The sequence below is a fragment of the Macrotis lagotis genome, chromosome 4 (genome assembly GCF_037893015.1).
Source record: "Macrotis lagotis isolate mMagLag1 chromosome 4, bilby.v1.9.chrom.fasta, whole genome shotgun sequence".
Lineage (NCBI taxonomy): Eukaryota > Metazoa > Chordata > Mammalia > Peramelemorphia > Peramelidae > Macrotis > Macrotis lagotis.
The window spans coordinates 19109680-19253858 of NC_133661.1; the positions used below are offsets into that span (position 1 = coordinate 19109680).

General features: G+C 39.1%; 1 long non-coding RNA gene across 1 annotated transcript; it reads right to left on the reverse strand.

Annotated features, from left to right (window-relative positions):
* Positions 1–13042: 13042 nt before the first annotated feature.
* Positions 13043–117447, reverse strand: LOC141522985 (uncharacterized). The gene is made up of 5 exons (XR_012478284.1): positions 117386–117447; positions 107074–107296; positions 79020–79153; positions 64772–64828; positions 13043–13122 (listed from the first exon to the last, which is right to left on the reverse strand). It is a non-coding gene; the product is annotated as an uncharacterized LOC141522985 (long non-coding RNA).
* Between the last annotated feature and the right edge of the window lie 26732 nt (positions 117448–144179).

Consider the following 144179-nt stretch of genomic DNA (forward strand, 5'->3'; position numbering starts at 1 on the left):
GTCTGTGGAGAATAGATGGCAAGCTAATTTAACCGAAACACCATATAAAAAAAGGGAATCAAACTGCAAAGTCAACTGGGAGCTATATTATGCAAGCTTTAAATGCCAGCCAGGTTGAGCATTCTGTATTTGAAATATCTAATCATTAGCTCACAGCAGGCAACCCAACCTTTCAAACTAATAGGAAAAAGACACAGTTTGCCACAACTCTGATGCACTAGTGAATGACGTTTTTGCCTATGAGTTGCTGAGTAAATCGCATTGTATAGCAAGAAGTGAATGTAAATGTATTTAAAGGAAGACATTACACCACCTAGTTTTACAACCTAAAAATCTCCCTCATCTCTTGACTCCCCTTCACCTTTTCCTCGACTCTCCTCCTAGCCAATAAATTGCCAGTCCTATCAATTCTCTACAGCACTTCTCACATTCCTTTCCTTGCCCCTACTCACCTCATCATAATTTCTCACCTAGAATACTGAAGAAGCCTTTCTAAGTGGTTTGCCTGCCTCTAGTCTCATCTCTCTCCAATCCATCCATGTGGTAGTCTGGGGCAGCCAATGGACCCCTTCTCAGAATGATGTTTTATATTCATAAAGCAAAGCAAAGTGACAAAGGAAATGAGTTGCATAGAAATTATTGTAATGTTTGAAAAGTTCAGAACCCCAAGTCTGCTATAGGATAAAATCAACCATCTTCCACTTGGCCCCTAAATCCCTCAGCTTTCCGAATTTCTTTCACTTTAGTTTCCTGAATTTTTTCTGTCCAACTTAACTGGTCGAACTGCTGCTCCCACTACCACCCACATGCACCCACACGCAAGTATTCTATCTCCCCCCGCTTTTGGCCTTCACATAGATGATTCCTCATATCTGAATGATCTCCCACCACACTACTACCACCTCCCCGGAGAAGCCAGTCCAGATCCCTGGAGTTACTGCTGCTCTCTTACCTCCAGTTTTCTTATATTAATTTATTTCTTTACATGTCATAGGTCCCTGCAGAACAGGAATTGGCAGAGAACAGAGACCATTCCTTGCTCTATCTGTCTCCTCCATATCTGGGAAGCAGCTTGGATAAAGAGCTGACTGGGTGGATCTGGATCAGCACCTGCCTCTGAAACATGGTGGATTTCAGTCCTGAGGGGGATAGTCTAGGGCCATCTCAACTTGACCCGTTGTTAAATGGAAGTCTATTGTTAAATTTTCAACATGAGCATTTATGCCTCAGAAAAGAACAACCTACAAAAAGATATTTCATTTATTGTTTTGTTGATTGTCTCTAGACATAAGCAAGAGATAGTGAAAATATTTATTAATTATTTGGGTTAAATGTAAAAGGTGTCTTGCCACACTTTCTAGAGGATTTCCAGACATATTCAGGTCGCCATGATCCCTTTGGGGGTTTTCTTGCCAAAGATCCTGGAGTAGTTTGTCATTTACTTCTCTAGATCATTTTTACAGATCAGAAACTGAGGCAAAAGAGGATTAAAGGACTTGCCCAGGGTCACCCAGCTAGTAAGTCTCTGAAGAAAGATTTGAACTCATGAGGATGTTTTTTCTGACTCCAGGCCCAGCACTCTATCCACTGTAGTGATATCTAGCTGCCCATAAAGATCTCATTGCTAGACATATATCTTAAGGAACTCAATAACAAAAAAAAAAAAATACCATGAACCGCAAAATATATTTTCTGTGGGAGCAAAGAATGGAAACAAAGCAAATGTCCATCAGTTGGAGAATGGCTAAACAAGTTTTGTTATGTGAATTATTTTTCTTGTAATAAACAATGACTGTAATGATGATAATAATAGTTAGCATTGATATAAGGCTTGAAGGTTTGCAAAGTGTTTTTCAAATATTACTTCCTTTGATATTCATAATATCAAAGAAATGCACTCTCCATTTAATATGTGTATTTCCAATTAACAGGCAGGGAAACTAAGGCAGATAGAGATTAAAAGACTTGAACAGTATCACACTGTACATGTCTGAGGCTGCATTTGAATTCAGGTCTTCTCAAATTCAGGTCTTCTCAATTCTATATTCAATAGTCTATTCGTTGAACCACCTAGCCACCCCACATAATAAAATAAGGAAAGGAGGGGAAAAAGAAGGGAGGAAATCATATCAACCAAATCAGAGAAAAATAAACAGAACCAAGCAACAATAGCCATGATGGCTACAACATAAATGGAAAGAATAATAACCAAACAACTAAAATTGAACCCTTTGAAATTCTAATGCCCAAGATAGACTCAAAAAAGAGAATTGAGGAGGCATTTTCCCCACATTTTTTTAGTGGTGATGGACTATGATTATCCAACACTGAATTAAAATGTCAGACTTTTGTCAATATGTTGACTAGTTTTGCTCCAGATAATGTTTAAAACAAAAAAGGATCAATGAAGTTGTAGTATAAAAGATAGAAAGAAAGAAAGAAAGAAAGAAAGAAAGAAAGAAAGAAAGAAAGAAAGAAAGAAAGAAAGAAAGAGACTGGAGGCTTATCAGATACATATTATATATTCTTTCAATGCAAAGTTTTCTAAGTGAGCTACTAAAAATGCCAACTTGCAAAAGCTCTCAGCACAAATTTTAAATCAATTGAACTGTCATTTCTTTCAAAAGAGGCAAGAAATATGCACCAGAAATTTTCCAGAAATATCAAATCTGAGCATACTGTCTGGTGGTATTATTGTTTTATTTTATTCTAGGCTTTCATTTTTTAGAAGAATGTGAAACCAATTTAGAGAAATGGGCACTTGTGTGACGGGAGGACCTAAGACTTATGATTGAAGTCTGGGTGAATTAACTGAGGGAGGAATTTCACTCAACATGTTATAGGAAAGGGAGCCACGGGATAAGTTGGAGGTGACAGTTGAAATTGAACTTCTTCAGAACTTTTCTGAGTGCTTGGATTTGGGGAGATCAGCTCTTCCTCTGCCAAAGGAGAATGCTGGACTTGCCCCATTTGATCTCAGCAGTACTTTTGCTGAGTATCTGCAGATGTGACTTGTCAATTTCTGAAATAGTTTCTTTTTCTATAAATTTATAATATTTGTGGGATAGCTTCCTGACATATACCTAGAAGTTGATGTATGGTATCAAAAGTCACTTTGGGGACCTAAACATCCTTTGAGTTTAAGAGATTAAAAAGAAAATAGCAATGACATTATTGCCAGGGCATCTTCATGAAACAAATGGAGCAGGGTATAAAGATATATAAGAAATATACAATACAATATTATAATTATATGTTAAATATTAGATAATAGATTATACTACAATTAATGCAATGTGTTATATATTGTAACACATATAATGTATGAATACACACATGTATATATTCACATAACATATATGGTTTGATAGATGCATACATAGGTGGATGGATGAGTGGATGGATACATACATAAGTAGAGAGATGGATGGATGGATGGATGGATGGATGGATGGATGGATGGATGGATGGATGAATGGATAGATAGATGCATAGATACATACATAGATGGATGAATGGATGGATGGATAGATGGATGGATAGATACATACATGTATGCATGTATGTATAGGTACAGGGATGGATGGATGGGTGGATGGATGGATGGACACATACATGCATAGGTAGATGGGTGGATGGACACATACATGCATAGGTAGATGGGTGGATGGATGGACACATACATGCATAGGTAGATGGGTGGATGGATGGACACATACATGCATAGGTAGATGGGTGGATGGATGGACAGATAGATAGCTACATGCATACATACATAGGTAGATAGATGGGTGGGTGGATGGATGGATGGATGAATGGATGGATACATACATAGGTAGATATGTGGATGGATACATACATGCATGCATAGATGGATGAATGGATGGATACATACATGCGTACGTACATGCATAGATGGATGGGTGGATAGATACATACATAGATGGATGGATGGATAGATACATACATACATGCATACATAGATGGATGGGTGGATATATGTGTGTGTGTGTGTGTGTGTGTGTGTGTGTGTGTGTAGAGAGATGGATGGATGAATAGATACCTACATACATACATGCATAGGTAGAGAGATGGATGGATGGATAGATACATACATACATACATACATAGGTAGAGAGATGGATGGATACATACATACATACATAGGTAGAGAGATGGATAGATACATACATACATACATAGGTAGAGAGATGGATGGATGGATAGATACATACATACATACATAGGTAGAGAGATGGATGGATACATACATACATACATACATACATAGGTAGAGAGATGGATGGATGGATAGATACATATATGCATACATGCATAGGTAGAGGGATGGATAGATAGATACATGCATGCATGCATAAGTAGAGGGATGGATGGATGGATGGATGGATGGATGGATGGATGGATGGATACATGCATGCATGCATAGGTAGAGGGATGGGTAGATGGATGAAAGATACATGCATGCCTACATACATAGGTACAGGGATGGATGAATGGATGGATGGATACGTACATACATAGGTAGATATGTGGATGGATACATATATACATACATAGATGGATGAATGGATGGATGCCTACATGCATACATAGATGGATGGATGGTTACATGCATACATAAATGGATGGATGGATAGATACATAGATGGATGGATGGATAGATACATACCTACATATATACATAGGTAGAGAGATGGATGGATGGATGGATAGATAGATAGATGGACAGATATATTCATTCATACATACATAGGTAGAGAGATGGATGGATGGATAGATACATACCTACATACATACATAAGTAGAGAGATGGATGGATAGATACATGCATACCTACATACATAGGTAGAGAGATGGATGGATGGATAGATAGATACATGCATACATGCATAGATAGAGGGATGGATGGATAGATACATACATACATGCATAGGTAGAGGGATGGGTGGATGGATGGATGGATGAAAGATACATGCATGCCTATATACATAGGTACAGGGATGAATGGATGGATGGATGGATGGATGGATGGATGGATGGATGGATACAAGATACATGCATTCCTACATACATAGGTAGAGGGATGGATGGATGGATGGATACATACATGCATGCCTACATACATAGGTGGATGGATGGATGGATGGATGGATGGATGGATGGATGGATGGATGGATGGATAGATGGATACATATATGCATGCCTACATACATAGGTAGATAGATGGATGAATAGATAGATAGATAGACAGATAGCTAGCTAGCTATGTTGTTATTTGTCCTTTGTTCTCAAAAAGACCATGACATCAGGGAGGTGATACCATGATAATCACATAAATTGGATTGGAGTGGGGGAGTTGTGCTAAGTCCCCAGCCTCACTTTCTCCTTCAGAGTTATCTGAGTCCAGTAGCCAGATATGAATCACAACTACTGGACATGTCCCTGGATGCAAGGTAGTCAGGGTTAGGTGATTTGCCCAAGGTCACACAACTGGTGCCAAGTGTCTGAAGTTAGCATCAAACTCATATCCTCCTGACTCCAAGATCAGTGCTCTATCCACTGTACCACCTAGCATATGTTGTATATTATGTGAAATAACACATATTTGTCATATATAACTTATGCTATGTTAATATGCTGTATATTTATATGTATATGTCTATATGTATACTTAAGAATATAAATATAATATATATATATAATATTTAATTGGAAGAAGTAGTACATAAAACACTGGACTAGAAGTCAGAGAGCCCTGAGTTCAAATCCTGTCTCAGGTATAAAATGAGGATATTATCCTCCAAGGGACATTCAGGCTCTAGATCTATTTCTTATTATCATTTCTGTCCATTTATCTCCAGTAGAATGTTAAATTCTTGGAAGGCAAAGACTTATTTTTTTTCCTTTTGTATCCTCAATGCCTCACAATTTACTGGCACAAAGTAGGGTCTTTATTATGACTTGTTAGAAGAGAAACATGGTTAGAGTTCAGGGTTAGGGTTAATCAGGATGTCTCAGAATCTAGTCATCTATCCAGAGGAGAGGAAATCCATGGGCAGCTTGGGAGATGCCTCCCAAGTAATCCCAAGTGATGAATGGAGTAATGGGAAAGTACTAGATGCAATATGGGAGGGAAAATGCTCTGGTGCTTGCCCTCTATTTCTAGTGTGAGTTATTTGGATGGCATAGGTCTAATTGAAAGAGAGAATAACTTCTCATGTAGCAGCCTTGAGCGTGTGCCCCTTCCAAAGGGAGTCCAAGCCATCATAAAGCACAAAACTGATTGGGTGGGAAATCACTGAAATTTGGGGATATTGCTTTCTCACTGGACCTAAGCTCAGTCCTGTTCTGTGAAAGAATCCAATCATGGCTTGGCCCTGGGTATAGAGCACTTCAGGACCATGAGGGCAGGAGAACCAGAGAGAGGTTTTATGGTTTACTGTGAATCCTGATTGTATTTTGTGTTTATTTAGAGGTGCCTATAAGTCTTTAATGTTTGTGCATTTGGGGAGTGTAAGAGACTGTTGTGGGTGGGAGTGCTGTTAGTTATTTACTGGTTGATTGTACAGTGCCAGGGGAGTGGGAGTGGACCAGGGACTGGGGAGGATATTTAAGCACGTGTATTCTGGTGAATAAACAGAGTACTTGGAGGTCTAAGAGAACTTGTCTCTCTTGCCTCCTGCCCCTTCAACATTCACCTGGGTAAGGATAGGCTAGCAGGCGGGAACCTAACACATTCTGAACAGCTAGTCTAACAGGAACTTAACAGGGGAGGGGACTGGAGAGGGTATAACAAGGGCTGCCTTGCCCCTGATGTATGGGCTTTGTTATTCTGCCTGCTTGCCTAGGACCCAGGCAACACTTTGACTAAATCTGTAGAGACCTAGATATGAGTTAACTAAGGACATTTTCCTAGAGTAAGCTCCAGTGGTGACACAATGAATCAAGCACGTAGTGACCTTCTAGGGAGCACTGCCAAGATTGGACCTCCCTACGGAGATTTGAAGTGTGGGGAATCTGAATCAAAGATTACATTTGTTTTGATGCAATTCAATTGAACAGACATTTATTCCCCAAGATCAACATGTAATCCCTTCCCAAATCTCAGGTCTTCCAGACTGCTTCCTGATGTCCTCAAATACTAGCACCTTACATTCCAAGTCTTGATATTTTAATTTTCTATGTCTGTGTAAAGTTGTGCCACTAATGGGTAAGCTCACTGAGGATAAGGACTGTTAGAATTTTAGCTTTATATTTTAGCATCTAACAAAGTGCCTCATCTATTTTGTTATTCAATGGTTGATCCCATTTGGATATTCTTGGCAAAGACAATGTAGTGTTGGCCATTTCTTTCTTCAACTCATTTTACAGATAAGAAAGCTGAGGCAAACAGGGTCAAGTGATTTGTCCAGGGTCACATAGCTAGTAAGTGTCTGAGGCCAGATTTCAACTCAAGAAGATTGGTCTTCTTAGTTCCAGGTCGCACCCTCTATCCGCCATGCCATCTATCTTCCTGCCATACAGTAGGAGCTTTAATATTTGCTGGTTGATTGAGATATTAATTTCTATGTCCTACGACCATATGATTATAGATTCAGAGCTTAAAGGAAAGTTATAGATCGCCTAGCCTTCCTTCATTTTACAGATGAGACAACAGTTTCCAACCCTACAATCAGAGAGGACCTTGAGGAGAGGAATGTACCATCTAATTTACTCCTTTTACCTAATCTTTTATGTCATAACTTTGGGGAATCTTAGGCTCTAGGAATTAAGTCCTAACAGCTGAAACCCACAAAATAAAGATATTTGCTTAAGAGAAATAATCATAATTATAATCATTCACGTTCATGTAATGCCTTAAAAAATGCAAAGCATTTTACATTTTATTTGATTTGATTCTCAGACATGCTCCTATACCCATTTCACAAATAAGGAAACAGAGGTTAAATAAGGTTAAGTGACTTGCCTTTGGTCTTACAGCTAGGAATGTGATGGAATATTTAAATTCAGGTCTTTCTGTCTCTAGGGAAATGAAAAGAAAGAGGTCTAAGATTATTAATGGGAATTATCAGCCACACAACCTCATCCTCTCAAGCACAAGGATAATCTGGGGGAATTATTAGCTAAATAACAAGCCTACAAATCGAGTATAAATTGAATTGTCAAATTTAGAGATTATCTCTGAAGTTCTTTTCTCAAGAATAAATAGAAAATTATCAAAAATGACTCCCACATAATAAACACAGCATTCTGAATAAAGAGCCTAAAAATATAGAGCCTACCATTACTCCTAAGAAGAGGACTGCAATGGAGTACAAATACCTTGCATGGTCCTGCAGAGCTGGTCTAGACCCAGGCCACAAGGACTTCCACCTGGCAAAGGAAACAAAGGGGGAGAGGAGGGAGGCTCACCCTTTTGCCCATAAGATGGCTAACTTGCAAGTTTCCTCACAGATAAGCTGGCGAGCTCTTGGGATCCCTGGTGGTCCATCCTGTCCAAAGAGGACAAAGGAAGAGAGTCTCAGGCTACTGGAGCTCCTTCAGATGGATGATAAAAGGAAGGGGAAGAAAGAACCAGGGGGCTAGGGAGAGGGGGAGGCACTGGCTGGAACTACCAACACTTACTCCCAAAGATCCCCACATTTATCATGGAGAGGTGACAAGACCCTGGAGAGAACTGAGATTTGTATATCTGAATGCCAGTGGAAATGGATTAAGCAACCTGGGAAAATCCAGGAGACAGAGGGAGATTGGCAAGGGCCGTTCCTCTGTCCTAGACTTCCATTTCTCTCTCTCTCTCTCTCTCTCTCTCTCTCTCTCTCTCACTCACACACACACACACACACACACACACACACACACACACACACACATACACACAGAGAGACACACTCACACAGAGAGACACTCACACACTCACACTCACTCATACTCACACACACTTGCACACTCACATACACTTGCATACTCACACACTTGCGCACACACTCACACATACACACACTCACACATACACACACTCACACATACACACTCACACATACACACTCACACATACACACACTCACACATACACACTCACACACACACTCACACATACACACACTCACACATACACACTCACACATACACACTCACACATACACACTCACACACACTCACACATACACACACTCACTCACACACACTCACACACACTCACACATACACACACTCACTCACACACACTCACACATACACACTCACACATACACACTCACACACACTCACACATACACACACACTCAAAAACACACTCACACATACACAAACACACACATATTCACACACAGACACACACAGACACACACAGACACACACACACACAATCTCCAGCAATTCCTTGAGGGCAAAGATGACCATGTTTTGTTTCTGTCTCTCATCCCTTAAAAGATCTTCTCACCCAATAGGTGGTCATTAAATATTTGAGGAAATGAACTCCTCTCCCTAGGGAAAGCATTCACTGATCTCTCATCTGAGCAAAGACCCAAAGTAAGAGGAGACAAAAATAAATGTATGGTGTTTCTTTGTTACTCCCTAATAAAACAGATCAAGTCATGATGCCCACCACCACCACTCAGGAAATGCCATAAAAGAAGCTCCTGGATGTTTTTGCATGTATTGGTTCCTTCTCTAAATATTCATGGAATATGTCCACTGTAAACTCTCCCTGGAAAGTGTTAGATGTGGACTCAAGAAGCCCTGAATTTGAATCCTGTCTCAGTCACCAGTTGTGTGGCCCTAGGCAAATCACTCAACCTCTCTGTGCCCTCAGTTTCTTCATCTGTGCAATGGAGATAATAATAGCTCTCAGGATAATTCTGAGAATGAAATAATATAGCACTTGGCAAATCTTAGATCACTATAGAAATCCTAGATATTCTTCTCTACTGCTGTTGAGAATACCTCTATCTTCAGAGACTCTTCACTTGTCCTCATCTCCATGGCTAATGAGTATCTTAGAGATTAAATCCACATCCCTTGTTCCACTTCTCTCTATCAAGGCAGTTCCAACCCTAGTTCATGTCCTCATCACCTCACCCAGAATATTACAATAATCTCCTAATCATTTCTGTCTTCTCCAATCCACCTTTCACACTACTACCTAAAACCCAGGTCTGACCAAATAATTCCCATGCTTGAGAAGCTCCACTGGCTCCCTATTGCTTCTGGAATAAAAATATGTCTACTCTATTTGGTATTACCAAAAATCTAATCTATCTTCCCAGAAGGCTCCACATTAGCACTTCCACTACCACTCCCATGCTCTGTTCCCTAGCCAAAAAGGCTATTGGCTATATCTCATGCATAACATTCTTCCCTCGATTCTACCTATATCTTTGCCCACATCATCCCTCATGTCTGGAATGCACTCCTTCCTCAGCTCCACCTGTTAGAATCCCTGGCTTCCATGCAAACTCAGCATAAACTCTACCTCCTATGCATGATTTTTCCTTTGTGCACCTTCCTTCCTGCCCAGCCCTACCACACCTCCCCCAGAATTACTTTGAATTGACTTTATATGCATTTCATCTTGACTTATCTGCCTAGGTTATACTTGATGTTAAAGAAAGCATAGCAAGTTTCATTTTTATTCTGTTGACCCCAGCAGTTTACTCATCACAAGCACTAAAGAAAATCTCCCTGAATGAATAAATAAGCAAATAGAAAGCCATATTCTAGGCACTTTATCAGATTAAAAAGGTATATGGGACAAGGTGACTGTCCTTGAGAAGCTTCCTAGTATATATCATTCATTTCATGCTTCCACCTCACCAAGGCATATTAGCGAGCTTTCATTCATCTTTCATCTGTAATTTTTGTTCATATTTTTAATTTCAAAATTTATTAAATATTTCCTAGGTAAGCTACTTGCATACTGGAAGTCTTCCTTCAGTTCCTTTCATCTATTTTGGTGATCAGTAAACCATCCTAAATAGGATGTTGACAGGTGGCAAACCTCCCTGGACTCCAATTCCCTATCCTGTAAAACAAGGGGGGTTGACTCTTTCAAACCCCTTCCATCCCATGAGTCTCACACATTTCTCCATGAGGTCACCTGCCCACCTCTTGCTCCATCATACCTGTCCTAGAGCCATATAGAGCTAGACCTAATGAATATAAACTTGTATCCTTGAAGAGATGGCATAGAATTAAATTTCCACTGTTCAAAGTTATGATTATATGAAATATGACCATTGCTTCCTACTCACTTGAAACATGCAGTCTATTTTCAATAATGCAACCACTTCACAGTTTCATTATATACAGGCTGCAGTATTCACATTAATCAGGAACGCATTGCCGTAAGACCATCAATGGCAACCACACCTGTTTGTTGATCTAGAGTTGGAAAGTAATCTCAGAAATCATCAAGTCTAATTTGTTCGTTTTGCGGCAAGGAAACTGAGGCCCAGAAGAGGAGAAAGGTCTTGCCTGTGTTAATAAGCTTGAGTGGCAGAGATGGGATTTGAAAGAGGTCATTAATCAAAACTCAGCACTCCTTCCAGAAGGCCATGTTGTCCCCAAAAGATGCTAGACAATAGGAAAGAGGTCTCTACAGCCTAGAATGATCAGAAAGGAGGTGACATTGGAGCCAGAACTTAGAGGCTATGCCAAACCCGTCCTTCAAAGAACAGATCTCAAATGATGCTTGGGATTTATAGCCTAAAAATCCTAAATGCAAAAAAGTCAAACTACGCATCAAGCCTTTTCCAGAAAAGCAGAAAATTTTGTTGGTCAAATAGCATTATTAAGTTTCTACTATGTTCCAATCAATCAATTAACATTTGTAAGCTCCTACTATGGACCAGAACAATTAGCCCACTGATTTTATTATGTTTCTATTATATGAGGAGACAAAATTAAAATAAAAAAAACATACCCTTACCACTCTCATTAGGGAAGATAACATGAAAATAACTGTGCCCAAATAAAACATACACAGAATAAATTAAGGGTAATTTCAAACATAGACATGAAGATTAAGAAACTTGGGAAAGGTTTCTTGTTGAAGGTTAGGCTTTAGCTGAGACTTGAAGAAAATCAGAAAAGCTAAAAAAGGAGAAGGAGGGCAAGAGGAAAAGTCAGTGAAGGACATTTGCAATGTCCCTGGGTCTCAAAGGATATGGTAGAAAGGAAGATCTAAGACTGGAAAGTGCAAAGGCCCATATTAGAAAGGCTCTTGAGTGGTGAACAGAGAATTTTATATTTTTTTCTGGAAAAATAAAGAATTTATTGAATAGGGGAGTAATATAAGTTCTATGCCTAAGGAAATCAAACTTACAGTTAATTGGTAGAGAAACTGCAGGAGAAAGTCTCAAAGGCAGGAGGTCAAGCAGTAGGCTATTTCAATAATCTAAGTATAAGATTATAAGGGCCTGCACCAGGGCAGTAGAATTGTAAAGAAAAGAAGGGGGCACATGTGAGGAATGTTATAAAAGTAGAAATTACATATATATATATATATATATATATATATATGTTTATATATATATGTTTTATATTTATATGTATATATATGATTTTATATGGAATAATAGAAGGAGGGAAGAGTCATGGATGACTCCTAAGATATGAACCTAAGTGAGGAGGAAGATGAATAATACGGAAATTACAAAGAGGTAAAGTTTGGGGATCAAGGAAGAGACTATAAATTCATGTCAAGTTTCAGATGTCTAATTTTGAGGTGTCTATTAGAGAGCTTCAACTTGAAAAGGCTACAAGCCAAGACAAAAGTAGAGGGAGTGTTGGTGCATGATCCTCTGTTTTCAGATGATTGGTCACTCAGTGCAGCCTCTGAAATTGAGATCCAACAGAGTATGGATCAATTCTCTGCTGCTTGTGCTCATTTTGGTCTAACAAGGAACACCAAGAAAACCCAGGTGCTCCATCAGCTAGTACCACATCATTCAGATGTGGAACCATCGATTACAACAAATGGAGAAGTTTAAGGATTGTGGAAAAGTTCACCTACCTTGGCTGAAACCTTTCCAAGAAGGTACACAATGACAATGAGGTTGACAACTGCATTGCCAGAACTAGCTCAGTATTTGGGAGGCTCTGGAATAAAGTGAGAGAGAAGAGGAATTAGACTGACCACCAAACTGAAGGTCTACAGACCTGCTATGCTGACCTCATTGCTATATGCCTGTGAAACCTGGACAATCTGCCAGCACCATGTCAGGAAACTGAATTGCTTCCATTTAAATGGTCTTAGGAAGATTCTAAAGATCATCTGACAGGAGAAGATGCCAGACACTGGGATCCTTTCTTAAGCTCTACTGCCAAGCATTCCAATATTACTACAGAGAGGGCAACCACAATAAGCTGGCCATGTTATTAGAATGCCATATGGATGCTTGCCACAAAAGACTTTTCTTTGGAGCACTCACAAAAGGCAAGCACTCACAAGGTCAGAAGAAGCAGCACCAGGGCACCCTAAATGTTTCCCTTAAGAACTTTGGAATTGATTGTGCCATATAGAGGAGACATTGGTACAGGACCACCCAGCATGGTGTGCCCTCATCAGTGAGGTGACTGCACTCTATGAGGAAAGTAGAATGGAAGTAGCTCAAAGAAAACGTGACATCAGTAGATTTTAAATACCCACCCCAGGTGTTCACATGGATTATTTGTGCCTGACATGGGGAGCACTCCAAGCTCATATTGAGCTGATCATCCACAGTCAAACACACTGTCATTCATTTCAAATACAGTGGTATCATTTTAGTCTTCTTAGATAACAAAGGACAAGAACCAACTTGAGGGAGAAACTAAGGTTGGACAAGTAGAGCTGGGAGTTCTCTGTCTAGAGACTATGGTTAAATTCTTGGAAGCTGATGAGACCGCCAAGTCAAATAATAAAGTAGAAGGAGAGAAAAGGGTCTAAGGCGGAACATTAAGGGAGACACACAGTCATTAAGCTTGACCTGGATAAGGATCCTGTAATGATCCTCACCCTAATCCCAAAGAGTAGAATCCAAGGATTGACGTTGAGAAAATTTCTCTTAGAACCTAATCCAATCCTATACCCATTTATGAAGCAACACACTATGGTTAGCACAAAGAAAGACTTTATATTGAAAAAAAAAAATCCTGTCCTTGAGGAATTTACATACCTCTTAGGAGAAATTTGAGTTATCTGCATCCATAATCCGCAATAAATACTAAATAATACAAGTATATTTTGGACTCAGTGGGTGCTGGTCAGGTTCATGTAATAGAAAAGAAAGTGAATTCTAAAAGCATTTACTGAGTCCTTACCACATTCTGGAGTCTTCCCTAGGCTCCAGGGACACAGAGGAAGCTGTGAAATAGACCCGGACCTCAAGAACTTCACATTCTACCAGGGAGAAATAATCCCTCATTTATGGAATATGTTTTCAGGAAAGGTGATCTTATTATTTTCCAGGAGATACGATAGCGACTGATTTCAAGGTTGCTAAGGGAACTATTTAATAAATAGATAAAAATGATTTCTAATTAACCCATCAGGTCTGTGTATGTAAAGGGTCCTTCCAGCAGGCTTGGAAATCTTTTATTCCTTTCCTCTTAAATAGCTTTAAACATTTCCCCTGAGAGTTTTCTTTACAGACCTAAGGTATTTAGCCTATTTTTCCTCATAGAAAGTATAGAGGTAAACCTACGTCCAAATCTTTGCCTGGAAAAGCATAAATTCTGACTAAGGAGAATCAAAATTAATGATATTTTACTGTATGCAGAGTTGCTTCATTCAGAGAATATTCATGAATAATGAGGAAAAAATGATTGTTAAGAAATATTCTAATTTAACATGACAGATTCATCAGAAATGATCTTTTTTCTTCCAAAATTGCCTAGAACATTTTTCAGAAGAGACAGAAAAACTTACAAAGAGGCCATGATGGCAGAGGGAATCTGAGATATCTCTGTCCATTCACATTTGTCTGAAATAGAAACACACTTTTGAGACAGATCAACTCTGCGAGCCCTAGAGAATCACTTAAAGTCACTAGTGTCAAGTACCTGAGCACTCAGATCTCTTCCCAGTAAATATCCTTGGCCCAAGTTTAGAAAACTGAACTTGAAAAGATTTCAGACCAAGGAACCAATTACCAATTCAATTCCAGGAAAAAAAATAGTCTCCTCATTAACCATCCTGCTGGTGCCTTGCAAAAATGATAATAGATTATTGCTCCCTGGAGTCTCATCTAAAGTCTTCTGATGACCCCCGCACATAGATAAAGGATCCAAGAAATAAGATCTAACAATGGAGTTGGTTTAATTGGGAGGCTTGAATTTATTTATTCCTTCTATTTCACATCTCAGAAATAGTGTACTCAATCTCAACTCGGTTAGTCAGACACTGAATTTGCAGATTTATCACTCTAGCCATACATGGTGGTTTTATTATTTTACCATTTCCTTTTTGTTTAAATGAAGGGCACCATTACCTCTCTGGCTGAACAACTTCAGGATTCCAGTTCTTTAATATGAGTTCCCAAATCAAAGTGCTAGGCAAAGACTTTAAGGTTTGATAGATATTCATAAAATTATTCACATCATTGCTACCTCCCCAACTCCAATAGCCCTTGAGATAAATTTAATTTTAAAAATAAAAGAGTTTAGAGGTATGATCCATTTTTTTCAAGGCAAGCAAAGGCTCCTGGGAAAAAAGAAATGTGATCACCTCAAACCTATTCACATTGTCTTGACTCATTCATCATTTATCTATCATCTATCCAATATAATATTGTCTTACATTCTGTACAAGGATGCTTTGATTTAAATTCAGTCTTTTGAAGTTATCTCAAAGCCACATCAATGGGAAGACCACATTTTGAATACACTATACAGTACTATTTAGAGAAGGACATTAAGCAAATGGGCAGAGTTGTGACTGTGCAATTTCCCTGTTCAAAATTTGTCAGTGGCTCCCTGCAGCCCTGGTGATAAAAATCTATATTTCTTAAGTCCTTCTCTCTCTCTGGTAATAAACTGCCTTTCCAGTCTTATTTCTCATGAACCCCTCTCCTCATTACAGACTCTTTCTACCCAAACTAGAATGCTAACTATTCCCCAAACTCAGTAAGTCATTACTCACATCCATGAACCCAGGCAGCCTGCCTTCCATGTCTAAAATACACTTATTCCTCATCTTCACTTTCTCCTCCTCAAGCATTCCTCTGGTCCCATTTGCCCAATTGTTAGTAAGCAATGAGGTGGCCCCATAGCTAGAGTGCTGGACTTGGACCCAGAAAGTTGTGGGTTCAAATCCAGCCTCAGAGACCTACTTCCCAGGGATTAATATTTATAAAGAACATTAACTGGTCCTTAATAAATGCCTCTTTCCCCTCTCCCTCCAGAAATTACCTTGTATTGACTTAATTTGTGTATATTTTATCTTCTCTCCTCCCCACCCCCAGAGGAACATAAGCTTCTTGAGGGCAGAACTGATTTTATTTTTCTCTTTGAATCCTTAATACTCAACCAAGGTCTAGCACATTCTCAAATACCAACTGGTTCTGGGATCTTATCAATGTACTGTACCCTCCTTCAATGCAACTAACAGTTTCCATGCCTGTTCATACTGTTCAATTCTTGCCCATGCTCCCCTACAAATTTTCCACAAGGGATCCATCTGAACCTCCATTGTCACTTGACGTCATCAGACTGTCTTTGAATACTTTTACAGAGATTTGTTGAATCAAATTATTCAAATTTTCAAGTATACTCTCAGCTCTAAAGTGGGTATCTAAGGTTATCTAAATAACTTCTACAAACATCCTCTCTTTGTAGCCCTAATTATCCAATGGGTACAAAGTCTTTAATTCCTAAAACATTCAGCTAATTCCAAATATTTTGTGATTACCCAGAGTTATGTCTGCTATTCTTTGGGGTTAGCTTTTTATTCTCCCTCTCTGTGATACATTATGAGACCCAGGAGCAATCAAGCACATAATTGTGCCCAAAACTGTCCAAGAGGGACAAAGAGACATGCAATTCATCTGCTTACCAGTTTGATGAGTGATTTGGTCTCCCTGTTGGAAGGTTGATTATCATGATGATCTGGCCATTCTGGGTTCCATTAATGGGGCTTTGGAGCCAAAGTCAGACCGCCAGTGTCACCATTAATGAATCTGCATTCAATATTTTAATATTACAGAAGATGCTAATCTGTCACAGCTGAATAAAACCGATACCAGCTGGCAGCCTCCTTCATTAATAGGATGCCAGCAGAACTTGGGAGGTCATGGAGAATCATACCACCCCACTGTTCGCATCACCATCGATTTATCCAGTCCCTTTATATTACTTCAGGAGTCTGACTCAGCTCTCTCAGAAGAAAAGCCAAGAAAAGTCTCTTTTCCCACAGATTTCAGGGCTGGGTGGATGACAGAGTCATTGATATGGATTATCCATCTCCCAAAAAGCAACTTCTCACTGCCCAACAAGTTTGGTCGAGTTGGTTCAGGTGCGACAGTTGATGGATTGCAAAGGTGAGATGCAAAACAGCTGATGCAAAACCACAGCTGTCCAGTCCCTTTCTTCTTAGGGTGATTATTAACACAAATCAGAAAATGAGATGGCCACCCCTGTGCCCCTTGACACTGGCAGCATTGCTCTTGGAACAACCTTTGTTTTTCTTATCTTAAGACTGGCAGTCAACAAACATCTGTTAAGTGTCTACAAAGTGATGGACTCCCGGCTAATGACTGAGGATAAAAAGACAGGGTAAAGACCATTCCTACTCTCAAGATGCTCACTTTCAAAGGGTTGCTTTGTCCTGTTCTCAAGATAAAAACTACCCTATTCAATGCCCTGATCTGCTTGATCTCCACATCAAATCACACCAAACAGCAGAAGGCCACACCCCCTCTGGGTCCCAGAGAAAAATTCCAAGGGACCTGAAAGTTCTTTAAAATATAAGTACATAGAGGGCAGCTAGGGTGGTACAGTGGATAGATCACTGGTGTTGGAAGGGTCTGAATTGAAATCCAGCCTCAGACAGAACTCTTTTTGCTTCCCTAGCTCTTACACCACCATTGACTGATACCTAGTAAGCACCTAATAAATGATTTTTGACTGAAACTTAGACATTACAAGTGTCATTTTTACCTTTGACCACCATATCACCTTATTAAAGACAACAAAATGGAATAAGCAGTCCTATGGTTCTTACTGCAGACCAGAGCCCTGTTAAGCATGTGATTCTCAAAATAACCCTATGCGGTGGATGCTGTTACACCATTTTTCAGTTGACGAAATTGAGCTAAACAGAGGTTAAGTAATTTTCTCAGGTCTCCTAGCTAGTAAGTATCTGAGGCCATATTGAACTCAGGGCTTCCTGACTCCAAAGATAGCTCACCTAAAAGAAACAAGCCAAAAGCCATCCAGAAAATAAAAGTATTTCATAAACTCTTGATGTCCCTAAACAAGAATTAAAAGTGAAAGAACAAAGGTTATAGAGAAAGAAGGACTCAAATCAAAACAAAGAACAAAATAATCAAAATCAACATTTAAAATATTAACCCCAAGAGACTTGTTAGAATAGGAAACCTAAGGAGGAGGAGTGGGGAGATTTCTGGCCATTGATATGGACAATAGAATTCTAAAACAACAAAAATACAAGTTGGATCAGTAGCAAGTCTGTATACTTTGACAAAAGGTACAAGAAAATGGTGGTGTCTCTGAATCTCCAGCTTCTCCGCCAAACTGAAATGTGGTGAGGCCAGGAAAGAGCCATAATTATTGAGGGAAACATTTTACTGCAATGCAGGAATAATAGCAAAGTTGTTCTTTCAATACAAGTTGGTTCCCATCTTTCTCTTTTTGTTGTTTTTGCTTTTACAAGGCAGTAGGGTTAAGTGACTTGCCCAAGGCCACACAGCTAGGCAATTATTAAGTGTCTGAGGCCATATTTGTACTCAGGTCCTCCTGTCTCCAGGTCCAGTGCTTTATCCATTGTGCCACCTAACTGCCCCCCCCCATCTTTCTTAACAGAAAGATCACAGGACCATAGGTTTAGAGTTGGAAGGAGCATTGCGGCCATCTAATCTAACACAGCACAGGGAAGGAAACTGAGAAAGGGCAAATGATTAACCCAAGGTAGTTCAGAGAGTGACAGAATCAGAATTGGATTTGGATCCAGGACTCTGAGATGAGAATCCTGGAGACCCTTCCATATACAGGCTAATAATCCATTAATGTTCTTTTTACAGAGCATTCACAGTCTGCATTGCTCAAAAGAAATCTATAAAGTCTTAGAAGAAAAAGAATTTACTGGTTGAGAAGCAAAAAGCATTGCCAAACAATTCCCAGCAGGGACAAGAACAACTTCTCATTGATTCAGCAGTTTTTGAACAACAACTCAAAAGTGCCATTAATATTTGTATGGTTTTATGGATTACTGCAAAGTCTTTGACTCAGTTCCCTGATCATGTCCTGACAATGGCCCTAAGTGGATTTGATGCTAGTTAGAATGTTGGAATATTTTGATGGCCACAGGGAAAACCATTCTCTCTCTAAACATGACATTAGTAAGGTCAATGTCCAAACTATTAATGTAGACTATTCCAAGGAGAGTCTAACCTTAAAACTATTAGCATCACTACTGAATTAAACTGAGTTAGATTTCAGGTTAAAGAAAACATTGTACAAAATCACCACATTCATGGACACAGATACTAGACCTAAAACTACTACTTTTTTTGGCACTACCAAAATGGTTTTTTGGACTTGTTATTCTCTGCTTTTAAAATATATACATATATATATATATATATATATATATATATATATATATATATATATTTATACATATATATTCTCCTAGGCAATGGGGTTAAGTGGCTTGCCCAAGGCCACACAGCTAGGTAATTATTAAGTGTCTGAGGCTGGATTTGAACTCAGGTACTCCTGCCTCCAGGGCCAATGCTCTATCCAATGCACCACCTGGCTGCCCCTTTTGGACTCATTAAATATAGAATGGCCAGGGCAGCTAGGTGGCACAGTGGACAGAGCACAGACCCTGGAGTCAGGAGGACCCGAGTTCAAATCTGATCTCAGATGCTTAATATATTAGTTTAATATATATTAGTATGTATATATACATATAATATATATTAATATATATTAGTTTGGCAAGCCACTTTAACTCCATTGCCTTGCAAAACTAATACATATATATATATATATATATATATATATATATATATATATATGTGTGTGTGTGTATATATGTATATAATGTAAATGGCCAATATGCAAGAGGGAAGAATAGAGATTGAGGACACCAACTGAGCCTGAAGGTCAAAGTGAAGTCACTTGACTTCAGTGCATGTAGACAACTCTCTAAGACCTCTGGTAATCCTTCCAACACTAGTCTTTGACTCATGCACCTCCCCAAAGAAAGTTCTTACTGCTGTTTGTCTCCTGATTCTTGTTATAGTGAAATTTATGGCCTCATCAAAAATGTGTTTCTCCATGCATAAAATAAAATACTTAAGATTACCAAAGAAATATTAAATTAAATTAAAATGTATTCTTTTCCCAATCCAAGTTCTCAATCTCTCTTTTAGGATCTACAGGCCCCAGGTTTGGAGCTCCTCCCACTTTACAACATTCCCAAAAAGTTGTCATAGTCTTTGCTTGAAGATGTCTAAGAGTGGAGAAGTCACTGGTGGGCTGCCAAACTGGGGAGTTTTTCTCTTGCCCTTGGGAAGTTTTTCATTACATCAAACTAAAATCACCGGTTGTAATTTCTACCAGTTCCTTCTAGTTCTGTACTCAGAAGACAAAACAGAATGAGTCCAATCCCTTGTCCACACAGAAGCCTTTTAATTCTGGAAAACAGTAATTGTGTTCTTGAGTGCTTTACTTATTGGACTGTAAGCTCCTTGAGGGCAGGGTCGGTCTTTTGCCCCTTTTTGTATTCCCACTACTTAACATAGGGTCTGGAACATTGTAGACACTTAATAAATGTTGGTTGATTGATGAACAGATGAATTGATTGAAGGCTAAATATCCCCAAGTACTTTCACCTGATTTCTTCATAGTTATCAGCCCTTAAACCTGTTCTGATTTGTCATTCTCCATCCTAAAATCTGGCCCTTAAAGCTACAAACAAGGGTATGGAGCAGAGCAAAAAGCTAACCTCACCTCCTTCTGTTTCCCTCTCTCAAGACAGATGACTTGTAACTTGGCCAAGGTCACGTGGTTAAGGGGCAATTCTATTCTATGTTCCTTTGCAGCTACTGGAACTTTATTTGTACCCAGGTTGGTGCCTCTAGTGGATTATCAATTTCTTGAGGGCAGGAAATATTTCATTTTTGTCTTTGTGTCTCCAGTGTCTACTAAAGTATCTAACTGTTAGACTCTGACACATAGGAGGTGCTTAAGAATAAAGGAATGGATGGATGGATGAATGAATGAATGAATGAATGAATGAAAGGTAGAATTAGAATCTAGGTCTCCTGGTTACCAGTGAGTGTTCCTTCCATTACAGCCCTCTGCTTAAGGTCACCTGGTTGACTCAGTCAAAGAGTATGGTATGATAATCTGATTGCCCAATCTCTCACAGTTCCTCTACTTCAAAGTTTCCCACATTAATCCAAAAGCTGATGTATACACACACACACACACACACACACACACACATGCACACACATGCACACATGCACACACACATACACATGCACACATACACACACAAAGACTTTCCAAGTAACCCATTAATTCAAGAAATAACTTCTTTCTGGCATTATTGTCTGGATGATATAAAGGAGCTGTGACAGATCTTGGGAATCATACAGGCCAGCTCTTTTTTTATACATGAGGAAACTGAGGTCCAGGGAAGGGGAATGACTTTGCCAAGGTCATGCAAGTCATATGTGATAGCTATTACCTCTGAATTCCTCAAAAATTTAGAACTTACACACTATCATGTAGAACTTAATGATGCAGAACAATCAGAAAGATCTGGATTCAAATCCACATTTGCTATAAACTAGCCTGTGTGACCCTAGGCAAGTCACTTGACTTCAGTGCCTCTAGACAACTCTCTACAATCATAAGTTACAGGAAAGCAGTTGGGTTGACACAGGTGATGGCATTTTTCCATTCATTACTCTATTCTGATGAAATCAAAGATGTAGACACCCCCTCCAAGAAAAGTTTCATGTATCCATCACTCTTCCCCTCTTTGTTTGGCTGGGAACGTTCTCAGGTGATTCATTCAATTTTACTTCATTTCCTCAAAACACATCCTGTAAGAACTCACTCATTATTATTCTTCTCATTTAGTGACAAACAGTATATATCAATTAAGTTGCCAAAGATTTTTCAAGCTGTCACCATCTCCATCCATCACTAGGAGACAGATGTTGGCCTTCTGTTGTTATCCTAACAATATCACCTCTTGGAATGTGCAAGGTGATAAATATGGGCCAGAGTAAGCAATCCTCCTGGAAAAGGCCTTGGCCTTACTCCTCAAGAAGGGAGGTAGGCATCATCTTTTAAATGGCTGGAGGTTTTGAAGGAACAGTACCAGTGATTGGAGTTGAAACTCCATTGCCTAGTTAGAGTCACGACAAAGATCGGGGGGGGGGGGGGGGATTACAAAGGCCTCCTGGTCCAGTTTGTGCCAGAACAGAAATGCCCTTTAAAATCCCCAACAGGGCATCATCTAGCCCTTGCCTGAAGACCTCCAGTGCAGGAGGGGGGGGTGGCACTACTCATGAGGCCACTTCATGGTTTGGGGAATTCTATAAGTTTTTAAGATTTTCATTACTTCCAGTTTAAATATACCATTCTGACTGTAATACATAGAATTTGTATGGAATTTCATTTTCTCAATCCTTATAGACCCATCTGGGCCTTCCTTTTTTATACTCTATTGATTGGTGATCTCTTCAGTTCCATTTATCATTTCTATGTGGATGGTTCCCAGGTCTCTATATTTCCCCCCCAGCTTGTCTCCTGAACTTCAGTACCACATCACCAGCTGCCTCTTGGACCTCCCAAGCTTCATGTTCCAAGAGATCACAAATTCATGTCCAAAACAGACATCATTATCTTTCCCCCTTACCTCCAAACATTTTCTGGCTGTCAAAGGCACCAGCCTCCACCCTCCCCAGTCACCTAGCATCACAAACATGGTAGTGTGCTTAATTCTTCCTTCTTGCACATCCCCCTTATCCCATCTGCTGCCAAATCTTCCTGTATCTTTTTTCATACTATCTCTGCTGTAATTCCCCTTTTCTTCACTCCCAGTCACTATCCTGGTACAGGTCTTCATCCTCATGCCTGTACTACCATGACAGCCTTCTTTCTATTTTCTCTAGGTAAGATGAGTATAGGGCTTTAAAAACCTCCAAATGCTCTCTAAAATGCTGCCATCATTATTTCCTATCTCTGTTCTCTCCCCACTTCAGGCCATTCTACACTCAACTGCCACAGTGATTTTCCTAGAGCACACATTTGCCCATGTTACTCCTCCACTCAATAAACTCCAATGGCTCCCAATTACCTCCAGGATCAGATACAAAATCCCCATTTACCATATAAAAGCTTTCCTTTTCCTACCTTTCCAGCATTCTTACCCATTACTCTCCTCCATGAACTCTATGGCCCAACAAAACTGATCTTCTTATGTCAGGTCTTTGCACCGGTCATGGCCTATGTTTGGAATGTTCTCCTTGCTCATCTGGACTCCCTAATTTCTCTGGCTTCCTTCAGATGTCATATTTCAGATAAGGTCTTCCCCAATGTGCTAGTACCTTCCTTGGCAGATTTCTACCATCCTCTATAAATATCTTGTTATCTATTGTCTTTGACAATAGATATGGAGTAGTGTTCCCCTGGGGTATAAATCCTGGGAGTCTGAGGTGAGGCCAACCCCAGGAGAAGTTGAAACTGGTGTGTGTTTGTTGGGATGTCAGAATCCTTCTCTTCTATATAGAAAGTCGTATATAAGTTCCTGCCCTCAGGGATCGCACACTATCATTACAAAACACAATGTGCCTAGATGAGCAAGTACAAGCTCCATACAAAGAAAAAAAACAAAGTAATTTCAGAGTAGGGGAGAAGAGCAGCAACTTCAGGGAGGGGATCAGAATGGAGCTTTCGTTGAAGCTGAACCTTGAAGAAAATAAGCCAGCAGAGGACAGCCCAAAAAGTGGAACAAAGGCAACTACATAATTACTGACTATTTGCTCCCCTACCCCACTTCCTTCCTCCCACCCTCCACTCCTAAGAATAGTTTGTCAAACCTTTAATCTTAATTGCAGTGGATAGAGCACCCTGAGAACCTGAGTTCAAACTGAAAATCCAGACACCCAATACTTACTTAGCTGGGGGGACCTTGGGCAAGTCGCTTAACCACTTTGCCTTGTCAAAAAAAAATATATTTTTAATTAAAAATAAGTAAATAAATGATCTTAGTTTCACAAAAAAACCACTATTAGAAGATGAATTCAATGCTGATAATCAACCCAGCTTTCTTTGTAGTAGGTGTTTCATAGGTGAGTATTGGATTGGATTGGATCGACAAAGGTATCAATAAAAAATAAATAAATCAATAAAAATAAATCGATAAAATAAATCAAAAATAAAAAAATCAATAAATAAAAACCAATAAAATTAATCAAAAATATAAATCAATAAAAAATCAATAAAAAGACAAAACACACACACACACACACACACACACAGAAGTCCACTGTAACACTGTAACTCAGGGCAGCTCAATGGAACAGTGGTTAGAACACCAGGTCTTTAGTCAATAAGATTCACCTTCCTGAGTTAAAATCTGTCCTCAGATACTTGTGACCCTGGGCAAGTCACTTAAGCCTGTTTGCCTCAGTTTCCTCATCAGTAACATGAACTAGGGAAGGAAAGGGCTACCTACTCCACTATCTTTGCCAAGAAAATCCCAAATGGAGTCATTAAGAGTCAGATACAGGGGTCACTAGGTGGCACAGTGGATAGAGCACTGGCCCTGGAGTCAGGAGTACCTGAGATCAAATCCGGCCTCAGACACTTAATAATGACCTAGCTGTGTGGCCTTGGGCAAGCCACTGAACCTCATTTGCCTTGCAAAATGCTAAAAAAAAAAGTCAGATACAACTGAAACAACTAAACAACTCCTTGAGGAGAAAAGGGAGGCTACAAACACAGGAGAATCACAGTGTTGGGAAAGGCGGCTAATCCTCCACCCTTCAGCAGCTGGGGGAAACAAGCTGGCCTTGAAGGAAAGTAGTGCATAGAAAGTCCAATGGACGTGGAGAAAAACATTCCTAGAGAAGGTTTCATGGAGGCCAGACTCTAAATAGAGAGATTGGAAAGCTGTGGAGGAAGGAAGTTGGGCAAGGGAGCAAATAGCCTTTGTTCCTCTTTCTGGGTTGTCCTCTGCTGGCTTATTTGAGGTTCAGCTCCAACAAAAGGTCCATTCTGATCCTCTCCCTGAAGTTGCCTTCCCATACCCTGAAATTACTTTGCTATTTCTTCCTAAGTAGTTTGTCCTCCTTACCTGGGCACATTGTGTTTCCTAATAGTAGAGTCCAAGATCCCTGAGGGCAGGCACTTATATACTACTTCCTACACAGAAGAGAAGGATTCTGAGATCGCAACAAATACCCACCAGTTTCTCATGTTCTTCCCCCCACCCCCAATAAATGACTTTGGTTTTTGTTTATTTATACTTTTAATATCTATCTATCTAGATAGATAGATATGCATATATATACATACATATATATATATATATGTATATATATATATATGTAATTCAGTCATGTTGATCCCTATCTGGCCACTGGACCTAGGTGGCTCCAGAGGAAAAAGTGAGGCTGGTGACTAAGCACAGCCCCCCTTCACTGATATCCAATTCACTTGCATGTTATAACATCATTTCCCTGATGTCATCATCTTCCTCAAAAGATCACAAAAACAACTCCCCAGTGGAATATAAACTCCCTTGGGAGCAAGGCTTTATTTTACTTGCCCAGAGCCTAATAAGTGGTAGGCTTTACTAAATCAATTAATTAATTGAACTACTGCCCACAGGAAATCATTATTGTTCAGTCATTGCTGACTCTTCATTTGAGATTTTTTTGGCAAAGATACTGAAATGGTTTGTCATTTCCTTCTCCAATTCATATCACAGGTGACAAAACTGAGGCAAATAGGATTCAGTGACTTTCCCAGGGTTATACAGCTAGTGACTGAGATCAGATTTGAACTCAGGAAGAGGAGTTTTGCTGCTCTAACCACTGTGCACCGAGATGCCCACAGGAAATCATAAAGTGAAAAAAAGTTGGTTCCTTCCCTAACTGGGGACAGTTAACAGATGCTACCTCCTTTCCTCATACCCTGACTCCTGGAGTATGAAAACACTCAAAAGTGTTACACAAAAATAAAATGACAAAGAAATGCCCAGTTCATAGAGATGCCAAATAGTAAGGTCAAAATAGTCCTACTGGCTCGCTTTGATGCAGCCCTGGCCTGGGTCTTTACTGATCTGTCTCAAAAACCAGACCTAAAACACTGCCTAGCACTTTAGAACATGGGTTTTTCATGGATTCTTCCATTTCTTCCAACAACTACCATGAAACAATCATAATCTGTCTGTAATAAGATATTCATCTTAGCCTAATCCTCTAAACAAAGAGAGAATCCCACAAAAGCTTTCCCTCGAATTCCTTTTTTCTCCTTGGGATCACTGATCCTTCTGTCCTGACTCCACTCTCAGGCCCTCTAAATCTATAAATGTTGCTCTAACAAACAAACCACCTAAGCCAAATGCAAGTGATAATCTGTAACCCCCCCCCCCAAACACACACACACACACACACACACACACTCATTGACCTGGAGAATATCTAGGTGAGCCATTTTGCTCTAATCAGACCCTTTTAAATGATTAGTCAAGGAGAGCATCAACCTCTGGCCCAGGTTCAAATGAGCAGCTCACAGACATACCTGCAATAAGCATAGAATGACTTTACATCTGAATGAACATTATGATATGAAGGTGAGCAGATGTCTGCTCCCTTGGTGTTCTCCTTGCAGAGGTAGCCATCTGGCAACTTGATGACTTCCAGGTCTGCCAAAAGCAAAAGTACCCAGATGCATTTCCTTCATTTTTAATGCACCTTTAGTTCTAGAGTCTGCCCAAATAGCCAATCTCCTGGCGGCAAAAACCTCTGACTGGCCTTGGAGAAAAAAAGGAACCAAATGCTCAGCCAGTACTCATCTCTGGCTATGCCAACTATGCCTTTGGTCATAGGTATGAACCAGTTTATGATCCAAATCCATGTCCCTGACTCAACATTAGAATCCTCTTCCCCAAATTCTTAAGCCAATGGGCAAGACTGTTGGAGGCCACATAATTCAAATCATTAAATCAAGAAAGGAAAACATGTCATGTACTGGGCTTTTCATGGACTCTTCCATTTCTTCCAACTGCCATGAAACAGCTATGAACTGTCTGTAATAAGATATTCATCTTAGCCTAATCCTCTAAACAAAGAGAATCACTCTCTCACTCCCACCTCATTGTCCTTTTCATTCCAAAGCTTTCATTTCCAATCCTGTTTTTCTGAAACCAATGGCAGGAAGCACAGGTCTTCTGATGAGTTGTTTCTAAAATGTTGAAGTCAATGAGAAACAACATGAGATATCTTTGCTCAGATTATTTAACTAGGGACTTTATTCTGGAGCTTATCATTAACTGGTTTTTGGTTCCTATAATAAAGTGATAGGGTTGTTTCACTCTTTACTTCCGAAGACCATTTCTTGTTGGTGTTATTATCATTTTAATACCTTTCAGAAAACAGGGTGGTATAGTGGAAATAATGAGGGTTTAGATGCTATTCAATCCTATCCACATCCAAACAAGAAGCCCAGCTATACCATATCCAAAAAACAGTCATCTCATCTTTGCTTGAAGATTTCCAATGAAGGGGGAACCCTCCCATTCCCAAAGCAGCCCATTCTGCTCTGAATGACTCTGTCAACAAGGTAAATAACTAAATGTTAGAAAGCTTTTTTCTCACCAAAAAAACCATGAATCTGCCTCTCTGCAAGTTCTGCCCATTCTACAGTCCTCTAGAAAATAAGGAGCTGAACCCCCTAGATGACCAAATGTAAATACTTGAAGACAACTACCCTCTTCCTAGCCCAAATCTTCTCTTTCCCAGGCTCGCTATGTTCCTTTCTTCCCATCAGTCCTCAACTGGCCTGGTTTCAAGGTCCCTCATCATCCTGATAGCCTCCTTCTGGATATTTTACACCTTGACAAGGATCTTCATAAAAGGTGACACCGAAAAGAATAGAATATTCCAGTAAGGTCCAATTCAAGAGGACCAAAGCTTTCTTAACCATGCCCAGTCTAGCCCTCTCTTGATAAAGTTCAATGTCCCATGCTACAACAATAGGATATAAACTCCTCAAGAAAGATGTCCCCAATGCTTTGGATATGGCGGGTGCTTCATAACTTTTTGTTGGATTGGACTGAATTTAGCGTGCCATTTCTTCATGCAAACTGTTGCATGGACATATTTACAGACCCATATTGAGAGGTTGATTATTTGAACCAGAAAAATAGAACTTCACATTTAAGCTTAGAAGTCTCAAACTATTTAGGTCTATTCTCTTGTTGCAATTATCAGATGCTTCAATTCTTAAATATAATATAAAGCAAATCTCTGCCTATAATTGTTCAGGAACATCACACATTGTGCTGTTGGCTTCAGGGAAAAAAACCATGGAATTGACAGTTATGATAATACAGAGGAAATCACATAGAAGGACCCCTGCTTCCAGAGGGCCTCTGTTATTTCCCTCTCTGGGTGTTACTCATGTTCTTAGGTCATGTTTTACAAATTGAATGACTACAACTGTAATGGCTTTTCAATGGGTGAAAATCATTTTGATTGAAGTTTCTTTTGATTAAAACTGGTCACTGGTTTATGGATGAGCTTATATTTTGGTTCATTCTGCATTGTGACTGGTACTTATTTTATGAGTCCTGTCATCAAGAAAGTGCCAAAGTTGATTGATTTCTAATAGGACTCTATGTCATTCATTGCCCTGTTTCACCAGATTATGGTATTGATGCATAAATCATTATTTTAAATAGATACCTAGGGAATGAAAGAAAGAGATGCCTTTTAGTCTATCCATCTAAAATTTTATGATACACTTCATATAAGTACCAGAGTGATCACAAAGTTGTGCTCCTTAACTGAAGGATCAAGGGTGATTTAGTACTTTCTCCAGACGGCCTTTTTTAAAAATGCCATTCAACTAAGTTGGTGGGAGCAGGTACATCTATCCATGGCAATTGCTTTCCATCTTAACCAGTCTGTCAAGAGTTCACTCCATTCCTACTGTGAAATATATAGGTCCTAAAAATATAAACACAGGGGAAACAATTCCTGCTTCATGGAGTTTGCATTTTAATGGAAGAAAGAAACGATATAAGCAAGTATGTATACACATAATCATTTAAGGAGGAGGGAGAGATTTCTAACATCTAAGGGAATCAGGAAAGGATTTGGGCAGAAAGGAAATAGGACATGAGTTTAAAGGAAGGAAGGGGATCTCCAGACATGTGGATAGAAAAGACTGAGGGACCAATAATGCAAAAGCACAGAAGTCAGAGGTGAGTTTGGAGAATAGCAAGTTGAAGATTTCCGGTAAGGGGGATCCTCCCACTCCCAAAGCAGCCCATTCTGCTTTGAAAAACTCTGTCAAAAAAGAAAATAACTAAATATTACAATGTTTTTTCCCCCACAAAATCCATAAATCTGCCTCTCTGCAAATTTTATCCATTATATTGTCCTTTGAAAATTAAATAGTTGAACTTTTGTTTGGAAGGTAAAGTCAATCAATAATTAATCAGCAAACATATGTTAGCTACTCGGTGTTTTCTAGATCCCGGGGTGTGTCCTGAATTACAAATACAAAAGCAAGATGATCCTAACCTTCAAGGAAAGTGCACAAAAGGGAAGAGTGTACAATAAACCTGGAAAGTCATAAAATGCAGGGCTGTAAATGCCAATATGAGGAATTTCTATTTGATTCCAGAGGAATAAAAAGATCTGTGTGGTCTGGGAAGATGTGTACTTTAGAAAGATGATTTTGGCAGATGTGTGAAAGATGGGTTAGATAGAAAAGAGATTAGAAGGCAGGAGTCCCACTGGGAGCTTGGTGGAATGGACCATGGAGCTATTCTCTATGTGTTAGACAAAAATGAATCAGATTCTGCTCTTGAAGAGTTTCTATTTGATCCCCAAACCTTCCTCCAATGAGACAGTAAGGTACAGAGGTCAACCTGAGGTGTCAAAGACAGTCTGAGCTCCCAAATTCCGACCCAGTCAAAGATGTCTGACAAGAGCCCTTTCCTATTTCCCCCAAGATTTTTGACTCTTACCTCCCCCTTCTTTGAAATCATCTTGCATTATTCTATTTCGATTTAGTAGTGACATAGCATCTCCATGCTGCATCTCCCTCTCTTGAGGGTAGGGGTTGTTTCATTTTTGTTTATGTATTCTCATCACTTAACATAGTACCCAGCCACACTCTAATTTTTTTTTATTTTATTTTATTTTTTTGCACAAGGCAATAGGGTTAAGTGCCTTGCCCAAGGCCACACAGCTAGGTAATTATTAAGTGTCTAAGACCGGATTTGAACCCAGGTACTCCTGACTCCAGGGCCAGTGCTCTATCCACTACGCCACCTAGCTGCCCCCCCACACTCTAATTTTTTAAACAATACTTTCTAATCATTAAATGACCTTAAATTGCAGGTCAAGCAAAACATCCTGGAATTTAAGATCTAAGGACCAGCTTTGCTAAATTGAAAGATATGTGTCCTGTTAAGCCACAAGATGAATTTTTATACCATGGTAACTCTCAACCATTGAACAAGACAGAACAGGATGGCTCGCAACTAGCTTCAATGGAGAGAAAACCCACACTGAGAAAACTCTGGATTGCCAAAATAGAGAAGTGAGAGATTGTAAAAAATCTCCACCATCTTCTTCGAGGTGGCTCACAGAGGAATCTCATTTCTACTAGAAAGACATTCTTCAGGGAGCATCCATTTCTGAACCTCCTGCTGAAATGCCATTAGTCAATACTAAGCAATATCCCTATCAGAAAGCCCCATGAAGTTCTCATCTCCTACTCTCTCTTCTGCACTCTGGTGAAATACTAAAGTTCTTACTTGCTCAGCAATCCTCTCTTTCACACCTACAGAGACCTCAGAAACATGAATTGATTGCAGCCACATCTTTAGCACAAACAAAATTCCTTGCTCAATCCTAATAGTACTATTTTTACTTCAAGATGCACCTCAAATATATAATTCATGATGGGCTGGCATTTGGCAACCTCAGATCTGCCTTCTGAGGACCAGTCCAGAAAACAAACGTATTTATTAAGCCACTATAGGCTGGACACTATCTAAGACTAGGGATGCAAAAGGAGAAGAGCATAGAATCATGGACATTCTTGCAGATAGAAGCATTGATGACTGTTACCCAAAACAATATGCCCCAAGGAGACAAGGCAGCAAAAAAGACAATATTGAGAGGCACATCTTCAAGAAGCAATGAAAAGTGATTTGACATGTCAGAGACTGTCAACTTTTCCCTAAGGCTGAAAATGATGAAGGGTGTCTCCCTTGAGCCCTGCCTAAGCCAAAAACAGTCTTCAGAAGATGAAAGGCTGATCCATTTTCAGGGAGTCCCCTGGGTCACTCAGAGTGGTTTCAAGGATTCTATCATTCTTCTTCTTCTTTTTTTTCTTCCTTATTCTTTACTCAGATCATTAAAGAGATCAATTAATACATATTAGCTAACTCTAGAAGCAACATCTTTTTAAAAATTCAGATAAGAGATACAATAAAAATCAAACATGCAATTTATTGCTCCATTGTGTCTCACTCATGAGCCCATTTGTAGTTTTCTGGGTAAGAATACTGTAGTATCTTGCCATTTCCTTCTCCAGCTCATTTTATAGATGAGGAAACTGAGGCAAACAGGATTAAATGACTTGCCCAGAGTCACATCACTAGTGTAGGCATTTAGATCTTTCTGGTTCAAAATGCAGTGCTATCCACTATACCACCCAGCTGCCCCAAATATGTATTTATTTCAATTCAGTTTAGCAAACTTCTGCTGAGCATCTATTGTCTGCAGGGAACTGTTCTGGAAGCTAAGAACGCAAAGATAGGGGGAAAACATGCATTCTCTATCCTTAAGAAGATTCCCATCTATTAGGATGGATAACACACACACACACACACACACACACACACACACACGTAAATTACAATTTTATACAATAGGACATTAAAAGGGCAACCAAGTGACATCACAATGGATAGAATCTTGGATCTGGAGCCAGCAAGATCTGAGTTCAAATACCGTGTCATCATCTACTAGTAATGGGACTTAGACAAATCACTTAAGCTTTCAACCTTAGGCTTCTCATATCTAAAATGGGAATGAGAATAGCAGCTGCCTCACAGAATTGTTATGAAGATAAAATGGAATGATGTATTCAAAGTGCTTTGAAAATCTTAAAGCAGTATCTATATATGAATATACATGTATTAATATTATATGAGAAAGTTGAAGTGGAAAAAGTCTGGAGGGATAGAAATAAGACCATAAGTGGTTTCCTAAAGGTTTTACTGTATCTGATTTGAGCCTTGAAAAAAAACATGGCCTTCACAGGAGGTAAAGGTATTCTAAGAGTGGGGGAGCAGGAGAAAGAAAAGAGAACATGGGTCAAAGGGGAGAATATTTTGCTTTGGGAATATGATCAAATGACTCATTGCTATGATCTTATTTATCATCCTCATGACTCAATGTCCCCTTATAGCAACCACCATTCTATCAAAGTGTTATCTTCTCCCACTCCCTTCCTTCCTTGAGGACACAGACTGTCTTACTTTTCTATTGGTATCCCCAACCCTTAGCACAATACTAAGGAAATTTTGTTGTTGAGTCATTTTTTTCAATCATGTCCAATTCTCTGGGACCCCATTTGGGGTTTTCTTGGCAAAGACATTGAAGTAATTCACCATTTCCTTTTCCAGTGGATTAGGGCAAACAGAGGTTAAATGACTTGCTCAGGGTCACACAATTAGTAGGTGAGATGAGTTTTCTCTAACATCTGCATTTGGAATGAACAACTCAGGCAACCTTAAGAAAAATGGTGATATTGATGATGCTGTTTATTTTAAGATGCAGTTTTAAACAGTGACCAGATATCTAATCCATAGAAGATTGATTGGGGCCTTTTTTTAAGTTTTTAAGGTAAGAGAACAATAAAATGCTTGATTTTACAAAAAAAAAAATTAGTAGGTGAGACCAGATTTGAATTCAAGAAGCTGAAACTCCCTGATTCCAGGCTGGGTTTTCTATCTACTGTACCACCTAGCTGTCCCCACTTGGGACATAGTGAACACTTAAATGCTTTTCATTCATTCATTGAATTTATCTAAGGGAGTCATATGAGATAAGACTGACTAGCTAGATTGAAGCAGGACTATTGGGATCCTTGAATGTCAGCATCAGGAATTCAAACTTCATCAAAAGATAACAGGAAGCCTAATTCATGGGAAGTATATACAAGAAGACATCATCATAAACACAGACTGGAAAGAACAAAAAGTGTTGGGGGGAAAAGAGAAAACAGTATCTCTCGATCTTCCAGAGACTCCAAAAGCATCATCAGATACTAAGAACCAGATTTGTAAATTAAATATAAACCCCAGACCTTTCTTTTACCTACTTCTTAAGGAAATTTAACTTACCTCACATTTTGTATCTCCCACCTGGGTGCCTTTATATAGGCTGACTTGGAAGGTCCTTCTCCTTCCCATCTCATTCCTAAAATTCTAAGCTTCCTCCAAGGCTCAGCCCAAGGATAACATCTGCCTGCCCTGAGGAGCCTTCATCTACCCAGATGAAATGAGTCTCTGCTTCTCATTTTTCCTAGAGCACTTTCTGGAGATCTCTCATAATGCTTGGTAGGTAATAATAGATGCTTAATAAATTCCTATAGATTAATGACTGAATCATCTCTCATTTTTCTCCCATTTGTATTATATTTCTCAGAACTATCTTCTCCTACTGACCCCTAATGGCTAGGATGTTCATGATTATCATCATCTATTATTTGATTGATAATAATTATTCATAGCAAATACCTCACCAACAAATCTTCACTACAACTGATAGAATTTTTATTGTATATTAAAAAGAAAATCAATAGGCACCTTTATTTCTTGTCCATTTGAGGGTGTTACCTGCCAAAGGATTAATCTGGTAATTTCAGGAATCTCTTTTCTTATGTGCCCTCAAGAGATGTCTCTGCTATCTATCTTGCCTTATCTCATTCTACTCCCCTCCCTGGCTATAGTCTGATAATACTGGACAATTCTCTACCATTTAAATAAGTCCTTTGCTGTTCCACCTCTAGACTTTAAATCTATGGCTTCTGCTTGGTGATTCTGGAAACTTTTTGATATTCTAACCCCCTTTCTTCCATTGGTGAGTTCATTCTGGGGGAGCCCATTTGGAGAATGGACCCAAGCCAGTCATCTTCTCCTGGATGTGCTTTTTGACTCTGTGGACTTTGTATGCTTGATGGAAGTCCCTTCCCCTGAAACTTTTCCACTCTTTCTGTGAAATGTTATTCCTCATTAGAATCAAAGACCTTTGAGGGAAGAAATTGTCTTTTTTGTTTGTATTTAGATCCCAACCAATTATCCCAGTGTCTGATCCATAGTAAACACTTAATAAATCAGTGTGGTCTACCATGCCTTCACTCACACTGTTGCCTAGAAAGAAGGTGTTGGACTTCATGACCTCTAAGTCCCTTCTGGGTCAAAATCTCTGCCTCTTGTAGGATCTCCTAGACCTCAATGTCTTCAGCCAATTCTCCACTGAGAGTCAGTCATTTTGCTTCTGGTTTTCATCACCATAAAAACTGTTGCTGTAAAGATTTTATTCTACAGTGGCCCTCTCACTCTGTCCTTGATCCCTTTATGGTATATAGCCAGTATTGGGATCATCAGATCAAAGGATATGAGCACTGCAGTCATTTTCTGACAATTCTAAATTGCTTCCCATAACAGTTGGAATAATTCACCACTTCACCACATATACAACCCTGTGTCGTCTTCTCACGCCCCCTTCAACAATGAATCTTTCCATTTTTTTCATCATTGCTCATTTGCAGACATTGAAATAAAACTCCTTCTGTTTTCTTCAGCAAATAATCATGGTGGAATAACAGGAGGTGACTAGAGGCATACAAAGAATTTCATACCTGGAGCACATACCCCAAAGTACCACAAAGCATGCAGCATGAACCAGACCTTCAGATGAGGGAGGCAGGATGGGGGCCATAAAAGACAGGCTAAAGATGGCCTAGGCAAATTAAGTCAGGGCAAAGACTTCCACCAGGGAATTTTCCTATTTTCACTAATCTATTATTAATTAGATGCTATGTTTAATTGTTTCCATGCTACAGAAAGATGAAGGTAAGCCCGGTACCTTCTAAAGTTTATTTGCTTGCATAAAGCCCTGACTGCCATATCCTAGCTTTGAGTAAAAGAATTTATGTTGTGCATAGATTACTAGTTGTGAACTCGGGAAGATCTGGGTTGAAATATAATGCCCAGTGCTACTGTCTTAAAACTTTGGGACTCAGTACCCTTATCTTGAAAATGAGGGGGTTGAATCCATTGACTTCCAAGATCCATTCCAAGTCTAAGTCCATGCTCCTATGATACTGTCAGAGACCACAGACATATACAAATTAATCAAGGTGATTAATCACTGAACGTGTACAAATTCATCACTGGTGAAAAAATTAGCCTGTAGTAGGAATCAAAAACTTATATATAACAAGACCAAAGAATTTTTTTCAATCCTACCCAGTCAGGTGTGTACACCCATAATTTCCTCTCCTTATTTTCACCTGGAGCACACACAAAGCAACGTCAAAGATTCAGGTTTCAAAACATTCTCAGAACACATATTCCCTCTTTCAAGGCCTTTGTCTTTGCAATGGTGCCAATTTCCATCAGTCAAATAGTCCAAGTCCTTCAAGAGGGAAAGGTCATATTTTTTTAAAGTCTTCATTATTGTCCTGGTTATCAAGAAACCGTAAGACAATTATTTCCAAATATGAAACCAATCATAGGTACTTAAGCCAATCTCCAAAATATCAGAACATCCAAAGGAAAGTGAACATTTCAATTAACAAGACAGATGGTTAGGGTTGATGTTTGTGGGTGTTGAAGTTGGGGTTTAGTTTTCACACATGTCTGACTCTGTGATGCCATTTGGACTTTTCTTGGTAAAGCTACCATTTCCTCTCTGGCTTATGTTACAGATGAGGAAACTGAGGCAGTGTTCAGTGATTTGCCCGGGTCATATAGTGATTGTTTGAGGCCAAATTTGAACTCACAAAGATAAGTCTTCCTAACTCTATTCCCTGTGCCACCTAGCTGCCCTAAATGATTATTCTTTAGGGGTTCATAAGATTATAGAATCATAGATTTAGAGATGGAAGAGACTTGGAAACTATATAAATTAATTTGGACAATCATTGTTTATTTCTTTAATCAGAATTATACATAGTTTTTGCATATTTTTCTCCCTCATTGCAAACTACAATTAGCATCTCAGTCACTGGCACATAGCTGGCACTTAATAAATGCTGATGGACTTGTTAAATACTTGAGTCTTTCTGTCTGGGAGAAACACAACCAACCAATCTATGGTTTAGGAAAGAGCCCATGAGGAAATACTGAGAGGAAAAATTCATCTTTCTTCAGCCACCTGCCCATGAGGCTCTCCACACTAAGCTAAACTGGTCTATTGAAGAAAAATATACAGCCCATTTCCTGGCCCAGGCTCAGAGACTTGCCAGCTTGGTGAGAGCTGTCCAGCAAGGCAAGTCACCCCATAGAACATGCCTGCAAAAACATTCTGGCTTTGTACCTCCAATCCTTTGCAAAGAGGAGTCCTAGGCCATGAAGAGATACCAGAGGAGAGGTTGAAATTAGTCTCTTTCCTATTCAACTTAAAAACCACTGGCTTTGTGAAATTACCTTATTCCAAAAAATTAAATATTAGTGATAAATTAATTCCATTTTACATGTTTATGGGGAATTATTCCACAAGATTACAGGGAATGTCTACGGATTAACAAACCCCCTGAAACATTTAAGGACACAAACGCTTTCATTTGCACAATCCATACCAAATTATAAGAATAAAAGATTCCACATGACAATGTCCTAGAAGACATGGATATGCAATTTGAGCAGGCTAGAGAGTTAATATCTAATGACCCAAGAAACATTTACTTAGTGGAATAATGTTTCAAATCAAAATAAAAATGCATTTTGGGTCATCATAAATGTGAACAGTTAGCCTATTAAATTCTAGTCTTCATATAAGTAAATAAAGAAATTAAATTCAAGCTAAAATTAAATTTCCTGGAAATATAAAGCTTTAATTGGAGGAGAGAAAAATCATTAGACAAAGTAAGTTTGACCTGATATTCACCTAGTCTAGTTCTCTTCCTCATAAAAGTTCAAATTGTTTTTGCCTCAGGATTTCTGAGTTTGTTAATTTTCATTAAAAATCCCTCAAAGAAAATCCATACCCATATATCCATTATTGTAATTTATGAAATCATTGCTTTTGGGTATCAAATGTGCAAGCAATTCATAATATAATTTTTACTTAATTAACAACCTTGGAAAATTAAAAATACACAATGTACTTGCCCCCAAATCATCAATTAGCAAAATGCAGGACTAAGCATTGTGACTTTGGGAAGATTCCTCAAGATACTTGTGTTTAATTAATTAGGGGCAGAATTTTAAATGTATAAAGTCATTTTAGGCATTCACTTAGCTAATAAGATGGAGAATAATGGAACTTCATTCTCACTGAACTTGGTTTTAATTCAAGAAGCAACAGAGGGTTGATTTGATCAGCCCTGAAGAAGGAGTCGGCTACATTCTCAGAAACAATAGAATAGCAAAGTCTACCTTTGCCTTGAAGCTGTTGGGAAAAAAAAACTGATGTTTGATTAGAGTTTTAATTATGAATTTAATTATGAATAATCATTTAATGAAATTGTCTGGGATGAGCTCACCATAATGGTTCAAACAACATTCAAATGAAGACAAGTTCATAGGTTATGGTCTAATGAAATAGTCTGGGTTTCTTCTCAAAAGGTCCTGAATCAAATTCTAAGCTGATGCTGTCAGTCAGCTAGCATTTATTATTGTTCTTTATTATTTATTTATTATTGATTATTATTTGCCTGGCACTGCGTTAAATGCTGGGAATGCAAATGACCAAAACCACTCCTCGCTCTCCAAGAGCTCACAATCTAATGAAGAACAGAATATGCAAGCAATAACGTATACCCAAGATAAACTGGAGATACTCTCAGAAGGAAAGTCTAAAACTTAAGGACTACGTAAGGCTTCTAGCAGAAAGTAGGATTGTACTGAACAGAGCACTTGAATTGGATTCAAAAGACCGAGGTTCTAACCCCAACTTAGCTTCTTACTACCTGCATGTTTTTGAACAAGTCACTGGGACCTCATGAGGCTCCATTTCTTTATTTTTCAAATTAAAAGGATAGTCTATCTGATTGCCAGGTTGTCTTCCAGTTCTAAATACCAGGAAGATCAAAGTGACAAAAGGAAAATGTCAGGAGACCTGGGCTGCCAATTTACTGTGACTCTAGGCTTTATTTTGGGCTTTACCTACCTAAATAAAAGGAAGTTTTTAAAAACAAAGGAATTAGAGCAGGGAAGTGTTTTGGACAGTGTTGGGTTTGGAATCAGAAGAGCTCAAAGCCTGAACCTTCATCTACCACCTGCTTGTCTTTGGGCAATTTATTTCACCTGTTTAATGTTCAATTTCTTATCCATAAAACTAAACAGGCCCCAATATTCCTTTTGGTTCTGAGGTGATAATCCTCAGAAGAGGTGCTATTTTCAATCACTAAACTCAACATTCATTTTTAAGAGTTACTATGTCCTAAGCATCATGCTAAGCTTTTAATATACAAAGACAGAACTCAAAACAGTGTCTGCCCTCAAGGAACTTACATTCTACTCCCAGGAAATATACTCATGTAAGCAAATGTACCAAGTAAATGCAAGGTAATTCAAGGTAGATGTAGTAGGAGAGTGTCTGACAACTGAAAAGACCTGGAAAAACTTCATTTAAGAGATGATATCTGGGGTGGCTAGGTGGCACATTGGATAAAGCACCAGCCCCAGAGTCAGGAGGACCTGAATTCAAATCTGAACTCAGGCACTTAATAATTACCTAGCTGTGTGGCCTTGGGCAAGTCACTTAACCCCATTGCCTTGCAAAAAAAAAAAACTAAAAAAAAGAGAGAGGTGATACTTGAGTCAAGCCATAAAGGAAGTGAGAAAGTCCAACAAAGTCATTGTTTTTGGTCCCTAAGAATATCAGAGAAGAAATACAAAAGGAATAAATCCAAATCTACCATCATCACTGGGCAGATAGCATGAAATATTTGTCTAAAGTAGAATCAGTCCATGGCATCAGAAGACCAAGATAATAAAATTCTAGAATCAGAGTGAGGCCCCATGGCACATCCAATCAAACCCCTTATTTTGTAGCTCAAGTAATTAAGTCCCAGACAGGTAAACCAGAATCTGCCTACAGTTACACAGGCAGTAAGGAATGGATATTATTGCTGTTTTTATATTTGCATAGCACTTTATGTCATTTGAGTCTCACAACTGTATGAGATGATCGTTTGAACTCAGATTTTTCTGTCTCCAAGTCTAGCATTCTATCTATTCCATCACCCAGGTGATGGTAACCCATAAGTATTACAACTTATCATCCTTCATGGATATTTTATATTCATTTAGAAAAATTTAACTCTAATGAGAACTTTAAAAGATCCTCACATTATAAACCAATTTCCTTGATGATTATAGACTGAGAATGGAAACATCATTCATGCACTGACCTTATACAGTAAATCCCACACTAAGAGTTTTATGATAGCTTTATGATTCTTTTATTTTAATATAAGCATTTTAGATCAATTAAAATCTCTCCATGACAAGATCATTCCAGGAATGCAGCCTGGAACCATTTATCAAAATGCTCCAGACTTCAGTGACCATGAGATTGTGAAGAGATAGTGGCCAGAGAGTCAGAAATAAGTGGATTTGAATACACATTTGATAATTACTGTGTGACCTTGGACGTCACATTAACCCTATGATTTTCAGTTTGCAACCTAAGAACAGGGCAATAAAAGCAGAGTTGTACGGGGAGTCAAATGAGATAGGATCCATAAAAGATGCAACAATTTTCAAGTGCAATGATAACACCTGTTATTACTCTAAAACTCGATGCCTTATTTTTCCTTCAGAATTATCTGTCACAGGGACAACTAGGTGGTGCAGTGGGCAGAGCACCAGCACTGGAGTCAGAAGGACCTGAATTCAAAATTCGACACTAAATAATTATCTAGTGTATGACCTTGGGTGAGTCACTTAACTCCATGACCTTGCCCTCCCCCCCCCCCCACACACACAGAAAATTATCTATCACATATCTAGGCAAATCATTTTATCTCTCAGAATCTCAGTATCCTCAACTAATAAAAAGAGAGCTTTGTACTAGATCTCTGGATCATAGATCTATACTTTTAAGAGACCTCAGAGACCATTTCCGTCATCACCACTATCCCCACACATTCATTACAGATGAGGAAAATGAAGCGCAGTGGGAGTGACTTGCCCAACATCAAACTAGCAGCAAGCCTCAGAGATAAGATTTGAACCCAATCCCTCTACTTTCAGAACCAGTCCTCTTTCAAGCCTGGTGACCTCTGAACAGATACTTCAGCTCTAAGCCCTTAATGCTTTGTTCCTGTTTTGTTGTGTTTCATTTTGTTGGGAGGGGAAAGGAGGGGGGAGGATCTAGGAGATGATTTCACTTATGTTGAGAAATTCAAATTAGAAGATCATCTTTTTAAGGGGTGGCTAGGTGGTGCAGTGGATAAAGCACGGGCCCTGGAGTCAGGAGTACCTGGGTTCAAATCCGGTCTCAGACACTTAATAATGACCTAGCTGTGTGGCCTCGGGCAAGCCACTTAACCCCATTTGCCTTGCAAAAAAAAAAAAAGAAGAAGAAGAAGAAGAGGATCATCTTTAGTGATGCACCCCAGTGCCTCATACTATTAGAAGTTGCCTCGGGCCCAGAGATAATAAATGACTTGTCTAGGATCACACAACCAACATAAATCTTAAGCTAAGTAAAGCTTAAAAAGACACTCAGGGGGCAGCTAGGTGGCACAGTGGGGTGGCTAGGTGGCACAGTGGATAGAGCACCAGCCCTGGAGTCAGGAGGACCTGAGTTCAAATCCAGCCTCAGACACTTAATAATGACCTAGCTGTGTGGCCTTGGGCAAGTCACTTAACCCCATTGCCCTGCCCCCCCCAAAAAAAGACACTCAAATGTTGGGGATACTCCATTGATGTGAGAGATAGGGTAAGGATAGAGATCTTCATGACTCTGAAGTTCATCCTCTATCCATCATCATTTTTTAATTTATTTTTTCATTGATATGTATATGTACATTTCCAAGTTACAGATTTTCCTTCCACCTTCCCTTCCCCCCTCCCCTCAGCAGGGAACAGTCAGGTTAGCATTTTACATACATATTTTGATGAACAAATCAGTAATTTTCAGCATGGGGGAATTAGAATTAAAGAAAAGAGATACATAATAGATAATTCTTATATTGTGTTAATCAGATTCAAAAAGGTTTTTTCCCTGTGTTTTGTTTTGCTTTTCTTCCTCTGGTTGGAGATATTATAGTCCATAACCAGTCAAATGCAATTGTCCTAGCTCTCTGGAATGCTGAGAGTTGCTGCTGCCATCAAGGCTGTTCATCTCATACTGCTGTTGATGTGGACATTATTCTCATTGTTCTCCTCCCTTTGCTCACCATCAGATCCCGTAAGTCATCCTACACTTCTCTAGAGTCCAACCATTTATGGTTTCTTATCGAACAATAATATTCCATAGTATTCATGTACCATAGCTTGTTCAGCCATTGCCCAATGGATGGGCATCCCTTCAATTTCCAGTTCTTTGCCACTACAAAAAAAAAAGCCACTATATCCATCACAACTTGCTACTTCTCTCTTCCTCTGCTTTCAAAATATAGCTGACCTCAGGGATGGAGTCTTGACTATTAAAATGGTTTCTTCTTCTAACATTCAGCACCCCCCCCCTTGAAGCAGGAGAGGTCGTAAACAGTAAAATTGGGCCAGATGCATTTTTAATAAGTTCAAGTTGTTGTCATTTGTCAGAAAAGGGGATTTTGAAAAGAAACAGCTCCATCATTTGGTCCTAACTCTACACTGATTTGCATATATTAAAGCAAATGGGTCTGTGATACTCAGACCAGGGAATACATCAGCTCCCTGGGCTGAGGAGAAGACAGTGAGAAACCAATCTCTCTGCAAACGAGGCTTACTAGGGTATGAATAAAATGCATAAACAGTCTCTGCAAGGAGATCATGGATTTCCATGTTGTCTGGATGTAAATCTTTTATAGCTATTGAAATTCACTTAAGCTAGGAACCAAGAGTCTGCAGTCTCGGGCAGAATCCGTCTCACTTTCCATTTACAATAGAGTTGAAGTCTCTTCCAATAATGTTATTGCCAGGAATAGGAAATAAGGAAGACAGCCAAGAAACTGAGGCGAATCTGCCTCAGATCAAAGTGAGTGGCAGGTTCTCCATATGATGTGGGGAAGGATGGGAACTGGCTGGAAATTTCTTAATTGGATTTCACCCAAAGAGGGAAAGAACTATTCATCTTGTCTGCCCAGGATGTCTCTACTATTCAAGGCATCACTGTCATCAGCACTGAAGTAACAATTCTAGTTATAGACATATAGAAACTATCTTCCATGACTTGCCAAAAAATGCTGCTTTCTGTCTAAGAAATCATACAACAGTGTCGAAGAAGGGAAGTCTTATCTATTACAATTGCTTATGGATTATTCCTTCATCAGATCTAGCAACAAGTTGACTTGATCATAGATTTAGAGCTGGAATAAACCTCAAAGGCCATCCAATCCAACCCTCTTCTTTTTACACCTAAGAAAATTGAGGGTCAAGGAGTGTAAATGATTTGCCCAGGGTCAAAGGGTTGTTCTTCACAAAGACAGGATGTGAAACCATGTCCTCTGACTTCAAAGTCAGTGAGGATTAGATTTTTGTGGGAATTATTTTCTTAGCATACCATCATGTTTCTTGTTCAAAGTAATTTCTCAAGTCAAACATGTGGAAGTATTCTCCAGCTACTCTTCCAAAGTAGGATGAGAGCTAAGTCATCTATTAAGTATATATAAGTATATATATATATATATATATATATATATATATATATATATATATATATAACTGAAGAGCCACATTGATGCAAATACAGGTAGTTTTGACCTCAGAACGACCTAAGTTTGAATCCTTTAGATACTACTTATGTGATCTTGAGTGATCTTTCAGCCCCATTTCCCACATCAAGGAAATAAAGATAATATAACATAATCATAGCAGCTACCCCATAGGGTTTTTGTAAGAATCAAATGAAATAAAATGTACCCAGCATTTTACCAGCCTTAAAGTTTAGACATGTTAACTGTCTTTGAAATACTGAAAAATAAAGAACACTCAGAATGTTTTGATGAGGAAAAAGAGCAAGTCTTCTTTCAAAGAAGTCGTGATCCTCAATTATCCACTCATGGGCAGAGTCGGTATATAGTACACTATATCAGACTTTATGTGGGGTCAACACACACTGAGAGCTATACACACAGACATAAACTGCAAACAAAGAGGCCTGGAAAAAAACAAATTCTTTCTCGGCAAGAAAACTGGTAATGGATTTTTGAAAGAATATGATGATGTTTGTTTTGGTTTTTTAAGTTTTGCTTGATTTCAGGGAGAAAATTGCAAAAGAGAAACATTAACGCCTATTCCCCAGAAGACCATCAATCCCCAAGCTGTAATATTTGGTGCAGCTGAAAACTTGCAACTCCTCTAAATGAAGTGTAACAACCGTAATTGTGTTTCTTGGAGTGAACTTGGTGGCAAATGGTGCATGAATCGATACATGATGAGACTTGTACACCATTTATTTCTTTGCATGATCCTCAAGAAATACAATGTTATAATTATGATATAATTACATTATCTACAACCTGTCAAGAGAAAAGGGTAACGGACGCTTGTTCACTCAGAGCCATAGATGAGGAATTGGTATAGCGACCTGCCAAGGAGCCAGAGGTAAGACTGAATTAAGAGTGAAATGAGAAAGGTGGCTGTATCCACAAGATGAATCCCTTCTTTGTCAAGGAAAGAGAGATTTCAATCTAATTCAATTCAAAACTCATTGATTAATATTGGGTCATTCAAACACTCAAACCTGCCAACGGAACTAGGATCTCTTTTGAGCTATTCCCTCCAATGACTTGAATTCTAGGTCATCCATTCAGGTTCATCATAAGAAATTCTTGTCCATTTCTTCCCATAAATTCATAGATTCATAGATTCAAAGATAGAACAATCCTCAAAATTCAAACTCCCTCATTTTTCAGATGAAAAAACTGAGGTCTGAAGAAAGTAAGAAATTTGGCAAAGGCCACACAGGTAATAAGTAGCAGAGCTAGGATGAATGATTTTTCCACTGTACCACACTACTTCTCGGGGCACATATCCAATATGTTGGGGGCCCTCCTCAGGTTTTTAATGATATTTGGAGTTTGCTAATGAAACATTATACTACCCAATAGTGACCCTCAGTCTTGCCATGTGATGAGTTCATATTCTTTCTCTCTCATTGTTTGATGAAGTCCTTTATGTGGCTCTCCTTCATTATTCCCTAATTGTAATTGGTCAGTCTTTTCATATCCACATCTGCCTAGTCATTATCCTCTAGTGGCATTCATTTCCATTTCTTGTAAGGTTGTTTGATTTCAGGTCTCCCAGTTATATAGTAACCAAAGAATGAACCAACCCATGAAACAAAGATAGTGTGGATAAATAATCTCTACCCACAAGGAGATTACAATCTAATTTGGAGGCAGAAGATAAACATGTAAGTAGGTAAATTCCTGCAAGGAGAAAAGATTTGACATCAAAGAAGCAAGGAGACAGAGTGTTTTAATCATGGAGTTTGCATAGTCCAAAGTCTTCATTCTAGAAATGAGAGAAATATTGAAATGTTTACCATCACTTTACTCATAAAATCCCTCTCTTACTAGTTTGTGGCCCATGACTCTCAGACCACTGTCAAAATTATTTTCATCCATTTAACTGTTGTACTAGATGTATTTGTTTTTTTTACTCCCATCAGATTAAGACATTGACATTTTAATAGATTAATGAAAACAATGCCTTTACACAAAAGAAGGACTCCAATGGTGAAGATTATAGGCAGTGATACAAACTCCACCAGGAATGAATTCTAGGGTCTAAAAATCTCTCAACTTATAATCACATAATTATCTGTGTGCTCCCTTTATGTAGCAAATTCACCAGTTTAATCACAGAACTTAGTGCTAAAAGAGAACTTAAGAGAGCAAAATACTACAGATGGGAAAATTGAAACCTATTGAAAAGAAGACATGTACCCAAAGTCATGCAGTCAAAAAGCAGAAAGGCCACTGAATCAGTAAAATTCTAGATTAGTCTTCCTTTAAATCTTACTCTCTATCTTACAATAAATGACCTCTTCCAATAAAATTCCCATTTTTTTCTTTCAAACGTGAGAACTGATTACATGGCAACTATGGTCCTATTCAATTATAGAATGTTCGACCAAATGTCCTTCTGGATACTCACAATGAAAAAGAAGTAGAATGGTATGGTAGAAAAGCCAGTGACTATGGAATGAAATCCTACCTTTACTGACTGCCTGGGTGACAACTGACAAGTCACCAGTCAGCTTCTTCATTTATAAAAGTAAGGTCTTGGATTGGTGGTCCCTCAGATACCTTTCAGCTTTTGAACTACATTCCTATGAAAACCAGAGCATGGAACTCTATTTAAACTCTTGCAAACAGAGGTGTGTTTGAAACTCTTCTTTAGATCACAATGAATTTGATTCTCTAATAGACCAGATAGCAACTGTGGCCAAGAACTTTTCATAGTGGTTTTCTCCCTTTATTTTACATTACTTTTTTCATGTACATATGTGCATGAAAATATACATACACATACATATATATGTATATAATTTTCCTCCAATTACATGTTTAAAAAATTTTAACATTTGGTTAAGGCCCGAATTCTATCCCTTCCTCTCTCCCTCCCCTCCCCCATCCCTGAGATGACAAGCAGTTAGAAAAAAGGTTATACAGATATAGGTGATCATGTAAAACATTTCCTGAGTAGTCAGTTTGTACAAGAAGACTTGAATAAAAGACAAATTATGAAAGAAAGTTAAAAATAGCATACTTCAGTCTGTAGTCAGACAATAGCAATTCTTTCTCTGGAGGCAGATAGTATAATTTATCATTGGTCCTTCAGAACAGTATTGAATCGTTGTTTTCCATACGTTGCATAGCTATGTCATTCATGGTTCTTCATTGAACAATATTGCTGTGACTGTGTACAACCTTCTCCTCATTCTGTATGGTTCGGTTTGCATCAATTCATGTAGCTCTTTCCAGGTTTTTCTGAAATCATCCCAATTGTCATTTTGTACAAACTTTTTTTGGATCTTCGGGATACAGACTTAGCAATAGTATTGTTAGATCAAAAGTTAAGCAGAATTTTATAGTCCTTCAGACATTGTTCCAAATTCCTCTCCAAAATGGTTGGATCAGTTCACAACACCACCAACAGTGTATTAGTGTTTTCCCATCTCAATTCCAACATCCATCATTTTCCTTTCTTGTCATATTAGTCAATTTGATAGGTGTGAGTTTTTAAAATTTGAATTTCTTCAAGCAATAGTGATTTAGAGCATTTTTCCCCCATAGGAATGAAAACTGCCTGTTCATACCATTTGATCATGTAGCAGTTTAAATAAGCTGTGGTTTATGATTGTAATGGAATATTATTTTGCTATAATCTATCTATCAAATTGACTAATATGACAAGAAAGGAAAATGATGGATGTTGGAATTGAGATGGGAAAACACTAATACACTGTTGGTGGTGTTGTGAACTGATCCAACCATTTTGGAGAGGAATTTGGAACAATGTCTGAAGGACTATAAAATTCTGCTTAACTTTTGATCTAACAATACTATTGCTAAGTCTGTATCCCGAAGATCCAAAAAAAGTTTGTACAAAAAAATTTTATAGCAATTCTTTATGTGGTATCAAAAAATTAGAAATTGGAAGCATGTCCATGGGTATTCATAGGTCCAAAGGTGACATGGCCCTATCAATTTTTAGTATATCAAGTGTACATAGATCAATTTGTTATTGAATCTTTTTCAGTTTGTCTTTCTTTTTCCAGCTCATTTTACAGATGAGGAAACTGAGGCAAATAGCTAGTATGTATCTGAGGCTGAATTTGAAATTAGGAAAATGAGCCTTTCTGATTCCAAGCCCATTGCTTTTTCTATTGCCCCACCTAGTTGCCCTCTTAGACCAAAAGTGTCACATGATGTTATATTCAATTCATTGGAAAATAGTTCTTAAGTGTCTATCACATGTTAAAAGATGACGTGAGAAAGACAAAAATGGAATCATCCTTGCCAATTAGGACTTCAAATTCTACTGGGGGATACAACATATACACAAATAAAATGAATACAAGGCAAAATGAGGAAAGAGAATTCTAACCACAAAAGGATTGGGAAAGGTTCCATGGGGGAAAAGGTAGTGCCTAAGCTGAGCCTAGAAGGTAAGGACTCTGGGAGGTAGAGAAGAGGACATGTTGCCTCTGTGCCACAAAGAGATACAAATGTTGGAGAGGAGCTGAAGGACTGAATTTGGAGAATGATTAGTCCAGTTTGGCTGGAACAGGCTATTAGGACACCAAGCAATATGAAATGAGAGCTAAAAGCTTGGAGACCATCTTGAGTTCTTCAGCCTTCTTGAGTTCAGATGGAATTCTTGGTGAGAAGAGGAGGAGGAATTTGGAGTGGCATTCCTACAGCTGCTACCAATTAGCCTGGAAGGACCTGATAAATTGATTTCACCAGTGAAAAATCAGTTCCGGGCAATCCATGCCTCTTTCTTATGGATATTGGCGTCCCTTTATACCCTATCTGCCAACCCAAAGTTTGGCATGGTACCTAAAATGGAATGCCTTGCTCTTGGCCAAAGAACATCAAATGATGGGGGGAAAGTAGTATGATGGATTTTTTCTTGCCAAGTCTTTGGATTTTACTGGCTCACATGTATAACTTATTGGTTATCAACTTCAAGGAAGTGAGGCTTCAGAAGAATGCCATCTTTGCTGGACACACGACTTCTTAGATACCACTTCATAGAGAACCTTAGGAAACAACCAAATTGATCTCTTTACCACCTTTACCTCTATTTTACAGATGAAGAAATTGAGACCCAGATAGGTTAAATTATATAGTCAGAGTAACACAATCCAGCCTTCAAATCCAATTTGTTTTTCTTGACTATGTTACAAAGAATGTCAAATTAAGAAGAAATCTTAACAATCATAGGACAAACCCACTATTTTTTGAAGACCAAGAGACTAAATCAAAAAAGTCAAAAAGCTAATAAGAATACATTAAGGCTTCTATACTTCTTTTATCCCTTCCCCAAAGGTTACCAATGATTTTAGTACAGAGTGGCTTTCACATAATTGGGTTAAAGATCTTAAATACCTCTTAAAGGCAGCCTTTATTTATGATTTGAATATGAGGCAGCCTTTTACAACTTCCCCTCTGTCTATGATAAACGGTGAGAAATGCCCTCTGGAGCATTTCCCCAATCGAGAAGTAGCTAAAGGAGATAGACAAACAGCTTCCAAAATAATTGAAAATCATCTAAATCCATAGGGAAAATGTTTCAGGTAACTCACAATCAGATAAATGTAAATTTTGAAAATCCAGGGTTTCATTTCATGTTAATTGAATTGGCGATGATAATAAAATACAAAAATGTTCACTATTGGAGGAACCGAGGAAAGATAGCCACACTAACAACTGTTATTCAAGGTATGAATTGAGCTCCACCTCTGGAAAACAAATTGGAATTCTCCTGGAAAGGTTATCAAGCTTCTCATAAGTTATCCCACTAATGGATATTTGCTTCAAATGGAAAGGCCCCAACTATTCACAACAGCATTTTTTATAGTAGCAAAAAGCTTGAAATGAATTATGTTCCATATTACTGAAGAGCTGAACATCAGTGACAGACAGATGTAATTGTATATCATTGTTCTTTTTTGGAATAACAAGAAATGTTATGGATAGTGCAAAAGGGGATGCCTTGGAGTTAGAAAGATCTGAACTCCAGTGCCTCCTCTGACATGTACTGACCATGTGACCCTGGGCAAGTCACTTAGACTCTCAGTGCCCCTGAAAAAATTTCTGAGACTATCACTTGTAGAGCAGTTGCTAATATTCATAATAGAAAGGGATTTTCACATCCAGAGTAACTTCATATAAAGAATGCACAGGTCCAAGACAAAAAAAAAATAAGTTAAAAATGACGAATGCAAGAAATTCAGGAAAAACTCAGGAAGACTTCTAATAAAGTCTAACAAAGACTGTTGAACTGTTGGATAATTTAAACAATATTGACAATGAAAGCAACACTAAAAGACCTCAGAATATAGATTAAAATCAATGAAAATGCGATGAAAAATTAAATTCAATCTGGGGTTCATTAGATATGGCTTGAAATTCTCTCCCTGTGAGACCTTAGATAAGTCACTCTCCTGGTCTCCATTTTCTGATCTGCAAAATCATAAAGTTAAGTGAGATAACCTTTAAGGTTCCATTCAGCTCTAAATCAACAACCCTTATCATATATGTATCCGATCTTGGTTTCAGAGGATCAAATGGAAATATACTTCCCTCCTGTTAGATGTGAAATGTCAGATTTGTTGATTGGTCGTTGTCCTTTGTTCTCAGAGGACCGAAATGACATCACTACATTATAGTCTAGTTACAGTGTGTCTGACTGTGGTTGATAGGAATGCTCTACCACAGGTTAGGCAAATATGAACATTTGCAGTAAATTCTCTACATTTCAATTTTGCTTTACTCATAGAGAATAGTATCTCTGATGATGGCATGCCATACTGGGCAGGCCTATGCCAGTGTCTCTCATGCTGTACAATCAATTCAAAAGTTAAGGGACCTTGAGAGTGTCCTTGTATTACTTTTTCTGACCACCATATGAGCACTTACCCGTGATGAATTCTCCATAAAATAGTGTTTTGGACAAGCATATACTTAACATTTGAACAACATGGCTGGGGCAGCTAGGTGGTCAGTGGATAGAGTGCCTACCCTGGAGTCAGAAGGAGCTGAGTTCAAATCCGGCCTCAGACACTTAAATAATTACCTAGCTATGTGACCTTGGGCAAGTCACTTAACCCCCTTGCCTTGCAAAAACCAAAAAAACCAAAAGTATGGGAGGGAAGCTCACAGCCTTGTTTCCCTCCATTGGTGGATGGGAAAACACAAGAGCTTCACCCATCATCCAGAACCTAGGCCATCAGAAAATTGGCATACAATATTGATGAACATCTGCAAGCAATCAAATTTCAAACATCTTCTGATAAGGTTCCTATGAAGGTTGGTTTTACTTAGCTGGTTTTCTTTCTTATAAGGGAAGATAGGGAAAAGAAAAGCAGGGAAAAGGAAAAGCTCAATAAAACATTTTTAGAAAGAAAATGTTCTCAGTTTCATGGAGGTCAGTATCTATAGAATAATTTCCCTGTCCTGTTCCCCATAGGAAAATTTGGAATCTTGCCCTCTGATTACCAAAGTGCAAAGAGTTTCATTCTACTTTTTGTTGTGATTAACAATTCTCCCATCTCCACTAACAAAAGCCTTCTAATCTTCCACCTGCCACCACCTCCCCCTAAAAACCCAACACATCATTTTAGCACCAATAATCTTGCTTTGTTAGATAACAGCAGTCCTTTCAGAGAAGCAGGCCTTGGCATTCTACAGTAAAAGGTCTCCTGCAGCCATAAACATTTAGATTCCAGACTTCTGTGTTTATGAGAGCCAGAGACACTGATTGCCTCCTCTATCCTCAGCAGTGATTGTTGAATTATCAGTTAAAGAGCTGACCCGTTCCAAAATGATACTGTGGCTTTTCAGACCCACAGGTGGTATCTGATCTCAACAAGATTGAACGGAGTCACCCAACATGAAAGGTAGCCAAGTTTTATGCTAAGACATTTGCCTGGTTTATTACCAACTCTGAAAGAAGTATTGGTTATTAGGAACATTCAAATCAGCCCTGAAAGATCCAAAAAAGGGAGGGGGCAGGAAAAATTCACTTGGCTATGTGAGGGAAGGAAGATTTGTAAAGGCTTCTAAAGAATCCTTTGTAAACCTTCTCCCCACTTGTTGCTGTCCATGGTATTCTGGCCTGCAAACCTCTATTTTATGATATGACTTCTAAGCATAGTCATGCCTTGGTTCAATCTCACATGGTCATGAGCACCCCTGGGAGATAGGTTCTGAGCTAGTTGGTGGTGCAGATCTGATGTTTAAAGAAATAACTCTGACGTTTCTGGTTGTTATCGACATGCCATGACTCTCTGGGATTCCCAAAGATGGATGGCTTTCATCCAAAGGACTCTGGGGTGGATCGGGTACCAAGCAAAGAGCCTTCTAGCCCCCACTGTAAGTGCTGTCAATGATCTAGGCATTTTCACCACTCATAACTAAAAGTGTTCATAATACTAATGGAACCATCATTTATTGTAAGGATACTTCTGGTGTCACTGGATGCCAATTCCTATAGCCTAGAGCAGGAGTGGAAAGCTTTTTCTGCTAAGGGCCATTTGGATATTTATGTCATCCTTTGTGGGCTATATCTGGTCAAACATTGACTTAATTCATCCCTATAAACTCCTAGATTTATTGAATTTTGAGTCCCACCTGTAGGTGCCTTGGCAATGTTTCACAAATATGGTCTTCAGGTGAACGTTCCCCACTCCTGGCTAGAGCATCACCAGAATGACATTTTATAAGGACCTTCCTACCTAAAAGGATATGTGAGGCACCTCCTGAGCTTCATCACCTCCTCCCTCTGCCCCCACTAAAAGAGGACAGTATATCCATTTGATAGGACTATTTATGGATATATTTTCTCCCCCCCCCCCCAGTAGAATTTAAGCTCCTTCAAGATGGTCACATTTGTCACTGACTCCCCAGTGCTTGGAATAAAATAGTTGCTTAATGTGCATTGGTTGTTTGATTCTCCCAAAATATTTTAATTCAAAGAACATTCATGAAGTACCTACAGAACACTGAGCAAGACTGCAAAGGTTAGGTATGAATCTGTCCCTGGATTCTAAGAGGTCAAAATGTAGAGAGGCAATTTGGCTTACTAGAGGCAATATGTCCCGCATTCAAATTCTACCTCAGACACCGGTTATGTGACCCTTTGGGTGAATCACTTAACCTAAGACTATTTCCCATTGGCTAAATGAACACAATAATAGCTAACCCATAGGATTTTTGCAAGTTCTAGTGAGGTAACATTAAACCACTTTAGAAACTGTGGAGCACCATACTGAATAATAACTGGCCGCATTTCTCTAGGTCTTTCATCTTTGCAAGATGCTTTATAAATATCTTGTTGGGTCCCATAACAGTCTTAGGAGTTAGGTCTCTTATTCTTCCCATTCTACAGATGAAGAAAGGAAGTTTGAGAAAGATAAAGGGACTACCCTAAGACCAGTGTCTGAGGCAGGATTTGAATCTAGGTTTTCCTCTACCTACTATATACTTCCCTTCCTCTACTAATATGCCTACTGAGTCACAGAGCTAGAGCCAGAAGAGACTGCAGATGCCAGCTAGTCTAACCCCCTCATTTTACAGATGAGAAAACTGAGGTGCAGAGAGTTTAAGAGACTTTCCCAAGGTCACACAACATTGAGTGGCAGAGCCAAGATTTGAAACCAGGTTCTCTGACTCCAAATCCAGAACACTTTCTACTAAAGAAAAGGATGTGGAGAGGAGAGAGATTCATTCAACAAATAATCATTAGTAATTTTACAATCTACTAGGAGACAGGATAAAGGGATGTGCCCTGCATCTGAAAAATACTTCCTGAATGACCCTGTACACATAACTTAACCGCTCGATGCAGTCAATTTTCTAAAAGTATATGTTGTAGAGAAGGTGCCGACTTTCAGTGCACTAGTCAGTAAACATTTATGAAGAGTCTGCAATATTCTAGGCAATATTCTAAGTCCTGGGATTGTAGAGAACGTCACAAACAGCCCCTGCCCCCAAGGAGCTTACAATCAAATGGGGGAGACAATATAGAATCAACAATGTACATAGGAGATTTGTACAGGTTACACAGGAGATGTTACAGAGAAAAGGAACATGCATCATGGGGGCTCCAGAAAGCCTTCCTATGGCATTGGGATGTTAGCTGGGGCTTGAAGAGATCCTGGGAAGCCAGGAGGCACAGATGAGGCAGGAAAGAATTCCAGGGAGAGGAGCAGTCAGTGAAAACCCATGGAGGTGATTACAAGAAGTCACTTTTGAGCCTGAAGTAGCTCTAAGCCTAGACGTTCTAGTCTAGTGGTTTGATCAATAAAAGTGGCCAGCCTAGAAAGCTTAGAAATCACATGTTCTTGGCAGCTAGGTGGCACAAGCATCTGAAATGTAAGAGTTGGCATCAAGAAAACCCAAGCTCAAATCCTGGCTGACTCCCTGTATGGATCTGGACACATCATTTCCCCATTGCCTCAATGTTCTAATCTGTAAAATGAGGATAACAAGAGCACCCACCTCCCAGGGTAATTGGGAGGAGCAAATGAGATAGCTTATATAAAGCACTGTGATTGATTGATTGATATGCGATTTCCCAGGAGGCATGAATGGCACATGAGTTGCTTGAAGTGAACAGAGAGTGGTATTTGCATCAGGGGACCCAGGTTCAGATCCCTGCTCTGCTAATCACCAACTGTATGACCAAATTCATATAAATTAAGGATGACTAGGCGGCATCATAGAACCTCCAGCGCTAGGGCTAGAGTTAGGAAGACTCATCCAAGTATCCTTAGATATTAATTAGCTACGTGACCTTGGACATCTCACTTAACCTTCTTTGCCTCAGTTGTCTTATTTGTAAAATAGGAATAATAAGAGCACCTGCTTGCCAGGAATATTGTGAAGATCAATCCAATCCAATCAACATTTATTACCCACCGACAAGCTGTGATCCTGGGCAAGTCACCAAACTCTTGATGCCTCAGTTTCCTCATCTATAAAACGAACTGAACAAAAACACAGCAAACCACTCCAGTGTCTTTGTCAAGAAAACCCCAAATGAAGTCAAGAAGAATCAGACATGACTGAGTAACTACAATAACAAATATACACAAATGCTCTACGTGGGGACTCAGCTCCCTCATCTGTAAAAGTATGATGTGGTACTAGGTGCTCTTCCAGGGTCCTTACGGCTTTAGTATCCTATACTTTACTGTCTTCCGTTGTAACCTGATTTGCATCACAGCCACCTTCCCTCATTTGAGTCACTGTGGCTTAGCACTCTATTTGCAGGGTGATGCTGACGACAAGCCTACAGTCTGTGGTTTCTCTTCAATTGAAGAGGTCTTAGCAGCCAGTTAGCTTTTCACTTTCCCTCCATGGGACTGGTTAACAGCAAAATAATGTGCTGGCAGGAAGCCATTAGCCAGCTACAACCCAACAATAGACCACTGATAACTTAATAAACTGTGAGTACAAGCTGGGGAGATTTATTGCTCTTCTTCAAAGTCCAATATGCATTCATAGCCATTGAATGACCTACTAGCCCATGAACCTTTTCATTGCAAAAAAAGAGCAGAAAATAAGATTGATTTCTTTATTCAAGGGAAAGAATCATTGACTTTTCAGAGAGCATCTAGTCCACATCCTTAATTCTATAGAAAAAGAAACTGAGGCTCTAAGAGAGGAAATAGTATTCCCATCCCCCTCCAACCCATCTCTGAATTCAGCCAGGAACCTCCCACTGCACCAGCCTTCCCATCCTGGAATATCCATCTGCATACCAATGGTGAGATTCTCCTGGACTGCCAAAATGGCCAAACTTCGTTCACCTTCTAGATGGTCATCTGACTTTCTGGGCTTCAACACAATGGCCTCCTTCATCCCTTCCCTTCCTTTTTCTGCCCCCCCCCCTTTAGCTCCTTTCTATTCTTTGTCTTCCCTTAAAGAAAGAGGATTGCATATTCCTTGGGTAGGACCTATTTTTGTTTGTATTTTTGTCTGTGAAGTTTAGTGCAAAGACTAGTACAGCGGAAATACTTAATAAATACTTCTTGCCTTCCTTGGCCTTGCCTGAGGTGACATCAACAATTATCAACAGTATCAGAATTTGAACTCAGATCTCCTAACTCCAAAACAAAGACTTTTCCCACTGAGTCATGCAAATGAACATTAGAAGCTATCTAGTCTACTTACCACATTTCACAGGTGAGGAAACCAAGGCACAGAGGTCATATAATGAATGAGTATCAGAGCCTGATTTCAAATCAAATATCCTTTCCCTGACACTCTTCAACCTCCTCTAAGTGACTGATTTTTAATAACTAGGCATGATATTTCAAGACTTGTCTACCTTGGATAGCACATAGAAAAGATGAAGGACATAGCATTCCTACCAAGGAAGGCTCCTGGATACATTGAACAATAGAAAATGAACTCCATGCTCTGCCTACTTGTTTGTAGAAACATTCAGTTAATCAGTGGGCAAAGATTCATTGAGTGCCTGCCATTTGTCCACATCTTGGCAAACTGAACATTCCATGGTCCTCAGATCAGGCTAGAAGTTACATTCAGGAGACATACAAATTCAAAGATTTTGAAGGATCCATAATATCAGATAGAAATAGGTAGCCCTGAGCTCATTACCTGTTCATTTTCATATTACAATCTTATTTAACATCATCAATCCCAAGCCTTAGCTTCTCATCCTCTGAAGCATCCTGTGGATTCCACTGAGAGCAAATAAACATGGCAACAGGTAAGAGTCTGCCATCAAGCCCAAAGAAGAAACCAGTCTTACTTACCCCCTGCAATGGGCTGTCCTCCAAGGGCAAGCAAAAAGCTGAGAGATATTTGAAACCTTACAGGTGACTTCTCTGGGAGAGATCTATAGGAGGTGAGGATGAATGGTATTTGTTTGCCAAATTTCGATGTGAGTTTGGGTTTGAAAAGGCAGTTCATGGTCTGGTAAGCTTCTGTAGCCCTCTACAGGTACAAATGTGCAACTATAAAAGGAGAATTTTATTCATCATGAATTAGATTTTACTGCCCTGTCCCCAGAAAATTCAACAACCCAAATGTTGCATTGTATTTTTCCTTTTCCAGGATCAGGAAAAGTAATGGTGTCACTAGTAGCAATCACTTGACTATTTCAAAATCACTCCTGGGGGCATGTTCCCTTTCCCTTCAATTGAGAATATAAATTTGTTTGGGTTTTTTTTTTTTTGCAAGGCTATGGGGTTAAGTGACTTGCCCAAGATCATGCAGCTAGACAATTAGTAAGTGTCTGAGGTCAAATTTGAACTCAGGTCGCCCTGACTTCAGGGCCAGTGCTCTATCCACTATGCCACCTAGCTGCCCCAAGAATATAAGCTTTAATTTTTGAGGAGACACCCATGGAAAAATTTGCTGAGGTGGGAGATAAGAAAAATCTTCAGCATATATTTTTTAGAGTGGGAAAGTTGGATTTGTTGGACTATATATGAAAACTTGAATGATTTATTTCAATTGAATTGTTTACCCAAGTGGGGAAGATTATAGGCATCTAATCTGAAGCAAGTTTACATCAAGATAGATAAGAAGATGAGAGATAGACAGACAAAATCTTTCTTAAGTGTTGCACAGTGCTAAGCATTCTGAGGACACAAAATGAATAAATAAATAAATAATTAGATCCTTATCTCAAGGAACTTTCATTCTAATGGTGAAAGTTAACACATATGAGAACAAGAATGGGGTGGAGAAGAAAAGAAGTCTTCTCATTAAGGGGGAGCTGGGTGACCATGAGCACAGCACTCCACCATGTTTGTCTCAGTTTCCTCATCTGTAAAGTGAGCTGGAGAAGGAAATGGCAAAATCACTCCAGTATCTCTGCTAAGAGATCGATCACAAAAAGTCAGACACAAATGAAGAATAACTAAACAATAACAGAATCTTAGAGTGCCGCGCCAATGCCAACTACTAGTAAGTGACTGATTATTATCATTATTTTCTTTCTAGTCTCAGTACAAGTCAAACTCAGTCTGAAAAGGTTCATCACTGTAGGGTGACGAGTTTTCCAAAGCAGCACAAGTGGAAGGGATCACTGGAAAAAACAGCAACACAGACAAAAATCACTGGTCCTTCCAGGACTGATGTATTTTTAAATTAAATGATTTATTTAAAATGTAATAACAATGAAACTAATTAAATTTGTCTTGTAACTATTTACATTTTTTTTTTAGGTTTTTGCAGGGCAAATGGGGTTAAGTGGCTTGCCCAAGGCCACACAGCTAGGTAATTATTAAGTGTCTGAGACCGGATTTGAAGCCAGGTACTCCCGACTCCAAGGCCAGTGCTCTATCCACTAAGCCACCGCCCCCAACTACTTACATTCAATAATGAATTCATTTTAGCACATCAAATATCACCACAACTTCTCAGGTCCTCCAACTCTTATCAGGATTTTTTGGCTTTTCTATTCATTCTTATTCATTTAAGGTTGTTTGGAGTTCTTGGGATCCCAAATAAAGAGACATTACATCTAACTCCCTGGAAAGAAAAACCAACCAGTTCTCTACCCCAGTAAGAAGGAGCAAGAATTCTGACTATGACTAGAAGGGAATTGGCCAACTGAACATTCGAATTCAGGATTCAGTGGGAGCCCCTCTTTTTCAAGGATAATATTATGTGTTTTTTTGTTCTCCTGGCATTCCTTTTTTATTGTGTACTACTTCATGAAAGCCTTTCCAGATTTCTTTGGACTTTTCATTTCTCCAGCATGGCTTCATCCAGAGGCCCGCTGTCCTGACTGACAACTCTCTGACTGAAATCTCTATTTGATGAGGGGATCCAGTGTTAGCTTACCTTTCTGGCCAAAGAAAAACAACTGCTATTTATCCAGATTGGATTTTTTTTTTTAAAACTGGGTAAAAGAGGCCACTCTTTGCTTCATTTCTTACCTGGCCTTAATCACTTAATGGGTGTCGCTTCAAACAAACTAAGACTGGGAAAGACCTCAGTTTGAAAAGCTCAAGGTCTCCCACTGCATCCGGGAACATCTCCAGTTATGCTAATCTATATCTTACCAGCAGACCCAGGTAGCTCCGAGAATGAGGCTGTTGACATTGCACAACTCAGTCTCACTTAAATCTAATTCATTTCCAAGTCACAGCATCACCTCACTGATGTCCTGGTCCTCTTCAAGAATGAAGGACAAAAGGGACAGCTAGGTGGTGCAGTGGATAGAGCACCGGCCCTGGAGTCAGGAGGACCTGAGTTCAAATCCAGCCTCAGACACTTCATAATGACCTAGCTGTGTGGCCTGGGGAAAGCCACTGAACCCCATTGCCTTGCCAAAAAAACAACAACAAAAGAGAATGAAGTACAAGTAATAATAGTTTACCTTACTCTCCAAATTGCTCCTCCCTACCCCTTTCCTACTACCTGCTTTGCCCACCTAGGCATGATTCCTCCCTGAGTCCTACTCAGTGACTGCTTAAGACCATTAGCCATTTTTTCCACATAAATTTTATTATGATTTTAATTTAAGTTGACTGTTTGATCCTGAGTAAGTTATCATACCTTGCAAAAACAAAGCAGCTCCCGATGACTATAAATTGCAGAATGAGCATTGATCTACATTAGTAGAGGGCCCACCTCCAGGTATGGAGCAAAGGTTATTTTGTCTAATTCCATAAAGAAAACTCTGATGTTTTGACCAATATCATAATAAATATGTGAACTAATTTGGGAAGTAGTCATTTTTACCATATCAATCTGCTCTATCCGTAAATGTTGGATGTTCCTCTCACCCCCCAACAAAATCTATTTATAGCTTTCTTTATTGCAATCACCATAGTTTATACTATTACTTTTTGTCATCCTGCATATCCCTAAAGTGATTCATTTATAAATTTAATGTTTTTTTATTATTGTAAATTGTTTCACTTAAGTCTATTGATTTTTTGTTAATAAATGAAGATGCAAATTGTTTTCTGGGCAACTTTGTGACCTCTCACTTTATTAGATTCGGTTATTATTTCCACTTTTTTAAAACTGAGATGGATATATTCTCTAGAGATACTATCGTTTCAAGGGCAATAATGATATCATCCTCTTCATTCCCATTGCTAATCCATTTTTAAATATTTCCTGTTATCAGAATTATTAAAATTTCTAATTTATGTCAAATAAAAATAGTAAAGGAAGTTACTTTTTCCATATTCTTAGTGGGAATATTTAAGTACCACAGATTAAATTGACTCTGAGGTTAAGGGACATAAGTCTTATGTCAAGGGAGAATATGCTTATGTGAATTTTTAAATATTTTTATCATGAGCAAATTTTAGATTCTTTTCTATCTTTTTCTGCCTCTGTTGATCTAATTATGTGGGATCTTTGAATCTGCTGATTTATACGTTTTATTGGATTGATAGTTTTTCTGATATCAAATCAACCCTACCTTCTTGGCTTATGTCATATTTAGTGGTGTATAAAAGACAGTTTTAATGTATTTGTATATTCTACTGGCTAATATTTGTTTAGTATTTTAGTCTATATTTGTTATTCAAATTGCACAACAGCTTCCTTCTTTAGAATTGTAAGCGTTTAGTTTTAAAATAAACACTACCTTTGCCCAATACAATGCATTGTACGATGATCCATCCTTTTCTACAGTTATTAACATTCTATGTAGCCTTCAGATTTATTAGTTCTTACGAAATCTGAAAAGAATTCCAACGTGAATCTAGGATATCCAGACTTTGAGGGGGAGGGGGAAGATGACTTCAAAATTAGTCTATTTAAACCATAAATTCCCTCTGATAATATATGTCTAAATCAACTGTTTGTTGTAAACTCTGGAAATGATTGTGATATAACTACTTATAAAGTACCCTAATACTAATCTTTATTTTTCCATAATGTCCCCCTTTGCAGTTAGGTGATTCAATGGATAGAGTTTTAAGTCTGGATTCAGGAGGAACTGAGTTCAAATCTCGATTCAGATACTTACTAGCTGCGTGACCCTAGACAAATTGCTTAACCTCTGTTTGAATTAAGCCATTGGAGAACGAAATGGTAAACCACTCCAGTATCTTGCCAAGAAAACCCATGGGAAGTAAGTCACAAAGATTCAGATGCACCTTACTGACTGAACGGCATATGCATTCTGCATTTAGAAGGGATGATGGCTGATTCAGACAATGGACTTAGAATCAGGAAGACTCACCTCCCTGAGTTTAAATCTGAACTCAGACTCTTATGAGGTGTGCCCAGCTCTTAATCCTGTTTGCTCAGTTTCCTCATCTGCCAAATGAGCAGAAGGAAATAGCAAGCCTTTACAATAGTTTTACCAACAAAGCCCCAAATGGCGTCACCAAGAGTCATATATGACTGAACAACTCCATTTGCCTCTGCAACTTTGCTGAGTTGCATTTTTTCCTTTTTATTTAAACTGAATTTGCTAATGGTTTGCCACGGTTTAGGTCTTTCTAAGGATCTTGCTCAGTTTATTTACCAAGAAGTAGCAATGCATTTGTGAGATCCATTCTTACCCTTCATTAAGCACCTTTGCTGGAAATAAAAAAAACTAGCCATGGGTGGAATGTTTTACTTCATTTCTATGGAGAATCTAAAGCACATAATTCTGACCAGACCCTACCTCATACTACTGACAAGTGCATTCACCTGCAAACTGACAGCCGGCCGGAGGAAAATGAAGCAGAGAGCTGTGAGTGAAAACAAGCACCATGCTCTACAGGCTGCTGAAACCCTGCTCTGATTCCTAACCAATCAATGCCTATTTGTCAAGGGTCCACTGTGGGCATGGATGGCACTCACAGTGCTGGGCCAGACCTCAGTCATGTTTCCAACAAGCCAGATTGGCCTTTCTTCTGCTATCAAAGTTCATTAGTAGTTTGCAGGAAGCTCTAAATGCAATCTCTGGTCTGGAGAAGTCTGAGCACAATCAAGGGCCTTCTCTTAGGGTCTGTCACTCTGGAGTGGCTTAGAGTAATCAGTAACTTTTTCTCCCCCATTAAAAAAAACTGTCAGACAGTCCTCCCAATAGCAACCAAGGCCCAAAGGCCATAGGTCCCAGCTATATTCAGTTTTCCAGGGAATAAGGAGCTACTTCAAATGCTACCAGCTGAATCACTGATATAGTCAACTACAAACCTCACTCCATGGGCTGGACAGTCAGTTCTATTTATTAAAGACCCAATATAGGCAGGGCTCTAGGCTAAGTGAGGCTGGCCAAGTTACTGAAGCCTTGAACTTCACTTTCCTCATCCACAAAATGGGTCTAAGAATAGCTTCTACCTCACAGGACCTTTGTAAGGATCAAATGGAATTATTCAAGTTAAAGTGAGTTGCAAAATTTATGACATCTATCAAACTAGTCATTATTATTATTATCATTATTATTCAAGTGCAAAAGGAGAAAAAGGTACCTGATTTTCAGTCAGAGCATTACAGAATTAGATCTATGATGAGCTTAGCAATCATCTAATTCAAGTGTTTCATTTAACACATGAGAAAGTTGAGGCCCAGGAATGGAAAGGGATTTGTCCATGTAAACATAGATCAATAAAATGGAATTAGGACCCAAGTCCTCTGACTTCACATCAATTTCTCTTTAAGAAACCCATGAAATCTCTACTCCCCCTTTTCCCTTAAGGGCAAAGAACAACAGCAACAGCAATCACGGCGCCTTGTCTAGTTGAAGGAACCTTGTGGCGGCTGTGAAACAAGTCTTAGAGCTAGTTTATTATAATAACAATCATGGCCTTAGATACTTAGGCTTACTTACATACTTAACTGAATGACTCGGGATAAATCACTTAAGCTCCATGTGCCTCAGTTTCCTCATCTATAAAATGAGCAGGTTGTCTGGTCTGGCTAAGAAACAGTGTGGTAGATCAGTGGAATAGACTAGGTACAAAAGAGACAGCAGGAAATGATAGTAATCTGCTGTTTGATAAACCCAAAGAGCCCAGTTTCTGGGATAAGAACTCAGCCTTTGATAAAAACTGCTGGAAAAACCAGACAAAAGTATGGCAGAAACTTGGATTAGACCAACATCTCACACCCTATACCAAGATAAGATCAAAATAGGTACAGGATTTAGACATAAAAGACAATATTCAGATGTATGGAAAAGGGAGCAATTTATGGAAGAGAAAGAGAATATTATAAAAAAAACCTGGATAATTTTGATTACATTAAATTAAAAAGCTTTTGCACAAATAAAACCAATCTAACCAAAATCAAAAGAAATACAGTATTTCTGACACAGGACCCATTTCTAAAATGTATAGAGAACTGAGTCAAATTTATAAAAAAAAAATAGTCATTCCCCAATTGACAAATGGTTCAAGGACATGCATGGGCAATTTGCAGATGAGTAAATCAAAGCTATCTATAGTCATTTAAAAAACTGCTCTAAATCATTACTGATTAGAAAAATGTAAATTAAAGCATATCTGAGGTACCACCTCACACATCTCAGATTGACCAATATTACCAGAAAGGACGATGATTAATCTTGGAAAGAATGTGGGAAAATTGGGACACTAATACATTATTGGTGGAGCTGTGAACTTATCCAACCTTTCTGGAGGGCACTAAAAATGTGCATACCCTTCGATGCAGCGATACCACTACTGGGTCTATACCCTGAAGAGATCATGAAAAAAGGGTAAAAACATCACTTGTACAAAAATATTCAGAGCAGCACTGTTTGTGGTGGCAAGAATTGGAAGTCAAGGGGATGACCATCAATTGAGGAAAGACTGAAAAAATTGTGGTATATGCATGTGATGGAACACTATTATTCTATTAGAAATCAGGGGGGTTGGGATTTCAGAGAAGTCTGGAAAGACTTGCATGAACTGATGTTGATTGAGATGAGCAGAACCAGAAGAGCATTGTACATCATAACAGCAACATGGGGGTGATGATCAATCTTAATGGACTTGCTCACTCCACCAGTACAATAATCAGGGACAATTTGGGGGTATCTGTAAAAGAGAATACAATCTGTATCCAGAGAAAAAACTGTGGAGTTTAAACAAAGACCACAGATTATTACCTTCAATTAAAAAAAAAAGTTGTCTTATATACTACATGATTTTTCCTCAAGGATGCTTTTCTCTCAACACATTCAATTTTAATCAATGTATAGCATGGAAACAATGTAAAGATTATCAGATTGCCTTCTATGGGAGGGAAGGGAAGGGGGGGTAAATTGTAAAATTCAAAATCTTACCTAAAAATGATAGGTAGAAACTACTGTTGTATATAAATGGAAAAAAATAAAATATTAATTAATTAATCAAATGATCAGGTTGAACTTAATGACCTCAGATGTCCTTTCTGGCTCTAAACCTTTCCCAGTTCTAGTATTCTGTGATCTATGAAGATACAGTCTGTTTTCCAGTGGATTTTCATTGGCAAATGTTTAAAATGCTATGCAAATATCAAGTTGGTTGTGTAAGAATCCAAAAAGACTGGGCTGCTAGGTGGCACAGACAGATAGAACACCAGCCCTGGAGTCAGGAGGACCTGAGTTCAAATTTGACCTCAGATAGGTAATAATTACTTAGCCATGTGACCTTGGGCAGGTCCCTTAACCCATTGTCTTGCAAAAACCAAAAAGAAAAAGGGGAATTTAAAAAAGCAAAAGGAAGAGGGATCCTTAATCTCCATTATCTCTTCAATCTCAAAATTCAATCTGGTTTCTAATTAGTAAATAAAGTTTAATCTTCAAATCTAAACACCTAAAGCAACAATCTTTGGTTTTCCAAATCCCTAAAGATTTACCTAGGGAAGAACAAAACAAACTGCTTCTGCTATTGCAGACAAAATATTATAGCCCAAGCTTCTGGAGATGGAGGAAAAATGATGTTCTACTGGTCCCTTGGTCCATGGTCTCCTCTGAGTCCACAGGACTCATAGTGAGGTTTGAACTGAAATGGATTGAATGAAATGCCATCTTGACACATCATTCTGCTCTAGGACTTCCCAGACCTTTCATCTCTTTCAAGAAATACCTAATGACTCATGGGAAATGGAGTCCATGCTCTCTACCAATCAATGCCTACACTCTGGGTTCACAATTTCATGGAAAATAGAGTCCTTTCTGTCAGATACTCTAGATCCACAAGTGAACAACTCAAATTGTTCCATGGCCTCTGTTTACCCCTTTACCCACCTGACTGGTTTCCAACAACTGTGGCCTTTCTGTGTTTGCAGAGACATTGTTTGTTTCCTAAACAAAAAAATAAAAAAACTTTTGAGTGCCCATTGCCTAGAAACATAATACAGTTGACTTTTCAAACTGATCTCTTCTATCCTTTTTAGAGAAATTCATTTCTTTTTTGATGATAGGGAGACTTATGAGTATAAGCTAAAGACCAAAGGAGCCCACAATTCCTACCAACTCAGGTTTATACCTTGGGGGCTTACCCATAATGAATCCTCTCATTTAACTCAGGGCTTACACCAATCAAAGGCCCCTTTGGGAAGTTCTGAATTTAGCTTCCTCTGGGATATTTGAGGATATAAGTGGAATGTGGACCTGAATCCAGAAAAAAGGGGTGGGTGAGGGGAGAAGACTGCATCAAAGACATTCCTAGAGTTGGACTTCTTCAGTGAAGATTACATTTGCTTTGACTTAGAGGTTTGCTCTACTTTCTCTATCTCAAAGTGTTCTTAACCTGAAATATATGTGACCTCCAGGAAGTCTGTGGATAGATTTCAGGGGCTCATGAACTTTTACAAATATTTTGATAGCTGTTTAATATCATTCATTTCCTTTGTAATTATTCAATTTTATATACTTGGAAATCGGATTGAAAAGGATCCAGAGACTTCACTAGACAGCCAGAGGGGTCCACGATACACAAAAGGTTAAGAACCACTGCCCTCCATTCATCTATTGGCACTGCTCTGTACAACTCAACCAGAACATCATTAATGGCCCACTAGATGAGGTGGCATAAAGAATTCTGGACTTGAAATCAGAAGATCAGAGTTCAAACCTTGTCTCAAACACATACTCGTTGTATAACCCTGAGTGAGTCACTTCACCTCTGTTGATCTCTTCCCCCACAATAAAAGGGGTATAATGATGGCACCTACTTCAGGGGTTGTTGTAAGGATGAAATGAGACAATATTTATAAGGCATTTTGGAAACTTAAAAGACTGGAGAAATGGTAGTTATTATCACCATCAAAGATCCCGCCTTAGCTCAAGAAGCCTCAGGTTAAAAACCTATGAATGCCTCCACAATTTTTACTGTGGCTATCACTCACCATCTAGGTTTGTTTCTCTTCTCTCTCTCCTGTTTCTTTCTTTCTCTCTCCTCTCTCTTTCTCTTTTTCCCCTCCATCTGTCTCACTTTCAGTCTGTCTCTCTCACTTTCTCTTTCCTCTTTATCTCTCTCTACCCCTTTATTTCTCTCTTTTCTCTCCCTTTCTCTCCCTCCCTTTCTCTCCTCTTCTATCTCTGTCTCTCTAGCTCTCTTGCCTCTCAATCTGACTCTTTTTCCTCCTCTCCCGTTCTCTCTCTCTCTTTCTCTCCCACTCTCCCTCTCTCCCTTTCTCCCTCCCTTCCCTTTCTCTACCCTCCTTCTTTTTCCTCCTCTCTCCTTTTTTTTCTTTCTCCTCTCTTCCTCTCTTTCTCCTTCCCATGTCCTTGTCTTTCTATCTCTCTCAGAATCTGACTCTCCTCCAAACAACAGAATGTACCTTGTGTTCATGATCTCAATGGAACAATGAAGCTGAGTTGGTTAAGTGATTTATCCAGGCTCACATATGTAGTTAGAATCAAAGATGAGATTGCAACCAAGGTGTTCAAACTCCATGAAACAGTAAGGAGGGGCCTCACTCATTTTAGGGGTTTAGGTTTCTTTTCTATTCCTGTGGCTTGAGATGTGTTGTCTGAATCACAAGAAAGAGAAACCCCGGGTGTCAGGTCCCCATTGCTGTTCAAAGGGGAAAGCTATCATTTATTAATGGATACAGAGGAAACCAGGAAGAAAACAAAGTTGTTTGTTTTTCAGTGAAATGACTCAGTGCTCACAGACTCCAAGACTCATCTAGAATTCTTTAAGTTGATGTGGTTCAAACAAGCATTCCCTCCAGATTTCCCCTTGTCTAGAACCATTTGTTTGACTCCCTGACTTTCCCATCCTTAGAGAGGCGTAGTTCATTCCAGCAGAGGCAGCTTCCTGGATACAGTCTTGAGAAGCTAAATTAGCCATGGGAATCAGGGAAACAATGGCACTCTAGCACCTGTGGGGTGATTCAAAACTTCAAACATCCTCAGTTCCACTTTTGTGAACCCTTCTCCCATCTCATCTCCCACTGAAATCACCACTCTCTAAATTTTAGGGACTTGCCATGGCACAATGATTCATCCCTCTACAACCAACCTAGAAATGAACCCCTCCAAATTTAGTTAGGCTTCTCTTCATTCGTTCTTTCATCCATTCATTCATTCACCAAGCATTCCAGGGCCACAGGTTGGTAACTTAGCACAGACCCATCTCACTCAAATTTAGTCCATGTGTTTCTCTTGTTTGTCTGATGTCATGGTCCTCTTCAAGAACAAAGGACAAAAACATCATCATCATCAACAATAACACACAATGATGGACCACATGTGGTATGTCAATCACAGAACAAGATGCTGGATATAGAAAGACAAAATAGCCCTCATCCCCAAGAAATTTATATCTAATTTGGGAAAGACAACACGTCAAGGGACTCTCAGACAACAGCCTGTTGCAGGTACCACATTCTTCAGCTTGGTGGGACCTGCCAGAATTTGGGTTCTGTGGGATGGTTTGTAAAAGCCCATAATAACCAATGAGTCACTGGAGAACTTAAGTGGAGTATGTTTTGGAAGAAAAACTAGGAATGACAAATCAATTAGAGATAAAATTTCATGGGTGGGTATTGGGTGATTGTCATGAGTCGAGACTTCTCATCCATTAAGCCTTCATTCTTGAAGTTATATATACATAATTCAAGGATCCATGACTTAACAGGTTTCTCCATCTGTCAAGTGATGGAAGTGATGATTCAGTTCTGCAAGACTCAGATATAGAAGCTTAGTTGGCTAGGAGGGTCCTTGTTCATGTGAAAAGAAAATAACATTGAATGTAAAGTCCTCCATTGAATCCAAATGACAGGAGAGCTCGTGAAGTAATAAATAATCTGTGGCAATATCGATCCTGAGGCATGGGATAACTGAGCATCTTCTAGGGTGCAAAAAATCTTGTGGGATGCAGTGCTAAAACAGATGGAAGTAAGACAAGTGGAAAGACGATGTCAAAACAGTCTGAGTTCACCTAGGGCTTGAGGGAGATTATACAAGTGGCAAATGAGATTGAGACACTGGGATGCCAAACTTTGGGAAAGTTCCACAAGCAGAGAGTTCTAACTCAGTATCATGATAATATGAGTCAAAAATAACGAGCCAAAGGAATCAGAGAGAAGAAACAGAATTACTAATGCCAGACTTCTCGGTGAAGGAAATTTGTCTGCATTCTTTCAGATGAAGACTGTTGTGAATCATCAAAAGATCACAGATTTGGAGTTGGAGTCATGTTATTTAAGTCTCCTATTTTACAGAGCAGGAAACTGAGGCCATAAGGACATAATAGCTGGCAAGCAAGCAATTAATAAACCATTATTGAGCACCCACTATGTACTAAGCTACTATGTACTATGTCCCAAAATCATATTTTCAAAAGAACAGAGTCAAGATTCAAAGCTGGTCAGTTTAGGAGATATCTTGATTCAGTGGAAAGAGCATTAACTCATAAATGATAGGAACAGAATTCAAATCTCACCTTTAATAGTTCTTTTATGTGTGGCCTCAGGAAAGGCATATAACCTTTATGGAACCCTATCTATAAAAATGAGATGACTTCTGAAATTCCTTCCCTCTCTACCTACTTTCCTGAGAACCTGTGTTCCTCTCATGTCAAAACCCTGCCACCTTCTCTGAATACATCCCATTCATCTGCCCCATCACAATTGGGAAGCAGTCTATCAAGACTCAACCATATAGGGGGTGGCTAGGTGGCATAGTTGATAAAGCACGGGCCCTGGAGTCAGGAGTACCTGGGTTCAAATCCGGTCTCAGACACTTAATAATTACCTAGCTGTGTGGCCTTGGGCAAGCCACTTAACCCCATTTGCCTTACAAAAAACCTAAAAAAAAAAAAAGATTCAACCATATGATATTATATCAAACATAAACATGAAATATCAAAAACAAGATACTTTGTTTACATGTCTGTCAGCATGTAAGGAACACATCCAAGATGGAAAATTATGGTTTTCACATGGGTTATTTTGGAATCAGATAGACACATCTGTCGAGGCATCCCTTACTAACTGGTTTGACCTTGGGTAACTTTCAAACCCGTACTAGGGCTCAGTTTCCTCATCCACATGAGGAAGGATTGGACCTGGAAGTCTCAGAGGTCCCTCCTGCTCATACATCCTCTGATCCCATGATCTCTGAAGTTTCAGTTGTTGGAAATACACTAGAAGAAAAGGGTCGCAAAGGGATTGCTTTATCAGAGGGAAAAAGCAGGCTGTAAATTGCTATTTTGGGTTACCTGGACACATGGTATTATGCGATTCCTATTTGAGTCTGAGTAGAATATTGATATAAAAATCTGTGACCTTGCCTGCCCCCTTATTCTTGTGTAAGAAAACCCTAGGGAGAGAGAAAGAAAAGCATCTGCCGCATACATACCATTTCAAGGAAGCAATAAGCGTTTTGAGCTTGTACTGCCCTTCCCTGAATACCAACAGGAGCAACTAATATTGAGTTGAGTTTCACAGGCAGAGAAGATTTAAAATTCAAAACAAACAGGCAGCAGACATCACTATCCACATCTCCAAGAATGTTCTGCAAGCTTGAAGCCCAGAACAATGAAATTCCCACCTCCCTTCCAGTCTTGTTTCCCATTAGAGCTTGTTCCAAACAAACTGTTCTACTAGTCATTTCTTATACTCTCTGGCCAAGTTGGACAGGCTTCCCACCATTCCTGTAATGCATGTCCTCTTTATCTCAGCCTCTTAGGACCTAAATTCCATAAAGATCTGGCTTAGATGCCACCTTTCTCGGGAAAGCGTTCAGTTGTTTGTCTTCTCTTCCCCCTGAAATGTCTTCTTATTTTGTATTTATCTATTTAAATATTGCATCCCCCACCTCACCCTGTGGGCTGGGATTGTTTCATTTTTGTTTTTATAGCTTCTATGCTTGGCCATAAAAACTACCAATCAATCAATTAATAAACATTTATTAAGCATCTAGGATTTCCTGTGCTAAGAAGCAAAAGACAGTCCCTGACTTCAAACAGGGTAGGAATTTAGAAATATTTGTTGCTTGATTGATTGGAAGTGCATTAATAGGCATTGCCCCCATGAATGTCTGGCTCATCTCCCCTACCAGCATGTAAAATGAGGAACATGATGTGCTCAACTTTGAGTTAGGATCCTGCCTTAGACATTAACCTAAACCAAATGGCCGGAGGTAAGTGATTTAATTTCTCTACATTTAAGTTTCTCCATTTGTAAAATGAGGGGGGTTGGATACATTGGTCTCTAAGGTCTCTTCCAGCTCGAACTCTGTGGTTCCATAACCCTTAAAGGGGAGATCAGTTCTCATGATCTTCTGTCTTTCCCACCAAGATGTGATACTCACTAAAACATTTATTGATTAATTGGTTTAAATTGTGAATCTCTCACTTCACTCTCTGGTGAGCTATGAAAACTCAAAATTCTCATTCATTATGTGTCCCTGGGCAGGTCATTCAACTAGGCCTCAGTTTCCTTAGTTGTAAAATAGAGATTATAATTATACTTGCAGTCCCTACCTCCAAGAACTTGAGAAGTGAATGCTTTGGATACCCTCAAGTGCTAAGGAATATGAATCACAATTAGTGGTCAAAGATCTTCTGGAAATGAAGTTGATGACCTAACCCCACCCCTTCTTCCTAAGACCTGGGTACTGACCCTGGATGTGAACATGGAATCATTGGGATCCTAGGTCTAAAGCTGGGATGAATTTCAGCAGCCATCTGGTCCATATTTGTAAGATAAAGAAACTGAGACCCAAAGAGGTTGAACAATTTATACAAGGTTAGACAATTAAAAAATGAAATAGGAGAAATTTGAATCTGCTTTGGAGCAGATTCCAAAAGAAATTCTCATGAGACCCAATTCAAAATATGGCTTGACATTTCAAGAATTGTTTTAATTCATTCTAAAAATAGGCTGAATATCAAAAGTTGCAAGGAAACGTGATAGGCAGATGACTTCATTTCCACTGTGGATATAGCTAGAACAAAAAGAGCTCATACATTTGCACTTAGCAATTCTCTTCTTTGACATCAGAAGGCATCTTATTGAACCTCCCAACTTCTTTGCTGAGAAAAGGAAAGGGAAAGGAAAAAAAGAAAAGGGAATAAACATTTCTAAAATTCCCGCTGTGTGCCAGACTCTTTATAAATATAATCTCACAACACCCTAGTGAGGTAAGTGCTATTATTATCTCTATTTTACATTTGAGGAAACTGAGGAAAACAAAGGTTAGATAACTTGCTCATGGTCACAGAGCTAGTCAGTGTCTGAGGCTGAATTTGAACTGAGCTCTTCCTGACTCCAGACCCAGTATTCTATTCATTGCAGCAAATGGCTGCCTTCTAGCTAGTGGGGAATTATAGATGTGGAATATCAGATATCATGTCAGCATTTTATTGTTGGATAATTTTTCTGAACTGTTTTTTCTCCTTGTTTTTATTATGCATTCTAAGGGAAGGAGGAAGAAATAGTTTAAGAAATGCAAGTGATGTGAGACTTTAATTTTTTAAATCTTTCTTCTTCCTTACAAAAAAACATCAGAGTATAATGGAAAGAGCATTGTTTTGGGATTATCAGGAGGATGACTTTGCATTACTGCATCACTCTGATGAAATCACCTCATCTGTCAGAGCCTCAGTTTTCCTATCTATAAAATAGAGGTGGCACTAGCACCTCTGACCTCTGGAGGTGATAGCAAGATAAGAATTTTATAAAAATTGAAACAGCCTAGAAATTGCAGTTATTCTCCTTTCTTTATCCAACATTCATAGAAGTTCCTCAGGATAAAATGTCTCTGATTCACTGCACTGGTTTTCCAGAAAATGAAAATAGTAGAATAATAAAAATTCCCAGAAGACTTCCATGAAGAACAGGATTCCCAAAGGGGGAAGTTTCTAGTTGAAACCTATGGAACTTTTCCATTCTATTATAGCTCCTAAAAGGAGGAGGGGAGAATAGAAGAGGGGTTGTGAGAAAAGTGAATATTACTTCTTTTTCAAGCATTAACATCTCCTTGTTCTGTTCTTGTAACTATCTTCTATTGATTTCTCTACAAATAACCTTCATGAGTACAATTAAAGGGGATGTCAGACCTTTTCAACATCTCCTTCTGTTCAAGTTTTATGGGCTTGCCTAATAAATGATACCTCTTCAGCAAGAGTGCAGCTGGACAGCTCCAGATGCTAATGAGTTTTTTCTCTTATTTTCCAAAGAAGTTTAAAACAACATTACAGGACTTCTTTTATATTTTCAGAATCTTTCTAAGTGGAAACAATTGCTGTTCTTTTTCTTCTCTTATTTTTTTTTGTAGTCAACAGAAATCCACAAAAATCACATAAACCAACTGAGGTTACTTATGGGAAGAAAAGTCTCCTACTCTGTCAGTATTTCACATCTAAGAAACATAAATTAGGAGGGAAAAGGTAATGAGAGAAGACTGTTTCTCTTGTTGTATCACTTCAAAGAGCAGCCTTTCAGACACCCTAAGCCAATCTGAGCAGACAACTTGATGGGAAAGTTGCTGTTTTAAGAAGCCATTGTTAAAGGGGGCACTTGTTATTCTGAGATAAGATGTCTAAAGTGATTTGTAAATGTAAAAGAACTATTTAAATGCTGTATGTTATTCTCATCATCATTATCAGTAGCTTTATTCTGTATCAGTACAAAGTATAGGGTGCATGGGGTGTTCATTATAGGTGTACGGGATGCTCAGAGAGGACTAGTGCCTCTAATATAAAGGCTTTCTGAGTCCTTTTTACAGCTGTCTGCCAGCCACTCTACTCTCACCTGTGCCTTCAAGAAGCCATAACATGCACCATGACCACTCTACAGTAAAATTATCTAGGTGAGTATTAATTGACAAGCCTCAACCTCATCTGTGCATTAAGAGGATATCCACACAAGCACATGAAAACTTTCTCTGGTAGAAAGCGCAAGTGAGAACAATTTATTCCAATAATCATGAAGATGACTGAAGCAGACATAGTGGAGTGCTTAGAACTTAGTCAGACAATGAAGATGCCAAAGTCATCCACTGCATCTTAGATCACCACCAGTCACTTTGATTTTTTTGTCTTGTTACTGGACTTTGATCACTCAGGAAGAGAGAGTGAGGCTCACAACTTTGTACAATTCTGTCTCACTTAAATCCATTTCACGGGCAAGTCAAAACCCATGATGTCTTTGGGTCCTCTTCAGAAATTAAGAATAAACAACAGCAAATTAAGAAGGGACAACAAGTCTCTGTTGCCTTAACAATTATTTTGTTTACATGCTGCAGAAATGTTGTCTTCAGTCTTCATCCCAACAGTATTTCAGGTGTGACACACTAAGGGATGTATTACTCCTTGGTTTAGCATTTGGAGTCCATCACAATCTGGCTTCCACCCATCTTTCCAGACCCACTATTCATTAGTGACATATCCCATGCCTTAGCCAAAAGAGCTTCCTTAGGGTCTGCCAATAGAATATGTTTTTTTTTAAGAATTGGAATATTTCACTTTGTCTTTGGATTCTTAGCACTCAACCCAAAATTGGTACTTAATAAGCGTTTGATGATGATTCACCATTTATAATATTCCTATCTCTATATCATTGCAATGGTTGTGCCTCCTTCTGGAATGCATTCCCTATTAGAACATGACTCCTAATTAACTTGTCCATCAATCTGTGTAAGTGGGGAAAGCATGCTTAATTTGAAATTGGAAGACCTGAGTTTGAACTTTAGCTCTACTCCCCACTACTGGTAGGTCACTGGGCAAGAAGTAAATAGGATGGTGGACTCAGAGTGAGGATAACCTGAGTTTGAATCTTTAGTCATTTCATAGATATGTGGCTGACCTTGAGCAAATCACTAAATTTCTCTCTGCCTCAGTTCCCTCATCTAGAAAATATGGATAATAATAGCACCAACCTCAAAAATTATCGTGAAGATCAAAAGAGATAATATATGTGAAATGTTTTTAAAAACTCAAAGTACTAGGGGCAGCTAGGTGGCGCAGTGGATAGAGCACTGGCCTTGCAGTCAGGAGGACCTGAGTTCAAATCCGGCCTCAGACACTTACTAATTACCTAGATAGTGGCCTTGGGCAAGCCACTTAACCCCATTGCCTTGCAAAAACTAAAAAAGAAGAAGAAGAAGAAGAAGAAGAAGAAGAAGAAGAAGAAGAAAAGAAAGTACTATATAAATGTTAGATATAAAGATGATGGCGATGACAATAATTTCACTTTCTCATTCTAAGTCTGAATTTCTCCAACTGTGAAAGGTGGGATTTGGAGTAGATGATTTCTAAGATCTTCTGAGTCATGACTTTCATCTAATCAAGTCTCCATGATGACTATAAGACCCTATTTAAAGTGATATCAGCTTCTGTCATTGCTATTATTGGCATTTTCAATAATGTCCAACTCTTCAGAAGTGATAATAAGCTATTACTGTTATCAGTTTGCATTCACCTCGGTCCTCATACTGTGAGCTGTCATAGACATTGTAAGATACAAATATCATTCCCAAAGCTAACCTGAGAATCAATGGGGATTTCCATATCTACTAAATCATAATTAAAGGAAGAACCTATGCTAATCCTAATCATCTTCAACTCAATCAATCCATGATTTCCCAGATAACTTTTCCACTTTCCACTCCCAGATTTTTTAGCTCTCTTTTATGTGTGACCCAGTGAATAGAGAATGGAATTTGGAGACAGGAAAACCTGAGTTTAAATCCAATCTCAGATACTGCTAGCTATGGGACCCTGGCAAAATCATTAACTTTTCCATGCCTCAATTTCTTCATCTATAAAATGGAAATAATAACAATGACACCCACTTCACTGGGTTTTTGTGAGGATCAGAATAGTCTGTATAAAGTGCTTTGCAAATCCTAAAGAACCATGATTAGCCTTAGCTATCGCTGTTATTGCTACTGTTTTCTTCCACTGGAATATAGACTCCTTGAAAGCAAGGACTTTCCTATTTGCTTATCTTTGTATTCCAAGGATTAGGCTGTATTCTTAGCACATGGTAAAGAAAGGTCTGTCTTTCTATGCAGCTGTGTGTCTGTCTGTCAATACTACTGAGTCAAGATTCAGAAGAATTTCTGGGAACGATTGAAATAAACTGAACCATGTAATTCCTTTTCTTAGACTTCTTTATCTTCTCCTCCTGATGTTTTCTGTGTATCTGAAGACATAAAGTGTAAAGAAAAGACTTTCTTCTCCCTCCTCTAAGCTATAAGAAACTATCAACTGAGGAGGCAATGGGATGGGAGAGAGATACAAAGAGTAGGAGTTATCTGTCTCACCAAGGACTACCAGGGAAGACTTGAGGTACTCCCAGACTCGTAGAATACATATAAACACCCTCATAAGACCTTTCATTTCCTTCCATCCATCCCTACCCATTTATTCTCAATAGGGGCCAAGGCATCCTGGGTCAATGGTACCACCAAGTGAGTAGAAAACATGGTTAGCTCCTTTCCCACCACATCCTTTCTTCTCCCTTTCAGTTTGCTCTTCTAATATTTATTCACTTCCTCTAAAAATATTCCTTCCAAATTCCCACTCCACTTTATTTATTAGCCAAAATCACTCCCAAGATTACTACAAAGTGTTCATGATGCTCCTTTATCAAGGGGGGAAAAAAAAGAGAACTTTACTTTCAAAGTGAAATTAGGCTTAATTACAAGCCAGTGTCATTACCCTTGAAAGGAACAAGAAGGACCCTTCAGATCTCCACAAAAATATCCTCCTATCTCTCCAGCCTTCTCTGATTAGGTCTGCTTTCTTTCAAATACTTGCATTCAATATCAATTTTTAAATCACCTTATTAAGTTGTATTATTTTCTGCTTTGTTTAATTATAGCAGCAACATTCTCTACAAGTTTTTAATTGCAGCTCTATGATGTTTCAGTGGCAGTATGGGTTAAATCAGGGCTGTTACGCTGACCTGAGATGTAACTTCCCTTTTATATTATCTCTGAAAAACAGGCCCCGGGTTTCAAACCACAGACATCAGAAGGCCCTCAGAAGGCTTTGCCTGAAACTATCAGACTAAGAAATGCTCCCCGCCCACCACCATCAGATCGATTTGTACCCACTTTGTATTGTCTTTACCTATGCACCTTTGTGTGCCAAGATAACAAAGTGAAAAGAACACAAAACATGGAGGTAGAGGACATGGGATTGATTTCTTGCTCTGTTACATATTCCCTGTAATACCTTGGACAAGGAACTAAACCTCTTCCTCATCAGAAAAATGGTATTGGATAAGACAGCCTCCGAGGTCATCTCCAGGTTTAAATCAAAGATCCTGGGATGTTTTCTCTGATAGAATATAAGCTGCTACTGTGTGGGAAGCATTTTTGCACTTGCCCTTGCATCTTCCATGTCTGGCATGGCTTCTAGTATTCCATAAGTGTTTAATAAATGCCTTTGAAATGATTGATTTTTATTACCAAACTTTCTGAATATAGCTCCTTCTTAAGTTGAGGACTGCTTAGATCAAATTTCCCAAATGTCACCATCCTTCCAACTGACCCTTAATAACAGTTGACACATAGGGGCGCTAGGTGGCACAGTGGATAGAGCACCGGCCCTGGAGTCAGCAGTACCTGAGTTCAAATCTGACCTCAAGACACTTATTACCTAGCTGTGTGTGGCCTTGGGCAAGCCACTTAACTCCATTTGCCTTGTAAAAGATCCTAAAAATAAATAAATAAATAAATAAATAAATAATGATTGGCACACGTAGGATTTGGTTGAGGCCACTAGGTGGTCCAGTGGATAGAGAGTGGGTAGAAGATGAAGACTCCCCTCCCTGAGTTCGACTCCAGCCTGAGGCACTTCCGAGCTGTGTAGTCCAGAGCAAGGCACTTCAGTTTCCCCAGGTATAAAATGAACTGGAGAAGGAAACAGCAATCCACTCCAGTGACTTTGCCAAGAAAACCCCAAATGTGATCACCAAGAGTTGGATACAACTGAAATGACTGAACAACGGTACTGGGACTTTATCATAATGTGGTGGAGGGCTTTGCCCTTCATTTCAAAGACCGCATTAGGAAGGTGCTGCCATGACAAGCACTTGAACTAGATTTAAATGTGGGATTGCTGTACTAAGTCATCAGCCTCATTTTCTCCTCCAGTGGTCAGTTCTGAATCAGGTCAACTGGAGACAACCCTGGATGCAAGATGATCAGACTTAATTGACTTGCCCAAAGTCATACAGTTAGTGTCAAGTGGCTGAATTCAAACTCCCATCCTGCTGTCTCCAAGGCCAGTGCTCTATCCACTGTGCCACCTATCCTATATACAAAGTGTTCCCATTTGAACTTCAACCAATCTTATGCAATTATTAGCTGCAGAGTTGTTGGATCTAAGAATTGGAATGTGCCTCATCAAGGGCAATATAGGTGATGATATAAGTGGATTTGAACCCAGTTCTTCCAGACTCAGATCTAGAACCCAATTTATTAAAAAAAAAAACCAAGCTGTTTTTCTCCTCTTCTCTTCTTCTCTATTTGAAACTCTAATTCCTTTCCTAAACGCCCAAACACTTTTTGAAGCTTTTAATAAAATACCTTTGAAAAGGCTGCAAATTCTTTGTCTGTCTCTGAATCTATGCCCAGGAGGACAGCCATAAATCCTCCTCCTATCAAAAATACACAATTAAAAATGAGACACTATATAGCCTCATAAAGACATGCTATTGTAAGACATCTTTGCAGAAGTCCAATGACCATTTTGACACATAATACCTGAACTATCTGAAAAATAATTTTTGGTGTAGCTCTATGTTAATTAGCAGTCGCCCCAAAGTCAAATGATTCTTCATGGCCCTATTGAGGAGAAAATTACATTCCTGAGAATCACATAATGGCCTTCGAGCCCAGTGATAATGCCCCACACATCAGAAGTGACAGCCCCATTTTCCTTCTGTTATTGTGGAAAGGTAAAATGGCTTTTCAAAACCATTGCATTTGCCAAGTGAATAGCATACACTAGAGCAAAGCTGTCTTCTGCTTTGTCCATTTTCCTCAACAAAAACTGAGCCTTTAGCTGGCCCTGGCTCATACAGATAACAACTCCTGAGTGGTCTCTGCATTGGATTTCCAGGATAGAGTCATCTCCCGGCAACATGGATTTCATGACTGCCCCTACTTATTAGATGGCCCTGCCTTGTTCCCCAGGAGTCCTTTGGACTGTCAGGGCACTTTGGAAGGCAACCGCTGGCACAAAGGGCCCTGACAGAATAGTAGACCTCAGAGAATCAACTGACAGGGCCATGGCCAAGGCTGTAACATAAAACAAGAAATTTGGACTTAAGTCTCTGAATGGGGCTATGCATCAGTTCTCTCACCAGAGTCAGGAGATATCTGGGTTCACATGCTGCCTCTGATTATTTGGCAGCTCTCTGACCATGAATGTGAATCTCTGAGCCTCTTCCTCTCTCTTCATTTGTAAAATACCCGACTAACTCATGGGGCTGCTATAAAGACATTAGGGAAAGTATAGCACAGCGGATTTGAATTCAGATCCTGCCTTTGATACTTCCTGTCTATATGACTTTGGACATGTCATTCATTCCACTAGGCTCCAATTTCTTTCTCCATGTGACCTCCAAAGTCCCTGCCAGCTCGAAATCTTAAATTCCAAATTCTATCGAATCCCTTTCAATTTCCTTATTGAAAGACTAGTTGATTTCTAAGACACTTTCCATCTCTAAATCTATATTCCTAGAAATAGGTCATGTATGTTTGAAACTCTTGCTGAAGCTTTAAACTTTAAATACGGTGTCACTCCCTGTTTTGAACCTAAGCATGAGATTTATTCCTGGGAACCAGCTTGTAATTAAGGAAATTAGCCTTCCCTTTCTCACTTTCATAGGCTCATTAAATCCCCAACCTTAGCACTCAGAAGGGAAATTGTTTCTTCCTTCATTTATGGTCCATATATAGGGCCTCCCCAGAAAGGTAGAGGTGAAATCTTTAGAGTACTGATGTCAAGGGAAAGGTACTTCTGTTTGGAAAGTTACAGAAATTATGAGAAAAGTTATCAAGGAATAGATTAACATACCCTTAAAAGGAGTCATGATGGACTTCATTTGATTATGGTTCTAATCTGAAAGAGGCAAAAGTAGAATATTTGTGTGGCAGAGGAAAAGAAGTTGTCCCCAAAGCAAAGTGAAGCATCCTATGGCTGGACTAGTCCTAGATGTAAAGGGCAAAGGAGACAATCAATCACCATTTATTTTAGCAGAAGGCCCAGGGTAGGAGTTCCAAGAATGAGAGGATCTTAGAACTTGGGGGATAATTTGGAGACTGAGTAGAAATAAGAATATATCATTTTTTTTCCCTCTTAGTCCATTAGTAACTCGCTTTGTTCATCTAAGACATGAGCATTGTTCTAACATGTTAGGGTTAATGAGATATGATCTAGCAAAAAGTGGAGATGGTAATCAAGAAATGACATCTCTCTTTTGTTTCTCATTCTGTGTTCTGAGTCCAAGCTGAACACATCCAATCATGTTTCTGAGATATTTGAAAGCAGGAATCTCTCTTCCCCATCGAATCTTCCATTTTTCGAGTCTCCAGTTTCTTCAACCGATCACCACATGACATGGACCTGAGACCAATTGCCATCTTGCTCTCCTTTCCCTGGGTGTTCTCCCATCTATGAATGCATTTCCTAAAATTTGGTACCCAGTGGTTGCAAGATAATTTATCGTAATAAGATTATTTATGGTAATAAACTTTATCATAAGCAGTAAAGAGATAAGGCGAGTGTATAAATGTAATAGGGGATTAGTCACTAAGAGCTCAGACCTGAGAATAGGAGCAGAGGACTCAGCTGGCTATCTGGGGAGGCTGCTTCCAGACATGTAGAATGGAGGACCCTCCTCTTAACTTTGGGGCATTCATAAGCATTCTGTGATTTCCTGATCTTTTACTGTTGCATCCTTTAACAACAGAAACATCACGCATAGAATATGGATTCATGATAGGACTCAATTTTGAGCATCAATTGTCATGAAAAGTCCCACTAATGGGTAATTTACCCAAAGGATGAGGGTCTTGAGTTCAGGCATGATTAAAAGATGATTTTAAGGCTAAATTTTCTAGACAAATGCCTCAGAAGTCTTCCTATGTAACCCAATTCCTGATCATGTACCATGAAATTTCTTTAGGGAACCCCAGAAGCCACATGAGCCCCTGACTGCCCCTAGTGGTTTAGCTATCAAGATCCCAACAATGATGCCAGAAAAGACAGGAAGAGGGCAAGCAGAATTCCAGACTATAGCCATCCCTACTCATTTCTCAGAGCCTTACCTGCCCACCACTTCCAAACTTTCTCATTGAGCACCCTCAGATTCTCATATGGATTGGGCTACTCTAAGCAGAATACACCAACTAAGGCAGTGGTTTAAGCCATTAAAGCAGAGTCCCATTGCTCATCAATCAATCAACCAGGATTGAATTAGCAGTTTGCTGCATGTAAAGTACAATGTGTTAAGTGTTAGAAACAGGAAAAAAATTTAAATAGTTCCTTCCTCAAGTTTGTTCCATTCTAATTAGGGAGAAAATATGGAAACTATAGAATATATACAAAATAAACCCAATATGGTTTGGGAGGGGCCATTGGCAGTTGAGGGAATCAGAAACGCCTTTATGTAGAAGATGGTATTGGAGTCTAAAGAAAGAAGAGTCTATAGATTAGGGAGTCATCTGTGTAGCTGGGAGAAGTGAACCCACAGCAGTTTATGGCATCATTTATTGAAAGTATGCAGAAAAAGAGAAGAGGAGAAGAGGAGAGGAAGGAGGGGAGAGGAGGGGAGGGGAGGGGAGGGAGGGGAGGGGAGGGGAGAACAAAGAAGAGGTGCCAAATCAGATCTTTAAGGGGTGGCTACAGTGAAGGGGTGTGACATGAATGATAAGCCCTCAAAGGAGACAGAAGGGGCTGGCTCATCTCCAATGCAAAGCCCGGGTTGCACATCTCCATCTCCACCAGACATTTGATGTTAAAATCTTGCAGTGCGATTATGGAAAATATTCATAGAAATTTATATAATGGTTTAGTAATGACTTGGTCATGCAGTTTTCCAAAGTAATCTCTAGATTCTAGAATATTCTCCCATAAAATTTGGCAAGAGAAATAATAGACCTGAGGAAATTACCCAGTCTCAAAGTTCTTCTTAAGTTGATTTAAGCATCCTACCCAGGCCCCAAATGTGAAGTATTACTGCAGATAAAATGCATCAAACGCAAACCTGTAGGTTTGTGTCCCTTTTCAGGAAAAGTCTGAGTTTTACATTTGTTCACTCAAAGAAGAAAAAGTATTAAAACCTGTCTATTTGTAGAAGGCAGCCATGTTTCTCTGCTCAGCTCAATCCCCTCACAATGACAGGAAGAGTGTCAGACAGTGAAGGGAAAGAGATGATTTTCACATAAACCTCAACAACTCAATATCATGGAAAGCATCTGCCTTCAGTGCTATAGGTCATTGAGGTCTAGGGACAAAAGAGCCAAGAGGAACTGGGTCTAATTAGCAGGGAGAGCAGCAGCATCAAGTCTCTGAAAAAGTCAAGGACCCTTAAGGCAACGATCAATGACAGGGTGGTGGCAGGAGTCCTCCTAGGTATCAGGTGGGGAAGATAGATTGTTCTCTGATTGACAGCAGCCTCCCTTGTGACCTGTCTGGATGAATGGAACGAACCAGTCAGTCTGGGGAAGGGACAGAGAAAATGAGTAGAAAAAGATCATTCATCTCAAGGGTGAGTGCTTGCATAGACGTTTTTTCAAATAAATGGTTATACAAACACATGAAATGACCAAACTAGAATTCTCAGGTTTCTTTATTTGAGAATCATGGACCAGTTCCTAGAATTTACCTGCCAGGGTCACAGCAATTCTAATTCCCAATTTTTCTTTCCCCAAGGACTCCTTTGGCATCTGTATAAGAGCTTTGTAAAGCCCCCCTAATGCCTCCCTCTTCCCCATCTCTTTTTCTCATACACACATACATCCTTTTTTTACATTCAGAATTAAGTAATCATCTCTTAGGCAGATTTTGTAAGTCTCAGTTTCCTTATCTGTAAAAGTGGAGATGGTCATTCTTTTAGTACTCAATTTATGTGAGAATTGAATAAATGGTGTATGTAATGTAGCCTTTTACAAACCTTAAAGTTCCATACAAATTTCAGTTATCATTACTATATTGTTTTGACAAAACAAGATGGTGGAAGCTAGGCTGTTCAACCCAAATCATCTGACTTGGGAATCGCCCACAAAACTTCAATAAATGATGACTGAAACGTTTACCAAGTCACATGGAAAAACACTGACAACTCTCCCTTCTCCCTTAGACCACAACACTCCATACATTATGTGGAATCAGAATTCTCCCTTTGGGGGAAATCTTGCTATCTCTAAACATCACCATGGAAAAGAAGTTGACTTATTTGCTGTAATCAATTTTGAATTAAAATTTTGCTTTTCTTAGACTATTCCAAAATCCACAATTGACTATAGAAACTCAATGCATACTTCCCTTTCCTAGCTAATTTTATACAACTCTCATTGATGTTTTTGCCCAGAGATTAGAATAATAATCTGCCTCGCTCAGCCACTGGGAAGAGCTCTTTACTGGAATGAAGGCTCCTTGTCTGTGTTTGATGGTCTCTCCACTTGCAATTGCAAGCAATATAGAACGATGTTTTGGCTACGTCAAAAATGCAGAGCACTGTATCAACTCTTTGATAATTCTCTCCTACTTGAAATCAAGCGTGTATCGAATGAAAGGCATTGTGATAAGCAGTGCAGATTCAAAGACAAAATGGTACTGTTTTGTTGATTGTCTAGACTTGAGCAAGTGATGAGCAAAATATTAATAATGCAGATTAAATTTACAAGTGTGTTTTGGTCCTTTTTTCTGAGCGTATCTCTCAGAAGGAACTAGTAACTAAAGTAGTGGTGCTAATCATTTTTTTTGTTCTATGAATCTCATTCAACCAAGAAAAATGTGTGTTCTGAAGCCCCAGGGGGAAGGCTTCTAAATATACAAAAATATGTTTGTAATAAAATTTAGTAATTTACTGCTTAGGGAACCATTTCAAGAATTGTAGACCTAGACCATCAGAAATCCCCAAAGGAGTAGAAGACCACTGAATGGAGTTGCTGAACTCAGGGACTCATATCAGAGTTCATGGAGAAGGTGACACGAGCTGAGCCTAGAACAAAGTTAGGGATTCTGTAAGTTGGGGATGATGCGAAAGGTCCAGACATGAATTCAGTTCAAAGACAGGAAAAGGCAGAAGATAAAAAGTTGTGTGTGGGGAACAAGGAAGCTAGTTTGGCCTGAAGGAAGCAAGCATAAAGGAGAGTGATGTGCAATAAAACAAGAAAGACGGGCTACGTTACCTTATGAACAACTTAAAATGCCAAACTTTACTGTTTGGAGAGAAGTATTTATAGTTTATCCTAATGGAAAAAGGGAAAGATTCTACCCTAATTGTATTGCAATTGGCTACCAAGTCCCTTTGGGGAATATTCCAGGCCTATTTCACAAACGTGAAAAGCCTCCCATGGACCAGTTAATCCCAGGTTAATAGGATAAAGTTTTAGCCCACAGTCAACATGGCCCAAAAGGCATAATGCATTTGGACCCTAGGTCTCATCTATGACACAGGAGCAACATGGGTTTGATCCATGAAAAGCACAGAAGCATAGAGAGTCAACATTTCCCTAAGCTGAGAACTATTGGATCACATAAATGATAAAGACCCCACTTTCAAGTTCTAATTGTCTTGGCCCATAACCCTTGGTGGCACTTTGTGAAAGCTGTGCCCCTTGCCAATTACTCTATAGCTCTCTGCCAAAGCCAGTTACAAATGTGCTGAATGTCTTGCAGAGGTAACCAAAGGGTCCCATGGAGCACAGGCACGAAGTCACACCAACCCCTATTAGTTGCATCTCACAGGCTCCATATCTTAGAGATCAGAGCTTACAAAGTTATCCTCTGGGCAATTTTTTTTTCCTTCTACAGTACAAAGTTCCATAAAGACAAATATCCAGGTCACTGACCCACAGAATTCTGTATCCCTAGAAGATGGTCTAATAACAGCTGTCTTAGATGCTTCTAGTTTCCTATCAGGTGACAGTTGTATCTCAATGAAAAAAAACAGCTCAAACCAAGTGTAGTTTTATTACCTAAAAGAAAACTAAATAAGGTTAATCCATCACTCATTGCATGTACTAAAACATGCAAATTCACTGAATATCTACTCTGTTAAATATCATGCTAAGTTTGTGCTAGGTACCACCAGAGACCTGGCTAGCAATTTTTTGTATTTGGAGTACAGGTTAAAGAGAGAGGGATTTCAGCTGAGATGTGGCCCAGGGCAAGGGAGAGGGAAAGCCTCCCCAGTATAAAAGGAGCTCTGGCTGCTGGGGGGGAGTGGGGAGAGGGTTAGATGGAGGATAACCAGGAAGCAAGAGAAAAGAAATATGGTTATGAGGAAGAATGTTGTTCAGAACACTTGACGTTTCAATTCTACTGAATTGCAGCCAAGGATGGGCCCATAGCCGCCGATGCTGGGGGTGGAATCAGGCCCCAATCACTCTGGAAAGTTGCTCTCAGAATCTTCCGTTTACTTTGGCTAAGTCACCATGTCCAAGGTTCAAAATAAAGAATATATGATCTTGGTTTTGGTAAGGGTCAAGTTCAAGTTTCCTGAATGCCAGTAAAGCGATATCTCCAAAAAGTGAAGTTTCACAGCCAGAGGCGCCATTCTCCAGGCTTCTTCACTACTCCCATTCCTTGAATGAAATGGGAGTCACCAATTCTATTTCTTAAGGTGAGATGAAGGGGCGCAAATCTTTATTGTATGGCCTGCCACTCCCTTCTAAGGTCCTCCAGGCTTTACCATCTGCCCTGACCATTCTGCATGCAGCAGCCCTACACTATCATCAGACCTACTGACATAGCTTAAGAATCAGGGCCTTGCCATCTGTCCTGCAGATCTACTCTGCAGCTGAACTGTCTTTCATCCTCTCCCCAGTGAAACTATTACTCCCTTCAGAGAGGAAACTACCTAACCTTCTTTTCTTGTATTCCACATATCAGGATCTTAATAAAGGCTGCTTATTTAATCATTATTGGAGGGCATATCAGAGAAAAATATCTTTCCTGACGGCTATGACTTTCCCCCCAACTAGCATCCGTTAGAAAAGTGATGGGTTGAGACAGCTAGGTGGCAAAGTGGACCGAGCACCAAAGCTGGAGTCAGGAAGATGTGAGTTCAAACCCAGTCTCAGACACTTATTACTTACTAGTTGTGTGACCTTGGGAAAGTCACTTAACCCCAAAATACCAGAAATCATACCAGAAAAGTAATACCAAAATATTACCAGAAAATTATTACCCCTAATTGTAGGGGGAGTAGTCAATCATGGCATTTACCCTTTGCAGGCACAGATTAAATTTTATAGTTAAGATAAAAACCTTGGGACTAAACCCTAGTAACCTCACCATAAATACATAAATATATCATAAATAAAATTATCTAAATGAATCGCTGAATTTTAAAGTCCACCAGATCAGAGCTTCAGAGGTAAAAAGGGGCCATTTACCTTAATTCTGGGAGGTAGTTAGGTGGCTCAGATGACTTATCCAGAATCATATATCTAGTACATGTCTGAGGCTGAATTTGAATCCAGCCCTTCAAAGTGGAACTCCAAGAATCTACCTAACTCCAGATCTGTCATGTTTTACAGATGAGGAAACTGAAGTTGAAAAAGATTAAATGCCTTGTCTGAGGTCATAAAGTCCAGACATTTCTGCAGCAGAATTCGAACTCTGGTCTTTTTTAATACCAAGCTATACTCCAAAAACTAAACCACTTTCCCTAACTGTATTTTCTCTTTCTCTCTTCTTCATAAATGCAGATGTACCAATGATATAGTACTGTGGCCCCAAAGGAACTTTGTTCAAATTCTGGATAAGAGCATTTCGCTTCTCCTCTCTGGGTCTCAATTTCTTCATCTCTTTTCATGAAGGTCAGAGTTGTATAGAGGAAAAATCATTGATATTGGAGTTAGAGGTCCTGGGTTCAAATTTAGCCTTGATTTCTTATTATTCCTGGGTAAGTTACTTAACCTCATAAGTTCAGAGGTCAGAATTAATCTGTAAATCCCCAGGAAGGAGCCCCCAGGTTTTCAGAATGGTGAACTAGTCTGGGTCAGAAATAGAGATGGGAAAATCTCCCATGCCAAACAGGCCTGCGAGTAGCTCCTGCAGATTCAATCTGGGAGGAGGAGGAAGAAAAGGGAAAAGAGGGGGGGAGAAGCAGGAGGAGGAAGAACAGAAGGTCCCTAAAAAGAGTTAGACAAACTGATGTATATGAATGCTACTATAAATGCAAATTACTTTTAAAAAATATATAGTAGCAGCTTTAAAGACAAAAATCAGGAGAGCCCAACACAAAGACTTTACTAAAAAGAATTTTAAGCTGAAGAAATTGTGGTATTTGAATGTGATAGAATATCATTGTGCCATAAGGAATGATGAATATGACAGATTCAGAGAAACCTGGGAAGACTGTTATGAACTACTGTGCAGTGAAATTACAGAGCCAGGAAAACAATCTGCATGATGACCAAAATATAGATATTGAAATGTTTATGTTGGTTGATGGTTGTAAGACTCATAATAAAAAGGAAAGCATTTTTGAAAGTTTATAAGAACTATGCTCAGTACATTCCCAGAGAGATGATTCTGCCTATATAAGTCATCTCAAAAAGAAATTTCTAGAGCAATGCATTTTCTAAATTAGTATCTTTGACCCCTACCTATGTCTCTGTAGTGCCATTAAATATTTCTATAGTCCATTTAGAGCAGAAAAAAGTTTTGTATTCTTGTTCAGTCATTTCAGGTGTGTCCAACTCTCTGTGACCCCATTTGAGGTTTTCTTGGCAAAGATCCTGGAGTGGTTCACCATTTCCTTCTCCAGCTCATTTTACAGATGCAGAAAGTGAGGCAAACAGGATTAAATGATTTACTCAGCAGTAACTGTCTGAGGTCAAATTTGGACTCAGGAAGATGAGTCTTCCTAGCTATCCCTATTTATTAATACATGGTTATAGAAACTCAGAGTTCCAGAGCTCGGAAGAATAATGGAATATCAATTGGAAGGGACCCGTTAGAATATAAGCTTTTTGAAGGTAGGAACTGGTTTTTTTTTACTTTTATCCCCATAGAAGAGAGAAGGGACTTAATAATAACCTATAAACTGCATGATTAACCTCAGGTCTAATTCGATCTATATGCAAAGCAATCCCTTCTACAACACATTCCACAAATGATCATTTAGTCTTTGCTTGAAGACCTCTAGGTGAAAGAGTGTCTAATTCCTTTTCCATAAGTAGTTGGAGAATTGTCTCTAACTGGATGGCCAAACTCTTATTTTATTGCCTAAATATATGGAGCTCCTTCTACCATTTCTCTATGACATGATATCCAGTCTCTTCACCAGTTTAGTCTATCTCCCCTGAATTATAGACTCAGAAGGCCCATTCCATCCAGACAATCAGACTCTACCCAAGAAGCCCCTTCTCAACACATTTAGCAGATATTTGTGTTTGAAGATCTCAAACAAGGTGCTACCTGCCTTTGCAGCCTGCTCCACTTTGGAGCAGCTCTCCTTGGTGGATGGCCTTTCCTGACATTACATTGGAACTTGTTTCCTAGAAATTTCTCCCCATCACTCCTGATTCTGCTTTCTGGTATGAAGCAGAACAAACCCAATTTTCTGCCACATAGGGGCCCTTCAGATACATTAAATAGTCATCATGACATTTCCCCATACACATACATCTATTGGCTCTTCTCTTCTCCAAGTTAAGTGTCTTGGCTTCTTTAAATCCACTTTCATGTCACATGAACCTAAGCTCTTCACCAATCTAGGTAACCCCCTTTGCATTCTCCAGTTTATCAATGTCTTCTCCAGAACTGAACACCATATTGCAGGAAAGGTGTGAACAATAGGAGGACAATGGAACTCTTACATCCTTACTCCTGGGATTCATGCCTCTCTTCAAAACTTTCTACCTTGAGCCCTTGGGCAAGTCATTTAGCTTGTCTAATCCTCAGTTCCTTCATCTATAAAGTGACAGAGTTGAGCATACTCTGGAATCCCTCCCAGACCTCAGACCTCAATTTATGGTCTCATGAACATAGTGAAGTCCAGATTTGTTTTTATTCTTTGTTTCTTCCAAATCAAACTTTCGATTCCTGTTGAGACTACAGTCATTAAAATTCAGATCTTTTTCAAACAAATTCCTACCAAATCAATGATTATTTCTTTTTTCTTTTTTTTTTTTTAGCTTTTTGAGAGGCAAATGGGGTCAAGTGGCTTGCCCAAGGCCACACAGCTAGGTAATTATCAAGTGTCTGAGACTGGATTTGAACCCAGGTGCTCCCTGACTCCAGGGCTGGTGCTTTATCCACTGCACCACCTAGCCACCCCCAATGATTATTTCTAATCAATTTATACAAATAAGGAAAGTGAGACCCATGGGGGGGGGGGTGACTTGCCTAAGGTAACACAGCAATAAGAAGCAGAGATAGAATTACAATCTGGGCCATCTAACTCAGAATTCAAATCTCTTTCAATATTGAAAGTCAATTGACAATCCATGGAATAGAATCACATAAGCCTAATATTGGTTCAGTTAACATATAAGGACAAGAATTAAACAAATTCTCTGGCCAAAGCTCCATTAATTGTTTCATGTAATAATTATTTATTAGGTACTTGTCACATGAAAGGTTAGTTATTTCTTAGGAAGAAACTATTTGGAGAACCAGCAAAAGGCTGATATTGGAGGTGTTTATTGACCTGAACCTAAAATTTGTGCTATTTCTTTCAGGGACTGCTGTTAGAATAACATGCATTGAAGCAATAAGCTAAGTCAGCAGAATGTTCCTTAGTACTAAAAATAAGCTTTTCAATCTCTTCCTTCCTCCTTGAAACCAGGAGTCAAAGGAAGCCCAGAAGCAGAGACAAGGAGCAGCTGTCCTCTGCAGAAAATCTCTGAAACCGGATTTTCCTTGAGTCCTTCCGTGGAAGGCAGGCTGCTCTAAACAGCAATAGTTGGAATAATTAACAATCAAAATGAAAGTGCAATTAAATGGCTTTTGATTTCTTTATCCATTAGCACTGAAAAAATGGCTGAGCATTGGATTTATAATAAAAGATCATTGGTTTGAATTCAAACTATGCTACTTTCAGCTTGAATGACTATGGTCAAGTCATTTCACTTCTCTAGGTTTTAGTTCACTCATATATGAAATAAAAATGCTGGACTAGATGATCTCTAAGATGCCTTCCCATGCTAAACCCCTATATCCTGTAAGTATTTTCATTTAAGCTTTGCATTTTGGTTGCATAATTCTAAAGAAATATTCATAACTTGATTTTTATAACTAACAGCAGCTACCAGACAACAGGAAAGGTAATAAAAGTAGTTCTGACCTAAATGGATAGATCTATATGGAATACGGAGATACTTAGTGAAGGTATCAGAAATACTAGCTAAACAGCCACACCACCTTCTTGAGATAGGGAGGTGCACCAAAGTCTGAGTCAATCTCTAGCCCCCATATATGACATTTCATCTACCTCCTCAAAGCATTTGTACATTTATCCCCCATGCCTGGATTTTTCTCCATCATTACCTTTGCTGTGGGCATCCTTAGTTCCCTTCAAGGCTTACATTCTATATAAGGTTTTCCCCTATTCACTGTAGTTTCATGTCCCCCACTCAACCAAGTTATCTTATATTTACTCATCAATGTCTTGTGGTAGCCGCCACCACCATCCCCAATAGACTACGAGTACTTTGAAGGCAAGGACTACTGCTCATTCTTTCTTCATATTTTCAGAGCGGCATAATTAAAAGAAGATCAGGTTTGGATTCTAATTCTGGTCTCAGTGACTTTCTCTGCAAAAATACATTTGTAATATCTACCCTAAAATGAAGTTGTGAAATTCAACTGAAAGACGATAACTTGTTGAACTGAATGGAATTCGGTTCAATTAAAATTAAGTCCAGATTCCACAATACCAGTCAGTCTTTTGCCATGAACAGTAAGTCTACACTTCCTCCTCCTTACCTTAGAATCTCCTCAAATCTCATAAACAGCAATGTCAGAACCTCAAGGGCAGAGGGAGCCAGTTTATCAATTAATTGCTCTGTGCTGTCCATTGTTGTGGAGCTGACCCAAATCAGTTCTCTTCCTCACAGTGCTGCTGGCTAGGGTGCTGATTTTCTGTGCATTACACAAATTTGTCTGAACCTGTTAACCTATATTTTCCTCTTAACAGATCCTTCCACTGCTGTTGATTCACCATTATTATTTCTAATATGGCTACATTCAAAGAAATGTCATACTTTCTCCGTCCTCTTTTTTTGCCAGGTTACGGCCAATACTTTGAACAATTATTTCATGTTTGGATTCATGGAAGAGTTTGAATAATCCTCCCAAAGACAGCAAGAACCAAATCAGGTTCCCAATATGCTTCTCCATCTTATCTTAATTTTTAGTATAAAGTACTTTGGATTATAGGATTATGAAATCTAGAACTCCAAGGGACCTTGGAGATCCTTTCATCTAATCCCCTATTTTTACACAAGAGGAAGTTGAGGCCCAGTGAAATGATGTAAATTTTGACCCAAATCATTTAGATAGAAAGTAGATGCATCTAAATTCAAACCCAGATCTTACTCTGAGCTCTAAGTGCTTTGGGGAACAACTGGAGAGTGATGCCGCTCAATTCCTATAAAAAATGATTAAATTAAAATTTCATCTCTACTATTTGCTACTTGTATGACTTTGAGTAAATAACTTCATCTGTCTTGGCCTCAGTGTCCTCATTTGTAAAATATGGGGATTGGAGGAAATAACAACACCGACATTTATAAATTTTATAAAAGGCTTTGATGGTGATGAGGATGATGATGATCTTTGTCTTTCATTCTCAGAGAAGAACATGACAACAGGGAGGTGATGCTATAACATGCCAATGAATTGACTTTGAATGGGGGGTGCTGTGCTAAGTAAGCAGTATCCCTTTCCCTGCTGCAGCCATCTGGGTCCAGTGGTCACTTATGAATCAGGGTGGCTGGAGGTAGCCCCGGATGTAAGGCAATCAGATTTAAGTGACTTGCCCAAAGTTCGACATTAAGTAAAATCGGAGGTCACATTTGAACTGAGGTCCTCCTGATTTCAGGGCCATAGCTCTACCCACTGTACCACCATAATCTTAGCTGAACCCTACAGCTTCATTTTGAGGTATTAAAAATGCATTTGACAGAGAAAGTCACTGAGGTTAGAATTAGGATCCAAACCTAGATCTTCTTTTAACTATGCCACTCTACTTTTTTCATTGATAAAAATTCTCTCTGACAGTGATTTTATTTATTTATATACAACTCAGCAATTCCTGAGGTTTCAAAAATGCAGTAAAATCTTCCCTGAAATTCAAATTTCTGGCATTTGAGGGGAGAGATGTTACAAGCAATTGATCTATTCCCCAAGTCCCATAATTGTTCCTGATGCCACCACTGGGGGCCTTAGCATGCAGATACTAAGCAACGAGGGACTCAGGAAGAAAATGCTCAGGAAAGGAAAAAGTGGCTCCCATAGCTTGTGCTAATGAGACCTGCAATTCCTATAGCGAATACTAGAAGACTTTAAATCACTCAGCAGCTCTACATCAAAGAAGGAAAGAGTCACTGCTCCTTCCTCCTTCCCCACAAGCATTCAGTACTCCTTTAATGAGCCAGTCACTATTACAGCCTGCCCCAGGTGCTCATTTTCTCTTCTTTCTTACTGCAATATTCCCAAGATCAATAAGGGTCATGAGCTCCTATAGTCCTTCTCCCGGGTATGATCACCACTCTTTCACCCCTTCAGGAGTTGTTGTAGCAGGAAAAGTTCTGAAATGATAGCCATAGAAGTAACTGAGGAAGATTAGGGAGGGCTTGGGACAAAATCAACAGGTCCCAGTTCCATTCCTATGAATCCACCTGATATTTCTTTTACCATAAAATTACAACTTTGACCTTTTTAAGTAATTAGGTTTGGATCACAATAAAGAATAAGCTTGGGGCGGCTAGGTGGCATAGTGGATAAAGCACCGGCCCTGGAGTCAGGAGGACCTGGGTTCAAATCCGGTCTCAGACACTTAATAATTACCTAGATGAGTGGCCTTGGGCAAGCCACTTAACCCCGTTGCCTTGCAAAAACCTAAAAAAAAAAGAAGAAGAAGAAGCTGAACTGAAACCTAGAAGTCCTTGGGTTCAAGTCCTGCTGTGTGATCCTGGGTAAGTTACTTATGCTCTACAGGTCCTAGGCAACTCACTAATAATATACAAGATTCATAAAAGTCTTTTGTGGGATACCATGTATGTTACGGAGAAAGTCACAGCTCGAATTTTTGGTATTTTCTGAGATATCTTGGAATTTCCTGTCCCCATCAAATCATAACTTCAGTAGATAGAGGTTCACATAGTTTAATATTTCAGTAGAGTTATGATTTCATCAACCTGGACTAGGAGGAATGGGGTAAAAGCACTGAGGCTGTTTATCAAGATGAAGAAAAAGCTTGGGGATAGAACATGATTATAAGTACTTGAATGACAATCAAAAAAAGAAGCGTTAGATCTGTCATGCTTGGCCCAAATACCAAATGAAGAGCAATGTATGGGAGCTTGGTTCTTTTAAAAGATATACTTGGGATTAATAGTCTTGCTAACTGAGTGACCTGGGCAAGTCACTTAGGCTCTATTGGCTTCAGCTTCTCGTCTGTAAAGTAGGGACACTCTGGAAGAGGAAATGACAAGTCATTCCAGTCATCTTTGCTGAGAAAACCCATGAACAAAATCCAGGGGACTGCATAGCATTAAACACAATTGGACAACCAAACAATGAAAGGATTACTATAAGGGGAAAATTGCCACAGGCCTGTCCAAAAGTCCACCCACCACTAGTGAACTCCCTCCCTCTCACTAGACATTTTCAAAAGAAGGCTGGATGACCACTTTTCAGGGATGGTGTAAAGAGGATTTTCACAGGCAAGTGAGACCTGGTAAGCTACCGTGTCCTGCTTACACTCATCATCCCTTCACTGTCCTTGGAAGACAGTGTTTTTGTTTTCCTGAGAGGTGCATGCACAGAGTGAACTCAGGCTTAGCAGTCTGTCTTTGATTAGGATTGCAGTGGTTGACAGTCTAGAATCATTCCTAAACAAGAGATTTCATTAAGCATTCAGACCACCTCTATATCCTGTATTTTACGAGGCAGGGAAAAAAGTACATCTCTTATTTGTAAATGAGATGCCTACAGAATCCTTTTCTATCACCACAGCTACATGGAGGGGACTCCCACCAAGAGCCATATTAAAAAACTATCAAGATTTTAAAATCCATATCACAAAGAGTATTTGCCTCTGTGTTTTATGCAGGTGACAGAATTTATGTATAACAACCTACCTCTTATGGCATTTAAATTTCTCTAGATTTTGATCATCTGTAATGATAGATAAGGGAGAAAAATAAATTATTACTTGCAAATAAAATCGAAATGAAACTGTTTAGAGAGTTGTCATGAATTACAAATATCTTATAAGCTACTGATAAATTTCAGCAAAATCTCAAAAATCTAAATTCATGAATTTCCTTCTTTTATGAGTCATTTCTTCATCCAATTTAAGAGTCATTTATCAAACCCAAATTGTTTTGACTTTGACTTGATTTTTCTTGTTCTAGCCTATGCAGACTGCATATTCTCACAAAAAGGACCATGAGACCAAGCAAATTTGCACTAACTCCTAAGAGGTTTTCATCATCAAAGAAAGAAGCAAATGAAGATACCTAAGCCTATGTGCATTTGTCCATCCCGGAAGTTTTCTCTGGCTTCATGTAGGGCACCAGGAGCCTTCAGAACTAGAAGAGAAAACAAATTCTCAGATGGTAAAGATGGATGTCAGATAGTTATAATTCACCATCTACCTAGCTCCATTGAACTTCATTCACTTCAAGCTTCGCCACAAAGTAAAATAGGTGACCCCAATTCATCACCTGATTTACCATAACTTTCTTTCCTGGAAATAATTTTTTTCTTATTAATTTAAGTCTAAATACAAAACAAGAAATGAAAAAATGTGCATAGCAGAACATGAAAGATTTCAAAATATAATAGCAATAAATTTCCTTTTCAAGAAAGCCCAGATACTACACATCGTGTTCAAAATTGTCCATCTTTTCTTGGATTCCTTATAGGTTCCCTTTTGTTCTCTGCTGTGTACTTTTTAAACTAATTTTTCTCCTTCCCCCTCAAGAAGGCTACAATTAAGTACAGATAGAAATATAAAATATATATATACACAAATATATGCATACATACATGTGCATATATGCATACCTATTCATAAATATCAATAATAATATACAAATAAACATACTTACATTTACATATATATATATATAAATATATATGACTGTATCATATTTCTCTCCACTGTTCCTTAGTTTCTCTGGGGGTGAATAGCATCTTCCTTTAAGTCCAAGTCTTTCCATAATTTTCTAAATCCACCACCTTATCATTTCCTCCATCACAGCAATATTTCTACTTATACTAACTTGTTCATTTGAATAGTCTGAAACAATGCTGATCAATATGGTTGCCATATGAGGCCATTTCCCTATTTTTATATTTTGATTAAATCTACTTTAACGTGAACTCTGAGATCATGATTACTCTCCCTGCCTTTCTTACATAATAAATTCTTCAGATCTTTATTTGATATTTACGTATCTCTCATTTTTATCACATTCCCTGAAAGCAACAACCCCTCCTCACTCCTCTCCTTTTCTTGTATTCCTCCAACTCCTGCATTCCTTACTCTATCCCCACCTCCAAGAATCATTCCCTCACGCACCCTTCTATTCCTTCTCTTATCCTATTCCCTTACCCTTGAACTCAGTACCCTTCCTATCCCTTTGGTCTTTAGTTCTAAGTTTCAAAGGTTTTTATACCCTTCTAGATATATGTGTGTTTGTTTGTGTGTGTTTGTTTGTGTGTGTGTGTGTGTGTGTGTGTATATCTTTCATCCATCCCTGATGAGAGTTAGATTTCCAGAATTGCCAGTCCTCCTTCCCCATCTAATTCTTGACATTTTCTAGAGCTCTCTAGAGGTCATTTTTCAATGTTCAAGCACCACTATGAGCTTGGTATTTGAGTTAGGTATCATGGGAGAAGAAAATAAATAATAGGCATTAACCTGATTGTTGGATATTATAGGGGAATATTAGGCTCTGCCTTCCTTTTCTCTCCATCATAGGACATTAGACCCAGAAGGGGCCCTAAATATTCTCTAGTCCAATACCTTTAATTTACATTTGAGGAAACTGAGACCCAGGAAAGTGAAGTGACTCACTCATGGTCAGATTGTGTCTGAAGTGAGATGTGAACCCAGGTCCTGTGACTCTGGAGACAACCCTCCTTGCACTGTATCATCTAGCTTCTTCAGGTTCTCTTCGCCTTGAGGGTGCTTGGCTAGGTGAACATGGACATTGGCACTGAGTGTCTGAGAGGTTCTAAGGTAAGATGACAGCAATGAAAACATAATCCTGAGAATGAATCTGAGAGGCACATATTAAAGGGGGAAAGAATGGGGTTTGATATTTGGGCTACAGGGAATGAAAGAGAGGAAACATCAAAGAAAATCCCAACATTCCTAGCATAGGACACTGAAGAAAATGGTAGTACCAGTCATGGAGGTAGATCTGGGGAGGAAAATAAGTTGAGGAAGAGCAGTAGTTCTTTTTAACTTTTCAAATTCATATTAATGTATATTGAAATCATCAGAAGTTCAAAAGTCGACTAGATTTTGAATCAGAGAACCAAGTTTTAAATCCTAACTACAACTATGGGAATTTGAGAAAATTGCTTTACCTTTCTGGGACTGACATTTCTCATTTGTAAAATAAGGGAAGGGAAGTGGGTAGTATCTAGCTCTAAATCCATAACTTATGAAATTAAAATACAGGCATACGGCATAGAGGGCTTGTTTTGGAATCAGAAATTCTGAATCCAAATCCTGCCAGACACTTGCTACCTATATTATGCTGGCATATAACTTAACCTCTCTCTCCCTTAGCTTTCTCATTTGTCGATTGAAAATCTAAACCTATCATGACCATAACATAGCTGATGATGATGAGAGAACCTTTAGCAATTTAATGTTAGAATACAGCTTTACAAATGTATCGCATTTCAAGCTCATGGTGACCTTGAGTGATATAAATATCCCATTTTAAAGATGAGAAAACTGAAGTAGATGGAGGCTAAGTGACTTTCTCAGGGTTCTGCAGCTAGTAGGTTTCTCAAGTTATATTTGAAATTTTTTTAACCTTACAGGGTAATATAAATGTTAGCTATTATTTTAGTAACATTACTAAAACTAAAAAATCACTAATAATGATTTAGCTTCAATCCAATAAATTATTAAATGTTATATATATATATATATATATATATATATATATATATATATATATTATATATATATTAAGTGAGACCCAAAGAGGTTGAGTTGCTTGTTCAAGGTCACAGAGTCAATGTCTGCATTTGGACTTAAGTTCAAATCTTTCTGATTTAAAGTTCCTTCCACCACACCATGCTACTCTCACGTGGTTTGTCATCTCTTTGAGAACAGGGAACTGGGCCCTGGATCAAAGAATTTTGAGCTGGAAGGGGCTTAGTGACATCTCATCTAACTCACTTCCTACATAGTTATAGTGTCATGATATGAAGCTAGAAGAGACCTTAGAGGTTCTCTCATCCAACTTCCACATTTTAAAGAGAAGGAAACAGAATTCCAAAGAGCTTAGAGGAATTGTCTAAGGTCACACAGTAAATAGCAGCTTCAGAATTTGAACCAAGAAATTCTGGCTCCAAAACCATTACACTGTGCCACTTTGTCTCCAACATTATCCAGAAAGGGAAATTCTGGCTGAGAGAGGGTGAGTGACTTGCCTAAGGTCACAGAAGTAGTAACTATCAGAGATGGTATTCAAACTCAGATTACATGGTTCCAAATTACAAAATCATATCATCAGAGATTTAGAGTTCAAAGGTATCTCAGAGGCCATAGAGTCCAGCTCTCTCATTTTTTTTTTTGTTGGGTTGTGTCTAATTTTTGTGACGTCATTTGGGGGTTTCTTGGCAGAGATATATTTATTTCTCCAGCTCATTTTAAAGATGACAACACTGAGACAAACTGGGTTAAGCGACTTGCCCAGAGGCAGCCAATGGTGTCTAAAGCCAGATTTGAACTCCGGTCTTCCAGTCGCTAGGTCCAGTTCTCTCTTCTAGCCTGCCATTTTGCAGATGAGGAAACTGACTCACAGAGTTTTTTAAGTGACTCACCCAGGTTTATACAAAGTTAGAATTAAAAACCAGACCCTCTGGCTTTAAAATTCAGCTCTCTTTGTACAACATTTTGTATCTCCAGGGCCCAGAACTGCCACTTGCCCAAAGTAAGTACTTAATCAAGTCTTATTGGATTGAATTGGTTTTGTTTCACATTTTCAAGGAAACCCTGTCCAATTACCGGAGATGATCATGAGATGGGACAGCTTCATAGGAGGAAAGAGACCTGTCCGGTGCAGTCTCAGAGTAGAGGAGGGGAGGGAGGCCACTCAAGGATACTTGAAGGAGATGCTAGAACACGGTAAGTGAATGTTGAAAGGAGAAGCACAGGGGAGCTCAAGATCAATCGAACAGAACCCAATTTTGTGTGTGGGACCTAAATTAGAGCTGACCCCTTACCTCCATGAGGCTTGCCAAAAAAAATTGATACACCTTGAATCTTGCAAGGGAAGAAATCATTCAAAAAACCCTGACTTAAGTGAGACTTCATGGTGTGAAAAACACTGCAGCATCAGAGGGACTGAATAACCCAAAGAATTATCACATAAAGTGGGGGAGGTAATACACATTCTAATTTTTAGGGGATGGGAAACAAAACTGTCCCTCTCTCTCTCATCTGATTTAAGGCCATTGCATGAGTTAAAATAATTCCATGCAGAGATGGGTGAATGAATCATACACATTCAGAAATTGTTTGTCCTAATGAATATGACCACAGAGATCTGCCAAACAAAATAACCTTCAAGAACCTTGAGATATTTGCTTTGAAAGTGGATAGATTCCACATATCTATTGGAGAGGTAACATGATAGAGTGGAATTAGGAGACCCGGCTTCAAGTCCTGCCATAACATTTCCCATCTTTGCGACCTTGGGCAAGTCACTTAATTTCTCAGGGCCTCAGTTTCCCCATCTGTAAAGTGATGAATTTGAACTTGGTGATCCATGAGGACCCTTCCAGCCCTACTTTGAGGGATGTTATGATGCCTGGGTCCATCTCACCCCAATGCAGTTATAGGATAGAGACAATGTCCAATTTCTTTCAGATATTCAAGAGATGATCATTAGTAATAATAACTAAAATTGTTATTAATAAAAGCACTGGATAAGAGCTCAAAGGATATAGATTCAAATCTCTAGCCTGTTACTTCCTCCCTTTATGACTTTTAGTAAGCCATTTGATTTTTTTTTAGGCCTCAATTTTCTCATCTTGGGGGGTTAAGCTAGATCAATATTTCTCAAGCTTATTTTGTCTTTATGCATTTAAATTTTTATATTTTTTATATTTTATATTTTTTATTTTATTTAAATTTTAGATTTTGAGAACCCAAAAGAACCCTTGCTTATGTGAGTACTATCAAGATTTGCCATATTAAAAATTAAACCGATCATTTAAACATATTTATATATTTTTATTTGTCTTAAAATAACTAACAAACTCAGATGTTAACACATAACATTTTAATGGCAGTGGAGTAGCTTTACATATTGCAAATCTCTTTCGTGTCTGGCTTAATAATGTTTGTCCTTCATTTTCAAAGAATACCACAACATCAGGGAGGTGATGTCATGACAGGCACATGATTTAGATTTGAATGAGGGGGTGCCATGCTAAGTTAAGACCCTCACTTTCTCCTCCAGAGCCATCTGGGTCCTGTTGCCAGATATGAATCAAGACATCTGGAAATGGCCCTGGATGTGAGACAATCAGGGTGAAGTGACTTGCCCAAGGTCACACAGCTAGTAAATGGCAATTGCCTGATGCTGAATTTGAACTCCTGTCCTCCTGACTCCAAGTCTGGCTTAATAGAAGGAAACTGGTTTCCTTACATCTGCTACTGAAATCAAGTTGCTGTGGTGTGTCATTTGGCTTGAATTTAACAAAGAAAATTCAGCCTCACATACTGAAAAGGTCTCAGGGAAACTCCAGTACTCCTTGGATCATTGGAGACTTTAAGATGTAATAGGCTAAGGGCAGCTAGGTGGCACAGTGGATAGAGCACCGGCCCTGGAGTCAGGAGTACCTGAGTTCAAATGTGGCCTCAGACATTTAATAATTACCTAGCTGTGTGGCCTTGGGCAAGTCACTTAACCCCATTGCTGTGCAAAAAAAACCTTTAAAAAAAGAAGGAATGGGCTAGATGTCCTCAGAAGCCCCTTGTAACTCTAATTCTGTAATCCTAATAAGCTAGTTAGTAATCTGGGTTTGTAAAGCACCTTATAATTGATCCTCACCACAATGTAAGGGTCTTATTGTACAGATCAAGAAACTGAGGTGAGAGAATGTCATGGACTTGGCCAAGATCATGGCTAATTAATGTCATGAACAAGATTGGAATCCAGGTGTCCCTGACTCCAAGTTCCTCAGTCCCTTAACTAGACCACCGGGATGCCATGACAGCCAAAGTGCCATCCCCTTATCTCAAACTGCATAACTGTCATATCGGTTTCATACCCTCCAAGACAAAAAGGATGCCCCCATCCCCACTAACATGCTGATGGATGTCTTCTTGGAGATGGGGAGAGAAGTAAGGAGAAAGAGTAAGAGTTCATTTCCCCCATGTTTTCTTGTGTCTGGGATTTCCATTATCACTCCTAAGTGATGATTTCAGATTCAATAAAACACAAGTTGAAATCCAGCCTGAAGCTGACCCTGTCCATTCCTCTCAATTTCATCTGATTTCAAGCCGAATAAGAAACGATAGGTGTTAAGCAGATGAGGCAGTTTATTAATGGGCTCTTGGAGGGAAACACATCAGTTTCTTCAATGCAGGAAGTCAGCAATAAACTTCTCAGGGCTATTCCTGTCTTATTCTCCCATTTTATTTTTTATCCATGTCAGCCTCTTATCTTACCCAAACAGAAACAATCAGACCCAACTGGGCTGAATTACACAACATAAAATGCTTAATATTCTTTGTCAGGCAGTTCCAAAGGACCTGTGGGCTTGGAGAGAAGCTCATCTGCAGCTATTGGCATATTAATCACCAAGACAGTGGTAAAAATTTCCAAGGGATTGGTAGGAGTTATTTCAAAACAGCCACTTGTTCCAGATTAAACTCAAAAGGGGATAGAAACCAACCCAGGGTTGTTTATGAGTAACAAAAACCAAGAATGATACTTGCTCCCCTATTGTCTGTGACATGTGATTTCCCATGGTTTCTCAGTGGTATGTGATAGGAATAGGGGTGTTACATCGGAGAGGTAGGAAGGAGAGTTTTCAGAAGAGCAGCTGATTGAAATCACCTTCACTGAAATGAATCTGCCTCAATCGTACTTGAAGCAAGCATTAGGGACTCTGACTTTGACTTTTTTTTTCTTCCGGACAGAGAAAGAGACGTATATGGCCTACATCCACGGCAATCAGATAAATTGTGATAATGAGCCATATTCCCCTGGATCCATCCATGATGCTCTCGGGAGAAAAAGCTTCTGGGGAAATGAAAGTATCTCATTTCCCTTTCTTTCCCAAGGAGAAAGCTCACTGAATAATCATTAAAATGCAAAGCAGCTCTTAATCATATGCTATCCATTATGCATATTATATATATATATAAATATATACACAATTAACAAATAATATAAGACTTCTAGCTATTCCCCAGTAGATTAATGAGCAAAGGATATGGACAAATTCTTCTCAAGAGAACTGAAAAATATAGACACATGAAAGAAAGGTGAAAATCACTAGCAATATGAGAAAATTGGGAGTGACAAAAAATGCCATCAATATTGGAGGAGTTAACAGGTGACAGGTACACAAATTCTTTGCTGGTGGAGTTGTACTAACTTTTTTGGAATTATCCCCAAAAGAATAACAAAATGTCCAAAAAAATTCATGTGAAACAGATGCTCAACTCCTGGTGACAGCATAGAGTGAAGGATAGAGTACCCACATCCTGTTTCTTTTCTAGATTTTCATTAACACTGTTCTTTCCTAGTTCTGTGTGTCTAACAATGCCTTCTCAGTCTCCTTGGCTGGTTCTTCATCTATGTCAAAGTCACTAAACATAGATGTCACCCCCCCAGGGGTCTCTTCTGCTTCTCATTCTATCCTATCTCACTTGGGGATCGGGTCGAATTGGCATTTCTATACAGATAACAGCCAAGTTTCTGTATTCATCCCTAGTGTCTCTCCTGAGCTATAGGCACACAGCCTCACCTGTCTTTTGGACGTGTAAAACTGGAAGTCCCACAAGCATTTCAAATTCAACATATCCAAACTAGAACTTATTGTCTTTCCCTCCAAATATTCCCCTCTTCCTGTCAACAGCACCCACCATCCTCCCTGTCACTCAGTGATATCATCCTTGACTCAGCCAAACAGTCAGTCAACAAATGTTTATTAAGTGCCTACTATGTGCCAGATAATCTGTTAAACATTGGGAGATGACTTCTTGACTCCTCAATTCCAGTCATTCCATATTCCCAGATTGTTGCCAAATCTTGACTTTTCCATGTTCCTAATATCCCTAATGGAGTTCTGCTCTCCACTCATCCAGTCACAATCCTCATCAGGTCTTGCCAGGATTATTACAATAACCTTCTAATTAATCTGCTTGCTTCAAGTCTTTCCTCACTATAATCTATCCTCCACTCAGATACCAATTGGTTTTTTTTAAAATAATTCATCTTGGGGGCAGCTAGGTGGCATAGTGGATAAAGCACCGGCCCTGGAGTCAGGAGTACCTGGGTTCAAATCCAGTCTCAGACACTTAATAATGACCTAGCTGTGTGGCCTTGGGCAAGCCACTTAACCCCGTTTGCCTTGCAAAAATCCTAAAAATAAAAAGAATAATTCATCTTGGGGCGGCTAGGTGGTGCAGTGGATAGAGCATCAGCCCTGCAGTCAGGAGGACCTGAGTTCAATTCCAGCCTCAGACACTTAATAATTACCTAGCTGTATGACCTTGGGCAAGCCACTTAACCCCATTGCCTTGCAAAGACCTAAAAACAAACAAACAGACAGACAGACAGATAGATAGATAGATAGATAGATAAATAAATGAATGAATGAATGAATGTACAAATAAATAATTCCCTAGCTGTGTGGCATTGGGCAAGCCACTTAACCTTGTTGGCTTGCAAAAACTAAAAAAAAATTTAAAAAAAGAACATGCTGTTGGAAGAAAGGCACCAGAAGACTTGTTCAATGCAATGCTGTCACAAATCTTCAATTTCTTAATTTAAAAAACCCTCAATATCAGTAATAAAACAAAGCATTCTTTTCCATGTAAGATCAAAGCTAAAACAGTAGGGTCTTTGTCATTCACCTTTGGACCAGCTCAGTTTGGGGGCCATAAGAAAGGACACCTCAGTGATCCATTTGTCTCTTGTTCTCCTCCTAGCCTTTCCATCAACATATATAGAGATAGAGGAGAGAGAGAGAGAGAGAGAGAGAGAGAGAGAGAGAGAGAGAGAGAGAGAGAGAGAGAGAGAGAGAGATAAGGATAGGGATAGGGACAGGGACAGGTACAGATACAGATACAGATACAGATACAGATACAGATACAGATACAGATACAGATACAGATACAGATATAGATATAGATATACATGTATCTATATATATACATACACACACACACACACACACACACACACACACACACACACACACATATATATATATATATTAGGAAACCAAAAATTCATATAATTTGCTTTATTGCTTTATTGCTATCTGAAACCACCCCATAGTTCTAGTCACAAAAGTTGTAGAGATAACCAAGCTCATTTAAGTAGGAAGGAGACTCCCAGAAGCCAGGTAAAGTCAACATTGCAAGCACTTCTACATCCCAGTCACTGCAAAGAGGGTGTCCCACATGGCTGCACTCAAACAAGCCTGCTCCTAGCAGGCGATTGGCCGTGTTGTCATTCAGGTCCTGAAATATACATGTTTGATTCTCCCCATGATAACAGGAAGTTAGCGTAGTGTCTTCAGAATCGGGTCATTCCAGACAAACCTCATTTCTTTTGGGGGGCAAAGCCACCAGATTAATAAATTGAAATGATGTAGACCAAATTTACCTTGATTCCAACAAAGTGTTTGGAACATACCTTATAGTATCTTTGTGCACAATATGAATAGATGTGGGTCAGACAAAAGCACAGTTATGTGAATTCTAAACTCACTGAATGACTAGACTCAGAGAATAGTAGTGAAGTTGTCATGTTGACTTGGAATGAGGTCCCTGGTGGAGTGCCAAAGGGATCTCTGTATTCTATAGTATGAACAAGTCATTATTCCAAAAACTAGGAGTGAAAAGTTTTTGTTTTTTTATGAAAATGAAACATCATCCCTCCTTACAAGGAGCTCAGATTCTACTGGCAATATGATGATATGTACAGAGACAGGAATAACAAGATAGATCATGGGATAGGGTGAAGGGGAGATCACACAGTTCTTGGCAGAAATTTGAGAAGGAACGTGTTATCATCTTGGAGAGAGGTGTGACACTGAAGGTTTCAATAATAATGACAAATCATTGTAGTTAACATTTCTATAGCACTTTAAGGTTTACAAGGCATTTTGTATATGTTATCTCACTTGGCCCTCAAAAGAATTCCCTATTGTTGCTGTTCAGTCATCTCAGTCGTGTCCAGCTCTTTATGATCCCATTTGGTGTTTTCTTGGCAAAGATACCAGAGTGGTTTGCCATTTCCTTTTCCATCTAATTTTACAGATAAGAAAACTGAGGCAAGCAGGGCTAAGTGACTTGCTCAGGGCTACACAGATAGTATGTGGCTGAATCTAGATTTGAACTCAGAAAGATGATTCTTGTTGACCACCTAGCTGTCTCCAATTCGTGAGGTGACTTTATCTCCCTTTTACAGATAAAGAAAATGAGGCAGATAGAAGGTACATAGCTTGCCTAGAATCACACATCTGAGGATGAATTTAACTCACATCTTCCCCACCCCTAGGTCCAGTGCTCTATCTACTGTACCACCTAGCATCAGCAGAACTTGGCAACTGTTTAAATAGTTAAATGAGGGGACGCTATCAAAAAAGAAAGAGCTAAATATGGTTCCAAGGTTGCATGCAGAGATAACTGGAAAAACGTTGGAAACCACAATGATAATAAGGAAGTTTAGAGGAGGAGTAAGTCTAAAAGGAAGACTATGAGATCCATACTAGGTAAAGCATCTTTAAACATCATCGGAACATTAAATAACATCAGGATATCAAAAATACAGCAATGTATTAAAAAATACATAGGATGTCCAAGTAGAAAGGTCAAGTAAGCAGTTGGAGATGATGGTTAGAGTTTGTGGAGGAAATAAAGGCTGGATGGAGGAACGATCCTCTCTAGAGGTGATTGTTGAGAACATGGGAGTAGATGCCATCCCTGAGAGAGAGAAAGAGGAAGAAGAGAAGGCTGCCTCCATCAGACCCTGGAACACCCATCCTTAGAAGGTGAGATGTGACTGACAATGCAGTAAAGGAGAATATGAAGGGCCAAACCCAATGAAGTGAACTCATAAGAGAACAGTGTCACAGAAGACAAGGTAGAAGACAATTCAGGAAGATGACGTGGCTGGGGTCCAGAATGGCAGAGAGAAAAGAGATCATGGGGTGGTAGCAAAAACACTGGGCCAGGGATCAGAAGATTCCCATTCAAATTGGGACTGGAAATTACTGCTGTGTTATTTAACAAGCACTTATTAAGTGCTCAGTATATGCAATGAACTTTGTTAAGACCTAGAGGAGGAAAAAAAAGCAAAAACAGTCCCTTTCTTCAAGGAGCTTATAGTCTAATAAAAGAAGAGATTTTTAAAAAAAAGTACATACCAGTTACATAAAGAGTAGAATAGTAGCCTTCAAAGTAGAAGCACTAAGTGGAGAGAGGAAGATTCTCTAGAAAGACCTCTAGTAGAAGTGAATTCTAAGAAACAGAAGTGAGAAGGGACATCTTTACAGGCACATAGGGAGAGGGATGTGAACTAGAAATGGTTCTAAGGAGAAAGCAGCTCCTTTGTAAGGCATTGGGGTCCCTGTTTACTGGAAGAGACCATGCAGCTGCTTTTATCCTTTTTCCAGGATCTTGCAGAAGAGATTCCTATTAGACCTGATTCTGGCTTCTAAGGTTCTCTCTTTCAGTCTAACATCCACAGATTTCTCCTTCCCAGACATCCTCATCTAAGTTCATTTTTTTAGGGTCTTTTTGCAAGGCAATGGGATTAAGTGGCTTACACAAGGTCACACAGGTAGGTAATTATTAACTATCTGAAGCCAGATTTGAACTCAGGTCCTCCTGATTCTGGTTATCCACTGCACCACCTAGCCGCCCCTGTTAATTTTTTTAATAAACATCCTCAAAACAAGTAGGGGAAAGATTTTAGAGCTTAAAATGTAGTGTATTAATAAATCACATAAGACTTTCTCATGATAGTATGACAGGCTTGGAGGGCAGACATGCTATTTCATTAAGCAAAAGAATTTCTTGTGTAGAAATTCCCTCCACTGATGCAAGTTAGTAACTTTACTTTTTCTTACAGTCACAAAAAGTTGTCTGGGGCATGGAGAGGTTAAATTACTTGCCCAATGCCACACAGGCAGTGCATGACAGGGGTAAGACTTGAATACGAGTCTTAATAACTTCAAAGACAATTCTGTCTTACTATGACAATCTGTAGCTCATAACAATAATAGCACATATTTTCAGCACGTCATCCTCATAGATGTTGATATGGTGCTTAGAAGTTGGAGATGGACAATAGAGGCATTTTTATTCATGTTTCATAAAAGAGGACACAGGCTAAAGAGCTGAAGTTTCCCCTCTTCTCTCCCTTAAACTCCAACTATCCTCTCCATTTGCTTACTTGACCTTTCCACCTGAACATTCTGCTATTTGTGTGTATGCATGTATGTGCTATGTAGGTATATCTGAATATACATATATGTGCATATGTTCTACCTTAAGTAGACCTCAAGATCTCCCCTCTAAATTTGTTCCTTCACTAGACTTCCTTAGTATGGTTGAGTGCTTCAGTATTCTTCCATTTATCCAAGCTTGCAACCTTGGAAATACTCTTTATTCCTTTTATGATAAGGTTCCCTCATTTAGCTATTCCAGCAGTTGCCAGATTCTGTTGATCCTAGATGGTACTGGAGAGAGCCAACTCATTAAGTGCCTGAGACAGAAGTCAAATTCAGTTCTTCCTTTGCAACAAGCTGCGCCCCCTCCCCTGCTGCCTCTTGTGGGCTTCATAATCATCATTCTCAAGCAACTTTGTGAGAGTAGGCAGTATTGTTTTCCCATTTTATTATAAAGAAACTGAGGTGCAAAGACGTGTCCAAATACAGCCAGCATCAAAGACAGGTTATGAATCTTTGTCTGTGGATCCAAGGCCAGCACCTTCTCCACTGTACTTTACGCCCTGCCCCTTAATTCTGTGTGACAGCATGGGTACTAATCATTCGTATGGCCAAGGACGATAGCCTAAAGCCAGAGATTGTAGTACCCCTTAGCTTTTTGCAGTTTCCTTTCCCCCATTTTTCCCAAAAGCTGCCTTCAGATCCTAAATATTCCCCTGATGCAGCACTTTCCCTTCTTCTCATGGATGGTTTTGTAACCAGATCCTTAACCTTCCCCTGTTCATGACTGATTAGATTTTCCCCATGCCTGACTCACCTGGGATGATCAAAACAGTCCCATTGACCCATCTTGAGTCCTGCTGCTCTTGTCCTTGGCTCACTGGGTTTCCCCACTGATAGCTGTGGTCCAGGACTTCTTCTCCATCTGGTGCTTTGGCTCTTCTTTCAGACTTTGCTTTAGGAGTTCTGGCTCCTGCCAGTTGGCCCAGTCCATCTGACAGCCGTTCTTTTGCTGTTTACAGAATTTCTTCCAGGGAAGGCTGCCGACATGAGTCAATAAAGGTTTCTTCTCAGTTAGGAGTCATTAGCAATGGACTGTAACAAGGAATAACTTATCCAGAATAGTGGGAGGGTAGTAGTTAGAAAGGGGGCAGAGGAGCATGGGATTTCTACCTCTTTGTAGGAGACACAAGGAAGGAATTGAATTATCCTTGGTTCACTGATCTTCCCAAAATCGAACCCAGGAGATGAGGCCAAACCAAGCAATTTTAAACTTTCCCCATCACTGAAACTCCAGGTCCCACCTTGTAGAAGTTATAGCCCATGCATCTATCTCTTGGAATTTCTAGTTTCTTTCAAAAGTCACCAATGCCACCAGTTATGTGATGTTTTCCTTTTTCTCTCAACTGCTAGAACTTACCTTCCAAAATACTCACATAAAGCTTCCATGGCTATCTGCCCTCTCCCTCAATAGACTGGAAACCCACTGAGAAAGGCAGCATTTTGGTTTTGTTACCCCACTCTCTTGCCCAGGACCTCATCCATAATAGGTACTTAATACTTGCTTGCTGATTCTTTGAATTAAAAAATTGGAAATTAAAAATTATTAGGATTTCTAAGGAGCTGTTTTGTCTATTCCAAAGACCTAGGACTTTCTCCCTCCTCTCTTCAAGAAGTTCCACTGGCTCCCTTTTACCTCTAAGATGAAATGCCTCATCTGTCTGGTAAGGTCTTGTTCATCCTGAGAAGTCAATCAATGATGTTTCAGTCAAGAAAATCTCTTCACTTAACTCTTCTGGGACACCAATTTTGAAAACTAAATACATCAGTCACAGATGCCTAAGACAGACTAAACTGGCCCCACATCACAGAGATCAGATGAATCAAAGAGAATCCTCTGAACCCAATGTCCATATTCAAATTCAAAGTCATCTGGCCATCATTTCAAGTTCCTTTTCAAGTTTTATTGATGTTTTATGCCACTGTTTTTACTCTTATCTCCATCATGTTGACCTTTTTTTCATCAGATTCTCTCTTCAGCTAATTCAATTTGATTCCCCAAGAATTTAAACAAGCCAGGTACTGTACTGAGGAAATGGGGGCAAAAAGACAGAAGCAAATCAGCCCCTGCCCCCCAATGAGTTTACAACCTATTGGGGAGAATGACAAATGCATAGACAAGTAAATACAAAGCAGGTACATAGAGACAGGCTCAGAGATTTCAGTGGGATAGTGAAGCGTAGGTAGGTTAGTATCTCTTCAGTGACTTACAGTCTTAGAGTGTTGATCGGGACACTGAGAGATAAAATGACTGGATCCCGGGTCCCCCTGGCTATAAAGCTGCTCTTCTACCCTCCCATACTACACTTTCTCTCATGCAATGGATACAAAGCAATGAGAAAAAGGAAAAGGGGAAGAAGAAAAACTGGATTATAAGTAAATCCATCACTGGCCATGTCTAACAGAACTCTGCACTTCTCATCCCTGACGTTACTCCCAAAAGGAGAAGAGAATGTTTCAGCATCTCTGCTCCTGGATCTAGGGCAATATCATCTTTTAAATTAATTTTTTTTCCAATTAACAAACATTTTCCTCTCTCTTGTTCTCTCCCTGCAAAAAAGAAAATGAAAACTCTTTTTTTTAACAATTGTGCCTAATCAAGCAAAACAAATTCTTCATTGGCCATAAATGGAATTTGTAGTCAACATATTTCATCTCTGACCTCTACATCCTCAGATGGGTAGCATTATTGATTATTGATTCTCTGACATTGTAATTGGTCTTTGTGCTGATCAGAGTTAAGTCTTTTAAAATTGTTTGTCGTGTTATTGCATGTTACTGCATGTCATTGTATAGAAATCATTTTCCTGGTTCTTGCTCCACTCTGCAATATTGAGGGAATGGAATAAGAACCTACTAAGGTACTAGGCTTTCTGTTGAGGGCCTTACAAATATTAATGCATTGGGTCCTCATGGCAACCCAGTGACACAGAGTTCTCTTTTAAGAATAAAATCGCTATTTTAAATTTGAGGAAACTGAGGCAGACAGAGGTTGTGTGACTTATCCAGGTTCAAACAACTAGTGTGTATACGAGGGAAGACTTGCATTCAGATTTTCCTGCATACAGGAAGCATATACAGAGTATTTATAGCAAATGAAATTTAAAGGAGAACCGTTCCTCCAACAACAGGCCAGGAGAGGTGATCCAGTTCAATGGGACAGTTAGAAATACTTTCATTGGTATCCATGGTAGAGCCAATATTCCCCAGGCCCCAAGAGTATGATCCAAAACAACAACTATTCAATTTTGAACTTTAAGTCATGAGTTCAAATCTTGTCATTCCAATTCACTGCAAATCACTTCCCTTCTCTATCTCTTCTATTAAATCAGAAGGTTGGAATAGATGATCTAAGCCCTTCCAACCCTGACTCCTGTGACTTGACCTAATAAATACAGGAGGAATGGGGGCATTTCGCAGACACCTTCAGAGCTCAGTCTCCTCTTCTTTAGAATGAAAAAAAATGGCCAAATGACCCCCAAAGTCTCATACAAAACTAATTCTATGATTCTGTAAAGGAGCCACTCAAATACATAAAACATGGCTGTACTTAGCACAATAGATGTTTAACCTATTTTATTGATGCTAGAGATGAGAACTTTAAAATTGTGATGTGTTCAAAGATTAAAATCTTCATTGGAAACCACTAAATAAATAGAATTCTTTCTGGATTTGTCCCCACTCTCCCTCATCAAAATGGAATGCCTTCTGTCCAATTTCTATGAAGTTCATTCTAAACCCATCCTCACCTAGGATGAGAGGGCATGGATTGGGTTCTGAATTATCATCATGTGACTGCAGTGAGAACACTGCAAATATCAAGTCTGAGACCAGAGCAGTCTTCCCTGGTGATAACAGATCACTGCATTACCTCTCCCTATAGCAATGCCAATTTGAATGGCAACTTTCTGATGGAAAAACCCTCAGTTTCCTTTTCAGATCTTTTCAAAACAGATTGGAATAAAGACCTTCCTGGTTTCCTTTAGTCCCAACTAAACTCCCACCTTCTACCTGGAACCTTCTGCAACCTCTCTTAATTTCAGTGCCTTCCCACTAGTAATGATTTCCCATTTATCCTGTCTATTTGCCTCATTGCTTTGCAGACATTAACTTGCCTCTTGACTTCTTCATTAGACTGTAAGTCCCTTGAACTCATTGGCTTGTCACTTGACTCTTTTTTGTATCTCCAGCAACTAGCATAGAGTCTAGAAAACAGTAGGCACTTAATTAATGTTGAGTGATTGATAGATGGGAAGATGGAAAGAGACTGAATTTGGATTCAGAAGATTGAATCTGCCTCTGCTTTTTAGTAAAATTTATGTCACATTTAATAGTTAGCATTTTATTGTACTTAACATTTACAAAGTCTTTGCATATTTTTAAGCTTTAAAACTTGCAAACCCCATGGATTATTTGATCTTTACAACATACCAGTGAGATGGATAATCTTGTGATCCCCATTTTACAAATAAGGAACCAGACAGAGGTCAAATTATTTGCCCAAGGTCTCACTGTAATCTTGGTAAAGTCCCTTTACTACTCTGGACTTGGGTTTCCTGCTGTGCGATGAACGTGAAGTGGATTTAATTATCTGTAAGATCCCTTTCAACTCTCTATCTGTGATCGTAATAGGGGTCCAAGGCAAGAAACATGAGACGGTAAGGCAGTCTTCAAGTCCTGCCCTATGGGTCAGCCTCCATTCTAGAAATAACCAGGAAGCTTATTGCCTTGAAGAGTGAGTTGAGGGTTTGTAATTATGTCTCTAATATTGGTGCTCTGAGAAAAGTCCCAAAATGGATGCTTTCCTTTGAAAAGAATTGGATTTCAAAGTAAATGACCCTCTGCCAACCAGCATCATTGGCACCTTTCAAATGGCTCTTGAAAGTCAAAGCACTGGCCTTTATATGCTCCCTTCCACCGGAGCATGCAAGAAAAACAAAGGAACCAGTCAAAGAAAGAGCCAAGTTAGTTCTCAAACATTGGAGAGCAGAGTTTGACTCATTCTGCATCGAAATCTGCAAGAATCAGCTGCAAAAATATAAGCAGATATATATATATATATAGTTATATACATATATATGTTTATGTGAATACTAACATGTCTGTGCAGAAGGACCTTTCTCCACTGTTCATTTTCAGAATTCTTTAAGCAATACTGAGCTCATAAAAGGTATGGTGAATAGCAACTCCCAGAAAAGAGCTTCCAGCTCTGAGCAGGAAAGGAATTGTTAGGTCCGGTGTCTAGAAATACCAGTCAAAAGTCTCTCCTGACTGTTGGGAGCCAGAGTTGTAGAATCAATAAAGCCTTTGGCTTACACAAAATTGAGAAGGTTGTCCTGGCACCCAAAGCAAGCTGCCATGTCAAGCAGTTTAGCTGTGGTATTCAACAATGACAACCAACAAAGCTTGGCAAGCATTGTGAAAGCCACATGAAAAATGAGAGCCACGAGGGCCGCAGTTGAGGGGTGAGGCTTTCAGAGGAAAATATTACAAGCCTCTTCAGGATATAGTTGGGTTTTGATAGGATGATGGATCTCATTGATGAAGGGCAGTAAGACACCCCAGACATTTTCTATTCCTGAGTCACTTTCAGGTATTTGCATCTAGAGGGAGCTATATCAGACTCCCATATGACTTCTAATTCTGAGAAATTGCAGTCCCTACCAACAGCTAAAGGAAATTTAAAGTCTCAACCAAGGAGCTTAATCAGTCATTGGCCAGGGAAGGTGGAACGAGGGAGGTAGATGAGAACAATGACAAAGGTGCTTGATAAATGTGAATGGGGGGAGAGGGGAGGGATGTCGCAATGGGGTACTATTCACAGTGGGGTACTATTATGCTAGCCCCACCAAACCTCACACAACTAGGTAGGGTTTAAAGCTGGACAGGAACCTATAGGTCATTTAGCCCTACAACCTCACTTTATGGATGAGGAAACTGAGGCACAGAGACATTAAGTGGTCTGTCCAAGGTCACAGGTTAATAAAAAGGAAAGATAGGATTTGAATACAGGTCTTCTCATTTTAGTGCCTCTACTTTTTCTTCTATGCCATATTGTCTCTGCAGCAGGCAATGACTAGGGGCGATGTTTATCCCAAACAAACTATCATCGAGATGTAGAATTTTAGATTAAGTTAAAATCTAGGAGCAAGACCATCTTCCAGACACTTCATGTATCATATAGACAAACCCTAGCATGCTTCAATGCACGTTGCTATAATCAGGAGGTGGGAATAGAAAGGCAGCATCTGCTGCCAGTAGACATAATAAGTGTGCCCACCTCTTCCCACATGGAAACTGGGATCATCTAACAAACACAGTTGGGAGAAGGAGGATTTCTTCATTCATGTTAAATATGACTCATTTTTCTCCTGTTAGTTTCCTTAAAGGAGAAAGAGTAAGAAAATCAGGTGAAACCCCTATGCAGCAGAAGAGGCAGCTCCAGGAGGCTGGTGCTCCTTGGCATGTTTCCCTTGGTACCTTTGTCTGCTTTCTCCCATGCTGGGGACGTGTCTGGTAGAAAGCCTTGGGTTCTCTACTATGCTGTCAAACTCCCGGGGTCCCACCTGCAGCCTCACTTGGTGATAGTTAAATAGTCATTTTATTGAGGGCCAACTAGTATTGTGTTGGGTTCTCAACAAACAATTCTTGGCTTATTAATTATCCTGGGAAGAAGGAAGGAAGCACAACAGAGAGGAAGATAGACCAACAAGGGCAATCAGAGAGCTCCTCATTCCTCTCCATGGAGTCACAAAGAGTTGGACACAATGGAATGATGCAACTACAACAAGAACAACACTTTCTCCTTCGTTCTTCTTCATTGAAAACAGTCCGTGGATGTCAGAGGGCCCCAGAAAAGGGGCCAGTCTGTCTGCTGGAGAACGCTTAGCTTAGAGTCCATAAGGTCAGATCATGTTTAAAGAAAAGTAGCGCCATCTGGTTTCCTGCTATGGAGGAGGATCCTTTCCAGGTGACTTGCAGCGGAAATTTTCCGTGTGGACTGTCTCCTCCATGAGACTGTGAACTCTTTGACATAGGTTTTCTGGTTGCATCACTAATGCTTATCATGTAGTAAAGAACTTAATGATTTTTATTTATTCATCTTTATAGAATGTTTTAAGCCTACAAAATGTTTTATACAGATTCCATTTGATCCTCCCAACATGCCAGCTGAGATAAATTTTGTACCCCCATTTTACACGTGAAGAAACTGAAGGCTCAGAAAGATCAAATGACTGCCCAGAGTAATGTAGTTGACCAATACCAAAGCAGGATATGAACCTGAGTTTTTCTATAGAACTCTACCTCCTAGGCCTTTCTACTTAAACTTTTATTCCTTAGTTTCTTTCTTTGTAAAATGAAGATGAGCTCTTCTGACTCCACAGGTAGTTTTCTCAACCAACCCCATTTGGTTATCCTTAGGATAGAATTCCTCCTTCACTGTGTTACAATAAAAGATAAATTCACTTACTCCCAAGACTCTTTTCACTTTTGCCTTTATTTGTAGCAGTATCTGGTAAATAGAAGGTGTATAATAAATGCTTGTTGCTTGAGTGAGTTAATGGAGGTTGGTGGTACAGTGGAAAGAATCCTAGATTTAGTCAGAGAGTATCTGGTTCAAATATCACCATGGGCAGTGGCTAGTTATCTCACCTTATGCAAGTCACTTGGCCTCTCTGAGCCTCAGTTTCCCCCTCTGTAAAAGGTTAATAGATGAGTTCTACTCTTAAGTTCTTCTGAGGAATGTCTGGGTTCCCTTCCAGCTGTAGATCTTTAGCCCTATAATTCTAGCGACAAATGAAATAGAAATAGAAATCCCAGTCTTCTCACCAAATGGATTCTTTTTTAATTTTACTACTCACAAGGTCAATTACCTACCCTAAAACTTAGTCAGACCTCCTTAAGTGTCAAATGTGGGAGACAGACTAAGAATTCTGTTTTTCCAGGTTCTCCTCCCCAAATATAAAGGTTATTTCATATCCAGTACTTAAGATTCAAATATCAATATTAAAAAAATGATTGAAGATGAAAAACTACTTTGTCTTCCTTACCAGAGGACAGAGGTACTGACTCATTTCCATTATATTAACAAAAGCATTCATAAAATACTCTGCACTGAAGGAGGATAAGGGGGAAGCATTTCAGTTAAGCTTTGGAAAAGCTCCCCCACTTCTATTCGTCTCCCAACTAAATCAGTTCCATTCCCTGGCAAGCTCTCATCTCCCACTCAATTGACATTTGTTTTTCCAAAATTCAAAGGATCCAGAGTTATGCTTCTGACACTTGAGTCTACTCATGAGCTCCCAGATGAAAAAAAGGGTTCAGAAATAAAGAGGAATCCCCCCCCCCCACCATCCCATGCCTCTGCAAAGGCTCTGACTGCTGAGGAGGTGAAATGTGTTTGCCACTCCAATGAGCCAGGCTAAATTTTCTGGCCTAATGGAAGTGAAGGGAGGCTAAGCCATGAATGCTAAAACAAGCTTCTTTCTGGGACGTGACCCCTTGCTGATTCCCCTGCCAGTTGTGAGCCTTTGGGTGGCAGAGGTCAACAGAATCATAGAAGCCTCCAGTTTGCTGCCCAGTTGAACAACCCTATTCTCAACCTCCTAGGTCCTGAGATTGGGGAAGGAGCAAAATAGAGTTAGGGGGACAGGGGCAATAGAGGAAGGAAAGATTCACCCCATGAAATTAGTAATGGACCCATTGATAGGGGAGCCAGGTTTGTTCCATAGCCACACACACACACACACACACACACACACACACACACACACACACACACGAAGATAGGGAGCATAAGCTGCTTGATTCTGCCAACCTTTAGGTTTCTCCCTCAGAACTAATAAAGTATTTTCAAAGTTGAATTACCTCTTTCTATTCACAAGAGAATTCTGGTGTCATTTGAACTTGGCCCACATGGGTATTCAATACTCTTTCCAGTCTCTAAGACTTTGTCCCAGCCTGGTCCCATGTCAGGAAGGCGCTCCTTCCTCATCAAGGACCCTTAGAATCCCTTCTGTGTTTCATAGCCCAGCTCAAGTACTGCCACCTAGAAGAAACCTTTCCCTGTTCCTCCCAACTATTGGCATTCCCTGTACCCTAAAATTATCTAATGTTTACTTTTAAGACAATATTTAAGGCAGTGTTTAGAGAGTTGACCTTAGAATGAGGAAAACTTGGGTTCAAATTCCTCCTTTGATGCCAACTGGTTGTATGACCCTGGACAAGTCCCTTAACTTCTCACTACCCCAGAGAATTTCCTAAATTACAGAAGAGATATTGATGTGCCTTCAGGGAGCCCCTAGACCAAGCAACACACAAGTCTGGCAAAAGACAAAAAAAAAAAAATACTTTCTACCTATTTTTATTGCCTGAATAGAATCAGAGATTAGATCTAGAAGGGACTTCAAATGCCATATCAACCATTTCACTTTACTGGAAAGGAATACTGAGGTTCAAGAGGATTCCATGATTGGCTCAAAGACTCAAAGGCAATAAGTATCAGAGATGACATTTGAATCCAACTCCTCAGACTCCAAAATCTGTACCAAATAATGGAATCTCCTCTCTAATAAAAATAGAAGCTCCCTGAGGGAAGGGGCGCTTTGCCTGGCATCCTCACAGTATCTGATTCATAGCAGAAATATAATACAATATAATGTGTCATGTGAAAATGAACTAAAATGGGTTGGATCTGCTTTCATTCTGATGGAGCATGAGAGATAAAGATGGCATTATGGTGTCCATTTTATAGCTGATTCCACTGAGACTTCTTCAGGTTAACATAAGGAAGATTAGAGTTCTGTTTTCCCAATCTGTAGTCCTTTCATCTATTTAAGCTCCGGGGAAGAAATGTCCTATTTTTAGGACATAAAGATTTGCCAACCCAGCAAGCCCTGTGGGCAAACAACATTCACTTATCCATTAAAAGGTTATTCCTGTCAAGATATATGGAGCCTTAGACTGAGGCTAGTTCAAGCATTCAACTAGAAAAGGTGTTTTAGAAGGAGCAGGTAGGTGGTTGCATGAAGCCAAGAGATAAATGGAATGATGATGACAAGAGACTCAATTCAGCAAAACAACGATTTGGAAGGTCCCCTCAGAACACATAACTAAGAGTAAGTTGGCAGATAACATCACAGGCCAGAAACATGCTATTTAATCAATGGACTGGTAAAACCTAAGGATCAAGAAAACTGGATGCCTTCAGGTTCTTCGTTCTACTGAATGTGTGTCTGTGAGTTCATTCTTAAGCCTCAGTTTCCCCATCTGTGTAATTATGATGACACTAGAATTAGACTTTCATCCATCACACCATATTATTATGAAGAAGACACTTTGTAAAGTTTAAAGTATTGTGTAATGTGAGATTTTCAGTATGAGAGAATAGAGGATAATGGTGAGGTTGCAAAACTCCTCAACCCCCTCTTTCGTTGGGGTAGCTAGGTGGCGCAGTAGATAGAGCACCGGCCCTGGAGTCAGGAGGACCTGAGTTCAAAGAGTTCAAATGCTTAATAATTGCCTAAGCTGTGTGACTTTAAGCAAATGACTTAGCCCTGTTGCCTTAAATAAATAAAATTTAAAAAGAAAAAGAAAAAAAACCTTCATTTGTTTCTGTTTATTTAAGATAAATGATCTTGGAACTGGAAATGACAGAACAAAATACTTAAAAGGGAGATGAAAGCCAAGACAAGGGAGGGGACGTTAAATGACTAAATCACTGTCATCAGTGAGTTCAAGTTTGTACAGATTAGAAGCTCAATATGGGTCAGTAATGTACCATAGCAATAATGATAATAACAAATAATACCATCCTTGACTTCATGAAAACACTTGTACTATCCAGTAACAGGGGTATATTAGAGCCAGTTCAAACTCGTTTGCAAGACTCAATGGGCTAGGTGGCACAGTAGATAGAGCACTGACCCTGGAGTCAGGAGGAGCTAAATTTAAATCCAGCCTGAGACAATAATTCCTAGCTGTGTGACCTTGGGCAAGTCACTTAATCCCATTGCCATGTTAAAAAAAAAGAGTCAATTGATAAAGTTTAAGTCTGAGAAAATATTTACCTTGGAAATCAGCAAATTCTGCAATTTAGGTCTTGACTTATTCTTTTATCATTTGTCTAGTCTTAAAGAAGTGATAGGGAAAATGTTAATACAATGCATTAAAAATGTGTTATCTGTACATTTTCTTTCTAATGACTGCTTATTTTAACTAGTACACGCCTTCCAGAAGGAAGATAATTGTCCTTAGGTATGCCACCTTAGTCAGATCTCCTCTGGTATATCGTATTCAGTTCTGGGAGCCACATTTTAGGGAAGATGTTAACAAGCTAGGGGGCTGGCTAAATTACCAAGGGGATTAAGACGGCCATCTCAGAATCAATTGAATAAACTGGGAAACATCTAAAGAAAGACTGTATGCAGGCATTTGTAGAGTCATTTGTTCTATTCCAACCCATAGGGCAAAAGTGCATAGCAAGGAAGCAAATTTAGGTTTTTTTATAAGGAAAAACATAATAACAATGAGAGATTTTCAAAAGTCAACCAACAATCCTTTTTTAAATGACTACAACACACTCCAGGAACCACAGATACAGACAAAAGGGCATGACCAATATGGGAATTTGTATATATGTTACAAGAGTTTTGCTCATCCATTGGGATGTATGGAAGAATAATATATGTTTCATTCTCTCAAGAAGGTTATGATATAGAGATATAAAAAAATGTAGAGATCAAAGCAATCCATCATCACTGGCATTGGACTTGCCCAGTAAAATGAGTATGAGAGACATTCAAAAGGTTGCTGTGATTAAGGTGGACCAAGAGTCCTGAAGAGTGACTTGGAGGGCATCTAGGTGGCACAGTGGATAGAGCACCAGCCTTGGAGTCAGGAGTACCTGGGTTCAAATCCGGCCTCAGACACTTAATAATTACCTAGCCATGTGGCCTTGGGCAAGCCACTTAACCCCATTGCCTTGAAAAACCTAAAAAAAAGTGACTTGGAGAGGATCACAGAAGGAATTCCAAAGGAAAGGACTAGAGAAAAACAGAAAGAACCTTGTGGGCAAAGGAAAAATAATGCAAGAATTATAAAGGCTAGTGAGACTGGATCAGAATGGGTTTAGAATAAAGACTCAGAAACTTAAGCCTACAGATGGGGATAGAACCTAGATCATTGTTTTCATTGTTATAGAGAATTTCTAAAGATGAAATCTCTTTCTATCAGCTCAGATCAACATCTTTTCTAAAACAAATAATCTGATATAACTGTTTAGAACACTGAAAAGATAACTGACTTTCTCAAGGCCATGTACACATATACCAAAAATACAGTAGTCTGTGACATTTTATGCTATTAGAGCTTATTTTAAGCTATTAAAACAAGAGTAAATGCAAAGTAACTTAAGAGTGAGGGAGGTCCAAAAAAAAAAAATTCACATAGAATGTATTATCGGACCTGAGATTTGAAAAGATCACAGGTCTAGACCCAGAAGAAACCTCAGAGGCTAACTAGCTTCCCCCACCCTTTCTTAGAGATGAAGAGATTGAGTCCTAGGGAGGATAGGTGATTTCACAGACATACATGCTAGTGAGGGAGATGTATATATCTCTATCTATGTGCCTATCTACCTATCTATTTATATATATATATCTATATCTTTAAAAAGATCTAGATAAATAGGTAGATAGATATAGATATTTAAAGATATAAATAGATAGGAAGATAATATATAGATAAGTAGATATAGAAATATACTATAAATGGAAGGTGATGATGATGATGATGATGCTTGACTTTCATTCTTGAAGAAATTGGTGACATCAGGGAGGTGATGCCAAGACAAGCAAGTGAATTGGATCTGAATGAGGGCATGTACTGTGCTAAGTCACCGGCCTCATTTTTTCCTCCAGAGTCATCTGGCTCCAGTGACCAGATATAAATCAGAGTGGATGCAAGACATACCTAATACATAAAGTAACCTGCCCAAAGTCACACAACGGAAAGTATCTGAGGTCACATTTGAACTCAAGTCCTCCCAACTTCAAGATTGATGTGCTGCCCCATTTAGCTGCCCTAAATGGGAGGTAATCTCTGAGAAAAGATACTAGTAATAAAGGGGGAGAATGAATTAAGGAAGGAAGAAGGCAAGTCAAAAGGTCACACAATTAGGTAATTAGTAAGTGTCAGAGATCAGATTTGAACTCAGATCCTCCTAATTTCAGGGCTGGGCTATATCCACTGTGCTACCTAGATGCCTCTTAAGTTAATGCTTCAAGGAAGTTGAGAAAACTATGAGCCAGAGGTGGGAGAAAGAGTATTTCATGGATTGGGAACAGCTGGGTCAAAGGATGCCAGACAGAAGATGGAGAGTTGTGTTTTAGGAGCTGCAAGTAGGCTGGTGTTGCTAGAACCAAGGTGGACAGTAAAGAATAAGCCTGGAAAGATAGGATGGGACCAGATGGGGAAGAGTTTAAACGCTTAATTCTTGCAGATCATCGGAAGTCACTGGAGTTCAGAGGGATGAACTAGAAACAGGGAGGAACAGAGTCATGGAGTTTTGGAAGGCTTAGAGAAACTTGAAGGGACGTGATCCCCTACTTGGGTTCTGATGCACTGATTCCAACATATTCCAGACCGACCAATCACTTTGAAGCAGCCTTGGGTTTTACATCTTTTGCTTCAGTCAACATAGTAAAAGATGATCACATAATTGGCAAAATCCAAGACTGTCTTCATAGTCATGCCAAAACTCAGGTGGAACTGAACCATAACAACACAAAGATGAACAGTTTCAAAGTTTGAAAAGTTCCGGAGCTTTTTTTCACTCGGCTGTGGCCATAGAAGAGTTGTACAATAGGCTCCAGGGCAGATAAATAGCTTGCAACTGAAATTTTTAACTGACTAAGTCACTGAGATAAGGAAGAAGGGCTTATCTTTCCAAGGTGGAGTCCATTTCCTGCACTCCACTCCACTGATTACTAGAAATAAGACATTCTGTGCTTTTATGGATTCTGTGATAAGGCTTTTATGGGAACTTTGTACAATATGCATTTGACTTAATATAGCAGTGCTCTTTTATCAAGGGAGAGGGGTATAAGTCACATCTGTTGTTTCCTTCTTTTTCCAAACTTTTCTGATGAGTTTTCCCTTGGAGATCATTTTCTAAATATGCCTGAACTGCTTTGAAAAAATAATTTGCTAATGGTAAAACTCAAAATAAATAAAACCTTTCTAAAATATGAAAAACAAAGAAAAAATAATTTGCTAATGGCATCACTCCTAGAAACTGAAATTGAATGGTCATAATTAAATTCAATGAACATTTATTAAATATCTATTACATACAAGGCTCTGTACCAGATGATGGAATTTTTGATATTAAATATAAAAAAGGTGCTGCCCTGGGGCAATTAGCTAAGTGGCATGGTGGATAGAACACTAACCCTTGGAATCAGAAGGACTTGAGTTCAAATCTGGTCTCAGACACTTAATAGTTACCTAATTGTGTGACATTGGACAAGTCATTTAACCCCATTGCCATGCAAAAAAAAGTTGTTGCCCCCAAGGGAGAAGGAAGGATACAACAAATGAGTGTATGAACAAATCCAAATTATACACAAAGTAACAAAACCATTTTAAGAAGTATAAAACTCCCTGGGTGGCTAGGTGGCACAGTGAATAGAGCACCAGCCCTGAAGTCAGGAGGACGTGAGTTCAAATGTGGCCTCAGACACTTAATAATTACTTAGCTGTGTGGCCTTGGGCAAGCCACTTAACCCCATTTGCCTTGCAAAATCCTAAAAAAAAAAATAAATAAATAAGAAGTATAGAACTCCCATAATTGGGAGGATAAGCAAAAGCTTCATCTATGAGGTGGTTCCTAAGTCAAGCTTAGGATATAATCAGGAATGCTAAGGGGCAGAGGTGAAGACTAAGAATATTCCAGAGATGACAGATAACTTTATAAAGACATGGAGATGAGAGCTGGAATTTAATATACAAGGTACATCTAAGAGGTCAACGTGAATAGAATGGTGACTATATGAACAGAAGTGACTAAATAAAATTGAAATACTTTCCAGACCACCGAAGTCTGGTTGTGAAAGCTTTTGGTTTCCAGGCAGAGGATTTTGTATTTTAGCCACAAGGAAGAGGGAATCACTGAAGACTTTTAAGTAGTTGGGTGACATCACTATTTTAAGAATATCAATTTGGCAGTTATGTGGCAGACGTACTTAACAAGGGAAAGACTGGAAGCAAAGACCAAAATTATCAGTAATAGGATTCAAACCCAGGGCCTTCTGATTCTATCTGATTCTATCCACTACCCACATTGCCTTAAATCTCATGAAAACCTTGAATTGTAACCTCTGTGGTTGGCAGTAAAAGATGTCCATAGGACTAATATCATGGTGGACATGTGGCCAAAGTCTAAATGCCTTGAATATATATTTTTATATTATTTTAAAATATATTATACTAAAATATATTTCATCAAAATATTATATTATTAAAATATAAAATATTTCCTATTGTATAATAATATATTTTATATATGATTATGATTATCAAATGATTATCATGATTATGACAATGATTATCAAAACCAAGACCTGTTTATTCACATGAGAATGAATTGAAGCCCACCAACCAGCAGCACACTTGCAAACCTCATTTCCAACTCATCTGAGTCAAGAGATATAAATTCTGAATCTGCCAATCTCTCCTCTGGATAGGTAACTCATAATTTAGTGAATTTACTGTGGTCTTAGTGTTTTTTGAAACAATCATGTAGTCACTAAATCTTACTACCATATTGGTGGGGAGTAGAGGGGGTAGGGAGATGGTAGAGCGGGGGGTGGGGTATAGACAGTTCTAATTAATTTCTTGACTCCAATCCTCAATTTAATTCTTGACTCTTTTTGCTCAATGTCCCCAGTTCTGCCCTCTGAGGCCAAACAAAAGTTCCACATGACAACAGCCCTTCAGATCATTGAAGACAGTTCCCATCCCTTCCGGACTCTTCTCTTCTCTAGGCAAACATTCCAAGTTCTTTCCACTGATTCTCATGGAAGAGGGACTCAAAGTCCTTACCCATCCTGGCTGCCCCACTCTGAATGTTCCCCAGACTGTCAGTGTCCTTCACCAACCGAGACCCTTACTACAACCTCTGTAAGCTCCCTACTCAGCTCGCCATTGCCTTTAACTAATCCTTATTTTAATTCTTCACAAATGATCACTAGCCCAAGAATTATAGAGCACATTAAGTCTTGAAGAGAGTTTTATAATATCTCATTTTATCATGACAACAGGATAAAAGGAGATGGGTGCTATTATTGTCTCATTTTATAGAAAAAAGAAATGAGACAGGAATGTGTTAAGTGACTTACCCAGAGTCAAGACAGCTGCTAAGTTTCTAAGGGTAGATTTGAACTTCAGACTCCAGAGTCACTAGTCTCTCTGTTGCATCATCTAGCCACATCATAGTATTCTATCACTAAGGAGTCCCCTGGATTGCTTACTGCTAACTCATATCCCCACTTCCTCCTGTAGGATCTTAGTGGCTGGGAATTAGCAACTTTTCAACAATTGAATATTTGCACCAATTATTTGCCCCAGAAACAAGAACTCCTGGGTTGAGCCTTCCAAAATCCTGCCACATCTAGATATTTAAAAAATATTTCTTGACCTGAATTGTATCTACAACTTATTTCCATCCTTCTCTACCTTAACATTATCATTTTCTACACAACTGAATTCAATGATTCTTAAAACACACTTTTTTCATGCTCTGAATACCTTGACTTTGAAACCTTACTGTAGGTTTTTCCAATAATTGTCGAAGCATCCTATCATTTGTCCCACTGTAAGCAATGAAGCCCTGGAAAAGCCAATAGTCTCAGGTTGTGGTCCAGGCTGTGGTTAAGGTCAAGGTCAAGGTCTACTCTTCCAGTGTCTGCAGTGGCACAGGAACTGTTATTTATAACATGGGAACAGAACATTTCATTGGCCCTAGTGACCTTCCCCAGAGAATTAATAGGTTTCCTGGAACATTGCTTATCATTCAATGTTTGACTAATTCTCAAAAAGAAATGCATTCTAGATTTCTGGAGAGAACTCACATTTTTTAAAAATACCCTTAGTATTCAAGTCCCTGCTGTAACCTAGAAACATATTATTATTATATTAATTCACCAGCATGGGGAATTTCTGGTACAGAAATCCCTCCATACATGCTAGTGAAGAATGCTTGTATAACTTGACCTTAGAGATTTACCTGGGACATTAAAACATCAAGTGACTTGCTCAGGATCATACAGTCAGTTGAACACAGGATAGGGACCCAAGTCCTCCCAATTTCAAGCCAACCATCTACACTACCCATACACCCCAAAGAAAATTATTAGGTAAAGAAGAATCTTGGTAACTGGACATTACAAGGTCTTATAGTATATTCCAGTGTATTCATTCATTTTCCTACTCAAACGACCCTGAAGAACCTCCCACCAAACCCAGAAAGGTCAACTTTCCAATGGTGCTGAAGGACCATTTTCTTTATTTTCTATCATTCATCATCTATTAAACATCATCAAATAACAAAGACTCATGCTTCACATATAGTAAAAATATGAGTCTGAAGATCTGAATTCAAATTTTGCTTCAGATACTTTTTAGCTTTTTGTTCCTGGGTGTCACTTAACTACTACCTGCCTTGGTTTCCTCCTATGTAAAAGAAAAGGTTTGACACAGTGCCCTATAGTTTCCCTTCCAGCTCTGGATCTATGATTTTAAGAGAAGCATATGGCTGGAGCTCTCTTTCAAGGCTCTTCAAAAATCTCAGAAATTCACTCAGAGAATAAATTCTGTCAAAGAAACTCATAAGTTTGTTTTATTTTCTATTAAATACCAAGTTAGAGTAGAAAAGGGTAAAGGAGAAGGATCTGGGGTTTGTTTGTTTTTTAGCCCAAGGGAGTTACTGGAATAGAAACAACCTCCATAGTGGTAAGTCGCAACTCATCAGTTTAATTATCATTTAATAACTATTAATTAAGCATCTACAATGTACCAGATATTGTGTTAAGTGCTAAAGATATGATGATGATGATGATGATGATGATGATGATGATGATGATGATGATGATGATGGTTTGTGCTTAATTCTCGAAGAAGACCATGCCATCAGGGAAGTGATGCCATGACAAGCACATTAATTGGATTTGAGGGGGGGCTGTTCTAAGTCACCAGTCTCACTTTCTCCTCCAGAGTCACCTGGATCAAGTGGCCAGATACAAATCAAGATGGCTAGATATAGCTGGATGCCAGGCAATCAGGGTTAAGTGACTTACCCAAAGTCACCCATCCTCCTGACTCCAAGGCCACCTTGTTGCCCTGCTATAGATATAAAGAAAGGTTAAAAGACAGTCCTTAGTCTCAAGGAGATTAGAGAATCATAGATGCCGAATTGGAAGAGAGCCTGGAGCCATCTATTCCAACTACATCCAAAAAAGAAATCTTCTACAACAAATGCAAGAAGTCATCCAGTCTTTGCTTAATCAATTTTAAATTCCCAGCACTTACAAAAACCTAGGCCCCAGCACAATTCTTAGTGATTAACAAATGATTATTGATCAATTGTTTATTGATTGGTTTATTTTACTAAAGATTTGCAAAGTAATGTTTATATATTTAGTATGCATAGGGATGCAACCCAATGCAATGGAAAGAACGGGATTTCTGTGGTCAGAAGACCTGAGTTCAAATCCCAATTTCTATGTTTACAATCTGTATGACTTTGGGTAAGATAATTCACCTCTTTAGGTAATGAGGAAGTTGGACTCAATGACTTCAGAGATCTCCTGCAGCTTGGAATCGATGATCTTGTGATTTGACTACTGATATTTAATTACTGGCTTACCTACTGATATTGTTATTGCATCATCTTTGTCAGCACACAATAAGCCAACATATTGCCAAAAGAACTGGACCTCACTCATCCTGGCATTTTCCCAACAAGGGAAACCAGAAGAAATAAGATCATCACAGTTAAAGAGAGTCACCCACAAATTTTCCTTGGAGAGGAGGAGAAAAAAAGGCATTGAAGAAATTCATTTAATTGTTTACACAAAAACAACAAGAAACAAGTTTTTCATGGGATATTTGTCCTTCCTATCTTGTATGGTTCATAATATACATGAACATACAGAAAAAATAATCTAATTCCTCTACCAACATATATTTCAGAGAAAGGAAAAGAAGAAATCTATATATTCAAGTCAAAGTTCACATCCCAGTCCTTCCCAAATCCCAACTCATGATTACGCTGATCAAATCTGGACTTCTGAGACCTCGTACTAAAAAAGGCAAGAGGCTAAGACTAAACATCTTCTGAGGAGCCTTCCAGCTCTAAGGCTATATGCTTAGGATCCCATGTTTAGAGGACTCAAAAAGCCCCATAATGCACAACCCAAATTTCATTATTTCTTCCAAGAGTTGGAAGATGCTGACTGGAGAGAGAGACCCAAAGATGACAAGGAGATCAAACTAGATAAATTTTAATGGATAAAAAATAGCTCATTACTGAGATAAACAACATTTCAAATGCGTATGCATGCAAGCAAGTTGAATGGTTAGAGCAAAGGTCAAAATCAACATGACATTAGAAGGATGAAGATAAAAAAAGGTCTTTCATATAATTACAGAAACTAGTTTTCAAACACTGTCAGGTCCAAGAATAAAAGAGTCAAGGGTGGGGAGATACATTAAAAGTTAAAATGTTGTCTCTAACACCAATTCTTCAAGACATAACTAATGTAAAAACAATTACCATTACAGGAGGTCAAAAGAACATTGAAATTGCTTCAACTAGAAAACACTTAAGATCATAATATTTAAAGTAAAAAGGGACTTCATTTCTATCTCATTTTGCAAATGAAGAAACTGAGGCTCAGGAAATTTGCTCTATCCTATGCTGGTAGTAAATGGTCATTTAAACTCATGTCTTTTGATAATGAAGGTTTTGCATTACATCATAGCTTGATTTCCTTACCAGGACAAGTTTGTTCACAAACCAGAGAGGTTTGCTCACAAAATATTGTATAAAAAGAGGATGGAGATTATAATCCATGCTGTTTTAAAAAGAGCAAAAAATCAATTGGGAAATGGTTAAACAAATTATGGTATATGAATAGTAGGGAATACTATTGTTCTATAAGAAACTATAAATGGTCAAACTCTAGAGAAGCATAGAATGGACTACAAGATCTGATGCTGAGTGAAGGGAGCAGAACCAAGAGAACTATTTACACATTAACAACAACCTTGTGAGATGTTCAACCTTGATGGATGCAGCTCCTCTCAGCAGTTCAGAGAGCTAGGAAAACCCTATTTAGACCCAGTGGAGGAAGAAAAACAAAACAAAACAAAACAAAACAAAAAACTTTTCTGAATCTGAAGAACACTACATTTTCTTTTTTCAAAAAAATCTCTCATATATTTCTTTCCCTTAATACTAATTCCTCATACTGAAAATGACTAATCCGTAAATATGTTTAATACAAATGTATACATACAATATTAACCTGACTATTCACCACTTTGGGAGGGGGGTGGGAAGGGAGGGTGGAAGGAAATTTTGTTGATTAAAAGTATGCATATGCATATGGATGAATGTTGGAAAACCTTTCATAACATGTGCTTGGAAAAGCAAAATATCAATTAAAAAAAGAACAAACAGCTATAAAAGGGAGAGAAGGCTTCCCAAGGTCTTTATCTAAGATCTGGATCTTACATAAATCATCGTATCAAGGAAAATTATCAATAAAAATAGAGTAATAAATAGACGTGGAACAAAGCAGAATTGGCAACATTACTATAGTGACCTGGAGTTATCAGCCATATGTGTGCCCCCACCATATTTTCATTTCTAAGAAAGTGGTAATAGATTTCAGAGCCAAAATTAGGAATACTGGATGGACTCAATGCAATGCATAAGGAAGAAAGCTCTGCTGAAAAAAGATAGTTTCACTGTCCCCACCAATAGGTTTTCAGGATGCATCAAAGAAATGAATAACTTCCAAAGAATGGAAAGTATCCCTTTCGGTATCTCAATGAAAACAAACCAAAAGATGCTATTCAAAAGACTTCAGTAACTCCCCATCCATAAGCTCAATGTCTCATCTATAAAAGTATTTTATAATAAAAATACTTGATTGAAAACTGAATTAGAAAAAGTCTTTATGAAAATTGTCTATTGGGGGGCGGCTAGGTGGTGCAGTAGATAGAGCACCGGCCCTGGAGTCAGGAGGACCTGTGTTCAAATCCGGTCTCAGACACTTAATAATGACCTAGCTGTGTGGCCTTGGGCAAGTCATGAAACCCCATTCTCTTGCAAAAATAAGAGAGAGAGAGAGAGAGAGAGAGAGAGAGAGAGAGAGAGAGTGAATCATTAATAAAACATAAAAATGCATAATAGATATTTTCTCAGATTTTCTACAAGAGATCACATATAGTATAGATAATATTCATTTCTTTTGTATCTACTGTTTGATGATTTCAAAAAACCATTGCCAGTCAACCAACTGATAAGCACTGGTTAATCTCTTACCATGTGTCAGGCTCTGGACTAAGCCCTGGGAATATAAAGGAAAACAAAACTATCCCCTTCCTTCAACTAGCTGGCCTTTCAATGGGGAAAGAGAACACAAAATAACAGGGCAAATGAAAAAGGCAGCAAGTGTCATTGTAGACAGTCAGAAACTAGGAAGTTCTGTGGTTGAATTCAATCTCAGACACTAGCTGTGTGACCTAGACAAGTCACTTAACTTTTGTTTGTCTCAATTTCCACATCTATAAAATGGAAATGATAAATAGTACCTCCCAAGGTTTTTGTGAGAACAAAATTATATTTGTACAGTGCTTTGTGAATTTTAAAGTTATATAAATGTTATTATTACCATTATTATTAAATACAGAAGGAAATTAATCTCAGAGAAGAAAACACTAGTAGCTGAAGGATAAGAAATGCCTTTTGTAGAAGGTGGGATTTGAAATGAGTCTTAATGGAAGCCAGAGAAAGGGGTAAGAGGAAAGAGATCATTCCATGCCCGGATAAATTCACTAGAACTAAGTATAACCTTCCTAAGTCAGTGTTCTTTCTTTTGTATCACTCTGCTCCCAATCCATCTCCCTCATATTTAATAACAGTCTCGCTTTTACTCAGAGATCAGTCTTTACTCCTGGAACTATTACCATCTTTCTCCACTTTATTCTTCCCTACTTTCCAAATACCTCTGGTCTTTAAGCTGACCTGTCTCACTTACTAAACTAAAAAATAGCACTACTTCATTAAATGCCACCTTCCAAACGATGGCCCTTCAAAGACCCATCCATCCATGGAACATTCCCTTCAGATGACCAATAGTTAATTGCTCGTGTCATTGGTCACTTCAGCTCTGTATCATTCCATTGTAGGACTGTCAACAAAAGTGATTTCTCTGACCCATTGTATTTAGCCACTGGACTCAGCAGTAAGAGTTGACACAATGTTAGAAAGAAAATTAAATTGAGATGTGATGATATAACACTTCATCCCCAGAGGAGAAATGGAGAATCTTCCCAGTGCCTGGGATGAGAGAGTCATCTTTCATGAAGTACATTTTTTTAGTTGCCTGGATGTCTTTTGGAGAATTATTTTAATTATGAGAATGGGGTTGGCAAGCCTAGCTATACCTCTTTAAAATTACAAGCCGAAATGCATCTGGTAATATATGAATGTTCTATAAATCCCATTATACTGATGCAAGTGAAGAACAACCCAAAGGATATTAGCTCCCTATTCCCCACGTTTAGAAAGGGCCCATTTTCCATTACAGGCTCTTAATGAAGTTCAAAGTCAAGTGGTTCCCAAACAGGAGGATCTGTCAGGGTGAGTTATAATTAAAATGGGAGTATCCTATCCTTTTATAAATCTCAAGGAAAACACAGCCAAAGAATCTTCCCTCTTAACATCTGCTAGGCAGGAATGACACAAGAGCCATTTTGATATCATTGCTCTGTGCTTAGGCACAAGGTTCTTAATGAAACTGCTTTCACTTGACCTCCCAAGAGGACCTATGGCACAGCAATTTACAGAACTGGGTTTCTGAATTCATTCCACTGACTACCAGGGTAATCTAAGAAATGAAGAAAATATTAACTTATATCACTGAACTCCCCTGTTTTTAGCTCCATGGAGGAATCATCCTACGTTACTAGCCTTCATATGAAATCCTGGCTCCTTTGTGAGAATCTAACATTCATAGAAGCACAGAATTTACTGATTGGAAGAGACCTCATCAGCCGTCTAATCTACAGCCAAAAGGAACCATACCGGACAAGTCATTATCCAGTCCCTGCTACAGATGGGGAACTTCGTGAGGTGGTCTGCTTTGCTTTTGGACAGTTCTGTAAGAGTCCTCCCCTCATCCTCAAGGCTGTTAGAAGTGTCTCCCTTTGGGGCAGCTAGGTGGCGCTAGTGTCAGGAGTACCTGAGTTCAAATCCAGCCTCAGACACTTAATAATGACCTAGCTGTGTGGCCTTGGGCAAGCCACTTAACCCCATTGCCTTGCAAAAACCTAAAATAAATAAATAAATATTTTTTTAAAAATTAAAAAAAAGTGTCTCCCTTCCCAAATGCTGTACTTTTCTGTTAAAAGTACACTCTTCTATCCTGTAAAATGAAAATTTCCTTAAAGGCAAGGGTTGCTTTCTATTTTGCTTGGTTCTGTTTTATCTTTGCAACCCCAGACATAGGACAGTATCATATCCATGTAGGTATTTAATAAATGCTTTTGTTTTGGATTGGATGGGCCTCTCCTAACTAACTTTCCCTACATCTTCCACTGACCATGTGGGCCTTGTAGAAATGGACTTCTAAGATTGCCATGATGCCTTCATATATTTTCCACTTCTTATCACTAGAAGAGCTGTCTAGAATTATTTAAAAAAAAAAGCAAAGAAATGAAAACAAAGGTTCAGCCATGTGTTCAGCTTTGGGATTCTCCCATCAGTCCACATAAGCAGATTGTAGACTTTTAAATGATTCTACATTAACATTCTCAGGCCAGTCAGAAGCATAATATAACTTTTTCTTGGCTCTAGTCACAGTTCCCTTCTAATTAAACTCTAATTTTGCTCCAAATTCCTCCCTCTTCAATCATGTATAGCATTTGAATTTTGAGTCACAGAACCTTAGTTAGAAAAGCCCTACGGCATCATCTAGTTCGACGCAAAAGTGAACAAGAATCCATTATACAATTTAATAATATTAGCAGATAGAATTCATATAAATTTTACTGATATCTTATTTTATCCTCACAACAACTCTGAGAGTTAGGAGCTAACTCCTATTTCAAATTCCATTTTAAAGGTAAAAAGTCTTTAAGTGACTTGTCCAAGGTTACGCAGCTTGTAAGTGTTGGAGAATGGATTTGAACTCAGATCTTCCTCCCTCCAAGTCTGGCTCTCTTTCTACTGAACCCCCTGACTGCCTAGGGGTGCCGGACAAGTGTTCACTTGTCTATACTTGAAGGTGCCACCTCCTGAAGCCTCTCAACCCTTCTACTTTTAGATTAGTCCTATTCTTAGGAAGTTTTCATTTGGAGTGTTGATTCTTCATTCCCAAAGAGGTAGCAGTGATATCAGCATCTTGACTTGCAAGCAAACTGGATTTAAGTGAAGCAGAACTGTGCGAAATCATCAGCCTCTCTCTCTCTCTCCTCCAGAGTCATCAGAGCCTAGTGGCAAGGCACGGGTCAAGATAACTGGCCTTAGTCCCAGATGCAAAGGGGAAATCTTGGGCTTGTTAAGCCGAAATCTTTCCCAGGTCTCAGTTTGTCTGAAGCCATTGTCAAAAGATATAATTGTCAACGATGTTGAGTGGCAAAGTTGGTGTTAATCCAAATAGATGGAGGGAGCATCCAACAGAATCAGTCCAGATTCCATTAGCTTCTTCAGCCATCATGTCAAACTGTTGACTCAGGTTTAGTTTGAAGTCCTCTTAAAAACCAGATCAGGGAGTAGGCTTCTGTAATTAATTCATCTATTCAACTATCATTAATCCATCATATCTTGAAATTTCCTCAATTATGAAACAAGGGAATTAGTCAAGATGATCTCAATGGTTTCTTGTCATTCTGTGACAATCTATTATCATATAACAGATAGAATTAAATTAGGGGGAGAGTTTACAATGTGACCTTTTAATCAAATTAAAATATTCCCTCATATTCAAACTGAAGTGACAAACTTCACCCTTCCTGCTACTATTTTTTGGTCTAGACTTCTGATTTCTTCAATTAAAGAATTCCCACTGGCACCTTCTCTACCAATACAATTTGATGGAACTGACTGTCAAATGCATTGCAAACGAGTCCTAGAAAGATGCCAGAGATATTAAGGGGTTAAGTAGCTCCCTTGGGGTTGCCCACCTAAAATTGAGATCTATCCTTTATCTGCTATACCATGCTGCCTATCTGTATCATAGCTTTTTCTTTATTCCTTTCAGGTTTACAAAGATAGGAAGTACAAAAAAGAAACCAAGACTAGGAGATGTACCATGTCAGAATATTCAGGATTTACTTGTACAAAACTATTCATAGCAGCCCTGTTCTTGGTGGTAAAGAATTGGAAATTAAGTGAATGTCCTTCAATTGGGGAATGGCTTAGCAAACTGTGGTATATGTATGTCATGGAACACTATGGTTCTATTAGAAACCAGGAGGGATGGGAATTCAGGGAAGCCTGGAGGGATTTGCATGAACTGATGCTGAGTGAGATGAGCAGAACCAGAAAAACACTGTACACCCTAACAGCAATGTGGGGGTGATGATCAACCTTGAAGGACTTGCTCATTCCATCAGTGCAACAACCAGGGACAATTTGGGGCTATCTGCAGTGGAGAGTAGCATCTGTATCCAGAGAAAGAATTGCAGAGTTTGAACAAAGATCAAAGACTACTACCTTCAATTTAGGGAAAAAAAACCCATCATCTTATGTAATTTTGCTCTCTTATACTTTATTTTTCTTCCTTGGGGATGTCATTTCTCTCTCATCACATTCAGCTGAGATCAATGTATGCCATGGAGGCAATGTGGAGACTAGCAGACTGCCTTCTGTGGGAGGTGGGGGGGGGGGAAGCAGGACTAGGGGAAAAGTTGTAAAACTCAAAATAAATAAAATCTTTCTCAAAAAAAAAAAAGAATACTCAGGATTTGAAAACAAATATTTCCCTCACTTCAAGTGCTTTCTTCTCTAGGCTTAGTATCCTCAGTTCCTTCAATTGAGCATCAAAGAGCCTAACTTCAGGCCTCTCATCATCCTGTATATGTACATTCCCTTTTCAGGATATTAAAAAGAAGTCCATAGCAAGATGAAAAAGCTAGTGGGTAGATAAAAGAGTATGAAACTGTTAACAGATAATAAATGAATGAGCCTAACAGATAATAAATGAATAAGACTAGATCAGATTGAGGTTTCCTCTATAACTGTAGGTTTATAAGGGCAGTGATAAGAGAAGGGGAGAAGACTGATGGATCCTACAATACAAATAAAGATATAGCAGATAACACATACAGGGCTTGCCTCAGGGATCTCCCTCTGGGACTGATAGATGTTGATGAATCCAGTTTCCATTTATATAGAATTTAAAAAAAAATAATTGCCTGAGAGTTTTGATTTATCTTTTCTCTGCCCCCAGACTGCCTCCAGATGCCCCAGAAGGGGTTAGTGAAATAGAGGTTCTCGTTTTGTACTAGAATTAAAAGTTGGGTCGATAAAAACAGCCATACTTATTCCTGTGATCATCACAATGGATGAATGGCTTCCAATCGGTTGCTGAAATGGAGAGCGACAGCATTGCCTTGTGACTGGACCCTGCTGTTCTGCATTATGTATTCTGTTGACAAGACAACAAAATAATCAATCAGCAAGCAGTTTGGAGTTCCTACTATGTGTCAGCAGGCACTGACTTAGACACCGGAAATATAAATTTAAAAGTAAGCTCATCCTTGAACTGAAAAGAATTTTGTTCAAGTCAGTTAGGTAATATCATGAATAGCTTAGTGCTAGACCTGGACAAAGTGGGGAAGACTTGAGTTCAAATCCTGACTGGGTGATCCTGGATGAGTCACTTAACCTCTCAGCTTCAGCTTCTTCATCTATAAAATGGAGACAATATCATAAAACCCACTGCCCACAATTGTGAGAAGCAAATGAGATTTTTCTTATGTACGGACTTACGTCTCTAAAGCACTATGACTATATGTAGGTATGTCTGTGTGGCTATATGGGTTCTGTTTATGTGAATGTATGAATGGATATATTAAGTTGCAAACCTTAAAATGTTCAGTAAATGGTAGCTGTTGCTATTATCCTATGCTATTAACATAGCTTTTGCATTCAGGAAGCCCTGGGCTGATCCCGTCCCTCAGCAGTTGGGCCAAATTCCTCAGTTCTCCAGATATAAACCTCCTGAAACAGAGGACTACATAATTTGGTTCTGAGGGGGTGGTAATAAGAAAACAATGGAGGGAGGTTTTGGTGGGTGAAGGAGAAGGGACATAACAGATTTATGCTTTAGGAATGATGCATGATGCATGATGGATGATGGATGATGGATGATGGATGATGGATGATGGATGAAGCAGAATGTGGAAGAGAGTAAAGGCAGGAAAACCAAACCAATGGTAAAGCCATTTCAATAGCCCAGACATCAGAAGATGCACCAACACAAAGATGGTAGCCATATGATCGGAGAGAGGGCAATGTAGAGGACAAATGTTGTGAAGACGGGATTTGGCAGTAGATGCAAAATAAATGCAAAGCATTTGAGTGGGACTTGATGAAAGAGGAGAGGATGGATCAGGAAAGGCCTGACTTTGATTCTTTGGTCCTTATTCTAGGTACCTCCAAGGGGTCCTTCCCTTGACATTAAGGGATAACAGAATGTGCTTCTTATTACCCACCCACTTATCCAGCCCAGGATCGATTAGAAATCCCATTGTTTGAATAGAGGGAGGCTTAGAAAGTTTACTGGTTTGGCCCAGATGCTTAGGTGATGGATCTATGACTCTCATCTACAGCTCTCTATCTGTAGAGCATTCTGAGTTCACATTGATCTGAGCAGCCACAGGTGGACGCACAATGACTCGTCTCAAACACAATTATGTCATTTTGGTCTTCTTTGGTAATGAAGGACAAGAACCAAGCGACAACAACGGGCCTAGAAGAAGGAAAAACTTGGGGTCCAATTTTGCCTCAGGCATAGACTGACTCTGTGACTCTGGGCCAAATCATAACTTCTATCTCAGTTTTCTCATCTATTAAATGGAAATAATAATGATAGCACCTACTTCCCAGGGTGGCTGAGAGAATCAAAGGAAATCCAAGTTGTAAATTGCTTTACAGACTTCCGTGTTGTCTAAATGCTGGCTGTTATTGGGTTAGTGCTACCTAAACAGAAAGCAAATAAGAAAGGAGGTAGCCTACAGGACACTTCAACCAAGCTGCTCCTGCTCCAGAACTGCAAAGTGGTTCTGAGTAATCTGAATTTTACAGATAAGGAAACTGAGGCACCATGATGCTAGGAGATTACTAATACAAGGAAATGCAGAGTGTGGACCCAAGTCTTCTGTCACTGGAATCCATGTTCCTTCCAGTGAGCCTCATCACCTCCTCGCGGGGACTTTCCAATGGACCAGTAGCTCATTTGTCTGAACTGTATACTCACTTGTTCAATCCTGCTTGCTGCCTTGATACCTCTGAGGAAAAACTGTTACTTTTTCATTGTATTTTATCTGTTGCTGACAGCGTAATTGTTCCTTATAACAGCACAAGCCCCTAAACCAATTTCCCCATGGTAACCCTGGGAAAAAGGCAGTGTATTTATTAACCCCATTCTTCATAAGTGGAAATAGAGGTTCATAAAGGTGAGTGACTGACCCAAGGTCATCAAAGTATGAGGGCCAAGATTTTCATCACCATTCCATGTTTCAGTTCTAAGATTATCTTTCCAAAGTGCTATATGTCCCAAGGGATGCCAGTTCTAGGAAACAGTCCTTGCCCATGAGCAATGTGCTAATGTTCTTTTGGGAAAGACTGGAGAATGTGATACTCTGAGGGCAGGATGAGATGACTTGACAATAGCCCTTTCTAAAAAAATCTATATAAGATGGCTTAAATTGATTCTCAACTGATAACCTTGGAGAGAAGCTGGGTCCTAAACAAAAAAAAAAACATTAAAAAAACATCCCAAATCCATCAGGGCTACTCCTAGGGCCATGAGAAGAAACTGAGGCATGGTTATTATATTCTGGGTCCTTAACTCTTCCTTAGGTGGCAGAGTTGGACAAGAGCTCCAGAACATTAGATCTGAGTGAAAATCATACATTTTTATGAAGCACCTACTTGCTTTTCATAGGTTTCAATCTAAGCCAACATGCATTTATTAAAAATCTACCTCAGGGGAGGCAAGATGGCACAGTGGACAGAGCACCGGCCCTGGAGTCAGGAGTACCTGAGTTCAAATCTAGCCTCAGACACTTAATAATTACCTAGCTGTGTGGCCTTTGGCAAGCCACTTAACCCCATTTGCCTTGCAAAAACCTAAAAAAAAAAGATCCATGTGAGAAGAGATTGCACCCATTTGAATTTTCTATTTCCACAAGGCTCTGGTATAGGGTTCTACATATAGTATCCATTTAATAATTTTAATCATCTTTACAGTTTTAATAATATATTTTAATAATCTTTACAATTAATGACCAAATCACAAAAACATGATTTCACAGGTAAATATGAATTTATTTAAATATTTATTTATTATTCTTCACAAATAGTTTCTGAATAACCTTCCAACAATAAAATAAAGTCAACTGCATTTCACAAGTCCATTTTAATAGCATTAAGATGAGAAGCCTTGGTCTGCTTTTCTATCATACCTCCAACTTTTAAAGACCATTCCAATGGAAGTTCCCCTTTGGGGGTCATCGAAGCTCTTCTCATTATAGCAAAAGTATCTTCTAAGAGTCGGATCAGCAAATACTGTTTCAATGAAGTGTTCGATCAAGGATGACATAGGGGTGACTGGGGAAAGCTGTGGATAAAATCCATTAGCCCTCTGCTCCACTGGGGACTCTTCCCCTCTCTCCATGGGAAGCTGGAGAGTACTCATCAAGAACAGAATTGGTAGATTTGGTTTAACCCAGACCAAAGCAAAGAGTTGTTACACAGATGTCATAAGGGTCATCCACCTTCAAGTCAGAGAGCGGGGCAAAAGAGATTGGACTGGTGAGTGGGGAAAATGGACCAGAGATCATGTTTCTCTGTAAAGGCAGAAGTCTGATGAATCAGCTCAAACACTCTCAAAGGATGGTTCAGTACAAATTTAAGACAGATCAACATGATATATCTCCCTTAGATTTTAGCCAAGTCCTCCATCCTCCTTCTGCAGTTAGATACAGAGGGTTGAGGTGAGTCCAAGGTGATTCTATGGTGTGAGACAGAAAACAAGAAATCTGTGTCAAACTGCATTGAGAGAGGTGTGGGCATGCAGGACCAGGCAGGCAACAGTCCCCCTCTATAGACCCTGATCAGCCCACAACCACAATAGTCATACTTTAGGAGTCAAGGCAATAGTATTTATTAAGTACCAACTGAATTATATGCCGAGGATTCAAAGAAAAGTTAAAAACAGTCTCTGTTATCAAAGATCTCATAGGCTAATTATGAGACAATATGCAAACCATTATGTAGAAATAAGGTATTTACAGAATAAATGAGAGATAATCTCAAGGGAAGGAACCAGCATTAAAGGATATCCAGAAAGACTTCTTTCATCAATTAAGATTTTAGCTGATGTTTGAAATAAACCAGCTAATAGAGACAAAAAGCAAGCATTCAGGTAACTGGGGACAATCAATAAAAACAGTGAATAGAGTGCTAGGCCTGGAATCAGGAAGATTCAACTGCCTGAGTTCAAATCTGGTCTCAGACACCTGGTAGTTATATGACCCTGAGCAAGTCATTTAGCTCTGTTTGCCTCAGTTCCTCTATTATAAAATGAGTTGGAGAAGGAAATGGCAAATCACATCAATATCTCTGCCAAGAATACTCCAAACGGGGGTCACAGAATTGGACAGAACTGAGAAATGACCGAATAGAAGTGAAAATGCAGAGTTGGGAGATAAATTGTCTTGTCCCAGAAAATACAAGGAGGACAGTATTGCTGAATTATAGAATATGTGGAAGTGTGTAAGCCAGAGTATAAAAACTTTAAAAATCAGAAGATTTTATATTTGATTATGGAGGTAATAGGGAACCATGAGAATTTATTGAGTATAGATTATAGATTGGATAGATATATAATTATAGATTATAGACTGATATGCTCAGATCTGTGCTTTAGGAAGGTCACAGATAGCTGAATAGAGAATGGACTGGGATGGTGAGAGAACTGAGAAAGGGGGATCAGTTTCTGGTTATTGCTATAGTCTAAGTATGAGGGTATAAGGACCTACTGTACCAGGGTAGTGGAAGTATCAGAAGAGACGAGTAATTTATGAGAGAAAATACAAATTAAAATCAATAGGACTTGGCAACTAATTGGCTGTTGGACTTGAGAGAGTGTGAAGAATTGAGGTAGACACCTAAGATGCAAGCCTGGGTGTTTGGAAGAAGGGTCGTACTCCGGACAGTAATAGGGAAATGGAAGGAGGAAGGTAAATTGGAGGTGCTAGGCTGGAGTTCAGAAGAGAGATTAGAGTCGAATGGATTTGAAAATCTTGAGAGCTGATAAGATCACTGAGCAGAATATGGTAAGTTTAGAAGAAAAAGTGACCCAGGATAGAGCCCTAGAGTCGTTGCAAGGATTAATGAGCATAACCTAGAAGGAAAAAGGAGCAAAGAAGCCTGGAGAGGTGCAATCAGAGAGGTAGAAAAAGAACTACCAAGAGAGCAGAGTCATGAAATCTAGAGACCAAAGAGTATCAAGGAAAAGAAGGTAATCAATAGGGTCAAAGGCTACAAAAGGGGCAGGAAGGATAAGGGCTGAGAGGAGGCCGTTAGATTTGGTGTTTAAGATTTAAGGAGCAGAACAGAGAATGACAATGAAGAGTCTTGAATTCGTTTTGTAGGTTCATTGACTGAAAGCCCTAGAGAGGAGAAGGAACAGAGGGGCCATGATGACCATCATTAAAATGGAGGACTAGCACATGAGGGAGGAACTGACCTTGTCCTGTTTGATCATGGAGGACAAAACCAGGAGAACTTCCTAAAAATTAGAGCCATCCCAATGGGACGCTTCAGGAGATGTCCTATCTCCCTCCCTTGAAGTCTCCGAATCAATTATTTGTTAGATATATTACATCAGAATTTTTATTCAGGTATGGAATTGGGAGCCTTCTGAGGAGTCTTCTAACTTAGATTTTGTCAATGAAATTAAAGATAAATAAAATGCAGAGGGAAAGTGATGAGACAGATTCTTGAGTACTAAAATTGGAATTGGAACCCAGAACCCCTTGTCTCATTTCCCATTAAAATACCTAGATTTGGCTGTCAATGAAAAAATTCTTCAATATACAAAATATTCATTGGATTTGGAATAAATATGCCTTGAAACTTGCCAAGGGAAGAAGGGGTTCTTTATGTATTACTGCATGAGTTGGAAATTCTTGCCTCGCCAGGAGGTTTCTTTTGCTTGGAGGAGGGGAAGGATTCCATCCAGTTATTAGAATTGGCCTCTCTCCCTGACGGTCAGTGGGGAGTCTCTCCTATTTATCTCACAGGTACTGGACTTGTCAGGCAGTTTCCTTCTCCCTTATGAAAGCAATCTGTGCTTATTACTCAAGGAATGGAAGACATTCATCTTGCTCTGTTTCATTTATAAACTAAATGGATGTTTGAGGCTGTTGGTCTGGCTGGGGAAAGCTTTCTGACCATTTCCCAGCAATTAGAAGTGGCCATTGCTCTTGACCTGTTCTTTCCCACCTCATTTCCCCCAGCCTGTGACCGCAGTGACCCATCTGTCTGTGTCCTCCAGAGTCTCATAGGGCAGGACTCCTGAAAAGCCCTTCCCAGACAGCTGCAGCAAGACCTTTCTGAGGCTCCCCACTCCTGCTGAAGGGAATTTCATCAACAATGCTTCCTGTCTCAAGGCGAAATGACCCAACAGATAAATCACCTCCCAGTAATAGCTTATCTCAACTCTGTCAAAGAAATCCTGCCAGGGACTCAGTGGAGTCCTGTACATTGAGCCCTCGATACGGCCTGGGAGATATTGATTTCATTTTCAGTTTTGGAAAGGACTTTCTGTGTGACCTTGAGCAAATTACTTAACATCTCTGTTTCTCTGCTTTGGAAGGAAGGAAGGAAGGAAGGAAGGAAGGAAGGAAGGAAGGAAGGAAGGAAGGAAGGAAGGAAGGAAGGAAGGGAGGGAGGGAGGGAGGGAAGAAGGGAGGGAGGGAGGAGGGAGGGAAGAAAGGAGAGAAAGAGGGAGGGGAAAGGGGGTGAAGAGAGGAAGGGGGGAAAGAGAGGGAGACAGAAAAAGAGACAGAGAGAAAGAAAGAGAGAGAAACATAGAGACAGAGAGAGAAATAATTCCCTCAATATAGGTGTTGGGAACCTTAGCAAGAAAAATGGGATCCTAACTGAAGCATAGCTTTTTTTCTCAAATAATGAATGAAGGGGCAGTTAGGTGGTGCAGTGGATAGATCCTCAGCCCTGGAGTCAGGAGTACCTGGGTTCAAATCCGGTCTCAGACATTTAATAATTACCTAACTGTGTGGCCTTGGGCAAGCCACTTAACCCCATTTGCCTTGAAAAAACCTAAAAATAATAATAATAATAATAATAATAATAATAATGAAAAATAGTTAAACAAAAATATATATTTGTAAAGTGCCTGGCAGTGATGTAATATATACTTTAAAATACCCATTCTCTTCCCTTATGCCCTCTGCCAATCTTAAAAGCACCCACTTTGCTTCTATCATGTCTATCCTGATAGAATTCCCAACTTCTGCCTAAATTAACAGATTCTGGACTTCCATTGAACGATGAAGCCTCAGGGAATCTAAAAACCAGAAAAGATGATGGGAGTCCTCCAATCCAAATGTCATTTTACAAACAATGAAACTGAGATCAAAAAGGTCAAGTGGCTGTCTAAGATCAGCACAATGGAAGAGAAAAAATCAAGTATTTTACCTTTATCCTGAAGTCTTTAGAACAAATAAAAACAGGATAGATTGGTGATTTCTGTCAGTGGAGAGATTTCCTGGTAAGAGAACTGAACCCTCCAATGCAGATCTCTTGGTGTTCAATTGTTTCAGTCATGTTGAACTCATCATGATCACATTTAGAGTTTCTTGACAGACATACTGAAGTGGTTGGCTATTTCCTTCTCCAGCTCATTTTACAGATGAGGAAACTGAGACAGACTGGACAAAATGATTTGTCCAAGGTTAGACAGAAGTAAAATATCTGAGGTGAGACCTGAACTCAGGGCTTCCTGACTTCTCTGTGTACTCTGGCACCACCTAACTACCCCCAAATGCAAAATGAGGGGACTGGACTCAGGCTTCCAAGGTTCTTTCAAGTTCTAAAGTGAGGATCTTAGATTAGATATGCTAAGTGACTTACTTATGGTCAGACAGAAGATAAAAGACAGAATCTGAATCCAAGCTTTCCTGATTCAATGGCAGCACAACATTCAATGTCAAACAGTTTCAACCTTTCAACAATATTGCAATTATATTTGCAAAAAGACAATAATATGTTCCCTTTCTGCAAATATAATTTGCACTGGAAAGTGCTTTAAGGGGAATATAAAAGAAGAAGCTGCTTTTTCTGTATAAAATTGCCAGGGAGGAGTGATGCTCAGAGAGGGGCAGTAATGCCAGTCAAGCCACTGCATCAAGGCATCAAGCCAGCTGGAAGCATAGCCCCCCCCCCACCCCCAACCCTGACTAATCAGAGATCAAAGTTCTAATGTAACTGCACAAAGAAATTCCCAATATCTGCTAATCCATACCCCATAGCTCTTCAGAAATGGAGGGGCCATTTTCTCCCTTGAGGCCATTGATTTTCTCTGAAATGAGGTTATTCCCACTTGGACTGGGATTCTGGCACCAGTTAAAATAATGTCCAGTTAAGGAGCAAAATAGATCCTGGGGAACGGAGCTGAAGGAGATTGCTGATGAGGTTCAAGAGAAGAGGAGAATGGAAGAGGCCCCAAGCAGAGCAGTCAGCAGAACAGTTGGCCAAGAATCCATCAGTCACCAGCATTATTTACTGAGCAGGAAAATGTGCAAGGCAAGGGACCGGCAGCGGACCAAGGAAAAATTGAGTAACCTCTGCCTTGCCCACTACCTCATTTGTTCTCAGGAACTGGTGTTCATGGAGGAGCTCATTGGATCTGCCCATAATCCCAGTCCAACATGACAAGCACTTAGTGAATACCAACTAGGTATAAGATGAGTAGCAGAGTGAATAAGAAAACCAGTGTGAGCTAAAGTCTTCCCTCCAACACAGCCTGACTGGGTCATCCTGGGTGGGAGGGAGGAAGGGAGGAAGGAAGGAAGGAAGGAAGGAAGGAAGGAAGGAAGGAAGGAAGGAAGGAAGGAAGGAAGGAAGGAAGGAAGGAAGGAAGGAAGGAAGGAAGGAATGGAGGGAGGGATAGAGGGAGGAAGGGAGAAAAAGAGACAAAGAAAAGGCAAGCAAAAGAGAAAGAAAGCAAGGAAGAAAAGGAGAAAAAGAGGGAGAGAAGGGGAGAGGGAGGAAGAGAGAGAGAGAGAGAGAGAGAGAGAGAGAGAGAGAGAGAGAATCTGCTCCCTTGTGAGAACCTTGTCAGGAATGAGGTCTTAGCTGTACTATATGTTTTCCCCTCTTAAATAATACATGACTCTTTCAGTGCTAAGATGGTGAAGTGAGGAAGGAGCCCTCTGAAGTCTCCCAAATTCCTCCCCAAATAACTATTAAACCACCTCACAATTGATCTAGGAGCAGCAAAGCAGCTTGCCTGTCTAGTAGGAAAGGTCTGTCTCTCTGGGGAAGGAGGGAAGCAAGATTCAAGAGCAGTAGTAGCAGCAGCCACCCTTACAGCAAAGGATCTGTAGCAATCCACTAGGAGACTGCCCCTAAACCAATTTTTGGACTACCTCAAAGCCATGATTTAAAAAAACAAAACACCTGAACAACATCTTTCAAGAAATTATCAGAGAAAACTGCCCTGATGGAACTAAAAGGCAAAATAGAAATTGAAAGAATCCTTTGATCACTTCCTGAAAGAGATCCCAAAATAAGAATTTCCAAGAAAATCATAGTGAAATTCCAGAGTTCACAGATCAGGGAGAAAGTATTGCAAGCATCCAAACAGAAACAATTCAGAGATCATAGTTAGGATTACATAGGATTTGGCAGCTTCCACAGTAAAGAATCAGAAGACTTGGAATATGATATATCAGGCAACAAAGGATTTAGGAATACAACCAAGAATCACCTGTCCAGTAAAAGTGAATAAAATCTATCAGGGGAAAAATTGGTATTTACCAAATTGAAGCATTTGAAGCATACCTAATTAAAAGATCAGTGCTAAATAAAAAACCCAAGGGAAACATTTTTTTAAAAAGTTTAAAAAAAGAAAGAAAATATTTAAAAAATCAATAAGGTTAAACTGTTTATATTTCTATATGGCAAAATAATATTTGTAGCCCTGAAGAATTTTATTACTATAAGAGTGATTAGAGGAAATATATGTAGACAGAGGGGGTGAAAATAAGACAATTTTGCTGGGATAACACCCCCAAAAAAAAAATAAAGGGGAGAGAAAAAAAAATTGTACTGGAAGGGGAGTGTAGATTGAAAGGAGTAAATTATTCCACATAAATGAGGCATGGAAGAGCTATGATATTGAAGGGGAAGATGGACAGGGAGAAGGAAAAGAAAAACCTTACCCTCATCAAAATTGGCTCAAAGAGGGAATAATATATACACTCACTTTGATTCAGAAATCTATCTCACCCTAAAAGTAATTAAAAAGGTACAAGGATATTAGGAGAAGAAGGACTGATAAAAGTGAGGGTAGATTAAGGAAAGTGGTGATCGGAAGTAAAACACTTGTGAGGAGAGAAATGTAGGGGGTAGGAGAGTGGGGGGGTAAAACAAGAAGAAAATAGCATGGAGGGAAATATTCAGTTAGTTATCATAACTATAAAAGTGAATGGAATGAATTCACCCTTAAAATGAAAGAGGATAGCAGAATGGATTGAAAACTGGAATCCTACTATATGTTGTTTACAAGAAACCCATCTGAAAAAGAGAAATATACACACAGGGTGAAGGTTAGGGACCAGAACAGAATTCATTATGCTCCAGCTGAAGCTAAGAAAGCAGAAGTAGCGATCATGATTTCAGATAAAGCAAAAGCAAAAGTAGATCTAATTAAAAGAGATAAGGAAGGAAACTATACCTAATTGGAAAGATATTAATTGCTCATGGATAGGCTGAGCCAATAAAATAAAAATGACAATTCTCTCTAATCTCTTTAGTCAGTGCCATACCAATCAAATTATCAAAAAATTATTTTATTAGGTGGCACAGTAGATAGAGCATTGCCTCTGGAGTCAGGAGGACCTGAGTTCAAATCCAGCCTCAGACACTTAATAATTACCTAGCTGTATGGTCCTGGGCAAGCCACTTAACCCCATTGCCTTGTCAAAAAAAACCCTAAAATAAATAAATGTTTAAAAAAATTATTTTATAGAAATAGAAATATAATAAGAAAATTCACCTGGAAGAACAGAAACTCAAGGATACCAAAGGAA